The 139,769-nt window shown below is 41.3% G+C and overlaps 3 protein-coding genes across 21 annotated transcripts; 1 reads left to right on the top strand and 2 right to left on the bottom strand.

Annotated features, from left to right (window-relative positions):
- Positions 1–18,544: 18,544 nt before the first annotated feature.
- Positions 18,545–38,305, bottom strand: EXD2 (exonuclease 3'-5' domain containing 2). 14 transcript variants are annotated; one of them, XM_053944808.1, is made up of 11 exons: positions 38,230–38,305; positions 34,156–38,029; positions 33,752–33,809; positions 27,348–27,753; positions 26,189–26,445; positions 25,026–25,152; positions 23,948–24,273; positions 21,440–21,546; positions 20,984–21,119; positions 19,890–20,246; positions 18,545–19,138 (listed from the first exon to the last, which is right to left on the bottom strand). In XM_053944808.1, the coding sequence occupies exons 4-11, from the start codon at positions 27,684–27,686 to the stop codon at positions 18,922–18,924; spliced, it is 1,866 nt and encodes a 621-aa protein (XP_053800783.1). In that variant the 5' UTR covers positions 27,687–27,753; positions 33,752–33,809; positions 34,156–38,029; positions 38,230–38,305; the 3' UTR covers positions 18,545–18,921. The 14 variants fall into 14 exon arrangements, with proteins under 14 accessions (XP_053800783.1, XP_053800784.1, XP_053800786.1 ...); XM_053944809.1 differs by having other exon boundaries at positions 33,752–34,273; positions 35,124–38,029; XM_053944811.1 differs by having other exon boundaries at positions 35,124–38,029.
- On the top strand, positions 38,113–110,135 carry DCAF5 (DDB1 and CUL4 associated factor 5). Of its 6 annotated transcripts, none has more exons than XM_053944787.1 (9): positions 38,113–38,354; positions 47,736–47,879; positions 52,139–52,175; positions 54,595–54,734; positions 56,788–56,917; positions 73,010–73,223; positions 90,773–90,839; positions 101,581–101,708; positions 108,248–110,135. In XM_053944787.1, exons 1-9 carry the CDS (start codon positions 38,141–38,143, stop codon positions 110,054–110,056), a joined length of 2,883 nt encoding a protein of 960 aa, XP_053800762.1. In that variant the 5' UTR covers positions 38,113–38,140; the 3' UTR covers positions 110,057–110,135. The 6 variants fall into 6 exon arrangements, with proteins under 6 accessions (XP_053800762.1, XP_053800766.1, XP_053800765.1 ...); XM_053944791.1 differs by lacking the exon at positions 38,113–38,354 and adding an exon at positions 38,500–38,518; XM_053944790.1 differs by lacking the exon at positions 38,113–38,354 and adding an exon at positions 38,768–38,861.
- LOC128789191 (NF-kappa-B-activating protein-like) lies at positions 84,667–85,677 on the bottom strand. The gene is given in 3 exon segments (XM_053944843.1): positions 84,667–85,326; positions 85,329–85,422; positions 85,424–85,677. Coding segments are annotated over 3 exon segments (1,008 nt in total).
- Positions 110,136–139,769: the final 29,634 nt, after the last annotated feature.

Genomic DNA, 139,769 nt, shown 5'->3' with positions numbered 1-139,769 from the left:
GTACCAAGAAATCAGAAAAGAGGAACACAGGAAGTAAGATAAGTTCATATCTATGTGACAGCAGAGCCAAGAGGAATGTCTTCTCTTTCACCACTGTGCAGATCATACCAGACTATGTTTGATTCCTTCTTAGTCTTTTCTCACCTTTTGGTGGGATTCACTACAGAAAAGCAAATCACAAAGAGCAATGGAGACTTTTGTGTGAAACAGGAGAAAATCCTCTGCCCCAAGACTTGAACTAAACAGACTGCCTTCTCCTGCTTTTCCAAGCATGCTGCTTCCCTTTTCCACTGCAGCCATTCATTTTCTTCCTGTGTTGCCTCCTCACTCCACTAGCACACCCTATAAGCTGCCATGCAAGCATGCATTGCCTCTCAAGGGGTGGCATGTAGGGAAGTCTCAGAAATGGGCAGAGTGCTCTGTAGGCAAGCCTCAGCAGAGCCCCAGACAGATGTCAGGTCAAGAGGTCTTTCTCCTCTTGAGGGGCAGTTGTTTCTACTCCCCTCTCCCTGCAGGAATCAGCAGTAGAAAGGACCCTGAAGACCCCTGACAGGAGTTCTGGCCTGGCTGATGTGGATGCCGACAGTTGCCAAGTGACTGTTAGCAGGTGTACTCGCTGTGCTTCTACAGAACACTGCATTCCAACAGGTTGTGACAAGCAGTGGCTTGTACCTGCATGCCTGCACCTGCTTCACAGAGCAAGGGACTTTTCACAATGGCCCATCAAACTTGCCCACCTTCTGGCCAGATGCCACTCACTTTGGCTAAAGACTATATAAACTGTAACTTTTTGGGAAGACTTCGGTGCACCCCCACGGATGATGGCAAATCTATGTGGCTGGACCATTGAGGATCTCATCTCGACGGTGGTAGCTATATCCCCCTTTCTCTCCTTTCTCTCTCATTCTTTATTTCCTTTTTCTGTCCCCTCTATCACATTTGGTGTTGGTACCTAAATAAAGGTGCATCTGTTGTGATTAAACTGATGGTCCCCTGCTGTTTGCCTTTTTGCACTTTTGGGATCGGTTAACGAACCATCATGACACCCTGCTCCTCTAAGCAGATCGTGACACACTATCACAGTGAAGGGCCCAGAAAAGCTGTGTTACCCACCCTCTGAGCAGGTGGCAGAGCAGCTCACCATGCCAGCAGATCCAGTTCAGCACAGACAAACCAGATTTGCAGAGGTCCTTTATTTATGTTGCCAAAGCTTTTGGGACCTATTTGAGCTGAAGAGTGTTAGGAGGTGGTTGGGGCACTAGAGCTAGCTGACCTGATGGAGACAGGACCTTCAGCACAGCTCCAGCAGAAAAAGCATGTACTTACACAGCACCAAGTTTCCACATGCTTTGAAAGTAATGCAGCAATGTTTTATCTCCAGGGCCCAGATACCTCACTGTAGGATTACTAGCTTGCAGGTCCAAGCTATTGGTACTGAAAGTTCCATTTTCTGCAGCCAGAACTTCAATGATTTAATCTCTGACCACCAAACTTTGCTCCAGAATCCCACATTTCTTTTAAAACACAGCACACTTCTAACCTTATATTCTACAGGGATATCTGACAATATAAATTGTTCCATTCAGATATAGCTATACCGTAAGCTGCAATGCTGCATGCAGACATTAGCACGAGCCCATCAGAGAAAAGAACACAGAAAGCAGTCTGGCATGGAGATCTCTACACCACACAACTGGCAAAGTAGACATACAATGAACATCAACAGTGATAATAAATACTTCAGTAATGATCATTGCAAAAGCATCAAGTAATTCAGTAAATGTCCTAAGAGAAGTGACCTGAGAAACATAATATAATAAACTAAACAAATCAAGATTATTCAAACCCCACAGCAGAATTATGGGATCTTATCACCACATTCGCTCTTCTGCAGTTCCATCATAGAGATGTTAAATCTTTTCTTATTTTGTGATAAACTTTGTACAGTGGAAACCTCATGACAACCCAGGTGGCTGTTTTTTAGCATAAGCATAAACTAAGTATTTGGTGAATAATAAAGATACAGAACAAGAGGAGGAATATAATCAACTACAAGGATAATATTGTGTGGGGTTTGAGAACTTTATTTTTTTTATAAACACCAAGGCCCTAACCAGCATCACCTTCAATGAAAAGAGATCTCCTAAGGCCATGAATATTAAAAAAAAGGCGTTCTTGAGAAGCCAGTTTTATCTTTGGCTGATAGCTTAGGTCAGATCATCTAGGAGAATACACATGGTGTTTCAAATTGCCCAGATAAAATTGAGATGATCATTATTGCAGGGGAAAAGACAAGCATCATCCAGATTTGTCTTCAGAAAAATAAAGCGTGGCTGCTTTATAGTTATAGCAAGACACAGTGCATGTTTTTGCAGCCATCTAACTTAAAACATGGCTCAGCTTTCAACTATGAAACATCTGGAAAACACCAAAAGGTTTTTTTCTTAGCACTACTCTGATCTGAGAAATCAGGTCTGCTATATTTGTGGCCTCCAGGCAAGGAAGTGCCATCTGAAACATGAACATAAGGTCTGTCTGGGCTCTGGAAACTGTTTGAATAAATTCATCCAGGGTTTAGCTAAGAACATTTGAAGAAAATTAGCATTAGAGTTCAAAGGCTGAAGCAGGTCATGGTCCAGAGAGAAACAAGAGTAGCATGTTATGATGATGAGGTGGAATGAGAAGACTTGCTCAGAGAGAGGCAGCTCTGCTTGCCCACAGCCAGCCAGCCAGGAGCTGAGCTCCACCTTGCATCTAGGAAAGAGCACCTCCAGTTCAGGGACTTTTCAGGGATTTTTCACAAAAGATCACTCTTCAGAGAGCTCCTCATGCATGGGCAAAGCAAGGTGTAAAGGAGGTGAGACATCTTAGGATGGTTTTCTCTGAACTTGCTGCCACCCAGTGACTCCTTCCTCTGCCCCCCCCGCCCCCAGGCTGGACACTCACCCTCCCTAGTGAAGCTCCTGATCTTTTCCCAAGCAGGGACAGTGGTCTGCTTCCAAGTCAGGAAGAGGCTGGTAGGAGTGGGTGAAAGTAATTGAAGGAAGAGGACTCACAGCTCATCCCTGATTTCAATTAAAGAAAAAGAGGGAGAAGGGAAAATATTTGTTTCAATGGACAGAAGGAGCTGAAGTTCTTGCCCCATAATGGATGAGAAGCACCTCTGACAGTCTGATCATGACATCTCACCATGCTCTTCATCCAGATCCAGATATTACCCCATAAAACCTCTGAGAGATGTTCACCCATACTGTAATGCCAAGATGACAGTGTGTGCCATCATCCTCCACCACACAGCTGTTGAAAAGAAAAAGAAAAATGTTATCTTGATGACTCATCTACATTGGCCAAATTTCTACACTGCCTGAAGTACTCTCCTTGTCTGAAAAAGCTCTCTTACACTGGTCAGAGGGCATGAGTGTGCATGTGGGCTTCTGAAAATCCGTATTGCTATCATATCTCACCCTCCACATCCCTGGCCTCAGACACCACTGGGGAACCACAAGGTGCACCAAAAGTCCAGAAGCTTGTCTTGATCATGCCCTGCCTAGAGCTAGACACTGTTCAAGTAGTCTCCAGCCCTCTACTGCCGCAGGCACCATAAAAAGGCCAGTCAGATAAATTACTCCCCTAGGAGTGCCTCAATTTATCCTGATGCCTAATCAGAATAGGTACAGATGGTAGATGCCAATTAGTTCTGCATTTAACAGAAGATAAGGTGTCTAGGGTGTCATATATGCTGACCAGGACAGAAATGTCTTCTGGGCCCTTGTTTCCAGCCAGCATGTAAACAAGTAACTCAGACCCAAGTTAAGACAAATAGCACAGACTTAATTGGAAACCAGGATTTCAGTTGCTTTAAACTGTACAATTAAACACTGTCTTAAGTCCTGTTAAGGTCACTGTAATCTTAACATACTTTCATAAGCATGTTTTTTAAAGGAAAATAAGAGCATAGAAAAGACTTCACAATAAGCTGTAATTAACAGTTCGTTGCACTTGTGCTCTTCAAGTATGAAGAGAAAAAATATCTGCTAAAAGGCTAACAGTGGCAAGATGAATCTGCTTTGACAGTGTGTAAGAGCCAGGAAAGCCTTCAGAGTGTTTGGCTGGGATTCAGGATGGGAGATGGTGCCATTAATCCCCTCTAAGCCCGGTAACCCCCTTGTCTATCACCACAAGACAAGGTGGGCCTTAGTGAGGAGTGGATTTATGGTAGAATCAGGCAGTAGTGATCAACAGCCCAGAAAAATGCTCAAAGTTCCTATAACCTTTTAAAAGTGTAGAAACAGAATACATATTCAAGTAGTAATAATTACATATTAATACAACTTATTAACTTGAAGATCCACAGAGAATCAACCTGATTCATTTTATGAATTTTTGCTCTCCCTCCTACCTACTTTTCTTATCTCCTTTTCTTACCCCAAGTCATTTGCTTCACTTCCTTGCTGCATCTTTTCTAGGACATAGATTTATTTCTCACCTTCATGGTAAAGCACATAGCACTTTTTCTGGTGCTCAGAATTAATTAACAATAAAAATCTTTTTATTACAATCTGAGGATAATTTGCTCTCCTTTACTGGCATCCCATCACAGCCCTGACTGTGACTTGAACTGCAATTTAATCCTCATAGAAATTCAAAGCTTTTACAGCTCAGTGTAGCTACCAGGTTAGTGCTTGTAACAGTCCTCTTGGCTGCAAAGGAGAAGCAGTTTGAAATGCTCATCTGGCAAAATGATGAAACTCCTGTCTTCCACTACAGAGGAATTTCATGTGAAAACACAACAATCTGGGAAATAACCTGTGAAAAACATCCAACCCAGTTTCTCACACATCCCATAAAAGGAGCTTGCAACCTGCACAGCAGACTGGGTTTGAATAGAGTGCAATGAGAAATGTTTATCTTTCCTAAAAATCACAGCAATATATTTATTTTTTAAGCTCTATCACTGAAAATAGCTTGGATAATTAATGGAAAAGTTTCCAAAACATTCCAGCCCTGGCACTAAGCATGAGAAACTCCAGGCTGAAGTGAAGCCAGAAATAGGAGCCATGGATCAGTCAACTCCAGAGGCACTGCTATGCTGTTTCAGTGAGCCTGATGCCATAATCTGCCTACTGGGATCCAAGTCCATCTCCAGGTTGAACCTGGAATGTGTAAAAAAGCCAGGAAAGGGGTTGGAGTTCGGAGGACATCAGGCATCCCTGTAATGTCAGGAGCACAGTCCAGGCAAAGCAATGTAATATTAAATATTTATAAGTTTCTACCTTTCCATCTGTGTTCCGTTGGAATATCTTTACTTCCAGGGGAGTGGGTGAAGCAGACATCAAGGATGGCAACAGAATTTATTGAAATGACAGCTTCAGTGGAATTGCAACCATTAAGACCTGCTGACCTGCATCAGGCCAGCAAGCAGCTATGTCAATTTGGAAGGCTTCACAGGGCAGCACACAAACAACTCTCTCAGTATGACACCACTTCTGGTTGAAGAATAAGGTACACAGTTTGTGCCTTGCAGCATTCCTCTCTATAAACAGCAATCCAGGTATTGCTAAGCTTCCACAAGCATGCTGCTAAATTCTTTAGAAGCTCATGCAGAAATGAAGCTGCTGTCTTTTTCCTGACTTTAGAAAATACTTATTTAAATATTCACATTTTAGGACAAATATTTTTATCCCCCCCTAAAGGTAAATGCTTTAGATGTGCTGAACAAAATGGCCTCCATCACATTGGCATAGAAGGGGGAATGGGAATTATGAAGTAAAAAATTTTACTCTTTAAAAAATTACCCCTAATTTTTCCTTGTAATTATCTTCAGTACCTGAACGCATGGTTTGGCAATGAAGAGCTGTCACAGTGGAGCACAGCAGCCAAAAAAAGGAGTGAGAAATGGCAGAAAATGCTTAAGCCACTGTGAATGGAAGTGGTACTCTGATTTGAACACTTACATGTCTGCAGAAACTCTCAGCACATCACTGCAGCATTTTCAGATGCAGTGATACATCATGACATGCATGTACAGGTGTGCACATGTGTTCCACACCCTTAGATTTGTTTCAAGTCTAATGCAAGTTTGCAGCAGATACCACTTTCTCTGGTGCTGGCTGAAGACGAGGAAAATATCTCCCACAGGAGCTAAGAACCATTGCAAGCCTAACCATTTCTGTTTGAAGGTCACAGCAAGATCCAAGAAATGTCCATATCTAGCAAACAAATAACTAATTCCTTTACAAATGTATCCACTGCAGCATACCTTTCCGCACAGACAGAGGATGAAAAAGGCTCTGTGCAACCATTATATCCATATTGCTTAATGGCACACTGAAGTACACTTAAAGGTTCTTTTACTGTAGTAAAATCTATACAGACAAAAATAACCATATTAATAGGTCCAAGTTTTAAAGCCCCATGTACAGCACATGCAATTGCAGCCTGCCAACAGTTATGCTACCATGCATAAGTGTCATACTGGTCTTTCCTGCTTCATTGCCTGGCTTTGTTTCTGCTCCAAGCAGCCAGCTCAGCCAGGCAGGGAGGCTTTGTCTGAACTCCAGCACAGAACAAGCTCAGACTCCACCATTGCAGCACTTCATGGGCTCTTTTATGCCATGTTCCTGCTTCAGCTGGGCATCATCAGTCCCTGTACCTGTGTCTCCAGAGATGGGAGGCTCCTGGGGCTGTTCTCTACTTGGCAGCCCCAGGGGCAGCTGAGTGCAGCAGACACAGAGGGAAGGAAGCACAAGGTTCTCTTTATCATCATGTGCAGGGAGGAGCTCAACAGGACCGATGTGACTCACAGGGATGTTTGGCCCCCAACAAACTCTGAAGTATGAGTTTGCTTTGATACCTTTCCAGCCCTCAGGAACTTCTGCAACCTCCCTAAGCAGGGAGAAACAAATGCTCCATGTCTTTCCAAATCCCTCTGCCTGCCTTATCCTTCTTCATGCTCTTTGTAAGAAAAAAAAAAAAGCTTAGAATAATCCAAGTGAGACTGTCAACAGTGAAGAAAAGATGTGTCTTCTGCTTACTAGCAGAAAACTAGCCTTAGATAGAAAACTTAGATATCACAGGTTGAAGGCCCTCTGTGATGCAAGGAAGTGGGAAATGAAGGTCTGAACCAGTAAAGCTAAGAATGTTAAATGTGAATCACAATGAAAAATATCAGTTGGATCTGGAAATTAAAGTCCAGCCTCACAGAGTCTCAGAGGGAGATGCAAAAAGAAATTGCTCACCAGAGGAGTGATTTTGGAGAAAACTAGGAATTCCTCAGTCAGGTGTCCCATGCATTGCAAGGAAAATCTAGGCACACTCAGTACAACATTGACTGCTTCAGAACAAGTCTGCTGTAAAGAGGAAGAAGTCCAGTCACAAAAGTGAATGAATGTTAGTTGTATGGTAAGGAAGAAGAGGCAGAACAGAAAGTGGATTGCTCTTACTGCAGATAAAACAGAATAAAGTGCCTTACAAAAACTTGGTGAATCTGGGGTCCTATGGGAGAAGAAAAATAATGACAGACCATCTGCTATCTGGTGTGCAACTAGCACCATATTAATCTAAATCTGAAGTTGTTTTAAATCATCTGCAACAGAAATGATTTGTCATGACATCAGACTATTAGGTCATTGTCCATTCATCATGAGCTGGGGCTCACCCAAATTTCCATCCATAGTTAGACCACCAGTCACTACAGTATAAATAACAAAACCTGTAATTCATTTTTGGCTCATATGCAGTTCTTTCACTAATAAAACATTGAAATCAGTGACCTGCACTGTCTTCCATGGACTGAACTAAGGCAGACTGTGCATATTCATTTTTTTGCCCCCAGACTGAGCAGAAGTCTATAAATGAGCTATAGCCAGTGCACTGAGATTTAGAAGGGTTTGATGGTACTTTTAATTTTATACCTCTGCCGAATTTGTAATTGCTTGATCTTAGCCCATGCATCATGCTTTGGATGTGGATTTATTGAAGTCAAGATTTCACAGCTTTGAGCAAGATTCAGAATACAGTTTATGGATGCAAGAGAGGTCAGAAATAAAGAACTGGAACACAAGAGGCACAGCCTAAGGAAAGAACTTTCCTCCTGTTTCTGAAAACTGATCAGCTGTGGCTCTGAAAATTCTGTTCAGCAGTTTGGTCTCTTCAAAATGTCCCAATCTCACTCTATTCCTCTTCCCCAACCCTTAGATATTCTGCTGCATTTGGGAATAATTTTTTCCAGCCCTGTTACACTGTTTCCAGCTGTGCTGCACTTGAGGTACAATGCCCTACCACCACCCCACCTGCTGAAGTATGAGCCACTACTGAGGCAGCACTCCTTTCCAAGGACTTGAGGTTTTAGAAATAACAAGAACAGACTTACCCATGGGAGCTGCCTGAAGGAGCAGTGATACATTTCCTACATTCATTGTGTGTGTTTTGGGTCTCCTTGATATGAAATTAACAGGGAACAGGAGCAACAGCTGAAATTGTGAGGTCTGCAGTGATTGAAGTCAAGAGGTCCATTCCCTGCTACTGCCTCTTACTCCTCTGCTCCTGCTGGCCCCTGGTGATGTGACAACCTTCCACCTCAGTTCGGTGATGCTCCAGTGCCCAATTCCCTAGCATGCTCCTTTGTACCGGGCTGCTGTGTCTCAGCAGGAATCCAGGCTGCCAGCAGTGCATAAATGCACGTAGCCCGGAGCCTGAGGTGGAGACACACAGATGTAATGCCTTTTATTCTCTTTTGTCAGAAAAATGTAATTTACTTACTACTACTATTCACTGTTAAGAGAGGAGCTTGTCGATACAAAAGTAGTACTGCTTTAGTACACTGATAGCATTAAACCAGTGCAGCTTCCTCAGGATGGAGCCAGCTGCTGGATTCAAGGTGTTTATAGCACAACCGTTGCCAGGGAAATGAGCTATAAACACCTAACAGGCCTTTGCACACCCCTTGACAGCATCACATTTCAGTTAGATAAACAAAAAGACCATCCAGAAGTTCACCTCCAATCAAAATAATAAACATTATGCAAATGAGGTCTGAATTTCTGGCTATCATGACAGAGACAGATGCATCCAGAGGGTCCTCTCCAGATGGTCTGTACTAGCTTAGAAAATAGGTCCCTCGATGCATATCAGTGGGCATTAACAGGCCACAGTCAGTGAAGACCACTGACATTTAAGTACTTCACTGCTGAAGACAGCCATGATGTTCCTCAAGCCTGCACAAATGATACCTGCTCATCTGACTCCTTGCCACTAATGTCCTCCCCAGCTGGCTCATCATCCAGCTACCTTGCAAGTGTCTTGTTCACACAGCGCAGCTGTAGATAGGCAGGCAGTTTCAGCAGGGGCAATGAAGACCACAAAAGCAGCTCTAATGCCTTTTTTGTCTCCTTCATGTTCAATCAGCAGAGCAGCAAGGTTAACATGCATAGTTTCTACTCCTCTGCCATACATAGAAATTGGCAAGTCTGGTTACAGGTTTCTGACAATGTTCCCATCCTTTTATGTCACTATCACCACAATTCACTGACAAATACATGAAGGAGAGTGGAGAAGCCCCTTTCTTCCTTGTCAAATCAGCACACCTAGAGCGCTGAACCTTTGGGGTTAAAACATGCAAAATAGCTTGTTACCACCAAATCTGCCTGAACACCATCATTTCATCTACAGACTCTACGTTTACCATTGCACTCTGCATGCCCCAATCCTTGAAAGAAACAAAGTGTCAGCTAGAGCACAGAATACTTCGAAGTTCACTCTGTGTGAAGACTGAAGTTCTTCCTTGTAAAATGCTGTATTAACTAACCGACAGTTCCTCTGTGCAGGAGACTTTCTGAAGCAAACTGAAGCACGATTGTATCATCAGGGACTTTCTCCTCCCTCATCAAACCCTAAATGCACTTTGGGAATTCGTGTTGGCAGAAACAGTGCAGTCACTTTAGCTGACATTTTTCAGACAGGCAACTCATTGAGAGTCTACTCACAGCAGGGTATTTAGAGAGGGGAAGGTGAATTTAAATTCTGCTGGCCATACAGCTCAGCCCCAGCAAAGCAGGCACTGGCCCATGTCTTGGTGATAGGAGGCTTGTTAAAAAAAATCTGCCTAGCTGTCCTCAAACTACCACAGGAACTATCAGTCAGTTTTCACCCTGAAAACATGAAGTGTGAAAAACAAACTATCTGGGGAGTTTTACACTAGTGAGTAGCTCATACTACTGACTAGTGTAGCTCAGGGAAACTGTCTTGAATTAATTAGACTTTGGCTTCAGTCCATCACAGCAATTCCTACATGTCCATCCTTGCCTTCATGGATCATACATCATTTTCATGTAGTGTGCCTAACACACAGCACCCCATGGCTTTTGGAACTCCCTTCAAGTTGATTGTATTTCAGGCTTTCCCTTTCATCTTTGTTCAGGATGCAAGTGAGAAAATCATGCTGGTTTTGCTTGCATGTATTTCCCATCTTGATTCCAGCCCAATTTGTTTCTTTGTACAGCAGATCCATTTAATTTCATGGGGTGGTGGTGAAATCTCCCCAGCAAAATCTCAGTAATTTTAGAGAAAAATAAGGCTGGTGAGGTTACTGACTCCATTGTCTCCCCTAAGTGAAGTTCTGAGATTTTAAAAAAATGAGCACATACTTGGGAAGGGAAAGTTTGTTTAGGACTGGAGGTCTGTTTTTGTATTTTTTCTCAAGGAAACAGGGATTTTTTGAAAGCTACTAAGTTGCATTAAAAAAAAAATCTTCATTTGGCTTCTGTGTCTTTTTCTGAAGCATTTGACTGGAAGTGCCAAGTGTGGTGTTAACACATTGTGTGAGGAGCAAAGGGGAGGGAACATGTGCCAAGGTCACCTCCTCAGCAGTAGCCATGCCAAGCTTCTCAGCCGTGATATAAAACCTCCCTCTGATATAAGATACCACTCACAGCTACTTTTTAAGAGCTATAAAAATACAGAGCAGGCACATATTAATTAAAGTAGTTCAGAGAGAAGCTCTGCGTGTCTGTCTTGGCAGCGGGTGACTGAAGGGCACATAGCACGTAGGGGAGCAGGACGTCCATGCACAGAGTTAGCTAAAATATTTTAGTTTTTATCACCTCCGGGTTTGTCAGTGGGCAGCACAGATGGTTTGCAGCTGGGGAGAGAGTCAGTGTGCTGCTAAGAGAGCAATGTGACCTGTGCTGTGAAGCAGTGCATACTGTAAGGAAGCTTTTCTTCATGACTAGCACAAATCTCCTTTGTTGACATTTAAGCCAATAACCTCCTGTCCTAGCTAGACTAGAAAGCACATCACAAAAATCCCCCTCCTCTTCAGCACAGGTTTCTTTCTTACCTCTTTGTCCCTCCACTGTTTCCCCTAAACAAGACAAACTCAGTTCTTCTAGACTTTGCTCATAAGCTACATTTCCACACTGATGTTCCCTGCAGAGCACAGGACTCACCTTCCAGAATGATGAGTTTTCAGCAGAAGAGGCAGTGATGAGGACAAGAACCCATTCAGGCTTCCCTCTGCTCCTTTCCCTTCAAGGTTAGGGCAAGGCAGGCCAAGAGAGAATCAAGGTTAGTAGCTGAGTGCCAACCCACTTGCTATGGCCATTTCTCTTCCTTGTCCCCTACTACAGCCCACCATGAGAATAAGCTTTTTCCTGTGAACTCACTGACTGGACACAGCTGGCAGTGAAACACATCCAGCAAAAGGTTGGTGGCTAGCAGGAAGTCCTTCTGGTTTTAATTGGTGATTATTGCAATGGAGTGAAATACAGATAACCCACATTTTTTAGCTCTTATGTTTATCTACCTGTATTTACTTTACCTGTTGGCTTCTTTGTCCAAAATTGGAGCAGGCCTTACAGACTCCAATATTTCACTATACACTGGAAACCTTGAAAGCAGCAGAGCATAACTGGGGCATGGAGCCAATGGGGCCAGAGCCCAGTGACATTAAGAGTCCCAGTGCCCATTTGCAAGGCAGGGAAAAAAGGGGTATTTGGGTATTCTTGAGGATCTAACATTCACCATCACCTATGGTGCATAGAAGATGTACTTGAAGGCAGTTTTCTCCTCCATAAGCACTTTGTCAAGAGACGGACAGTCTAGTCTGATGTTTCCAGAGCTCCGTAAGGATTTCTTAAGTTCCAATTTTACTGCTTGGACTGACTCTGCTTCTAGTGTAGAGAAAGTATCTGTAAAATGGAGATGGTCTTTAAAACATCAGCACAATGCTTTGAGACATGCAGCTGAACAACATCTAGTCTTGCTACTAATATATCACAGGAGAACCAGAGGGGGACAGAAGATAGCATAAAGCTTTTAAAACATATGGAAAACATTATCTAAATAGCAAAAATATGACATGAAACTATATACACATGCTTACAGCTCAGATCTGAAATCTCCACAGCCCTTGCTTGATAAGTAGGGATAATGATTTTTTCATTCATAGTGCACTGAAAGGGAGTCCCACTCATATTTTTACACGCCCCAGCAGTCAGACAGTCTCCCTGTTTTTATTTACAGCGAAGTCCTGGACAGAGTCATGGCACAGAGGAAAAAGGAAAAGCAACTGGCAGATCTCAGCTAATGCAAAGTACTGTCTGACATTTTTCAAAGAACAATCAATTGCAAAGGACTTGCTGTTAATCACTGTGAAACAGATACATTTCAGATCCCCACAGAGCATGATACAATGTGAAGCAGCTTCTTAGAGCAGCAGGGTTTTTTGTGAAGGGAGTTTGGACAGGCAGTTTTTCTTTTAAGCCTGCATTTCTGACAGCTGCCTAGTACCCTTTTCACAGGCTTGTCACATTCGTGCCGAGATATATAAATGCCTTCTCCTTTTTTCCTTCTTTTTTTGCACAATCTTTCACTTTCTTAAGAAAAAAAAGATAGAAGCCATATTTCCTATCATCTATAGATGAAGCCGAAATTTTTCCTGTACAAGGAAATGGCTTCTTGTTATCTGAAGATGACATCTCTATTTCACAGTAAAAGCCTCCATCCTTTTTTTTCCTGTTCTCTTTACTCCCCCCCGTCTCAAAGCTGAACTTATCCAATAGCTTGCAAAGGAATGTAATAAGAGAAAGATGGTTTTGCTTTGTTTCCTGGCGACCAACACCACTGAGACCCCAGGTAGCATCACACTGGCTAATTCAAGACAGAAACAAGTTCCATTACAGTTAAGTGGCAAGAAAGGATGCAGCACTAACCTTGGCACAGAAAATCCTTGCCAGAGCTGCCTGCTCTTCATGGTAGAATTCACAGTGATAGAGGAATATGTTTTGATTAAGAGAAATTATGTTCCATGCATGTTTATTTTGGCTTTTGGGTTTTTTTTCCCCCTCTACTAAGCTTAACCATGTTGGCTTACGTGCATTACCCTCTTTACCTGTAAAAGCACTGAACAAAACCCCCTTGATGCAGGACTAATACAAGAGGGCTCACTGTGGCTCCTTTAATAAGTTCCAGGAAAAGCTGGCTGTATCTTCTTTGCATTTAGCTCAAACCGCCTCTGCCTTTCTCCAGAACAATGTACCCCTCAGGGTGAGGAAAACTCCTTATACCAACAGGATGGTACTAAGTAGAAGAGAGAGAAAAGTCTTTGTAATGGCCCCTACTCCCAGAGAACATCAAAGGGGATGGCAGCTTGTGGGAACGAAGATCTTACAGGTCTGGCCAACTGTGGAGGCCCAAAAGAAGGAGATCAAGAAACAGTGATGAGAATTGACTTTCTGGTTCAGAATAGAGGTGGCTCTAAATCCATACAGAACACTGCAGACAGGCAGGTGACTTCTTGTTACAGAGGCTCCCTTTGCATGTGAAAAAACCTAGTTCCTCCAAGACATTCAGGCACGGGGCCAAGGCAGTGAGGTGCTTCTCAAGGCAACCACATTGCCTTCATGGAAAAACTCCAACCAAAACCCTGGATCAGACAGTGCAGAGTTCAGATACTCCCTAAGGAGCCAAAGCAATAGCAATGCAACAGGAAGAGAGCTTCCCATGCCTGCCATTACTGAATACCAGAGAAAAATGCAAGCCCACAGGGATATGTTGTCTCCTGTCCTGTCAATCACAGATGTGACAGCTGGGACCTTTAGAGACTGTCAAAGGAGGAAAACCAAGGCAATCCAAATGCCAAGACTGTCAGCAGCATAATTAACACGTCATGTATGGTCTGCTCAAAAGTGCAGCACCTACTGTACCTCCAACAGAAATGCTGCCCAGCTGGTAAATCCTGCACCTTGCAATAATGTCTAAGTTACTGAAAAAATTAAGAAAAAACACAAACTGTAGTGTTGAGAAAGACAGAAATCAGTTTGTAGCCCACAGAGGAAGGGCTTCAAGGGCATTGCTTCTCCCACTCCTGAGGCATGTCTCTGGAAATTCGTACCCAGCCGTATTCTTACAGAAGAACATCTGTTTCACATGGGCAAAACATATGAAACAAAAAGGATGGAAGCAAGTTCTGCAGGGAATTCATAAGCCAACACAGGTCTGGGGATCTCAGCAGATGTGGTGTGCTCTCCGCTAACCTGCAAGGACCAGTTTGAGGCAGGTGGCACCAAGCACCAGGTAAAAGGGAAAATTTCTCTCCCCCATCTCTGGCAGCATACTTTGGACAAACTTAAAAATGTGATGTGACAAGCAACAGAAAGAAAAACTCCATGTTGTGAAAGCCAGCCCATACAGAGAGAATTGCCAATTCTCCCCCTGCACAGATAAAATGGATGTGTGTGGTTAAGTACAGGGCTGTCCCAGTTAAGAGAAAATACTTGGAGCAACCTAGATGAATGCTCAGGCTGAAAAAAATCTAAGGTTTCATTTGAACAAATCTGCAGCCATGACTGACCAAAATGACCAGGCCAAGTACCTGAATCCACTATTCAAACATACCTGAGTAAGCTCACTATCCAATTTCTTAGAAGTACAGTATTGGTGCCAGCATGGGCTCTTCCACAGCTGATCTCTGACATACAAATCAGGGAAGGCACTGGAAAGGGAAATTCGGAGGGTGGGGTCCAGGTGTTACTGTAAGGACCAATGGACCCCCATAAGGACTGGGTAAAGTCCAAGGAAAAGAAGAGAAAAAGCAAGCATGCAAGAAAGGAACAAGAGAACTTCAAAAGTGGTAAGTCTGGTAAAAGAGTAAATTTTTATAGAATGTAATAATTAGCAATGGAGACATACAAAGAACTTTTCTCTATAGACTAATAGAAAATTTTAAATCATAATAAAATAAAGCCAATCTATTTCTGCATAACAAATATATCGCTTCCCCTCTTCTTTCAGATTGAATTAAAATCATGCAAGTTAAGGGTATCTTACAAACAACAAAGAATCTTAGTTTAAAAATATTTGTAAAGGAAGTTCTCCTTGCTAGTTTCTATTTCTGAACAAGTGATTTGGAAAAAACCCTCTTCAATGATACCACTGGCTCCTCAAAAATAGAGGATCAGCTCCTGTCTCTACATTACTTTCTTGTCTCACAAACAGAAAAGACCTGACCTCCTGTCTCTACATTACTTTCTTGTCTCACAAACAGAAAAGACCTGGTCAGCCACTCGGTTCCATTAAAGAGTTTGATCAGGAGTTCCTGTATCAGAACAAAGGGAGAAAAAACAAAGCAGAACAAAGAGGTGAAATGGACACCTTGTACTCCTGATGACAGAAAAGGAGTTTCTGAGTCACGCAGAGAGCTCTCAACACCCCGATCAGATGGAGACAGGATATAGCATTATCTGAACACATGCTCAAAATGCTTTGGAGAGAAAAAGTTATATCCAAACTGCTGCTGTAGGCAGGAAGGTCATGCTGGGATTATAATCAGCTTTGTGAATAAGCACAGACACATACCACATTTGGCTAGATGAGTTTTTTGTTAAGACTTGTCAGTGGTACAGGGGGAAATATTGCCCTTATAATGAAAATTATCTCATTTGCAGCTCTGTGATAAGTAGTATTTATCACGAATCTTTGATTCCTCATGCTGCTATTGCAGCTCCTCTGGGATGGCACTAATGTACCATTTCTCTCCATGGCTCCTACTTATCTCAAACAGTTTCTGCTACAAACAGGGTTTTTACCCCTGACCTGTGAAATTTCTTGAATTCTCTGATAAGGGCCAGTTTCAGCCACAATCACAGCAGGTCCAGGATTCTGCCCAAATTTTATAAAAAAATGTGGGTCAACTGCGCTATACACAGCAGTGTGAAGATAAGGGTTTTACTGAAACTTCTCTACAGAGGCGTATAAAAGTTGAGCATAGCTTCATCATTCAGTAGAAGCACACTCATCTCATGCAATCAAAATCATCAAAAGGGATTCTACAGAAAGGAGTGTGTATTTTTAAAAAGTTATCTTTAACTAAGGTCTAGCACCAGACAAAAAACGTGAATATTTAAGGAAGTTAGACAGCAGCACATCTTAAAAAACAACAATAATTAACACACACTAGCTTATATTTTCAAAGCATTTTACAAAAACATGAATTAATTAAGCCTCACAACACCCTTGTGAGATAGTTAAGTATTATTAGTCCCACTTTAGAGACAGAGAAACAGACATGAAGAGAGCACCACCACACATGTCAAATCCAGGTACAGAAGACACATGTGTGGTCAGATCTCTTAAAAGCTTCTGGTCTTTAATTTAAATTGTTTCCTCTCATCCCTTTTAAGACACCTGTCCTTATTTCAGTGTGATATGAAAAGGTACTCACCAAGTGCTATACAAAGAATCACTGAATGGTTTGGGCTGGAAGGAAATTTAAAGAACATCCAGTTCCAACATCCCTGCCATGGACTGGGACACCTTCCACTAGACCAGGTTGTTCATGGCTCCATCCAACCTGGCTTTGAACACTTCCAGGGATGAGGCATTCATAGCTTCTCTGGCAAGCTGTTCCAGTGCGTCACCACCCTCACAGTAAAGAGTTTCTTCCCAATACCTAATTTAAACTTAGCCTCTTCCAGTTTAAAGCCATTAATCCTTGTAAGAAGTCATAGGAGAGTTGCTCCAGCTGTCTGATAATATTTTTAGTCCTCCTCTGGACTTGCTCTATTATGTTGGGGGTCACAGAGCTGGACACAGTACTCCAGGTGGTCTCACAAGAGCAGAATAGAGGGGGAGAATCACCTCCCTTGACCTGCTGGTCATGCCTCTTTTGATGCAGCCCATGATGCAGTTGGCTTTCTGGAAAAGTAATCAATGCATTCCAGGAACCTCCTGAATTGCTTATGCCCTGCTGGGTTGCCTCTCCAACAGATACGAGGTGGCTGAAGGCCCCCATGAAGACTAGGCCTTGTGAACACAAGGTTGCTCTTATCTATAGAGGGCTTCATCCACTCAGTCTTCCTGGTTGGGCAACCTGTAGCAGATCCCCTCTCTCACCTCTGTCCCTGCCCTCCCTTTAATCCTGACCCATAAGTTCATGATGGACTCCTCATCCATCCCTAGACTGAGCTCCATGCACTCCAACCAATCACTGACATAGAAGGTGACACCTCCTCCTTGCCTCCAGTGCCTGTTCTTCCTAAAGGGCCTGCATCCTTCCATTCCAACACTCCAGTCATAGGAGTTATGCCACCCCATCTCTGTAACAGCCCTGCACGTGTGAGCACACTGCTCACGACAAACAAGCAGAATTAGGAAAAACATTTTTTATAAACTCTGTGTTACTGGAAGCTGTTTAACAAAAGACTTGACATGGGTATTTCCATACTGCCAGAGTGTCACTTCTCATCAGGCACCTGCCACCAGAAAACTTGATAAGGCCGATCTGTTATGCTGAGACAGCTCAGAATCTGCAAAAAAATAAGGTTTCTTTGCTTCTTCCATACAAGGATTCTCTCTCTGGCAGGGGGTCTTCTCTAGAAAGCACTCTTATGAATACAACTGCACTAAAAACAAAGAAAGATTTTTATCAAGAAGACCCTTACTGAATCACTAGGTTGGAAGAGACCTTCGAGATCATTGAGTCCAACCCAGCCCTAACACCTCAACTAGACCATGGCAATGAGTGCCACATCCAGTCTCTTTTTAAACATATCCAGGGATAGTGACTCCACTACCAGCCCAGGCAAACCATTCCAATACTTAATAATCCTTTCTGTAAAAATCTTTTTCCTAATATCCAACCCACATTTCCCTTGGTGCAGCTTAGGACTGTGTCCTCTGGTTCTGTCAGTTGCTGCCTGGAGACAGAGGACAACCCCCACCTGACTACAGCCACCTTCCAGGAGGTTGTAGAGAGTGATAAGGTCACCTCTGAGTCTCCTTTTCTCCAGGCTAAACACCCCCAGGTCCCTCAGTCATTCCTCACAGAGTTTGTGTTCCAAGCCCCTCACCAGCCTCGCTGCCCTCCTCTGGATGCACTCAAGCGTCTTAACGTCCTTCCCAAACTGAGGGACCCAGAACTGGACACAGCACTCAAGGTACAGCCTCACCAGTGCCGAGTACAGAGGAAGGATGACCTCCCTGGTCCTACCGGCCTCAAGGTAAAGCCAAGGGAACAAATATATGTCAGAAAAATCTAGAAACATTCATCTATTGTGCTTTTGCTGCCTTTCTCTGAACTCACTTTATTATGAGAGATGGTCTCAAGGCATCAGGCATCCTGGGAGCCAGAAAATGATTCTTCATAGTCACTTTGAGAAGACAAGTTCCTTTATCATACCACTCTTGCCCTGAACTAGTAAGTGACAGACTAGGATTAAACTTCCAAACCACCTGAAAGTTCAAGTCAATGGATTTAACTCTATAAACTGCCAAATTTAACTTTAACTGGCAAATCTGGCAGATCTACTGCTGCCTTTTTGCAAACCCAGGCCCCAGGTGTTAGTGGAGACATAGAAATAAAAACAGTCTTCCCATCTTCAGTTACATATGTCCATTAGACACTATCCAGAGTCCAGGAAGTTGGTTTCATGACAGCTTGATCTGAAGATCCTCCCCATACTTTTGGATCAACTTCACATGGTTATGGTCCACTGACCATTGCTCTGGGAGGTGTTTGGGCTTCATGCTGTCCAAGAAATGCTGCCGCCAGCGTCTTTCCAGCTGCATAAGGGAGCGCAGGCCTCCTTTAGCACAACACTGCACCACCTTCAGTCCATGTGGCACGTAGCTCTCATTGCAGATCCTGCCAGGACACAAGCACAATTTATTTTCACACAAGCCTGCTGTCAGACTCCAGATCTGTCTCCAGTGAACAGCAAGACACTGAAGATACTTTCTGCTGCAGAGTTTAATTACAGACAAAGGGTAAGCTAACCAAGAGGGTGAGTTTTAAGCTTTGCTTCAATGCCAGACTGCTTTCTGGAACACAGTTACACTGTAAACCTGGTTTCTCTGAACAGAGAAAGTGTTCTTCTTTACAGCAACACTAAACAAAGCTCTTAAGGTCTATTACAAGCTCCTCAAGAGACTGCAAATTCCTCAAGGCAAGAATTACATGAGCCTTCAGAGTGCTGAGCCTATCACTGAATTCCCCGCCTGTATGGGTTCTGAGTTACAATATCTGCACTTTACAAACAACAGCAAGCATAACAAGGAGAAAATACTCATTTCATGCAGAGATAGACACTTGTTAAGAAAAGATATTTGGGGAGACTTTGAGAAAGTGAAGAAGAGAAGACTTCCAATATAACTGTCCATCAGACTCTTTTCCTGATCTGTCCTTCAGAAGAAGTATAAAAATGTTGGAGCGGAAGATGGAGAACAAAAACAGACAACTGGTGAGGAGGAAGAGAAAGAGGGAAAGAAACAAGAGCTGCAGTTCAGAGACCAGTGGTGGGTTGAGGGGAGATGGGTATAAACAAAAACAAAACCAGTAAGAAATGCAATATAAACAACTAAAAACCTTACATCCAGCCTACATGGGCTTTCTATACCTGGTTTCCAGACCAGCTGCTGCCTGGAGCATCTCTGGAGTGATTGTGTCTGTGTTATAGAAGTCCTTGATGCTTTGCAGCAGCTCTGCCCTTCGGGGGTCAGGCAGGCTGTCTGCATTCAGCAGGGCGCGCGCCCCCGAGCGCACTTGCCTGCGCAGAGGGTCCTCCAGGAGACGCACACCTTCCTCGGAGCCGATGGGAGCCCCAAACTCCCGGGCCAGCTGCTGCTTGAGGTGGTTGTCATAGTAATTGGAGATGGCATGGCAGGATGTGCAGAGTAGGAGCACATCATGTGAGTTGTGGTCCTTCATCTGGATGGGGAAGTGTCTTCGGTATTCATGAGGAACAACATTCTTCCTAGAGAAGACATAACAGACAGCTCATTGTATTTGTCTGGAGCTGCTGTTCCCCAGTTCCTCCTCTTCCTGCCCCAGAAAGGGTTAGCTAAAACTAAAAGTCCAGGTAAGCAAAGATTACCAGGACACATAGTACAGAAAGTGATTATTTTTATTCTTTTCATTTGTAGTTCTCTTGCCAGATTTTCTGCATTTCTCTTTTTTCCATTCCAAAAATTCATCACTTTCAATTAAAGATTCATACTGTTAAAAAAAAAATCAAGTAATGCACCATGAGAAGTATACTTCTCAACTAATCAGCAGCAGACAAAAAGACAAAGAGAAAAATCTTCTTTTTGACCTCATGAGCTTCAGGCTCACCTAAACCTTTCAAAAATAAAGGATTAAGTAGTGGAAGGAATACTACAGCTTTTTTCAGAAGGGTATGCCACCCATCCAGTGTGTGTCAGCACACTGCTGCCCCTGTTACTCAAACTGCAGCACATACATGTTCTATATGCTTTGATCTCTCCTAGGATCAATATCTCCTGCCTCTGTAAGAGGAAAGGCTGGTCTCTTCAGTGTCTCACACAGCCAAACAACTGCAGAGCACTCAAACAGTGTCCTGTTCATGTTCCCCAGGACACGAACAAGCACAATGTTTCAGGCCACTAACCAAGCTTCTGGATGCCAAACTTGATGCAGACCTCAGCCCTGTTTTAGAAGACACATTTTTCTCCTACCCACTAAACAACTCACCGGATATAGGATTCTCGCTTGCCACAAACAACACAGAGGTTTTCTTTGACTGTCAGATAATAATCAACTTGAGACTCGGGACGTCCTGAAGGCTCAAACCGCAGCTTCACAACAAAAGGGTCTGTGCTAACTAGCTCTAAAAGGATAAAGGCAAAGAGAAAATATTCAAGACAAATTGTATTGGAGAGCTAAAATAATGATGCTACAACGTAAGAGTCATCCTAGTGAATCCCCAACAGTACTTCCAATAAGAAAGGATGCAAAAAAAATCCATGCTCCATTAGGAAGAAGAGAGAGATGAGAGAGAGGAGAGAGAGGAGAGAGAGGAGAGAGAGGAGAGAGAGGAGAGAGAGGAGAGAGAGAGGAGAGAGAGAGAAGAGAGAGAGAGGAGAGAGAGAGGAGAGAGAGAGGAGAGAGGAACATTTCAAATACCAACAGGAAAACTGGTATGCCTACCTCCAATCCCCTTGTCCAAATACCACTGAGCCTTCTTGCGATCACAAGTGCACAGGGGCTGTCCATCTGGTGCATGCAGGAAGCAGTTGTCATACAGCGGAGATTTTCTATGAAACAAGGGCAGTATTACAGCAGCTATAATAGCATGCAAAAAACCCCAGAGCTTTCTACAGCCCTGTGTGTCACACTGCAGATCAAGCAGCTTCCTCTGAATCACAGGAGTACCCCTAAACACAAACTTGAGGCTGCTGAGACTCCACAGTCTGCTGCTCAGAGAAGCAGTACATCTGAAGATTTATCCAGAGTTCACCAACTGACTCTAAGATATCTTTGCTCTCCTGCTGCCAACATAATTCTAACACTTGAATCCCAGTTTTCAAGAGATGCCATCAATGAAGACAGCATTTTAATAAAATTGAATTAGAAAACAAAAGAGAATTGAAGTCACAAAGGATGATGAGCTAAGAATAAACTCAAAGAGAGCATCAACTTACAGGCAAGGCAGTTTCAAGGATCAGCTGCCTAAGCCTGGATTTTAAGGTTTTTTTATGAAAACTTTTCTAAAATTTAGTGTGAATAGCAATTACTTTATTCACCCAAGAGAAATGGTCCAAAAACACTCCTGCAGCACTGGGAACTTGAACACATGAGTTAAGGAGAACAACAAAGCTGAGCTGATGCCCTCAAACACAGGCAGTGTGTTTGCTACAACTGTGCCAAACACAGTTTGCCAGCCTTTGGCAGTGACAAGAAGTCCTGCGTGAGCAGTCTCTGGCGGTTTGTGGCAGTGTGTGGAAGGGCTCTGTTTTGCAGAAAACTTTTCCTTACTCTGCCAACCTCCTTCAAACAAAATTGAAGCATGGAGCAGGCTGGGTTCAGAGAGGACCTGGAAGGAACTGGCCAGACATGTCACAACACACTGCAGAAAAGTTTCCTTTCCTCTCTACAGCGAGATTGTACAAATTTGTTCTCAGCAGAGCTCTACCAGCTATAAAGGTTGATTCATAGACTATCTCCTTCCACTGAGCATCAACAGTTCAGCTCAGCCACCATGATCATTTCAGTACTTCCCAACTCTAAATGAATAAACAGTAAAACTAAACAGACTTAAACAGAAAGGAAGAGTGAAAAAGGACTTTTGAAACCACATCCAGTGTTATCACAGACCAGAGCCACATTGCAGTACGTACTGTAAAAAGCAGAGAGTCTACAGATCTCTCATGAAGTCAGGCACAGTTAAAAACAAAAAATAAATAAACATATATGGGGAGATCTTAATTTGTCTTGGAATGTAATTTTGTTTAAATTTTAATCCTCCCATGAGATGCAGTCCTCCTGTTTTGCATTACACAGCCTCCAAAAAAAATTTAAAAAAAAATATGAGGGACTTGCTCTGTAAAACATAATACTGTTAATCACTGCTAATGAAATCAATACTATTGACTACACTAAAATTTCTTCATTGCCAATCCAATAAACTTAAAAAGAAGAAAACAAATACAAAAATGTATTTATTTCCCGATGATATTTACATATAATTTTAGTAATGTCCAGTGATAAATTTTATTAGATTGTATCCTAAAAAAAGCAAACATACAGATATCCCACATCTTCCACTGCACTGAGCTTAAAGCAACTTTTCAAACTTGTTTTTAATTTAAAAACAACTGAACTCTTGCTAGCAAAAGCTCGTAAGAATTTAGGATTCACTCCAAAAAATCGCCTGCAAGGATGGAAATCCTGAATCCAGCAACAGCTGCCTCTGCAAGGCTAAAGTAGCACTATTTTCTCCTCTTGCCCCCTGGCCAACCCAGAAGGGCACTGCTTTGCTGCTACCACAGGCTGTTCCTGCCTGTGCCCTCTGGCACCTCACATAGCATGTCTTACCCCTGCTAACCTCAGTTTTCAGTCCTGCCATCTCTGTAGCCATGGTGACATGGGACAGCAAAGGAAAAACAACAGTCCATGAGGCAGATCCTGATGAAAAGACAAGCTTTGTGCAGTTGCCACCTTCTCCTTGGAGAAGACAGGGCACAGCTGTTTGGGCAGCAGAATTACAGAATCATAGAACATGCAGAGTTGGAAGGGACGCCCCAGGATCATCGAGTGCAACTCCTAGCCCTGCTCAGGACACCCTGGACACCCAAGAATAACACCTGGAAAACCAACTGCCGCCTGCTAGGTCTCTGCTCTCTGGCTAATGCTTCCACGGGGCAGGGGGGGAAGGAGGGAGGGAGGGAGGCAGGCAGGCAGGCAGGCAGGCAGGCAGAAAGGTAGGAAGGCTAGTATGGAAGGAAGGGTAAAACTTAGAGATAACACCTCAACTTGCTCATGATCTAAGTAGAGATCTAAGTGCTGCCCCTGCTTTCAATACCACCTAGAGGAAAATGAGGAAAACAGGCACAGGATCTGACCCCCATGACTGTTAGATCCTGTGTTCCCTTTCCTAGCTTATATGATCTACTTTGTTTAATGACTAGAGCATTAAACAGTGTTTAATATACTCACCGTGCAGAATATCCCACACCCAGAGGCTTTCGCTTCTGCCTCCGTGGATCTCTCATTTGCTGATTGCCAGAGGGCTGGCCATTCACCCAAGATTTCCGACTCTTTGTTTTCTGAGGGGAACATCCCTCTCCACTCTTCTCCTCTCCTGTGCTGCCACTCTTTCTTGCTCTAAATGGGATATCCACCAAGCCCTGGCATTTACCCCGTGCTTTCTCCCAAGCAGTGACAGAGTTTTCACCTTCAGGTGTAGCAGGAAGGCTGGTAAATCCCAGCAAATGGAAGAACACAGCCACTGAGACCTGGGCATCCCTAGCAGCATAGAGAACCTGCAGAAAAGCACAGAAATTAAGATATTGACAAACAGCAAATACTCCCAGCATTATCAGTCTTTAGCACAAGGTACAGAACACCAGAAGCTGGATTCATTTCCTTTTGAAGTTTACATGAAGTTTTGCCAGTTGAGTGGCACTTTCATAACAACACCACATCCCACTACCTTGGGGTAGTGCCCCCAAGAATTGCAAGGGACTGAAAATATATTTAGGTCAGACATCCTCCTACCCCACCAATCCCTCCTTAATGAAAAGTTCCCTTTTAGCACACTGGCTAAGAGTATTCAGCATGGTTTTTTGTCTTGTCACTCCCTCTGCCGGTCACTGCTTCTGCAGGCATGTGCAGCTTGACTAAAGAAACTCGGCAGTCAGGGAAAACTCAGTGCTCTAAAGAAGGTGAACAAAATTTCCAGTGTCTCTCTAATATTGCACCGACTGCTAAAGACTGAAGAAAATAATAAAAAGGTGAGGTTTTGGCAATATTTCTTCAAGGGATCTTGCCTCATAGATCTTTCAGGACTAAAGGAAAACAAGGCTAAAGAATCCAGGGAGAATAGCAGAAAACTATCTTCATGAAAAAGGAGAGAAATGCAGGCAGTGAGTCTGAAATTAATTTTAGGCCCTGTCACACATAAGGTTTGGAGGTATAATTTGAAAAGGCTCAGATCTCCCTGTTGTAAAGCCTCTTTTGCAACTAAGAAGGTTACTCTTCCTCCCAAAACAGTAAGTTGAAGTGGAGAACACACCTGATCTTGTGTCAGTTCTTCTGCTTCCCAGTTGCTGCAACGCACATGAGGAGATTTGTCAAGCGGGAAGTTCAGGACTTTTTCAGCTAAAGACTTAAGGCTAAGGCAGTTGTGAAGTAGATCCTTCCTTCAATTCAACAAAGATAGTGAAACAAATATATTAAAAATAAAACTATACACTCATGCAAATTCAGATGGCCTCATACAGCCTGAACCTGTGAGAACACAATGCACATGATGCATGACTCAAACAGCATGCAGCTGCCTGTCAGCTTTACAGGCCCTCTCCCTCCTCTCTACTAAAATGTCCTTTCTAGATTTAGTAATTATCTCGTGTCTGCAATATGCAAAGCAGGAAAGGCTGGGAGTTAGTAACATTTAAGGCTGAAGTGTTTGGCTCTGAACTACTCCCTTCTGAACTAAAGAAGTCCATCATACAGTGATGGACCACTTGTCCGAGGGATTCATGAGAAGCCCAAGAACCAGGAATGACTTGGAAGAATCCTGGCCACTAGAGACAGGAAGTCCATCCTCAGTGCTAAAAAGGCACCAACAGGTCAGCAAAGTATGGCCCAGATCACTAACACCACACCCAGACACACATATAATTGTACATGAAGAATATTTGCAAGTAAAACATCTGTTGCAGGAAGAGTGAAAGATAAGAAAATGGCATCACAAGTGTAACTTTTCCATAGAAGAACTGTTATTAAAAGGGAAAATTCGAACTGGTTTATTTAGTAATTTTTCAAGAAATCTTGAAATTCAACAGGCCACTTACATGCCCTGGGCACATTTAACTCACACTTCTCGGCAGTGCATTCAAACATCTGCTGACACAGTGTTCATTCTTACTGCATTACATCACTGTGCCTGGACTTCTTAAAAGCTGAAGCACAGTACACAGAGAAGCCCACAAAGGTATCAGTCGGTGAGAGAAGACTAATGGACACAATTAGCAAATTAAATCCTCATTAAGATTTCATTTCCATTAAGATCACAGAATAGAAGCATGACATGCTCTTGGGCTGCAGCTATCAATGCCCATTCTCCAAAGCCACCCTAAGAATTCCAGACACCAGCCTGATATCATTCAGCTTATGCAAATCACCTAAGAAATATTTCCAACTCAAATGGACCTACCTCTGTCTTCAGGCACTTACCGCTGTCTCATGGCTAAATACCGGAGGTCCATGCTCCCTTTGACTGGAAGACCATAATCATTAAGCAATTTGCAAGCATCTTCCCAGCACCCTACCCCAACTTTCAACACAGCACTATCTGCCATGATGTCCAGCAGGGTCTTTGGAAGAGTCTGGCCACTGGCAACAAGCCTGGGCAACCGAACAAGAATGCAGAGGCCACTGGAAGAAGCCATCTGCAACAGGGATACAGGATTTGCTTTTCCCTCCACAGATACCTGTAATGAAGTAAAAAATGAGAGTCCAGGTTACTGTATTATTAGTAATACTGGAGCTGAAGACAATTGCAAAAAAGGCCACTGAAAGCAGAAAATACTTATCAGTTTACACGGTCAAGTATTGTTACATGTCTCTAAAAATTCATGACAAGTTATGTGGTCTTTTTCACAGTATTACTGTGCCCAAGCTACTTTTTGCCACATTCCCAAAAGAGAATCTTTCCCCTTTCACCCTTCCCCTGAACAGCTGAGCTGGTGGAAGATATCAGAAATACTTTTGAATCCATTTCAGCACAAAGTCACCCACTATATAAATGTGTATGGCAAACACATTGTTTAGCTGTGGCTTATATGACTGTGGGGTGAATAATTTCCAGTCAAAACAATGGCTTTATAAATTACTTTAAGCCTGTTTGAGATATCACACATGTAAATGTACAAGCAGAAGAGGAGCTTTGTTTTCTGGTTGTCCCAGTGAGTTTTATCTACGTATCAGCATTATCCTCCTTTTTGGACTTAACATTCTTAAGATATTGTTTCTTAAATATGTAGCTGGATTTAAAATAGTGTAAGCCTAGTGATTCTAGTAAATCACCTTTAAAGAGATATTGCACAAAACATATAGCGCTATATTTAGCCATACAATTGTTACTATATTTAGTAAAGTCAATTTACCACAGGAACTCAGTAAACAAATACATCTGGTGAATTAAAAACTTAGCATATTTAAATGTAAGAAGAATCAAAATTAGCAGCTGCTTCACTGCTATCATGACAGACAATCACAGATTCAATAGTCAACCCAGTGGTATCTGTTTAAGCAAAGAAATTGCTCCACCTTCAATGATTTCCCCATGCAATTTGCAATCTAAAGGAAGGAGAGGCGCTTCTTGATCACTCACCCACTCACAATCAATTCCAAGAACCGGCCACTTCTCTAGCTCCTTCTTCAGCAATGGTTCAACATGATCCCACTCCTCCTGCTCTGAAACTATCACTATGTCTGCACCAAGGGTCCTCTCTATCCAGAAAAAGGTGGGAGATCTGAAGAAGGAAAGCACCTTCTTATCCTCTGCCTTAATGAGTTTCTCATCTTCTGACTTTACTGCTGCTTCCTCTTGCTGACCACTACAGCGTGTTTTTCCTTTCCGACGCTGGGTCGCTTTCCACAAAACCAGGCCCCCTAGTGCAACACCCAGCAGGGTGGCCAAAGTAATTGTCACGGCTGTTTGCTTGGCCATTTTTTATTGTGCTTTCTCCCCCTTCACCTCACCCTCTCAAAACAGCATTGTGGGATTTCATCGTGGCCTGCAGAGAAAAATAAGAGAGAAAGAAATTAAAGACAACTTATTAAAATGTGTTTAGAGATATTAAACACATGCAATGCTATCATAAGGTTCTAGCCATAACTTGTAATCTTGACAGAAAAAAGGTCTGGGTCCCACTTTGATAGACTGGGGGCCTGTGGACAGACTGCTGCAGTGATGGACTGGACAGGAAGAGGAGACCAAATGCTGCTGTTGATCACACCACTAAAAACCTTAAAGAGAATCCATTAAACTGGTGCAACTCGGTGCTTCCACAGACTCTGCTATTCCAAAAATAAACTAGTCACGGTTATTATCAACACCTTTTAGTTCAGTTTGTAACTAGATCAACCTAAACAAGGGCAAAATGAAATTGCTGCAGAATAAGCATGTCTGTTCACGCTTTAGTAAATAAGAGGCATTTATTTATCCATTACATTCACATCCATACTAGGGCCAAATGGCCTTCAGGCGTTGAAAAGCCCTAAAACAGCACCATTTTATTTAGCTGTCCCTCTACCACACAGAAGTTTAGTACCCCTTCAATAAACTGGAATCAATCCTGCTCCTCCATCCCAACTCACCACGTTGTTTCTAAAGGGCTGTCCTTGCGCACACTTCCCCACAAGGAGAAGTTCGGGTGTCGACGCTACTCCAGCATCGACGCTGCACAGCCGCTCCCAGCACCTGCCTGAGCACCCCCAAAGCAACAGGTCGTTCACTGCCACCCCGTAAACTGGGCGCGAACACCGGGTGCAACGAGCCCGCCCGCAGCGACGGCCTCTCCCTCGGTTCAACAGCCACTACCCCTCTGAGAACCGAGGGGTGCCTGTGATCCCCCGCCGGGGCAGGAGAAGCTTCGATAAGACACCCCAGCCCCCGCTCAGTCCCGGCGGCAGCGGCGCACCAAGGCCCGGGGGCGGGCCCGGGCTCCCGGCCGAGCGCTCCTCCGGGCCGCTGCCAGGCCCGGTGGGATGAGGGCAGGCGGGGGCGTCCGCGGCTCCTCTCGGCACCAGGGGGAACGCGCTGCCCGCTTTAGGTTCGGTCGCGGTTATCTACCCCGGGAAGAGGCCCGAACGCCGGGAGCGAGCACGCGGGAGGCCGCGGGCGCACCGGATCGCGCACCGGCGCACCTGCAGCCGCGGCCTCCCCGGGATGCGCGCAGGAGCCTCTCCCCCGCGCCCGGCCCCGCCGCCCGCCCGCGGCCCCGCCGGGCGCCCACGGATCCGCCCGTTGCCTGCGTCCCGCAGAACGGCTGCGTCCGGCTGCAGGAACGCCCCGCGGGGCAGTCGCCACACACACCGGGAACCTTAGAGTGGCGGACGCTTCCTCTGTGCCGGTGGTGCGAGCGGGCCGTGGGCGCCGCCATGTTGTACGGCAGCTAGTGACGAGGCGGCTATGTCGCTAGGCAAGCTCCAACGTGCCTTCAGCCGGGGCAAAATGCTGGCACGAATACTGAAAATCCAGCTCTTTTTAAAGGAGATTTTTGGAGAGAAAAGTGCGGTTTGTTGTCTCCGGCTAGGGCGGGCTTGAGGAGCGAGCCGCAGCGGGCGTGAAGTCACCCACACGCAGAGCACCGGGGACCCGCGGGGCAGGAGGGACCAGATAGAATGGGAAGTAAAGAACAAAGGCAGCCAGGAAAATAAATAGCAAATCGCAGCCACCTCCAAAGTGGCAAACTGGAAAAAAAACAAAAAGGAACAAATTAAATGGAGAGTGTTAAGAAATTAACAGAGGAACATGTCACTTAAACATGACAAGTGATTGTTCCCGCCGTGTATGCGGAGAAATACGAACGTTAGAAGAGTGACACCACAAAACCCGGACAGTGAGTGTACAGGCAGCTGCTGTATCCAGAGTTACAATCATCAAGCTTTGAGGTCATCACTGCTAAAAAGCAAATGAGTTTCCAGACCAAACTCCGTTGCAAATGAGAGGATCTGAGCACTCAGTTTCTTCAAATTCCTTTGCATTTCCCACTATCTCCGAGATATTGTGCTGTTAGCTTTCCACCTAGCTGCATGTATTTGAAGTAGAGACTGAACTCACAGAAAATACTGTGTTAAATCAATTTAACAATTTGACAGCATCAAATTTTGTTTTAACTTTGCCACTTAGAGTCATCAGGGTAGGAGGATCTCCCTAGCAGAGATTTGGTATTTAGCAGACACATTGTCCAAAGAGTGCAACAAAGAGGCTAATGGCTGGCACTGGCAAAAATCTTCTATAGAGGCAGTATTTTTTTTTAGTCTGCAACTCATCTTTATTCTCTCCCTTCTTTTTTTCTTAACTCATGAATGAGGTACAGACATCTTGATAGCTCACCAGGAAAACAGGTGATTTCCAGAACACTTTTTTAAGCAAATAAGGTCATCTCCTTATCAGAAATAAGATGACAAGGCTATTAATGGTTAAGCAGGTACTTGTTCTAATGACCTGATCTATACCAGCATGGTGTGGCCATATCAGGTCTCACTGGTGCTGGGGTAGAATCGGAGTTTTGTTTTCCATTGACTTGCATCTGTATTTTGAATGTACAAATGCTTTATACCTTATAGTTACAGCTTCTGTATCATAAGTGTTTCTGCAAAGCCTCTCAGTCTTGCTCTACAGTGACAAGACTTTTATTCATTTTTATATTAATTCACTGAGTTACAAAGCATTGCAATCTCACTGCAGTAACTCACACCTTGTCTTTGGTTCATTCTCCTCTAGAGGGAAGGTCTGCATCTTCCTTTCAGTCACAGCCTGGCCCCAGCTTCTCCATCCATCCATCCATCCATCCATCCATCCATCCATCCATCCATCCATCCATCCATCCATCCCCTGTGCTCCGATGCTGGTGTAGAATCGGAGTTTTGTTTTCCATTGACTTGCATCTGTATTTTGAATGTACAAATGCTTTATACCTTATAGTTACAGCTTCTGTATCATAAGTGTTTCTGCAAAGCCTCTCAGTCTTGCTCTACAGTGACAAGACTTTTATTCATTTTTATATTAATTCACTGAGTTACAAAGCATTGCAATCTCACTGCAGTAACTCACACCTTGTCTTTGGTTCATTCTCCTCTAGAGGGAAGGTCTGCATCTTCCTTTCAGTCACAGCCTGGCCCCAGCTTCTCCATCCATCCATCCATCCATCCATCCATCCATCCATCCATCCATCCATCCATCCATCCCCTGTGCTCCGATGCACCAGACACAGCTGGACCAGCTGAATTGCAGGTCACTGAGCAGGAGCCAGCACTACTCTGAAGTTTCTCACGACTTGTGCTCAGAAGAAAGATGCATCATGTGCATGCTCAGGAAAGAAAGCTGGAGGGGTCTGGCAGTACCTGAGTTCTCACAGTCAGATGGACATGTTCTGCCTGTTTCTCTCCCTCTCTCTTCCCTTCACACATATCCCTCAAGGTACAGTGCTTTGTTTTGTATGGTCATTGGAATCTACCATAAACCTGGATTGCCACTTGGATGTACAGTCCCACATTTCCTGTTGTACCTGTGACTGACTGCTCACTCCCTGCTCCCTTGCTCCAGCATGTACATATCTGTAATGTAAGAGTCAGAAAATCATGGAACTGATCCATCTGTAAACCAGTTCAAGGACAAAAGGTAACACCTGGGGACACAACAGACCTTTCAAGGCCCAAGTGTTTGGACAGAGAACCAAGAGGATGATGCAGCTGGGCTCCAGGATCCAGCTGCCCTACTGTGGGGTAGGCAAGGCATCCTTAAGAGAACTCTGTCAGAGCTCAAGATAAGCACAAATACTGAACAAATCTGCAAATAATTTATTTTAGTTTCTGAAATAATAGAAGTGTAAAGTTACAATAGAGAAAAATGCAATAAAATACCCTAATATTAATTTCACAGTGAGAGTCTCACAGAGAAGATGCTAGCTTTTCTCCAAGTAAGAGGATTCTATCCCTGGTTGCATTTAAAGCCTTTATTTTTCATGGCATCACTGACATTGCAGAGTCCTGTAAGCCACAAGTCTCTTTAACAGCTTGTCTTATACCTACATAGCCATTTATTCAAGTATAAAGATTAAATTTAAAATAATTTGTAAAATTATTTAATAATATTAATAATATTAATAATATTAAATGAAAGCAACTGATGCATGAATGCATTCTGGCAAAAAAAAAAAAAAACCCACACCAAAAAAACCCAAAAACAAAAAACCAAGCAAACAAAAACCACAACCAAAACCAAACAAACCACAAGTTCCCAAAACCTGAATGGACATTGCTGAAGATGAGAAGATAACCAAGTGAGTAAACACCAACTGCTGGCTTAGCCTTACTTATAAGAAATCTGTTACAGCAGGTAACTGGAAGCCTTTACGTGGTAAACAGCAACATTTACTTTTCTGTGTCTGTAGCCTGATGTGAGGTCTCTGCAGAGGTCTCTGTCAAAAGACTAATTTTTAGGCTGATTTCCTAAGGAAAGAAGGCTTATGAAATTATTCTACATTAGTGTTTCTGCCTCTCGGTCCCATTATTTCCCCCACTTTCCTTGCCAAAAAAGCATGTTTAAACCATTGCTAAATTCCATCTAAATTTGTACAAAGGTAACAAGTGAAATGCAAAGCCAAATGGATGAAACAGGTCCTAATAAAGCTGTCACTGATAAAATGGTAAGCATGTGCAGACACTGCTTAGTATACATATGAGAATCCACACAGCAGTACCACATCAGGTCAAGTCCATAGGAAACCAGGCTTCACTTGTTCTGCTGATCACAGAAAAAATAATTATTTTTATAATGACATTAGCTCATCCTTTAGGAGGGAGAAGACTATGGTAAATGAGTCAGTGTTCAAAGGAAAATCAATGATCATGGAATATCAAAGGAGAGAGGCCCAAGTGAACACTGAAATTGCTGGTAGCAGACAATGAGCAGAGAGCTGCATGTAGTCCCCACTAGCTCATTAATAACATTGTCTTTGGGGCCTCATCCCAAGCTACAGAAAAAAGCCAAACTCACATTTCAACTTTTAATGTAATTTATCTTCCTTCTGTTGATGCTAGTAACACCATGACTACATATGCAAATAAGCCACTTTGAGCAGGGTTTGTTGTAACAGGGTTGATACCAGGAAGGCAGTAGAGTTTCTTTCCTCAAGAAATCAGAATGAGAGCAGTTTCAATCAGCTGTGAAGCCCTGTCCTAAAGATGGAGTCTCACACTGCAACCAGGTGGATAGAAGGTTTAGCTTCTGTTGAAAAGGCAATTCTGCTTCCCCCTTCTCCCTGTCTCAATTCTGCAAATACTGGTGCCTGCTTGATTCAAGGAATTAAGTGAGCAGAAAGCTAGCACAGCAAAAACCTGTGTTTTCTTCTGGTTTTAACTCCTGGTACTAATTCATCATACAGCCAGATCTCAGTGAAACTACATCTTAAGCCAAAAGATGAGTCAGTGGTAGCTCACTAAAGGGATCTGACAGTTTGCAGGTTTTGCAAAGAATCTGAAAAAAACTCAGAGGCGTAAAATGCCAGATAATCCCATGAGGATGAGTTGTATTAACATCAATCATCATCAATGTATTTCTTCCTTAATTGCCAACTCTTTTCATTGCCTATATAGAAAGAGAGATGATGAATTTCACAATTCCATTTCTTGAAGAGCTGCTTAGCTTACCCCAGTAGTTCAGTTCAGAAGGCACTCTGAGTCAGCCTCACCGTTTATGGCTGCTAAGAACATGACATCCTCCATCTCCAAAACTCATCTCCCAGCTGGGTACTCCAGACTAGCTTGTGCTGATTTTGGCACTCATTGGGACACTTCCATGAGCCAAATAAACACATGACAGACAAGCAGGTCCAATAAGTAGCAGCATCAGCACAAAGAAAGGGACAGAACAGAGCCACAAAAAAATAAAGCCACTTTTCAGTGGCCAGAAATCATTAGATTTGCTTAGCTGCATGTTAAACCTACATAGCAGAACAGCAAGCCCCAAGAGGAGACATTTGAGAAAAAAATCCTTGTTTTTCCTACCTTTCTGGTCCATTAAAGTCAGCAAAAGGAGAGAAACCCTGAAGCCGCCAAATTTTCACTAGAGGGAATAAATTACACAAGCAAAATTATTTTTTAAAAAATGAGATGGCTAAAATATGATATAGTCTTATTGGTTTACCCTTTCTTTCTATTTACCCTCAAAAAAAAATGGTATAAATAAGCAAATGAATAAAAGCCTTGACTCAGCTCTACTTTCCTAATTACACATTCACTCTCTCTGACTCACTCCATAGACATCCAACTATCACTGTTCAAACTTCTCAGTTTCCACTCTGGATTAACCAAAGACAATCAAAGGTTCAACAGAACCCCAAAAAGAATATTTAAATATCATCCTTTCTCACCTGACACAATCAATCATGCTTCACTTAAATACTTTTTACCTATTTAAGACTTCCTAGTGTTTGACAGACTCTCAGAGAACTGTATCCTTGGTCTTCTGTTACCCTCCTACATTATCTCTGAGTTAGCTCTGGGGAAAGGAGCAGATCCATAAATCATCTGCAGAAAGATATTAATTTATTTGTATTTTAGATGAGATACCTCTTCCTGTCCAAACTCAAAACAGGGTCTTCTCTCTTCTGTGAATGACTAGCAGGAAATTAGAGCTCAGCAGAGCTAGAACTCTTCCCTGAAAGCCCTGTTATTATCTTCTTTGTGAGTATCCATGGATAGCATCACCAGTTTATCTGCCACTCAAGCTTGTTTGTCAACTGTCAGGTCTGACTGAAATGACTTTGTAAATCCTAGCACCCAGGGTATATACTTCCATGTGGCAGCTCCAAAACAGCCCTCCAAAACATCCTTGCAGCTAAGACCCTTGTTCTCTTGCTGATATACAAAGACTGCCCTAACACCTCTCCCTCCAACATTAACCAATACAGCTCCTAACACAACAGCCACTGGAAATGCCACAGTCTGACAACAGAGCAAAGCTGTCTGTAGGCCTCCTATTAATGATCAATACACCTCAGCCATCAAATAGAAACAACTAATGCAACTTAACTGATTCTCCCAATTCAAATTTGTTCAGAAAAAATGTTGAAGGGGTAACTTTGTACCAGCAGACAGTAAACCCTGACCAGTTATTGTGAGTCCTTCCAGAGGCAGAACCAAAAATCTGTAGCATAGACAGAAGCTAATATGAGAGTAATGTGACACTTTACTGCCATACCTCATCCAGATCAATTTGGTATTGCTGAGACACTCAGCTCTGCACAACCTTGGAATTAACAACTCTGAAACTGCAACACAAGACTGTTTACATAGATCACTCTAACCACATCACTTCTCTATTTTAAGGATTCTCCTAGTTCCTTCTTCTGTATTGCATCAAACATTATTCACTTACCTTCATTCCCAAGGCCATCTACAGCAAGTCACCACTCTGTTCATTATCTCCTATTTCCTTTCCAGTTGAATCCTCCACTCTGTTGCCTACTTGTTGAAATTCCAGGCAAAACATTTTTGTGCTTCATTTCATGCTGCTTTTGAGACATGGAGGAGAGTATGAACATGCTACAGAATTAAGCAGCTCAAGCAGTGTGTATAGACAGACTCTGGCTCTGTGTGCCTTTTGAGTCTGGCCAGGCTCAGTCCAATTTGGTTTGTGACAACTAGTCTCGGTATAGCACCCCCATGCTAACATGTCCCCCAGAACAGCAACTTGATGAAGTTTGATCTGTTTGACTAACTACTGTTGGTACATTGATTCCATTGCAAGCTGCAGAATGTTCCTGTTAAAGCAAAGATGCTTCACTGATGTTACTTCAGTATGACTCAGGACAACAGTGTATGTGCTTTGGAGAGATAACAGCACTCTGGCTTTATTAACATAGACACCAGTAACTGCCCAAGGAAGATATCACCTGTATAGGCTATGATAACTTCCTTAGGTGTTATATTCAAAATTAAATCAAAGAAAGGAATCGAGAGAGTGAAAAGAACACAGTACAGTTTTTTAACCTATATGGTCATGTCATTGAGCAGAACAGATTGACAGTCTGCTATTATTTTTCTTTTAAATTCTGACTGCTTAGAAATGTGATTTTAAAAACCCCAACAAAACAAAAACAAACTCAGTTAAATCTTTCTTAAAGGTCCTGGAACTGGGGGCTTAGGAAATAGTTTTATTTCTATGCAAAAACATTTAAGTACATAGTTTTCCAGGAGACTGGATCCAGAACGTGGAAGAAAAAGCACTGGAGATTTTATTATATTGCATATTTATTTCAGTACAGAAACCAAAGTTACTTAAAGATATTCAACCTGAACAATACTTTAGGAAAGGGGAAAAAGTGAAATCTTGCTGAGTGAGCAACAGTTTCTGATATAATTGTAATGGTGCAGAATGTCATGGCATGCAAGCAACAAAGATATAAAAAATTATTTTATAGCAATGTCTGAAGCTTACTTGTGTCTGAAGCTAAGGTAATAAACACAAAACATGATGGATAGAGTCTTTGCCTCTCTATACTGAGGGTGGCTAGACATGTTACATTGCAGTAGTTGACCATCAACAACTGTAACTAGAAAACATCCTTATGTACAGTTCAGATTAGAAGAGATTAACTGCTTTGTTTTCACTGCAGTTGTGAAGCATTGTTAATTGTTAATGTTAACACTGTTAATGTAACTTCTTACATTCTTTTTTTATTCCCAATTAGAAGAGAAAGATTTTATTTACTTTTCTTATGTGTTAAAATTAAGGCTATAGTGTTGTCAAATAAAAAGCTTGGTCTATGCAGAATTTGATGCTCTTTCTATAATCTTATCCAAGAAGAAACCCAAAGCACGTAACTGACTTTTTATAATGAAATAATTTCTGTTTCTATGGAAAAGCTGTCACTGGAATATGGCAGCAGTCTAAGAGTACTCAGTCACCTTGCCACATCACAGTTTATGTCAGGGAGGGTTTTCCCCCCTGCTTATTTTAAAGTTTCAAGACTCCTAATTCCCAGCAGATGCAGTGCTACACAAAAATGGCCAGGATGGTCAGGCTAATTCCTCTCACCTTCTGAAAACTGTATCTTCCCTAGTGCCATGGGGAAATACAGACCTGAAAGTTTCAAGCTGCTCATTTTGAGCACAGGCAGCATGCAGTCAGCTGCAAGGTGGGACTGGGGGTCTGTGCAGCGCCTCATGGACATCACTCTTTGAATGACACTCCTGTTGCCTGACATGGCATCAGATGTTACCTGAGAAGTACAGGGTCCTGTGAAAGAAAAAAGATATTCTTATTCCAGTAAGGTAAAGGTTGGGGTATTGTTAGGCAGTGAAGGACAACACAGGTCACTTCTACCTGGTTAGCCAGCTGTGTTTTGGGGTTTAGTTGACACTGCAGGGTAAGAGAAGAATATTCATCTGTACTTCGAGCAGTCTTCCAAGGGCTCCAGAAAGATCTACTGACTCACTTCTGATGGGGCAACCCTCCTGTTTTCAGTGTTGCTCGGAAAGGAGCAGGAGAGAGCAAATTATCAAACCCATAATAACTATCATAGAGAAAACAACCACAACCATAACAAAAAAAAAAAAAAAAAAAAAACCAAATTCTAAAGCCCTTTTAGATGCTTTTATAATGCTTTCAATTCCCGTAGAAATCACTCAGCATTTACAGAGGACAAGCCCCATTGCAAACCGCCCCGGCACTTGAGCGGTTTTCCCCCTCATCTTCCCTCCGGTGCGTTGCCCGCCCGTTGCCTCAAGGCGGGCGGGCCGGCCGTGGCTCCGGAGCGCTCCCTTCCCATTCACGGCTCCGCGGGAGCACCTGCCCGCCCGCCGCCACCTCCCCGCCGGCCGCGGGGCTGCAGGCGGCACAGGTCACTCAGCCGGGCCGGCTGAGCGGCGGCGGGACGCGTCCTCCCGCGGCTCCTCCGAGTGACGGGTGTACCCGCTCCCCGGCAGGTCCTCCCAGCGGCGAACGTGTCCTTCCTCCAAAAGGTCCCCGGAGCGGCGAGTGTGGCCGGCCCCCTGCAAGTTCCCGCAGCGGCGGCGAATGTGTCCTTGCCCCAGGAGGTCCTTGGAGAGGCGAACGTGTCCGTCCGTCCCCGGAGTGGAGAACGTTACCGTCCCCCCGCAGGGGCGAGTGTGTCTGTCCCCCCGCGCCGCTCCAGCAGCGAGTTAACCGGCGGCGGCGCCACGCTAGAGCCGGGCCGGGCGGCGCGGGCTGCAGCTGAGGATCAGCTGCTGAGGGAAGCGGGGAGGAGCCAGCGGGATCAGGAAGCGGCGGAGTGTCTAACACCTCTCTGCCATGGCTGGCTAAAGAAAAATCATCATAACCATAACAAGGGGGGAAGCGGGGGAGGGGAGGCGGCGGCGGGGGAAGGGGCGGCGGGGGAAGGAGCGGCGGGGAGCGGCGCAGGCGGCAGCATGAGGAGGAGAGGCAGCCGGGGGGGCAGCATGCGGTCGGTGGTGGGGTTCCTGTCCCAGCGGGGCTTGGAGGGGGACCCCCTGCTCACCCAAGACTTCCAGCGAAGACGCCTGCGGGGCTGCAGGAACCTCTACAAGAAGGACCTCCTGGGCCACTTCGGCTGTGTCAATGCCATTGAATTCTCCAACAATGGAGGCCAGTGGCTGGTCTCAGGTAAAGCGAACGCTCCCGTCCCTCACCCCCTCCCGCCACCCCCTCCCCAGGAAGCATCTTCCTCCCCGGCCGCCTCCCCTGCGGCCCGGGGGAGGGGAGCCGCGGCAGCGCTGCTCAGAGCCGTTTGCCAAATCCACCGGTGCCCGGGAATGATGTTTTCTTAAGTAGGGATCTAAAATGGTTGACAGGTTTTAAATTCTACTATTATCAGGGGGGGAGCCCTGGTCAAAGTTTTTACGAGAGTGTTTCCCGGGCGCTGGGGGTGGGAGCTAGGGGTGCCTTTTTATTTGGTGGCTCGCGTGTCTTTCCTCTTAAAAGAGGATTTTCTTATTTTGGGGGGACGGCGACGGAGAAGAAGCAGCCCCGCGGCGCTCATTGTGGGCACCGGGTGACATTTGTCAGCGCCGTGCCCCGGGCCGGGGGTCAGCAATCGCTGCCGGGGGCAGGCGGCGGCCCCGAGTTTGGCCGGGGAGGCTGCAGTACCGCTCGGCATCGGGCGGGAACCGGGTCGGTTTAATCGAGGGACTTGGTCACTTTGGGGCCACCCCCACCCCATCTTCTTTTGGGGGAGGGGAGTCGGGTTTTGTTTTGTTCCTCCTCCCTCCCGTTGCAGGGCGCGTTTGTGAAAGAGGGGGATATATTTGTGCTGATGGTTTTTGGCTTAAGGTCCCCTCTGTTGCCTGCCGGGGGCTGAGGGAGCCATAGGGGTGGGGGATGCTGTCAGGTAGGAGGGAGACGAGGGCTTGACATCAGCTGCGACACGGACGACGGGGAAAGGGTCTGCACCCCCAGCCAGGGAGGGGCTGCGGGGCTCGGCGGCCGGCTGGCCGCCTCTCCCCACCCCAGCAGCGCTTGGCGCAGGTGCTTCTTCCTGCTTCCCCGCCTCCGGTCTCCGAGAGGCGGCAGGGGAAGGAGGCAACTTGAGGCCGGGGCCTGGCCGGGCGCTGCAGGCCGCGGTCTCCTCGGGCGGCTCTTAGCGACAGGCCGGGGAATCGCGGGCCGATCCCGCCCGCGGCGCCCCGGGAGCTCGGGCGCTGAGGGGTCGCGGCGCTCTTCTCCCGCCAAGCCCTCGGACCCCGCGTTCCTCTTCGAGGGGGCAGAGACCTTCGAGCGGCGGGGAGGGAGCTGCCGGCCCCGGAGGGACCGCTCGTATCGTGCCGCCCCGGGCAGGGCAGGGCCGCCGAGCGCGGTGTCCATTGCAGGCCGCAGTCGGGGGACGTTGTGTCCCGGCCGCCCCTCGCCCCCGGGGGAAGCAGGCTGGAGGGAGCGGCCCCCCTTCCATTGCTCTCCCGCGGCTGGGGCTGCCGACAGGTCCCTCCCCAGGAGCCGAGCAGCAGCGGGAAAGGCCCGTTCCCTGTCGTGTGGGAGCGCTGCCCTCGGGGAGATCGCAGAGGTCCTTAGCAGCTTTGTGGAGAGCGGTCTCGCTTGCCGAGGGGTTGCTGACCTGGTTATTAACCGAGGGCCTCGGTCTTGCCTGTTCATCTTGTAAGCAGCGACAGGGGCTACTGAGGAATGTGATGGGGACATGGCTGAGCAGTGGTGTCTGGGCAGAGGTGAACTATATCACACAATGGTGTCAGTAATAACTTCAAAGATCATTCAATAAAAAGTTTTTGTGACTGGTTACTTTTAAGCAAGGGCAGAACAGAAACCCTGTATAAACGTAGAGTGGCAGCTGATACACTGAAACCTTCCTAAATTTAACATTCTTACATGAAGAAATTTCAAGCATATTTCCAGTGATTTCTGAAGTAAGGGTCCATGAAGGATCTTAGTGTTACTGTTAGGGATTCTTTTATCTTTATGCACATGCAGCTTCTGAGATATGCATCCATTTAGCTTGTGAATATATGTATATATACATACATACATACACACATATATATGTATATAAACATGAGTGTGTATTGGAAAGGAATGTTGATTCACCCATTCTAAAGCTCCCATTTGTGCCAGTTGTCATACTGGTTTGTACTGGTCCTTCTCTAGTAGAAAGTGGAATGATGTATTTTTACTTATAAAGTGCTACAGAGAGCTCAAGTGTATCTGCTTTTTTAAATTATTATTTTCCATAATAAGTGATGGAGACACCACTAGTATTTTCTGTTCTTCTTGCTCAAGAAGGCCTCAGGATATACTTTAGGTCTTGCCATATCATGCACTTACCTATGATGACATCCCTTCTTTAGGCATAAGCATAAACAGTCCAAGGCTGGAATGGACTTTTAAGAATTAATTTTGTCCAAACTGCCTGAATCAAGGTCGGTGCAATGAGAGAATGAAGGGAGAGTTCACATCTAGTGGATATGTAAAGGGAAGGCTTTCAAGCAATGTCCAGTTTTCAATTTCCTAACTTTTCATAGAGCTTCAGAATGTTCGAAGATGGTAAAGTTTTCCTCCATATGCAGTATTTACATGCTACTAAAATTCTACCCTCCTTAAAAAAAGAATTACATGTGCTAGTAGTGCACAACTTTGGGACAACCAAGAACAGATCACCTTAAGTCTGACCTTCTACTGATGCCTTGAGAAAATGAAGAGCTCTAATTATGCTAACTTTCTTTTTAAAAAGTTTCATGTTATCCATGACCATAATATCTAGAATGCTTTATGGGCCATAGCAGCAGCAGGCAGGTGCTTTGTGCTTCAGTCAAGAACAAGAAATTCGAAGTCCAAATATTTATGGATACTCGGTTAAATTGCACGCCATTATAAGACTAAGCTTCATTAAAATTATACTCAAAGCACTCCTCTTAAAGGCCATACTTGATCATGAAGCTCTGAGAAATAGCAACAGCAGGAAGGAAAGCAATGAGGAAAGGTAGAGTGGAAGCAGCTTCTACTCTGAAGTTTTGTAGAAGACTTGCTTCAAAAGATTTCCAAATGCAGATAAAGCCTTAGAATTGGTGGCATGAGGGTTTCTCATCCCTCAAAATAGTCAGCATAGGGAAGTAAGGATGTGATGCTGGGTGCTTCTAACTACACCACAGCTATCTGATAAGAGAGAGCAGCAGAGAGTCAACAGCTATACTGGAGTGCATGAAAAGGCAGAGTGCGAGCAGTCTTTTCAGTTGTTCAGACTTAAGTAATATGTATATTCTTAACCTAGAGAAGTCTGCTTTGGCTGATTGACTTGTTAACAACTTAAACCTTGTTAGAGCTGTTTTAAATACAGCTGGTACAGTGCATTCATAGTGGTTGTACCAGTGCCATTGAAATATTAGCCTGCATCCAAGTTAGTGCTGTTCTCATCACTTGGCTGGAATGCTTTCCTTGGGTATGTGTCCCACTTTTTTTTTTTTTTTTTTTTTTTAATGTGTCTCACAGAAGCAAGTCTGTAAGGCTCATGATTACTGTTTCAGTGAACAATTCAAACTGCTTAAACAGGGTTTATATTGCAGTTACAGATAATTTTCCTGTTAGGATTTTGGAGAGAACTTTGGTGTGGACAAGCCTCAGCGGGCCCTCCGAAAGCATGTTTGAAACTATTTGGTATCTTAACTTCCTGAAATCTTGTATTGGAAAGTACATGTTTAATGGTATTTTTGTTCTTAACCATGTTTCAAAGTAAAAAAGTTGAGGTCCACTGATTGAATTGGGGGCCAGTCTGGAGGTTCTTTCTGTACCACAACAGTGTCACTTTATAGAGGGGAAGACGGGCAGAGATTAATGTTTTGGGACAGGGGTGCTAGAAGGGACTGATATAAGGACAAGAATTTTTAAAAATTGAAATAATTGGAAGGAGGAGGTGAACACTCAGGAGAAGATGTAAGTGTGACAAGCATAAAAACACTACCTGTAGAATAACACAAGGGAAGAGGAAAGCTTAACATATAAAAAATGTCTAAATGGGTTGAAATTGGTTAAAACTTGCTTTTGGATGGAGTTGAAAGATTCTGTTGGGCAAAATGTGTCTTTGCAACACTTTATGTACTAGATAGTGTTTCTTTCTTTTAACAGTTTGAGAAACACGTGGAAATCACCATGGAATGGTATGCAACCAACTGCTTCCCTCACATTTGCCAAGCATTTCCTGCTTAAAACTCAGCTTTACTTATCTGTGTAATAGTCTTTCTCCCATCCTTAGGTTTGGTGGATATGTTTTCCTGTTTGTGTATCTGTCATTTTTCATGCCTACTATCTTTTACAAACATGAGTATGTTTATCAGAACCTCCCACTTTTTTTTTTTTTTTTTTTTTTTCATGCTTTAAACTGCATGTTCAAGATAACTTCTGGGAAGTACTGTAGTTTTCTCTTGGCTTTTTTTTTTTCCCTCTTACCAGATAACGCAAATCCTAAATTTCTGAGGGTGCTAAAAAGTATTGGAAATGCATCTGTCATTTAGTTTTTACATAAATCTGAAGGAACATGAGCCTAAAACAAGGGAATGAGGTGACTTTAGTAAAAGTTGTGGAGTATTACTTCTGAATAAGGGGATTGTGTATCAAGTATGTTTTAAGGAGGAATGCTCTGATCTTAGTCTGTTTGTATGAAGCAGAATTCTGTGTGAGGAGGGATATTAGGTTCAGTTACTACATCATGTTTTAATTAATGTCTGAGAAATTATAAAATTTCTCAGGAAAGATAGGATCAGGCAGCAATAATTTCAGGGGATAGGAGTTGAAGTTCAAGTTAATTAAGATGCATTACATGGGAAAAAATGTAATGTGTTTTGAGAGGGACAAGTGCAACCTAAAGCATATGAATAAAAACGGTTGACTCTACAAATACACCATGGCGACTAGCCTGTAGTCATGCAGACAAGGATCCAAAGACATAAATATCACAACATAAGTATGATCAGACATGACAAAGCATGTGAAGTAAACCTGCTGTGGTGCTGTTGGGGCCTCAGATGGAGTGCTGTGCTCAGTTTTGGGCACTGAGAAAGATGTGCCCAAACTGAGAAAATTCAGAAGAGGGTATGAAGAATGATCAGACGCCTAGAAAAATGAAATAGTGAAAGAAAGGGGTCCATTTAGTCTACAGAAAGAACAGCTGAGTAGAAATGCAAGTCCTGAGCTACATAAAGGTGGTTTTAATTATTATTATTATTATTATGTGAAGTTGTAAACTCTTTTTTTGTCTACTGGGAATAGGATGAAGAAATGGTCTCAAATTATAGGAAGAAAGATTTTAGGGTGCTGTTTGACCTTACACTTTCTCTTCATCCTGTAACTCATTCACTTATTTCTCCTCTTCATTGTTTGCACTGTGGCACTTCCATAATTTAAAGCCTGAAACTGGTATGATGGAAGCATCTGATCAGGGGGACAGAATAAGTAGGGAGAGATTGTTTGTCTGTCAGCTGACTTTCTGTCAGATCAACTTCTTTAATTTACCCTGTGCATGGATGGCCACTGAATCCAATGGAGGGGAAAGTAGCAGGAGCACATGGCAAGGGGGAGTGGGATTATATGTAATGTCAAACTGCACCCTCAGGCTTGATATAATAGGGTAATCTGCCTAACGGCAAGGATAATGAAAAAGTGAAATAGACTGCCTAAGGGGGGTATGAAATCTACCTCAGCAGTTTTGTTTTTTTTTTTAGAGCAAACTAGAGACTTAACTTCTGGGAGTAATTCCTACAGAGCCTGGCCTTTTGCCTTTGGCCAAGGCCAATTGAGTGATCAACTTCTTGAAATACCATCCAATTCTGCTTTCTGTGATTCATGCAACTTCTGAAGTAGATACAGCAATAAGACTAAATCTTTCATGTTATGATTTAGAAGTATTGCCCACTTGCCATGTAGATTCTTTTAGCAAATGGACCTGGTATATGGGAGATAAAGGGAAGTTGTGGTCTTGAGCTTTGTCCACAACCAGCAAGATCAATGCACTTTAAAACTGCATTTTTTCAGTACTGACTCGTATGATTTTGAAGTGCTTCTGTTAGTACACAGGAGTTCAAGTGAGCTATGCAGATACTGTTTGGACTAGATTTATTTTTGGCAAAGGTATGTTCTAGCCCCCTTCAAACTATTTTAGGTCTAAAACTAATAGATTTCTCTTACTGTGTCTCTTTGGTTTTGAATGTTTCTACAGGTTTGACCCTGCTCCTGTAATGAGCACTGAAGTACTTGACTAATTAAATCTTTTAAAATGTGGTTCCTTTCTGAAAAATAACTGTAGAATGGCATTGTGTAGGTCTTAGCTGGGTCACACAAACTTTTACTTTTCAAATTGTCAGTCATACAGTTCTAAACAGAATCTGCAAAATAAGATGAAAGTGAAGCTATCTCCTCATTGTAGATGTCGAACTTACTGTTTCTGACACCATGGACAGAAAAATTGCAAATTCTCTGTGTATCTTCAATTTCCAGAAAATCCACATGTGGAGCTTTGGTAAGGTATTTGGCTATTAAGCCATATACCCAAGTTTTCCAGATATGATAAACCTGTTGCTGTTGGTATATGCTCTATATTATTTTAAGAATGTGGCTTCTGCTTCACTTGTAGAATTGATGTACATGCACAACGAATTCACCATAAATTGAGAGCATTTAAATTAATCTGCATTTGCCAATCTACTGTACAGAACAAATGCTACAGATCTGAAGTTTCCTATAATTCTCAGACTTGTAACTTATGTTGCATAATGTGTATGCAGTTTGTGTCTGAGGAATCATAGTTGCTTTCTACAGAGCACAAAAACTATATATTCACATTTTCTTCACTTTCTTCTTGTATACCTGCTCATACATGTACACCTCCCTCCTTTCTTCCCTCTTATAGTAGGAGTCAGGTTTGGATAATGGAAATTGCATTTACTGGTTTCTGTCACTTCAGACTTGCCTTTTCTTGGGTATTATTTGCCTGTAACTTAACACTGCTTGTTCTCTTGTGTGAGGATGTAGGGATTGCTGAAGTGTCTTGTTTGCCACAAGTCCTCTGTGGCCCAACACATTGGGTAACTTTTTCTTTCTGGTAGAACTGGCCTTGAGTCAGAAGTATTTCTAGAATAGCTAAATTGGTATTATAAGAGAACACACTTTTGACACAATAATGTTATTATTTTGTTAAACTTTTATGTCTCAGTGAGATACAAGAGGAATAAAACTGAGGAGTGAACAGGTGTAGAAGTTCCCAAAGATAATACACAGATGGAGGAGGGACAGCACTGCATGAGTGTAGGGAGCATTTAAAAGCTCCTAAGATATGGAATGTGCCACCACCAAAGTTTCTTGGAAATGTAAGTGTTTGGGAAGAGGAAAACATTTGTATTCAATAGGAAAAGTAGTTTCCAAGGCAAACAGGCACTAAGGTATAGGAACTTATAAAATAGAAGGTGTTGTCAACTTTTCACACTATCAGTCACTTTTCTGCACAGGTTGCAAATTATCCTACTGCCATGCTGTATGTGTGCTGGGAACCACAGTTATGCTTGTTTTATATAGATTTTTTTTTTTTTTTTTTTTTAATCTGGACAGTTGTTGGTGGAAATGATTATGAGTTTACTATTAAAAGTGAGACACCTAGATGGCTGTGCTGTTAGGTAGGAGGATGTGTAGACTTTTTGCAGTGGTTTTAGCAAATTGGTTTGCTATGGTAACAAGTAACAACAATATGTTACTATATTTTGCCTTGAAATGTCTTTTATAGAAGGCAATAAATGAAGTCTGATGGAAGCAATGTTGGCATTCACCTGTGTTAAATGTTGCTTAAATTGTTTTTCAGGTAGTGATAACATTATGACATGGTGGTTGGCAGCTTTGGGAAGTAGTTACATTCAGTGTGACAGTTACTTCTTAATCTTAACTTGAATAATGTGGTCATATGTTTCGGCACTCATGTATTTCTATGTCTCCTTATTACAAGCTCATCTGCAATCACTGGAGTGCAAATACAACTTTCTCTCCTATTTCTAGATGGAAAGGAATATAAGTTTCCATCAGTTTAGTTGACCATAAATTACTGTGAGATTTTGGATCCATCACATTTGACTCGTTCTCAGTAGCTATCAAATGCATCACAAATCTTTGTATCATGTACTCTTGTTTGATGTATGAAATACAAAATCAGGAGGAGGAATGCACAATTTCATGGAGCATGGGTAATCATAACATGCTGCTGTACTGTCTATCAAAGTGTCATAAAATCTGTTAGAGACTTAAAGGCTGAGAGACTGTTTACTTGTAGGATGTTTGACATAGCTCAGTTCCACAGGAAAATTTCTTAATAGCAACATATGATGTGAAAATTCTAAGGAATCTGATTAACAGTAGTAATGAAATCTATTTATGCATTTACCTTTTTTGTAAGTAAACAGCAGGCCAAGTAATTTTGGTTTCTTTTTTTTTTTTCTTTTTGATGTCTTTGTCCTCTGTATAACAGCTCAAAAAAGGCTCTGAGTTTAGGCTTTTGCTTGTGCAAAGAATAAATAAAATGTTTTAATTGTAATCAGCATGTTTCTGGTGTCACTTTCCACTTGTCATGCCATCTTTGTTATTAAAGACAGATACCAAAAATATTTTGAGTCTGACTTGGAGAAACTTTATTCACATTTTGCAGATATTTAAAATTGCTGCTGAGAATGCTGACCAGTACAATAGTGTCTTGATTTTTTAATTTTCCTAATAAATAATAACTTAATGCAGTTGAAGCACGAACAGTCTAGTATTTATTTTATATAACTGTTTGCCATACAGAAAAGGAGGCAGTTAGAGCTCTGAACTGAGAACTGCATATAGGCAAGCAATTAGGAATACAGCAAGATGTAAAGCAAGAAATTTGACCTTCCTTTCTCCAGGTACTCTCTTTGTCAGGACTTCACCTTGCAGAAATATCTGTCTTAACCTTTACAGGTCTAGAAACCTGGCATAACTGTGTGTGCTGAAGACTTCTGAATGCTTCAGTAAATTTTTTTTATCTTTTATCAGTCTTGAGCCAACATATGCTATGAAGGCTTTGCAAAGACTGCTGGAGGATATATAGTTGCAGTGAAAGGGGGAGAAAGTTCATGTTTTATGAGTAACATAAGCAATGCTGGCAACAAGGAGTTGGTGTAGAAGCATTTTGCTAACATGCATATGTGAATTTGGCATGTAATTCATCTACCACTTGCCATGGAATTTTATGTAGCAGTATATTTCTGAGTTTCCAGGTTGCTACAGGTTGTCACTATGTGTTGGCAGAATGGAAACTGTTTAATTCAAACTTTTCCTGCAGATTGCTCTGTTGTCATTACATTTAATTGAATACCTGACTGCATGACATCTTAATGTAAATGTGTGTCTATATATCCAAGAAGGCATACATTTTTAATGCTAATTAAGGTTTTAGCAAAGCTTTTTATGAATAGCTGCAGAGTTAAATAATTTGTCTATAATCAATTTACACACGGCTCAGGCAGTAATGCACATTTCCTTTATTTCTTCTAGGAGGGGATGACCGCCGAGTCTTACTTTGGCATATGGAAGAAGCCATCCACTCAAGAGTTAAACCAGTTCAGCTGAAAGGGGAGCATCACTCTAACATCTTCTGCCTAGCTTTCAACAGTGGCAATACAAAAGTGTTCTCTGGAGGTAAGAAAGGAAGAACACCCTGATTTCACATGAATATGTATTGTGAATGCCTTGGAGTAGATGCCATGAGTGAGTGAGATCCTGCCCCACGTGAGATCTGAAAGGTGTTCTTAATCAGCAATTGTAATTTTTTTTGGGAACAGGGAATCCTTTAGCTAGCACAACATTTTCAATTTTGTCATGCCTTTTTGCAAACCCTGGTGTAAGCTCGTTGTATCATGAACCATCGTGAGAATCCTGAGTCCAGTCTGACTCTACTTGTGCTAAAGACTGTGGAAAACATTGTCTTTGTTATTCCCTCTTAACTGTACTAAGAGCAGACTCTGCATTCTCTCTGGCACTCAAGCCTGATGCTTGAAAATCTTTTCTGCTACTATCTGATTTCAGTGCACCTTCAGATGGCTCATGAAGGACTATTGCCATCTATTGGTGAATGATGTTTTCTTAGACCCTGTTTCAGTTCTTACTGGTAAGCCTCTGCCTTTTAGAACTGTTGGCACATTGGGGTCTGATAACCCTTGATGCTCTCATTTCTTTTTAATATAAATCTACTTCTTAATAGAAAGTTTAATTCAGTCTTAAAACTAAGGTAGGGGAAGTGGACATATACTTGTTCTGGGGTAATAGATTCTGTAACTTAGGTCTGTTTCACTACTTGTTTTTTAAAGTGTTGAGGTAGGCAGGAAAATTGAATTGAGAAGAAAAAGGCACAAAGGTGTCAATGCACTCAAGTGCCATTTTCTAGTGTACTTAATTTCCACTATCTAACATGGTCACAGAATGGGTGAGAATTTGTATCTTTCATCAGTGTGTCCATTAACATACAGCTAGACTTACTTTAGGGTACGGAGACTCCTGGGTCAAAGCCCTTCATTACCTTTTTGACCCAAGATTTGTGAACTGTAAATCAATACTAGAGATTGATTCTGAGTGCATGTGAATGATGGAAGCTTCTCATCCTTCAATGTTGTGTTAAAATTATAATATCCATTAGAAAAAAAGACATGACAAAGCTTAAGCTTTGTGCCAAATTTCAAGGATGAAAAGATTCAGTTAAACTTCTCTAGGGGTGGAATAAATCCCTAGACTGTCAAATAGTGATGCCTATCTTCTTATTCTGGGGTCTGCCGTTTGTATTATGAGAAAAATAGCAGCATAAAAACGCTGTCTTCAAAGGATTATATCTGCACAAGTGATTCTGGGCAATTTTGGGCCAGAGTCCCTTTTGCTTTAGTTTGAATTCAGACAAATGGGACCTTACATGAATAGTCAAGGAGTGAAGTGTGCCAAATCTTGCTTGACCAGCTGGAGTGGTATTTTGTCATGTCCAACTCAGCCCTCTGTCCATTGGGCTTTACTGTCAGAGGCTGCTGTTTTCACAGGAAAGGCGGAAGAGTGGCTTGATTGTACCTTGTTACTGAAGTTAACACCTGCAGTTAAAGATTTATATAATTGATTATGGTGGATTTTTGCTAAGATGCTGGGTTAGATGAGCTGTGACAGCTGATGCACAGAGAAACTGGCCATTCTCATATCTTTTTCCTCCTCCAGTTTGCATAAAAACACTGTGCCTCTGCCAGAAATTATTTCCATTGGAGGAGTCAGGAACTCTTTCAGCTCCTTCATCAAGATTCAGTAAGCTTATCTGCAAGGGCTATGAGTCTGAATCTTGGATCCCTTGTAAAGAGTCATTTTGCTGCATGGCCTAGATGTACCATCTGTTTTATCTCTGCTGGTAAAATAGGTTAGCTATATTTATTCACTCAATGATGTTCTGGGAGATTCTTAAAAAGTCTGAGAGAATTGTGGGTTCTAAGATCTACTGGCTGTCATACAGTCACCCACACCCACACCTGAGTTTAGAGTTGTATTTAAATCATAGAAGTTGGAATACTTAAAAATAATACTTTAAAAATAATACTTTAAAAACCCCCAAAACTAAAAATTACAATATGTAAACTAGCACAAGTCACACTGAACTCAATTTATTCTGTAAATAAATGACTGCCAATGACTAATGACTTAGGATCTGATGACCTTTCTCTAAAGCAACTCCTAATAATAGAGGAGAAGGGATTTTCCACTTCAGTACAAATTGGATTGTATCCAAGGAATTTCAGAGCTCTTTGCTTTGAAGGAGCAAGAACCCCCTGTAGCCATTACAAAAATGGAAGGCAGGAACTGAGTAGACTGTGTTTTGCATGTAATCTCTGGAGGAAAAAACTGTCCCAAAGAAGTTCCCATCTCTGAAGAATATTTTTGCCCTTCTCTGTCCACACATACTGAGAGTACAGCAGCATTTGAAATGCAAGATCCCTTCCTAGTAAACTGCATGGACTTTTTTTTTCTTTGCACTTAATGTTAGGTATATGAAAAGCTGAAATAAACCTACAGGAAATTAAATTTGTTTTTTCAGCACTTATATGACAGATAAGGGGTTTAAACCACCTTAACTGTTCTCCTCTGTATGTACTCTGTGGTATTTCACACTTATAAGTTTAAGTGAAGGGAATGGCAGATTCTTCCTGTCTTTCTGGTTGTTGTAGTTGCAGTTATCAAAAGAAGAGAGATTATAAATGACACAGCTGTGTACACAATTATGACCCAGTTTGTCTCAATGAAGAATGAACTCTCCAGTGTTAAAGTAAAAACACTGTAAGTGGTAATCCCTCTCTGGGCTGAACAGTAGTGGTGTTTTTTCTGCAGGGATGAATCCTTACCAGAAGCATCCAGTTTGTGGTTAGATTTTTGTCACCACTTTCTCCTCCCACACACAAAACAGAGGAAAACATTGGTTATTCCACACTCCTTTCATTCTTGCTTTTCCATTTTGGAGCTTGTGATGGAAGGGAATTTGATCCTATGATGATGATGCCTGAAACCAGGCAAGTGGGGTGATTCTTTTGTTCATACTGGATGGAGACTGAAGAGCCAGGAGTGTCTGCTGGAGGAAATTTTGTCATTGGAGAAACTGGGCTGTGTTTTTCACTGGTGAAATACATAGGCACTAGAGTAGTTTTGCTAGGTATAAACAGTATGTAATAATATATAATGGGCAGTTCCAAATACAATTAATGACCAAAGGACACTTACACTTAAATTGCTTGTTTATTTTACCATGGAAAAGATGAGCTACTGCTGTAATCTAAGGCTGGCATGATTTTACTAAGAGCCTGGGCAAAAAGCAAATGGTTGTAGAAAATCTCATACCTCATTAGTCAAAGAGAAACTTATCATATTTCTCTGTTGAGGCAGAATACAACTGAAATATGTGAGGGATAAATGAAAACTGAGTCAATTGAACATTTAAGAATGTTCATAACATGAAATCTTGCTCCTTCTGAACCTCTGTCTTTAGTGTGCATTAGGAAAGCTTCACAACTCTACATCACAGCTACAAAGATATACAGAGATAAAAATATGACTTTGCAGGCTTTCTGGTTATGTTTTTTTTTTTCTGAATTAAATATAAGTGTATGTGTGTCCTTAAATATTTCTAAAGAGGAGGTGCTAAATTTAGGTAATAAAATATTCAGCACAGAGAATAAAAAAAATAATCTGTTGTTATAGCTTGAAAAACTCTGCATGAGCTATTGGAATTACCTGGTGGCTGTGACCCTCTTAGCCTGTGCACATGTGGTTAGTTTTCATTGTGTTCAATTGCTGTGATCAAAAATAAAGTGACATGATTGTCTGCTTACTTGGTTTGGTTTTTGTTAATACAGAAAAAATTACATTGGCTGCCACGTTCACACCTTCTCAATGGTTGCAAAACCCTGAGTGCTGACAGTGTTATATGGCAGTATTTGATCAGGGAGCCATGTGCATTTCATTTATGACATCTCTTTTCACCTTTCACAATCTTTATGGAGCATCCTTTGAGCAGGAAGAAAGATGTATTTTCATCAGAGTTTAAAGTGTTCTGCTGCTTGATGTAATAGTCCTTATTGCAAATCTCCCAAAACTTAAGCTCAAATTGGGCAAAGAATGATAAGTAGCATATTTAAATAGAATTATTTATTGAGCAGTAGCAGATGAAACAAGTTGCTGCATTTGGTCGTGACTGGTGATATCAAATGGAACCTTTCATATAACTGAGCAGAGGCTAACCACGTAGCAACTGAGCTGGTCTTCTCTGTTTCAATATTGGTTTTGAAATTGTAAATTTTTTTCTTAAAAACTGGTTTGGGTTTTTTTTTCACTATAATGATTTTTAACCACTAGAACATGGTGTTAATTGCTTATATTTCTCTTTTTAGGCAATGATGAGCAGGTTATACTCCATGATGTTGAAAGGTAAATACACTGTGTTTCCACTGCTTCAAGAATTCCTTTAATGTCCAGAAACTGGAGGCATTTTCTGGTTTAAATTGATAGTTTAGGAGAAGAGTGTTTTAATACTGAAATTTGGTTTTGATTTACCTAAATTTATAACTGGGATGAAGTATTTCCTATCACCCCGTTTTCTTTTTCAGCACTTGGGTTCTGTATTATTTTGACCTCAGGAAAGAATGGTTATTAAATATATATGCTGTCCTGCAGACAGCAGAGTAGGTTCTGAGTAGATTATTCTGGCACATAAACAACTGTTGGTGCATACAGACTTCTTGTTTTTCAACAGTCTCACCTGACGTGTGTTTAAGATGGCTTGTGCTTGGCCTACCTGACTTGCTTTTCAAACTTTGAATGCAGCTGCCTGATTCTCCACACTAACATGAAGAACATTGCTTTTGATACTTACTTTTTACCAAAACTGCAAAACAGTTGGGAATTGGGCTTTGTTGTGCTACATCAAAATTAAGCAGTTAGTCAAAGTATAATTAATGCAGTAGTGGTAATATATTGAATTGGTCTTCTCTAGACATCGTGTCTACTGAGCTCACTGCGTTTGAAGTAAAAAAAACTTTAGAATTTTGATCTGTACTAATAACATCTATAAATTTAAGTGCTGACCATTCATTTAACATGAACTCAAAAAAATAAAGTAAAAGCAGGAAGAGATATATATATGTAAGAATGGAGAAATATAAAACCTTACATTTCTTTGAGTTTCCTGAAAAACATAGTGTGGACATATTTCTTGATGTGTTTGTCCAAAGCCTTTTGCATTGAATTGTTCAGTGTATATCTGCCTTCCAACATAACTTATGTCTGCTTCTTGCATAAATCTTGCATGCAAGCTGAGCAAAAGTAACTTTATCTTCTGTTTTGATGGTTTCTCAGGAATATTGTGTTGTTTAGTGTTTGGGTTTGGTTTTTTTTGTTTGTTTTTTTTTTGTTTTTTTTTTTGTTTTTTTTTGTTTGGTTGTTGTTGTTGTTGTTTTTAACATTTTAGGCCTTTTGGGGGGGGTGTTTTGTTTGGGTTTTTTGAGGGGGTGGTGTGTGTGTTTGGTTTTGGGAGAGGTTTTTCTTGTTTTAATTAAATGTGGAAATGTCAGTTTTAGAAGCTGGTGTTTATTGCATTCAGACTTTTTAAGATTCTACAGTATCTTTGTAATTTTTACTTTTCTATATAATACATTTTTTCCTGCTGTGTCTTGTTCAGATGTTTTGACAAGTCTTTTTGATATGTGCATATTTTTAATGTGCTTTTGTTATCAGGTTTTTATTTTTTTAAAATACGCTGATTCAAGTTGTAATCCATACAGAATTCCTTCCTCTAAGGCTATTTTGTATGATCTTCTAAAAAAACCCTTAGTAGACCAAATTCTGATTGATTTCTATGGAAAGTTAATCTCTTTTTAATGATAACACTTGGTCTGTCAACTGCTTTTTTGTAACTTTAAATGGCTTTTTCTGTTACTGCTTTTTCCCCCCTTTTTATTAATGATGCCTGAGACGGAGTTAGTAGATCTGCCACTAAGACCGTCATTTGCCATGTGAGCAAAATGCTGATTTTATGTGGGATCTCTTTGGTGCTGCTTCCATGAAATATATGGATCGTATATATAAAGTTTTTTCCCCAAAGAAATAAAGGGGCTTTTCAAAAGCAATAAAGGGGCTTTTAAAAAGAAATAAAGTAGTCCCAGGATCTTCTGATTTAGTATTTCAGTTTTTTACCTCTCCATACCACTATTCCAGCTTTTTAGATGATCTAAAACATTGGGAAAAGAATGGAGAATGTGCTTTTTCTTTTTTTATAGGTGTGAAACAGCTGAAATCCAGATATACTTTTTGGGGAATTACTTTATTTTGTTGGATTTTTGCTGTTCTTTCTACATGGAAAAATATAGGTCTGGTCTCTCCTGAAAAACAAAACTTAATGAAAAAGCCATCTGGTAAATTGCTCTTACGTGAGCTTCAATTGAACTTTTGGACAAAACAGAAACCTGTATTAAAGAATGAACTTCTGTCTTGTTTTCCTTTTTACATTAAGTAGTAAAAATTGACTCCAGAGGTCCCAAGGCTTCTTTCCCTTTCCTATTACATCCTCCCAAACTTAAATCTAATGCATCATGTGTTCTGTAGCATCTTGAACTATCTGAAGTTTTTAATGCTTGGGTTTTATTTTGTGATATTTTTTTTCCTCATAGCATGAAGTCACTGTACATGGGTATTTTGTTTGTTTTTTACTCTAATTAAACACAAGGGTCTTCTTATGAAATTACAGAAACTTTGTCACCAAGTATTTCTAGATAGATAAAGCAGTAAATACTTTGCTTTATAAAACAATAGCAAAAGAAGGAAGAATGATAATGTTGTGTCTCTTTCCCAGCACTGAGACCTTGGATGTGTTTGCCCATGAAGATGCAGTGTATGGCCTTTCAGTGAGTCCCGTAAATGACAACATCTTTGCTAGTTCATCAGATGATGGCCGGGTTCTGATTTGGGACATCCGAGAGTCTTCCCATGGAGGTAAGATCTCTAGAAGGAAAATATAATTGATTTAGGAAGAATTCATGCAAGGCAAGGAAGAGAAAAATTATGTTTATCTGGGACAGTTGATGCAGTGAGTCTTGGAGAAGGGTGAAAGTGAGGCATAATTCTTTTGGCCAGTGATTAGCGAGCCCTGGTCTTTACAGTTCTGTTAACGTCTTAAATGACTACTCATAATTTTTATTAAAGATGGTGTTGAGCTGCTCCCTTCAGAAACATGTTCATACTCCAGTGTATAAGAGCTCCAGTTGTGAATGAGCATAAGGAACAATAGAAAAGTAATCCCCCTACTTTTCATTAAAATGACGTAGTGCCTCATTAGTTTAGCTCCTGTAATCTCTCTTTGACAGGCTGAATGGCATCTTTTGATATCTTAGAAGAAAAGTGTGGTGCCAATCTATTTATAATAAAGGTATGAAGGAAAGCACCAGTAATTAATGACTGATTAGTGAATGATTTGACTAAGGAAATATACACAAATTTAAAGTTTCTTTTAAAACCCAGCTCCTTTGCTTGTCTCTCCACTTAGCTGATGCAGGCCTTTGCTTCTCAGTGGGGGCTGCCATCTTAATAACACAGGCTTTTATGTCCCAGCAGGATTCTGATTTGATGATGCAAACATAGAAGGTCAGTTTTGGTGTTAAACCTTATTTGGAGCTGCTGGCAGACAAGCAGCAATTTCTAAAGCCTTTGGGCAGACTAGCAGAACAAAAGTTGGCTTCTTTTCTTGTTTTTACTTTTGACTCTTATGACAATGAATACACCATGGAGCTTCATCTGTGGTCAGAGACCTTTGTTTTGATCACTACTAAAAAAACACTAAAAAGGAAAACCCTTGATGAAAAAACTTGTAATCTTAGAGCATGGGAGGCGGGTACAGACAAGACAAATGTTAATTCTGTCTCATTTGCTTGATAGGCAGTGGTTTCATAAGGTATTAGGAATTTGGGAGGGTTGCCTGCTTAACCATGTTTTATATGTGGTAAAGAGGGAGTGAGGAAAGAAAATTACATCGTTCTGAAGGTGCTTGTGGAGCTACAGGTGCTGCACTCGGTGGCTCAGATAGGGACAATAACTCTCTCCCTAGCACGTGAGCGACAGAGGAGTTGCACCAAAGCAAACAGTGAATGGGAAAGTCAGGCCAAATCCCTGGCTCAAAATAGAGATTGATTCTGGTTTCTTAGTTGATTGAAAGAGTGGCAGCATGCCACAAAAGATACAAACAAGGAAGAGAATTAGACTGTGCCTAAAGCTGTAAAGCTCACAGAAGCAGAGAGAAGGTCACATAGTCAAGGCTTTTCACTGCTCTTCATGGAGAGAGCATTTTGATGGAATAAATAAGGCAGAGTAGTATTCCAAACACAGTTTTATGAGAGGGAGAGTCTGAATGAGCCTGCTTTCTACTCTGTGTATGAACAGCAAGAGCTAACTGTTAACATTTTTTTTATCCAAGAGGAGCACCCTTCTTGTCTGGTAGTACAGCACTTAAGAGGTGGTAGGCTTCTTTTCCCCAAGGTTAGCAGCTTGCTTTGAGCTGAGTTTCATACAAACTTATTTCACTTCTTGTAATATTGTTCTCCCTTAGAAGCAATTGCTGTTACATTTATGGTTTGGGCAATCAGCACTGGCTGTGGAAGCTCTCAGGTGTATATTACTAGGAAGCTTTCAGAAGCCCCTTCATGTATAGTCCTTATCAGATGAGCATTTGGTCATGAACCTTAAAAAGATTCAAGTATTTGATCTTTGAACAGCTAGTTTTAAACTCTGATAACCTTCCATAAAGAAAATGGTGTCTTGAAATTCAGTATGTGTCCTTTTCCATATTTAGACAGAATTAATGTACACGTGGGTGGATTTTAAAACTTCAGATTTTTTATTGCTTTGGATGTGTCAGCTTGAGAAGTGGTTTGAACATGTCTCCATATCTTCAGATCTTGTTATGCTGTTTCCATATTCAGCTGCCAAACTCCTTGCATCAAACAGTTGAATGCATTGTTTGTTCTTATGTCTGAAATTTCAACTTTTTCAACAGAGCCCTTCTGCTTGGCACACTACCCATCAGCCTTTCACAGTGTGATGTTTAATCCAGTAGAACCCAGATTACTGGCTACTGCCAACTCTAAGGAAGGTGTGGGACTCTGGGATATTCGTAAACCTCAGAGGTATGATCTGGCTGTCCTTGTTTTATGCTGTGTTATTTCTTTCCCTTGGGAGGTGATGGCATGCTGGTTGTTTTTTTTTTTTTTTTTTTTTAATTTAAGTCAGTATATATGGTAGTAAGAAAAGATGCAGAACAAAATTAATAGCCATGTTGTTAATAAATTATTTTGCATAATTAACATTCTTCTTCATACTTATGATCTAATTTGATTTAAAATGGGGTTAGATCTTCAGTGTTAAGGTAAGTGATTTTTAGGGTAAGTTAAGGCTCCAAAGCCTGCCTGGCCTCACCACTGCAGATTAACTTGAATTGCTGTGTCAAGTTCTCATCATTGCATTTAGCACTGTCTTGGTGCTACTGGAAGAAGCTGTGGTGGGCACTGCCTAGTTTACAATTTGTTTTTCCTGCCCAGCTCAGATTTTAGTGGCTGACTAGAGAGTGTGGTCAAGGCAGCTTTTTACTCAGTGCTTATGAGTTTAGCATGGCTTCCTGAGTGATACAGACATCTGTATAATCATTTGGCTGTATAATGTGCTTCCAGATTTGCATAGAGGTAAAAACAAGTTAAGAGAATTAGGTGCAGCTTGAAATATGGTTAGACTGGGTTCTAAAGTGGATGTATGCAATGTCTGGTGCCAGACTTTGGCATGCATGAGAGATTAAGCTTTTTCAGTCTTTCTGATTTCAAATGTTCATTTTTCCATCATAAAAATCTGGGTGGGTTAAGTCTGGCTGCATGCCAGCTGTAATATAAATGAATGCAGGTCTGCTTTCAGCTACCATTTTTCTGGGACAGCCATTAGCTCTCCTCCTTTGCTTGATCAGAGGTGGGTCCAAAACACAGTGAGAAGGGTGTATGCTTGGCTTAGGAAAAGAAAATGGCTCTAAAGCACTCTGCTGTCACTGCAGATTTTTCCCCCATGGAACTCTCAAGAAAGAGGACTCTTCAGAATGAAATGTGTCCTGCTAGTGGGCTGCCAAAGTCAGAGTCTCTCATATTTAAATAAATTACGCTGGATTTTTAGTCTATTTAAAGTAACAGAGCATTTGACAAAACTTCTACTTGTCTCTGTAGATCTAATTTGCTAATCTAGAAAGCTGGAACTTGTTTTTTTTTAATGTATTTGTGGGCAATTCACTTTGTCATATGAGGAAAAAATTAATTTTAGATCAGTAAAGATACTATCCTCACTCTGGTGAGGAAGTGGAAGCCAGAATTTACACATATATCTGTGTATTTCTGTTTGTTACAGTCTCTTCTGGGGAAAATACACTTAATTATCAGGGGGGTAAAGATAGTTCTTACATAATGCTGTGAGTACTTGTGGTAGACTGCATAAAACTGAAATTGGTATGTGTGGGAGTTATTGAATATTTTCCATATTCTTATTAATAATAAAGGATGCTGTAGTTGCAGGTAAGATGTGCCAAAAGCACTTTGGTTAGTGAGTTTTATAGGCAGAATGGATTAAAGAGCCCTGAAATTCTCCATAATCTAGGGATAAACAGGAAGCTGCCTGTGTAAGCATGCCACTAGCACAGCAAAGGAAGGCTACTGCATCACATGCTTTCCTCATTGTCAAAAAAGTCTGCTAAGGGCAAAAATTCTTGCTTTCCTACGTGTTTGTAGCTCTCTTTTATACTGTCTTTGGTATCCAAGAGAATGTATTACTTCCTGAAGTGTAGGAAGGGTGAAGGAATAGAGGTTTCTTGAGGGACATGATTTAGAAGTATTTGTTTGATTGTTGAATCTGCTGGTATTGTTGAATAGCATAATGTATTAATTACAACAGTAAAAAAAATGCTAGATCTGTCTATTTCTTCCCTAGTCTACATTTTTATTTCCATTGCTGCACGTGACATTCACCTGTGAGGGTTTTTTATGCCTTAAGCCATCAAGGGAAATTCCTCCTTTCCTTCAGTATTGATGTAGTCCATCATAACACTGAGGCCACTGTGGAAGTTTTTCACTCCTATCATTCCACCTGTGGTGCCAATAGAAAGTAGATCAGTTCAACTTCAGCTGCTTTGTCACATTGTGTGGTAGTGCAATTTTGATGAGAGGTTGAACGGGTAGAAAGAAGGGGAAGAAGTGTAGATACTTTTAAATGTTTACTGTGGGTTGCCAAAATTTTAACTTCCAGTGGGTTAAGCTGGACCACAGCACTCTTCCATTACAGGACATGGGAAATGGTTACATGTAGTTAATAATGTGCTGCTGGTATAACACTTCCTGTAAAACTCATTTCCCCAACTACTGTCTGTTCTCAGACAGAGGCAGAATTAGATGGTGCAGGCACTACTTTTTGCTTCATAACTAGAGGCTGCTTTGGGGAATCTTGCTGCTTGTCTGCAAAGTCCAGCAAGTGAGAAGCTTGGAATTCCAAAGACTAGCTGTTTGTGGCCAGTAGCAGTACTGTAGTTAGCAATACCTTCACATAACACATATTGCAGCCAACAGCACTGTGTGTGTTGAGACTTTTTACAGATATAGGTGAGGTTTGACAAAACTTCACAGAAATTGGCTGGCCTTTACTCATTTGAAGGGGATCAGGCTTGATGCTGAATTTCTGGTTTTAATCAGCAAAGGCTCCTCAGGGGAAATACAGTTTTTCTTTGATGCTTTTCAGCTTGATAATGAGCTATCAGAAAGGGGGAGATCCGCTGTTAACTTCTAAACTTGTATGTCAGTCAGTGGGATATGGCTGATTGTGTAGTTTTAAACTAATACCTCTACATTTTCAAAACATTGAATAGAGCAGTGATGTCCTTGTAGGTTAAAGAATTCAGATATAGATTCCATTGCTTGGCAGAAACAAATGAGCTGTATCTACTTATTTATCCAGAAAATCTGAGGAGTTTTACAGCAGTGTATTTTTCTCCAAAATACATGGCTCTTCTCCAACTGAGTTATGGGGGAATTTGTCTCAGCTTGCTGTTGTATGCCTCCAGCCAGGAAAGTCCGTTTTGTCCACTTCTTTAGTCAGGCAACACCCCTAGAAATTTTAAATTGAATACTTTTAGGGCTAGGAAAGAAGTCCTGATTATGAGTAGATTTTATTAATATACTGTGGAATTGGTTAACTTTCTAATAGGAAGCTGGGAGTGCTTTATGCTTGGCTGCTACAGTGAAGGAGGTGATTGAAAAGCCAGCATTTCTTGGCATGCATGGAGAAATTTAGAGACAGTTGCACAGCTCTGAATTGTGGAAAGTTTAGCTCACTTCAAATAATCATAATTTGATTAGTCTTGCTGACTGAGTCAGGATACAGAGGCAGATTCATTTTGCTTTTTCCCAAAGTTCATTCACAGCTTGATATTTTTGCTGTCTCAGATTTAGTGCAGCAATTGAGATTCTGTTCTTCTACCCCAGTATACTAATAAGATCTGGATGTGGTGGGTTGGCTCCTCAAAAATAGCACATGAAGTGCTATAAATATAGAACTAATATAATTCTACGATTATAAGCTGACTACTGAGTCTGGAAATCTTATTTTTCTATTTTTAGAATGTGTAAGTATTTCTATTCCTTCAGGTGGACGTTAAACTGAAACCATCTGTGTTGTTTCTTTTTTAAAAAGAGTGCATTGAAAAGCTTTAAATGTGGTTTTGATTGAGGAGGCTGCTGTAAGGCATTCACACCACTAGATGGGGTCTGGAAGCTGTGCCTTTTTAAAAGAAAGTTCAAAAAGGGAGATCTGTGCCTCTTAAACTATTTACAATAAAATATGTATTACAAATATTGTTACAGAATTGCTGGGGACAACTCAGCAAGTTAGAGTACCTATATCTCTCAAGCAAAGACTGTGTACCTTCAGCTGTTGTTAGGTATTCATGTTCTCCCTTCTCTTTCCACACAGCTCCATGACCATCTCCGTCTTTTTACTGAAATAAAAGACTGCTTTTTCTCTTAAGAAAATATTATCCTTGTCCCCTCAATGCTTTCTTTTCCTATATTCCCTCTGATCCACCAATTAACATCAACATATGTGGAAGTTTTTGAGATCAAAATTATACGGGTTTATCCTGTTAATGACCATCATACATTTTTAAACTGATCTTCATGCTGCAAAAAGGCCATTCACAGAAGTGTGTTCTGCTTGTGATGGGAGCATTGAATCAGTACTTTATGCACACTGGGATCCATTGGTGTGTCCAGTTTAAAGGTTCAGATGCTTAGTCTTGTGTCATGAATACATATATTGGGGTATTTTAGGTGAGTCTGGGAGGGCTTATCTAAAAACTACCAGGCCCTCATTCCTATGTCTTTTGCATACTTATGTGTTTGACCTGTTTTTTGAGCAAATTCATCATGTTTAGACGTTAGAAAAATAAGCTGGAAAGACTTTGTAGCTTTCTTATGCCCTAGCAAGTTGAACTTGGTTCAGGGAGGGTCCAGTGGCAGCTGTAAACCATTGAGAAGAGAGAGTGAGGCCTGTAAGGCTGAGAAGGAGACATAAGAAGGATGCCCTCTTTTGAGCAGCAGTGAACTATTAGATATGTTCAGCTGTTTGTGGCATTCTGCTCATTCTGTTTTACTTGCTTTGGTTTCTTTTGCTTCACTAACCTTCCCCTTTTTTGCCTCCTCAGCATGTTCTTTACAAGCTTTTTACAAAGTAGAAGTGGAACCTGACCAAAGCTGGGGATGATTTACCTTCCAAGTCTGCATGTTTCATGAGAATAAACTACAAGCAGAGAGTTTTTCTTTTTGTCATTTGACTTTTTGTGCTCCTGGAGTAAAACACTGTTCCAGAGCCCCAGATTTTAGTTTTGGGAATCTGCAAACACATTTGTCCCCCTAATTCAAGTACTGGATTCCACTCTGAGTGATGTAGAAATGCTTATACACAACAGACTTTTTAAAGATTCTTCTGAAAGTTGAGGAGACTTGTGCTGTCTGCATAGTTACAAGTCCATGTACTCAAAAAGTCCAATGATGAGTTTAAAAAAAATCCTTGAGCAACAGGGCCTGGTATTCCTTGGTGATTGTAATCCTTATGGCATATATCAAAAGCTATTTTTTTTTTAACCATACAAATCATAATATGCCCAAGTTAAAGGAATGTCAATTTTGGTGTTTTCCATCAAGTCTTAACAGATAAATCCAAAAGGAACATTATTTCAGCTTTGATTTCTTTCTTTGTCTTAGCTGACAAGTAACTGCAGTTCAGAGCCCACTGCAACAAACTTTTTTAGCTCACATTCAATGAATATTTGTGTATCAAAAAACACCAATCAAGAAGTCTTTCTTAGTGTACTCTAAACTAATGTTAAATTTGCCTCCTGCTCTGAGAATTTAGAGAAGCAAACTCCTAAGCTGTGGACAAGGAACACATGTTGTTAGATATTAGTGAATCATCTAGTGATTAGCTCATTAAACAGTAAGCAAAATATAGAGATATAGAAATTTCTTCTCTGTAGTAAACAAATTAGATTCAGATTTATGAATGTTCGGGTATGTGGATCTTGCCAGTGTGTGGAGGACTTTGAAGATGTGGCTGCACTCTGCTGCTGGACTTCAATTGACTGTATTTCCTAAAGTCTTTGTCTTGAGCAGAGCTTTTCTGCCAAGTGCTAATTACTAGGTGTTCAGCTTAGTCATTGTAATGCAAGTAAACACAATCCAACTCTTAAAGCAATCTATTACATCCATAACTTCTGGTCCACGTGTATTGGAAATCACAGGTACTTTTGAAAATCCAGTTCTTGGCTCCTGATTGCTTTGACTTGTAGTTTCTCTTACTTCATTTAGTTCCCAGCCTTTCAAAGGCCTGATGAGTATTACCTTTTTTGGTTTTGTAGCAGTGGTCTGATAGCAAGAGGAAAACACTGTTGGACATAGAAATCTTGCAAGTGGTATTAGATTGACATGCAGCTGGAAAAGCTAGGTTTCAGGTTTATGAGGCCTCTCTCAGTAACAAAATAGGAGTGGTTGCTGTCAGAACTCCAGGAAATTTGAGAGCAGTTCTTTATAGTTTAGTTAAATACATGTATAATAGACCAGGTTTGCAGGAGAGGACTGAATATTACCTCTGAATAAAGGCATGGTTAATTCTGTTAGGGTTTATTTTTGATGAATGGATGTGCAAAGGAAAGGGAGGAAAGGGAGATGATGAGTATTTGCAACTCTGTACCACAGGTGATATTTGTAATGTGTTGCATAGAGAGGACTTTAGAGAATCTGTGTGGTGATGTTGAAGGTATTCTAAGGTCATAAAAACAGCAACATAACTGAGTACAAGTCCATAGATTGAGCTCTCCAATGGTTACCAATTTTAGTTTCTAGGGTCATACCTTCAAGGTATTTGATCCTTAAAGATCACACAAGAAGAACAGAGATGGCAGTTATTTTACGAGTGATACTTACACATGTGCTGATTTTTTATCCTTTCTAGCTTTCCTTCCTGAGCTCACTCTACAAAGTAACTGTTGCCTTTTTTTATCTGCATGTTACCAAGATGTCTGGTATGTTGGGTGAAATACTGAGCTTCTGCAAGTCTAAGTGAGGGATCCAGTATTGTTGGTGATTGTGTTGGGGATATTAATTCAGGGACCAGACACAGGGTTTGTTTCTGACAGTGAGCTTACTGAGATTCAGGGCTCTTTCCTTAAAAGCTAGTGCTGGTGAATTGGGAATTTTCTTCATGTAGAATCTGTACATGATACATGATGGCAGGAATAGTATGTGGATATTTAAGGTTTTACATTTTGACTTTTCATGTGAAAGAAAGAAGCTTCTGATTGTCATCACTTCCAATGTGAATGCTTTGGGATTCACAAAGCCCCTGCAGGTGGAACAGTTCACTGCATCATTGAATTGGCAAATACCTGTTTAAATTATTTCAGTGCAATAGAAGTGTGCTGCATGTTTCTGTTTGGAGACCTTTGTCAGTCCTGCTCTGAGCAGAGCACTGTATTAAGGACTGCAGGAGAAATGTGTGTATCTTGGCAACCACTTGTTCATTGTCAGGTTTATAATTTCTTTCTCTTCCCAGTGGAATAATTTGTTGTGAGTTTTGACTGACTTGATGTTGCTTAAAGTAATCCACTTAGGCTACAGTTTAACAAATTTTAAGTGCTGTTACGGAAGTCACTGATATGGGTCAACCATACCACCTCAAATAGTTCAAATAACTATTTGTCTTCTCTTGCAGTTCAGGAAATAGAACTCATCCCACACATGTACCATCCTCATATGTTACACTTCTGTGCTACTGAGGCAGCTCAACTGATCAGTTTCCCAACCTAGAATTTGAAGATCTAACCAGATCCAACTTGACATATTTGCCCCAAATTACACAGAACCTAAATGTAGATACTTTTCCTCCTATTTGTCTTCCATTGTTTCTCAAAAGTTCCCTTTAATGTGACAGAAACGGAACTGATTATTACTTAAGTTCATGGGGATTGAATTTTTCTGGGAATCTTTGGGATGCATTGAAGGAATATTTGAATAGTAATGGCATCCGGGGGAGTAGTACTTTTCAGGTGGCTTTTGGCTTTGATTTCCTTATTGTAAATCTCCAAAATATTTGCCATAAATTTAGCCAAAATCAACGACTTATTTAGAGTTAGAAATATCTAAGTCTACTCTGTCTTTCCTTCTTTCTTCTCACAGAAGGAAAAAAAGGAGTACTTGCAAATGAGCCTTTTTTGACTTTGGGCAAAGAGAGATGGCGACAATCATCAATGCTTTTGATGATTTTTTTTTTGCCTTTTCTTGTTTGTTTGTTTCTTTAAAGATGGGAGTGCAGCCTAAAATTGTGAAATATGTAAATCAGTGAATTTATTGTTAAATAACTTTTTTATTCTGAAGGAGTACTTTCTGTTGATGGCATGAGCATCACCTAATAGATAATCTGCAGATACTATATCTGCAAATACTTGTGCAAGTCTGCCAAATACTGCCTGGTATTTAAGTGTGTAAAACAGGTACTGTAGTTTCTTTTTCCCCACCCTTATGCTTTGTCCTTATTGTGGAATTTACTGGGATGGTACCGTAGGAAGGGCCCTCTCACTTAGCTTCTGTTCCAGATATATACACTCCATATTTCATTTGCAGTCCTGCTTTATGCATGATCTTGTCAGCCCTCTTGGGATAGAGGGTTTAGCTTAGCTTTCTCTGTGTTTAGGCTGGTATCCTTCCGGGAGTGGAGTGTATTTAGAAAGTTTTTTAACTTTCCTCTAGGATCCCCGGATCTGTTGATCAGACACAACTGAATTGTGGAGAACTGAGGTTCAAATTGTGTAATAAAAAAGAGTGTTATTAGTAGCTCAGCTTATAATTCTTTGTTGTTCTCAGACAGGGCTATGGTCATTCTTCTGTTCAGCCTCTCCTGTCTTGATTGCTCTCCATCATAAGCACGGGCATTTTCTGATTTGAAGATGAAACTTTTGCACACCTATCAGCATCCTCAATTAGCACTCTTGGTTCTGGCAGGCACTTTAAGCTCAGTACTACCCCTTTGCTCTGTGGGATCCAGATTGCTCCTACAAACAGGTGCTATTCAGGTTTTAGATATTCAACAAAGTGTGTAACTGTAAACAAGAAGTCAGGAAACCTGATTTTGTTTCAGAGTGTTGATTAGGTCTGTTGGTTGCCCTCGGTTTTTCCTGTACCAAGAAAAGGGAAGACTGCCTACTTCAAAAGCCTCATGGTGCTTAATCTTTTTGTTGGCTTTGAAATACTTTAGCACCCAGGTCTTTCTAAAGCAAGAATTTAAAGTGCAAAGTGTTGTCCTTGTAATGCAAATTTTAAAAGTATAATCTGTTGTTCAAAAGCAGCTCAGATTGAATGGGTTTTTGTAGACTGCTTTCTTAAGGCAGTAATCATTGTAAATCTTGCCCTAATAACATCTATACCTCCATTTAATATGGAGGGACTTAAAAGAGAATTTTTTTTGTCTAAAAAGAAAAAAAAAAGGAGAAAGGAAAATTAAAAAAAAATATTGGTGACTGAAATCAAAGGAGAGATCCTCTTAGTGCATTTACTAGGAGAATATCTGAAAAATTAGTTTAACCCTATTGTAAGAGAAGGGAATTAGTCTTTGAAACATCAGTCCAGGGGAAACTGTGATAGAACCAACCTGATGAGTCCAAAGTTATGTCTGCAGGTGCACTCACTTAGCTTTAGGTGAAAATTTATATTCATCTTTTACCTAGTAGAGGCAAAAGCTTTACTAGTTCGAGACTGGACTCTTCTACTGCAGGAGCATTTTGGATCTTGCCAATTTTCCTGTCAAAAGAAAGGCCAACTTTCTTCTTGATGCTATTTTCTTTATTATCTACTTGTGTAGTTTTTGTAAATTAAAAATTCTTGCAGCTTCACTTGAGAAAAGCAGGGAAGTGAGTATATATGTATATATATATATAATTGGATAAGAGAACAAGTCTGTGGCTGATGTTACTCAGCTTTCCTAATGCAAGACAACAATTGCAGCAAGGAAATGTGTAGGAAAAATGTATCATAGGACTGCAGTATTGACAAGTGACTGATTTTGCATAAGGTATGAAAATGGCTTAATTCCTCAGGAGGAATTGCCAACTTTTACACTGAGGTTATTTTTCTAAGGTAACATTCTCTGATATCCATGTTCTTTTTGTTGAAATTACTTTGGTGAATGCTTGGTTTTGGGAACACATCCTGCTCCTTTATTTGGCCTAAAGGTCATCTTCCCATGCCATGTCTGGCTGTATTTGTATCTTCTCCATCTGGTTATCTGATGGAACCTGCTCCTTTGTGTTTTGCTGGATTTAGCTGAGCAATGTTCCCTGTCACAGTCTGTACTCCATCCTACAAGGTGCTATTTCTGAACAGGCTGCATAATGGACTCTGATCAGAGAATTTAGGGATTAGAAAATGGTGGAAATGATAAGGTGTTTCAGCTAGTTTGTTTGTGGCTGTTGGACAGTTGCTTTTCACATTGTATTCTCAAGTTTCTTTTTTTATAATCAGGCTAAATTTTATTGTTGTTTGGGTTTTTGATATTTTTTGTTGCTGGTTGGTTTATTTTTTTCCCCTTGAAAAATGAATTGTCTGCTTACTAGATCTCATTTATGACTTACATTACAGTAACACCTACATGATTCAAGCAGAGAGTGAGAATCGGACACTCTTGTGCCTGGTGACCCACAGATCTGTAGTGAGGGCAGGCCTAGGGCAGGAGAATGTTTGAGAACAGGTCTGTAATAGCACCAAAACAAGCCTTGACTTGAGCTGGAGGAAGATGTGAACCACTTAAACAAACAGGGTTTTGGGCTTTTTTTTTTTTTTGCTTTTTGTCATTTGCTACTGTTCAATCTTTGTAATGGCAGAGTTAACCTTAAATCCTGAAAGGATAAAAGTAATACAGATGAGGGGGAGAATTGAGTATACTTTATGCCTCTGGTCTTGATATCTTCCTCGGAATACTGAGATTCTTGAGCTATTTTCCTGTGAATAAATGCAGAATACAGGAAATAATAATGCTTTCTGGAGAACTGCCTGAGATCACTGATGTAGCAACATTTTCATTCAGTGATGCAGTTAGGTCATAAGGGCCAAACTAGGCAAGCCTTTGCTGTTACATTGTCAGGTTGCTCTGGGTACATAAATGGTGATGTTTGATGTTTTTAAGGCTCCAGTTTCTGAAGTCTTATCAGATAAGAATCTCAGTTATTTAAAAAATTAAAGTATTGCCCTTGTGGTTTGGAGGGGACAACAAAGCTTCTATTCACCTTTGAGTTTGCTATATATGAAAGTTCATTAATGATGGGGAGATCCATTTTGAACTAGTTTATATGTTTCTGACCCTAACAACAAACAGCAAAGAGATGTCACATTCTTGAATATGCTGTATCTTCACCCTGAATTCTGTGCTTTTCTTATCTTGGTGGATGGAGTTGATTTTAATTGTACTCTCTTTTTGAAGAAAAGCAAAGATACTAGTTTTGCTAATAATACACAGCCTTTATTTTATTTGGTTATTGTTTAATGTCCAAGCAAATACCCCTTACTTCCTGGTAAGGATTCTTGGAGACAGTTCTTGTGAAGGTAGTAAGATAATCAGAAGTAGTGATGATAAAGTTTAGAAAAATGAGCTTGTTTCAGAAAAATAATAAAATCTTGAGTATGGCTTCTATACCTTCTAATCTCCAGACACGGATGGACTTCCTTCACATTTGTTAACACTTGTAATACTTACAGTGAAATGCTGTACACCTAGACACAATTTATCTGCTTTTCAAAGAAACTATCTTGAGATTTCTGAGACTCATAATCTACTTTAATAAAGTCTGCATGATTATTGATATTGTGCTGACTTATCTCTTACTGGTTATTTCGGTTCTTAAGTGTTTGCTTCAGACTATATATGAACTGTGTCCTTTTAAACACACAATAATTTTCTTATAAAATAAGAAATAATAAAAGAATAATAAAATAAACCCCCAAACTTTTCTGCAGTTTTCCAGGCCAAAATTCTGTTTGCCAAGTTTCATTCCAGTTATTTTTTTGCACAGTTAGAAGTTTCTCAATTTTGTGGTTACAGAATTGCTGACAAACACAGTTGTATGCAATGGTGTGTATTAGTTACAAGCATTCAGTTCATTCTTTCCTTTTAAGGTCATTCTTTCATTAACTTAGTCTCACTCACTGCTGTTTATGATACCAACACTTTTCCCTTGCTTAATTAATTTCTTTTCTTAAATGACACCCCTGTCCCAAGGACAGCATCTGTACTGCCATGCAGTGATACTGCTCCTTCCCTTACTCCACTAACTGCCAGTTAACCGAATTATTTACATTAGTGGTGCTGCTCCTGGATTCAAAGCCTTCCATTGTTTGGCTGAGCTGGTATTTATTTGGCCCTTGCCTGCGGAAATGACCATATTGCATAGAATCGTCCATTCTCTCCCTCCTCAGCCTCCCTCCAGCTCCAGCATGTGTGTTTGGATTGCAATGTTCCATCTGTGAACTAAATATTTCTCTTAATCATACAATATGACTTTTTAAAAAACTCAGAAGTGCATGTGTCTCTCTCTATATTGCTTCCAGAGCTGGTAGGCAACATCAGCATTCCACAGCTGTCTGGGTGAGCCAAATTTGGAAGCAGAGTAAATCCGAGTAGTCTGGCTTTGGATTCATAAAAATAATGCCTCTGGCAGAAAGAGCACTCATCTTGTTCAGAAGTGTCCTTTTAGTATTGTCTTCAGATTTCTCACTAGCTGTCTTGGTCTGTGTCTTCAAGATGAGAGTATTGTTTCTGACGTGATGCATCAGTAAACTTTTTAGAACTGCAACAAAGTGTTTCCTCTGAAACTCCTTTGTTAGTGCGTGCAGTAAGTGGCAGTTCTAACGTGAGCAACATATCCAAACATGTCTACACTGCTCCACATAATCCTGTGTGAAGAAATCCAAAAGTAACACTGACTAAAAGTACAGCGCAACACCCTAGTGCAACTGAGAAAGGGGATATAGTCATCTGAACATGCTTAAACACAGCACTTCTCTTCCTCTCCCCTCCCCACCCCCCCAAAAAAAAGAAAGTGCAAAAGCTCTCATTCTGATTAATTTGAAGGTCTTTAGAGCTTCTTGATTCAGTAGTGGCTTAATACTGTAAAAAATAACAACTTTTGCTGGCTTCTTTCTTGGAGAGGGATGCCTGTTTTTTTCCTGCAATTTTGATGGAGATGGATACTCTAGAAGGCATCTCAGGCAATGATTATTTTTTTCCTAAAATCATCATCACCAAAATTTTATTATGCAAGTTACTGAAGTTGTAGGGTTCCTCAGTTCTCAGTACTGCTACCATGTGCACTGCCTGCAGTATGAGGCAGAGAAAGAGAGATTTCTCAAGTCCTTTATATGTCCTATGTGAACTAGATGAGCAGCTTTGCCACCAAGATAGAGCCATGAGCTGCACTCCCTCCATACACATCCCCCTCTCTTATTTGTGAACATGTCTCTGAGATGTTCTGTCTTAGAAGGAGAGATAGAGCAAGCAAATATTTTTCCTCTGTTTGGATCAGGAAGTGGATGTTTGGTGGGGGCTTGTGTTAGTTTGTTCACCTCATCCCCACCTGACTTCTTGCTGCCTCTTTGCAGAGTTTGTTAAAGAAAAACACTGTGCAGTTAATTTAACAAGTCCTTTCAAAGAGGCAGAGAGGAAGCAATCAGGACACAGCAGGGTGGGGAAAACAGAAAACTGCTGTCTTGTGATTAGAACAACGAAATGCTCCATGTGCACTTGGAGCTATAGTATCAGACTTTTGGGGTCAGAATAAGGCAAGTGGGAAAAGTCATTACTCTTATACTATAAATGAATGGCAAACAGCTATTCTAGTATTTCTTTCTGTATCAGCCAAACTAGCTCACTGCTTTTTTTTGTTAGTGTAGGGCTTTCATTTTATTTTTGTTTTGTTTTGTTTTGTTTTGTTTTGTTTTTTTTTGTTTGGTTTTTTTGGGGTTTTTTTGGTTTTTTTTTGTTTGAGCCAAATGTTTAAAAAAACCGCAGCAGGAACTGTATTTCCATCACGTGTGTGGCTGAACTGTGTGGAGTGAGGGTCTGAGACAGGCAAAGCTGTGGATCTTTCAAGAAGTATTAACTATGCAGCTCCTTAATTCTAGACTTTTCATGTGTGGATATTTTTTTCTGAAGTTCTAGTCTCTCTTGCTTCCTTTAATCTCTGAAGTAAAACATTCTTTTGGAGCTTTGTTACACTGAAGTTACTGCAACACAATACGGAATTCAATTCTAAGTGTTTGCTTTGGTACCTTTGACTGCTGTAGGAGCTTAATGAAACATCTATAAGCAGAATGGAAACCAGTTTAATATTGCACTCCTATTGCTATAAAATATAATCTGAAATTATCTCAGGCAGGGCATAATATTAGTAACAATGGAAACTTTGCTTGAAGACTTGAAAGAATGGGGCATCTGGTAGGCTCACTCGCTCACAGGCAGGAGAGAATTCTGGGCTGTGATTTGGATTAAGGGGGAAAACTGGTAATGAGGAGAGAAACTTAATCTTGGTGCAGCAGTGTTTGCACCTGAACATTAAGTCTGGTTTGGTGCATATTTGTTATGACCTTATTATTCATGTTGGACAACTCATATATTTTTATTAAAAAATAACTTTTCTTAGCCAAAAAAATCTGGAATTGTTTCTTCTGCCTGTTTTTTGTGTTGAGTTCTTGGTTGGGTTGGGGTTTTGGGGGGTTTATGAAGTTTTAGCTTATTTGTTTGTCCTTATTGAAGAAAGTGGAAAATTCCACAGAAAAAATAAATGGCTTGCTAAGACCTATCAGAAGAGGGTGAGGAAAAAAATGTCTTACGTGTTTTGGTTATCTTGTTTTGTTTTGATTTTTAATGCCTGACTGAGTATTTCGAGCTGAGTACTTTATTGGTCTCAATTAACAGAAACTAGGGCTGATGAGAGGGATCCTAAATCCTTGTCTCTAAGCTTACAGTTTCTAGTATTAAATTCCCTCATGTTTTAATTAAATACCTTGAACATGATTAATAAAAGCTTGGCAACTTTGCCTTGGAGGAGGAGAACATGAGACACCAGGACTGTTCACGCTGATAGAAGTGTTCTGAAGTTTTGGTGCCCAGCCTTAAGAACTTACTAGTTAGTTGGCTTTGAAAATGTGACTCCTGGTACCTTTGTGGCACCCTGGCTTTGACTGTTCAGTTCACAAAGAGTGTGTGAGAGAGAGAGAGAAGCATATTTCTAGGGCATTCATTATGTAGAGTCTTATATTTTGTGTTGGTTTTGTTTCACTCTGGCTTAGGAGCAATGGTTTTTTAACTTTAAGGTATCTCAGGCAATGATGCATGTTTCAACCTGCATGGAATGTGGCTTCCCATCCATGTGGAGTGACTCATTTTTCACAGTTGTTGGGGCAAAGGGCTATATCAGAAGGTGTTATGCATTAAAATCTATGAATAAGCTTCCCACTAGAAATTACAAATTCTGAGCTGGCATGCTTTTTCTGGTCCAGAAAGGGCATAAAAGTCACAGCTCTCAATAAGAGTTGATGGTTATTGCTCAAAACAGAAGTGTTAACAAAAAATTGAGCTCTAGTACTGTTTAGGAAGGTTTCAGTGATCACTGAACAAAAAAAGGGATAAAATGTCTTCCATCTTTGTGTCGCTTTCCATATACACAATCATTTCAAGCACACAGATTGAATGAAGCCTTTGAAAAGAACAGAAAATCTGTATGAGTTGCATTTAAGGTGTGCTTTGATTAACTTTAGGTTCCTTTATGGAACAAATTCAATTTCTGTTACTTTTTTAAAGAGTGTCTGGAAACTTGTGAACCTTTGGTTTTGTTTCGTGTATGTCAATAAAAATGGATACAAATACTCCAGCTCTGAATATACAGCCTTATATGGGACAAGGAAACCAGCTAATCCTGCCGCATGAGAGTTTTAGGTAATAATGTCATGTGATAACATAATTGTCTTGCCTACTTGGCAGTATTTTTAGATGAAGCTAGTTCAAGATTAGCTAAGTGACTTATTTTAGCATTTCTTGCAATAACATGTTAGTAAAATGTCCTTTTATTTAAGACATCTGGAACTGATTGTGGAGTTTAAACATCCTCTGATGCCCTGTAGTGATATAAATAGAAGCAGAAGAGAGAGAATGGCCAGCCTGTCTACATTTGGAGAAAATGCCATCTGGTGCCAGAGCAAGGGTAAAAGTCTGCCTGGTTCAAGAACCAGCTAACAAAAAGGGCTGAGTGCTGGTAGGGTCAGTCTCAAAGGCAGACATCCCAGAAGTAAAAGGACAGCCTTTTTAAGGCTAAGTGCTCTGTCCAACTTTGCTCCTATGCAGGAAATGTATTTGTTATTAACAAAACTACTCACAGTCTTTAAATTTTCTCTTCTGAAGACTTTACAAATGTAGCATTTTGATGGCTTGTCATCCAGGTTTCATATTAAGATTTTTCAGGAATTGAAAGCAGAAACTAAATAAGAAAAACTTACACTTTACTGGGCTTGTTTGTTTGAAAAGCCTCAGTAAGATTAAAGAGAGTTCTGTCTTTAAGTAGTTGAGTTGGTATGTGCAGCCCATGTCACCTACTCCCCGTTGTCTTTTCCCAGTTCACTGCTCCGCTATGGTGGGAACCTTTCCCTTCAGAGTGCCATGAGCGTCCGGTTCAACAGTAACGGCACCCAGCTGCTGGCCCTGCGTCGGCGCCTGCCCCCGGTGCTCTACGACATCCACTGCCGCCTGCCTGTCTTCCAGTTTGACAACCAAGGCTACTTCAACTCCTGTACTATGAAGAGCTGCTGTTTTGCAGGTGATCGTGATCAGGTAATAAGCAAGCAATGCTGCCCTGAGTCTCCAGAGTTTCCATGACTGTTTGAGAGCACCTTTGTGAGGGTGGCTTTTTTCTGATTCAGCAGATAACACGGGAAGCAGGACACGTACAGGCTTATTCAGAACTGTTTTGCAATGTGGGCTCTGAAAGAAGGGAAACACATGCCAAAACACATGAGAAGTTTTACCTGCTGTTTGATGTGATCTAATACTTACTTGGAAGACTATATTCAGAAGAAAATATTTGCCATCTTTTTAGGTCCAATTAATACAATGTTATCTACTCATCTGCATATTATAAAGAGGCATCTTCCTTGCATTTCAGTTTTGTTATAGAGTGGCATAGAGGCAATCCCACAAAATGTAAATATTGTGTATTTATAGAGTTATTAATTCTGATTTCAAATTATAATGTTTCTCTTTTAATTCTTGACTATTAGATCAGGTAGGATAGGTCTTTGTAGGTCAGTGTTTTGTAAGTGGTGATGACAGGTGGTTAGGAAGGGGTAGTCTGTTACTTCACTGAGGCAGGCTCTGTCCCTACTAACGATTACAAAGAAATAGGTCACACATAAAGTGGCTAACAGAAGTTCATATGATTCTAGAGCCAGATATTGTCTTTGGACAGCTGTGTTTAATAACCACAGGCACTATTTAAGGACAAAATATGTATTTTCAAGCTATGATAGTATCAAACTATGATCTGAAAATTTCTTAACTGTCATCAGCAAAATTCTTGCAGTCAGAATTTCATCACTAATTCTATTGTTGCTGCTGCAGGAGGCAGAGTTGAGCTTCTTTCAGACTGCAAGTAGGAAATACATTGATGTCACTGAACTTGAGCAGTGTTCCTTAGTTCTGAATATTTTTTGACAAGAGTGTAAAAATGTGATAATGAAACTTATTTAAAACATTTGAGTGTCTTACTATAAAGCATGGGAAAACACATATGCTGGTTAAGAAGAAAACCACTGACAATTTGTGGTCCATTATTTAGTCAACCTAACAATAACACACTTTTCTCCTCTGGAACTCAGTGTAGAGTTTAAATTATGTGTACTCTCTGACACATAATTTAGCTTCTCATTTGTTACTAAAGATGTACAAAAAAGTCTTAGTATATGTTGCTCTGCTTTCTAAGGCATTTTCTTATGGCTATGGTATTATTTTAACAGGAGAAGAGTATGTCTGTTCTGTATCAGGCTGATGTGATACTTCAGGAACCTGCATTTTTTAAAAAAACTTTATATTCTTGTGGCTTGACAGACTTTCTGTTCAGATAAGTAGCAGCATATAATGCTGCTAATGAGTTGGAAATCAGAGCAAAAGACAATCATAGTCTCTCATAAAACTGTACAAAGCTAATAGAGAAGATGAACTTTTCTAAGGAATGTTAGAGAGATGTGGAATTTGACATTTAGACACAAGTTCATACCCATCTTCTAACAGGGAGGAAAAATGATAATGAATTCAGAAAATGCCAACACATGCTCCAACTCTAAGTCTGAAACTGTCCAGTAATGTTCAAATTCAGTGGCTAAGACTGTCAACACTAGGGATAGCCCTTAGGGACTGCCTTTTTTCAGGGAACCCAATTCTAGTTGCAGGTGTATCTAGGAAAGAAGGTTGGAGTTGGAACCTACTGTAAGATAGACAAGGTGAATAAAAAACTAACAATTTTTTGAGTTTTGCCCTTCTATACAACGAGTAGGCTTTTTGTATAATGTATACAAGTCTTCACCCCTGCAAATCAGAATTCATCAAAAGAAGAAATAATTCTGTATCCAATTTAATCTGGCTCCAGTTGCCTCTCCCTTTTAATATTGCTGTTCTTAGTCTTTATAAAGAATGTCTATCATTTGAGATTCATACAAAGTATGCTTCACAGAATACCTTGCTTGTATTTCCTCAAAGGATCAAAATTTTATATGGGCGAAGGCTCATTTGAAGGGACTTATCTTTGAGAAAGTTGCTTTCAAATTGTGAGTGGCACTTGTGATAGGAAGACTTCTTTAGCAATTTTTTCACATTGAACCTCTGATTTTCTCTGTCTTCAATTCTTCTTTTCATCTTTGTTAAACTGCCAACTTGATATTTTTTTCTCTTTTAAGCTGTCTTAAATAGTTAGGCTGTACCTTTCTCACAGAGCACAGTAAATTAAAAATGGAGTCTCCTGTGTTCAAAAACTATTATGTATTGTCTGCACAGGTAGTTCCTCTCATAAAGTTGCATTTTTATACTATATTTTAATTCTAATAAGAAAGGATTAGCCTTAACTCATCACTGTTTAGAATGCAATTGCATTGGGAAAAAAAGTGAACTGCTGAAAGGGGGAGGCCTTTCTTGTCCAGCAGAGGTAATGTAAGACATTTCACTGGTACCACTTTGTAACTTGGCTGCAGCATTTACGTATTTTCCTGGGTTAATGACTTGTACTGACACTCAGAGAACTCTGACAAGCATTTGGTTGTGACATAGGGATCAGAAGACAGATGGGAGGTGGAGACATGGCCTTTCAGCTCTGTGAGACTCAGCTCCTCACAGAACTATAGCCTTTGCTAATCTTTCTCTAAGTTTGTACATAGCAAATGGTTTGCTCACAGGAAGTTTTCTTGTAAATTATGGCCACCAGGGTTTAAAACCCATAACTGTTTGTTTTGGGTTGCCTTTGGAAATTTGTTTTAATACATTGGTGAAAATCTGCAGTAAAGGTAAATAACACCCTGTTCTATATGGATTGCGTTCTGGTGATCTGTATTACCACCTCCTTTTATTGGAGCATCTGAGAAGCAAGTAGATTGAAACCTGTTAGCAAAGAATGATATGTCATTAATGCTTTAAGGTACAAAATGCAGGAAGACACACTTGTTAACTACAATGGGGTTTTTTTTTGTTTTGTTTTGTTGGTTTTTTTTAAGAACACATTCTGTAATGCTTATGTGATTTTGAGTTGTTGCAGGTATTATGGGTTGCAGCACAAGCTAAGTGACAGGGATCTTAGAGGATGAACAGCTTTGTTTCTCTTTGTGGCTTTGCAAACTATTGTTTTCCTCCAAAAGTGTTATTGTCCTAGTCCTTATGAGCCTGATTTTGAAGTCAATGAGCAGTGTGTATATATGTATATATATATACATATATATATGCACACACATGAGCATTTTTCCTAGAAATGCCACGGTCATGCTTTTCTTGTTTCTTGCAACTACCAAAGCTTGAGAGGCATTGTTTAGCTGATATTTTATTTGCACCCATTTAAACTTACCTTGGTGTGCTCCTCTCAGAATTTTTTCTTTCATCCTTGTCATTGGTGTAATGACCTATTCACATGACACCAATTTTTCTACTTTTTGAGGAAGAGCTCTGATGTTGATTGATAAACAGGTTCAAAATGATATGGCATTTGTCTTATCCAGGAGCTCACTTGAGTCATACAGCTGTGAAAGAGAGGAAGGGTAATGTAGGCTGGATGGATTAAGCATGACTCTCAGCTTCCCACTGCCTTTGTTAGCTATAGAGATTTGTGTGACAACATAATTTATCCATCCTTCTGGGCATCCAGGTCCAGAATTTTAAAAACAGTTTATTTATACACCCAAGTCCCACTGACTTCAGTGTAGTATGCACAAGTGTTTGATTATATACAAGTATTAAATGTGTGAGACTCTCTAGTCATGTCACAGTGCTGGGCGAGTTTCTATTCTTCATGTCAGCATTAGAATTTGGGAAAAGTTGATTATATACTAAGGATTTTTAGTTGCTAGACTGGTATAGAAAATATCTTCTTATATCTGAGGATACAGAAAGTATTGCAAGACTTTAGTACCCAAGTGTGTTTTTAAGTGTAGGAGCCTCAGGGGCTATAGCGATGGGCAACAGCAAAAAAAAAGGCCCAGAAAGAAACCACAAAACACAACCACTCTCCAAACTAAAATAGTCCAAAAGGTTTTCTTGCTCAAGAATTGTTGCCTGTGTCACAATGATGAATGCTATCGGTTCATTCCTGTTTTTTCCCTGTGTAGATAATGTGAGGCTCTATAACGCTTGTGGTTGTAAAATCAACTGTGTATTGCCTGTTTTAAAAAGGCGGGGGTGGGGAGAAATAACTTGTACCCTGTGAATCAAACAAAAAGTGTCTTGACTCTGGCATGCCCTCAGACATTACATCACCACTCAGCCTTTTCTGTTGACATTACACTGGTATAGGAGAGTTTCAGGAATGCTCTGCTCACGGTACTGCAAGGCTGCTCCAACTCCCTATAAAGTTACAGCCCTCATTATGTTGAAATTCATGTTCTGAATAGCCATGGTTAAGGACAAGCCAGCTTTTTGCAGGACAGAATTATTAAATGAATGTAACTCTTCTAAAAACAAGGTTAGCTGTATGGGTGCCAGGGGTCTTGTATGGTTGTGTATTGCCTTTGTAAAAAAAGAGAACTTTTCTTCAGTGGTGTTCTTTGTGTCATCTAATTTGAAGGTCATTTATCACAGGAAGTAGTGCTTATCAATGTCTAGGTTTAAGAACTAGTAAGAAGAAAGGGAATTATTCTTTTAGAGAATACATTCTGAGTTTCCTGTACATGGAAGACTTCCTAATGAATAGTAACTTATTACAGTCAGCATTTCTTAATATATGAAAAGCATTCGGTGTGCAAATATGTTGCTGTGCTTGGATAAAAAGAAAATTGATGTCTTACTCTGTCTTAAATTTGGTTTCTTCCAAGAATTACTGATGACACTGTATTTTGGTTTTTGCTTTATCTAAATAGCAGTTAAAATTCTAGCTATATGCATAATACATACATATAAAATCCATGCATGAGATTTATCTAGCAGTGAAATGATTTATAAATTTTCCCCCATTATTTATGGTAATTGACATTGGGAGGGTCATACTGAAAAAGCCTCTTTGGAGTCAAGGTCTCAACAGCAGGACCTATGAGTTTTCTTTAACCATTCTTGTTCTGATTGCCTCTTCTCCCATTCCTGGTGCATCCTGCCAGCCCCATTTCCTGTCTCCCTTTTCTGAGTTCCTATAAACCCTTAGGGGAGGATTTTAGACATCTGCACAACAATACATAAGCTCAAAATGACCCATACTGAAATTAAATTCTGGTGGAGTGGAACTCAGATTCAGGAGACTTTGAATTTTGCAGGCTTTGTGTTCCTCATAGTACATTATGGGAGACCTGTAGTTAGTAGCACCTCTCATATGCTCAGATAAACTTGTTGATTTCTTTGTAATGTAATAAGAATATTTTCCCTGCCATAGAAATCCTCAGTAAGGATTTTTAAGTTGCTTTTGTTCATTAATAAAATTCCTGTTATGGCCTTTCTGCATTACAAAAAGGCAGGTTGATGGATTATTCTCAATGACGCTTCTGTAAGCATTTGAAACTCAGACTTGGCTGCTTGTAAGATTAGGGATTTAGGGAATGGGAATACAAATTTTTGGCCTTGAAATTTATGTACTAGAATCAATTTGTGTTTCTCCAGTTTGCTGTGTCTCACAGCTTTACTTTTTCCAGTTCATGAGATAGGCATGCTTCTTACTGAGGAACAAAGCTTCTGTTGTTAAAAAGCCTTTTAGACTCACCTGTTTGATTCTCTGGCTGAGATGGAAAACTTTAAAGCTCTTTTTTGTTCCAGTTTCAGCCTCTTGAAAAACAGTCTCAAGGAGTACAGGGAAGTATGTAAATAGTACAGGCTGTCCTGGCTGGTGTGAAAAAAGATGTCTGTTTTCACAGTGTTATGAGCCCTCTTTGAATTTAAGTATTAAAAAAAAAAAAAAACAAACCATATTTTGTGCCCCAGAATTTATTATAAAGTAGAACATAAAAGGTTGTGTGTGTGTAGATAACCTTGTAGGCAAATTCTTTTCTTAGCCTTAAGTTTTCCAAAACACATCTCAGAGAGAGCTTCCTCAGTTATGTCTCCTCTTACTTTAGATTTTTTCTTTGAAAGACAGGAATGAGAGGTTAGGAGCTTGCACAGCTGACTGCTCATTATTTTGTCATCTCCTGGTTAACTGTGGTGAAGAGAAGAATCTCTAGTTGGTGACAATGAGAGCTGCTACAAGGAGGCAGCCACTCTGAGTGGGGTTGCAGTTTGAGGTACCAACAAGGCAGTGTGCTCTTCAGGGGACATTCTGTACTTCCCTTGGGCTGTGCTGGCACCCGTCTGACCCTATAGGATCTGGCTGAAATACATAAATGACAATACTATATTGAATGACTCATGACAATTTGTACAAGGTTTTACTGCTGTAGCTACTGACTCAGACCACTGCTGTTAGGGGTTCCAATGTTAGCAGAAGACATGGGGGTGGGAACAGACCTGCTAAGGAAGTCAGCCTGTGATGATTATAGCAGTCTTTCAAGCTCTACTCAGTGGGAATTCTATACTAAAAATCTAGATTCATCAACACCTAAATTCATCAACATAAAAGTACCAGCCTGACAGATCAGGAATTGCAAAGAAATGGAAATACTTGACTTATTGACTGTTGTCCTTAATTGTTTTGCCTTGCTGTTTCCTTGCTTGTTTGTTTCTTGGTGCTTTTGGAATAGGAGAATGTCTTTTCCTCCTCCATAGTTGTGTCCTTACCTTGTTTCTTATCTGGTTAGTTGATACTTTAACAATAAAGGTGAATTGAAAGTAAATCTGTGGGTTTTCTACCTGCAGAAAATGCAAATAACATGGAACTATGATCAAATTGTAAATGATCAGTCATTTTTTAAAATGGAAAAATAGCAGGGGAAGCTTTTTACATAAGATGTGTAGAGCAGTCTTGACACCACAAAAGGTCTAGAAGCAGCTATAAAAAATTTTTGTTTGTGTTCTGTCAAATACTTTTCATACAAAATGTAACGTATAACTAGACTGGTGTTCATGGTTGTGGCTTTTATATACATACATTTATATATACATACATACAAATCACACACAAATATACATGTGTCTATGAGGGCAGCTTTCTTACGCTTTGCTTCTTTTTGATTATAGCTTGCTTATCTCCCTGGAAATAGCTCCATGAGAAGCAGATTGTCATGTTCACCCTGGGATTTTGTTGGGTTCAACCCTTTGGGGTTTCCTGATGTTTAGTTAGTAGGATGTATCTATGGTACTCCTTTGTTTTCAGTGGCTACTTACAGGGTATCTCTCTCCCGTCTGTGTGACAGCTGCCCTTTTGTAAAAGATTATTTCTGTACAGCCCATAATTCTGGAATCTTCAGCTTCTCTATTAAATTTTAAATTGGCTGTTAGGCTTAGATGTTCTTGGAGACAGAGAGCTGTCACAAAGAACAAAATAGCATAAGTCCTGTTTACTTAGGAAACCTTTCCTCCTTGCGTAAATACAGTTTTTATATTCTTCATGTAAATGGATTCCTTTTCCACAGCTGATTGCTGTGAATTCCAGTCTCTTTTGGACAAACAATATTTTTCAGACTTCAGTGATGCTTCATGTCAGCCTGTGTTTTCCTCAAAGCTTATAGTGCATATTCCACCATAGAAGTGATGTGTGAGTCTCGAGGAATTAAGACTTGAGCCTAGCAGACTGCCCCAAACCAGATTCTTTATCTGTTATCATAGGAAAAGTCTACACTCCACCAATTAATTGTGTTATGTTACAGGTAAAATAGAGGGCCTGTACATCCTGTCTCTTAAAGGACATATGCAAAGCACCGGCCTAACTGTTTCAAATTTGGATGCCTCTGTGCTTCTTCCCCAGCATGTGCGTTTTGCACTACTTGATGAAGCTAAGGGACAAAAATTCTGTCTGCTCTGATCTTTTCTGCACCAAGTTTCATTGGCCCCTCTGAAGAAAGGGCAGACATGCCCAAGTCAGTGGGAATTGAGATTTAAGAAATTTAGTCTCTTTCAAAGCTGTAAACAGCAGAATGAAATTTGACTCTGACAAGCATTTTCCTGTTAGCAACGTAGCAGTACTTACTTTTAAAATGGTTATAATTTCTGTGCCTTTATCTGTTGTTTGTGCATGCATTTATAATTATATGGTGATGGTGCTTTTTGATTTGTGCATTTAAGACAGGCTCCTATATTCTTCTTGTTCTCCTCTGTATTAGTAGGGCCATTCAAGAGACTTGCTGATAATTTTGGAAATATGATCCATGTCTGCTAGTCCTTTATCTGTGGCTAAAAGCTCAGAAATCTCTCTGATATAGGGCATTTTATAGGAGCAGGAAATGTGGATATTAGAGACTAAAATAAGGTGCAATTTAGACAAAATTTTATTGAAATAATCTATATTTAGTAGCACCTGAGGAAATGTAGCTTGTGGGATTTTGAAAGCTTTCAAACTGGCAGTGCTATGAAAAAAATAAATTCCCTAGACTGGTAGTACTCTGTGAAATGCAATGCTAATGCTACTGTTACTAGACTACAGAAGCAGATTAGATCTTCATTTATTTATATCAACTGCTGTAATTTCCTTAGTGAGAGAGAAAATGAGAAGAGTTACAGTGGAATGAGTGGGGAGTGCTAGTCCAATGTAATTCTTTCAGATTCCTGATGGTGGTTCATTTTAAGCATTTTATGTGTACTTGAAACTCAGACTGAATTGGTGTTTTCTCCCAGGAGCAGACTCTAACCATGCCTGAGAGTTTTCTTCCTTCTAAGGCAAACCTCTGAATCAGCAGCTCATAGTCATCTGGAAGCCTTTTCCTGTCATAGTTGCTAACAGCTAGGCATAGAAGCTGACTCTGTCCTTCCAAAAAATTCCAGTATTAACAGCAAGTATTTTTTCTGTCTAATCTTGTGGTTGTGTGAATATTGTAAATGTTGATTTCTGAAGTTCTGGTCAGATACAGCAGCAAAAAGGCAGACAATGAAACGGGTGGGTTTAATATTGCTCTGTTTTCCCCCTTCCCCCCGACATCTGAGCTCCTCATGCAGGGTCTGGTTTGATTCCTAACTCAGCACTGCAGTGGTTCTTGAGGTTATGTTCAGCTTAAGTTTGTCTTTGATGGGGAGGGTGGAAGGAGGATAGTGCTTGATGTCTTAGCTATTTAGTTGTCTCTGTGAATGCGCATTTTTTTGCCTTCCCCTGGCTTGCCTCTGTGATTTGATTATCTGGGCTTTTGTTCTTAAAGTGAGTGAATAGAAGGTACTCTGCTAGGAATCTATCCCCTCAGGACCAAAAATCCTTGTTCACAATTAAAGTGGAGCCTAACCATATGCAGGATGACATTCTTTCATCTACCCTTCCTCAAGCCCTTCTATTTTTTTCCTTTCTGTTCCTTCATTTTAAGAAGTCTACTCCATTCTTTCAGGATTTGAGCCTTATTAACTACAGTTTGGTGAACTTAATAGTAATTATTTCTTTTTCTAGTTTCTTTTTCTAATAGGGACTGACTTCTTAGTTTTCTTAATCCTTATTCTGCAACCATGAACTAGTGCAGTGAACTATTGGTTTATTGTTATATTAGTAATGAATGTATCAAAGAAAAATTTTCACAAATGGTCCTGTAAATGTCCTAGTAACATCAGTTCAGCTGTGCTCTCTAGAGGCCTTAGGTCCTGATTCTCTTGTGCAGAGAGTACTAATTGGAATGGAGGATTGTTTTCCAAATGTCATGCAAGGGATATCAGGCATGATTCGGACTTTGGCAGCTTGGGTATCCACCCTTGAAGCCTCATGTGGCGCATTGTTCTTACAATGGCTGCAGTCATGAGGTTCTTCTGGCAATCTCTTGGTCTTGACCAGAAAAGCTGCTTTCTACTTTTCAGACCCATGTCGTGTAGTCTTACAGAAAAAGACAAAAGGAATGCATTTGGGAATTCAATCCTATGTTGTGAGAACAGCAGGAAAACATGTAGTCCCAAGGTATCCTTACAGGGAAAGAGAGCGGAAAACAATGCTAGCTGCTACAGTGGTGGCAGTGTAATGGCAGAGATACAAAAATACTTGGATATTTTGTGGAATATGATCAATTTCTGGTGATTATTGGCAGACCTAACCATCAAAATTGAATTTAATTTTATATAAAAGTTCACTACTCACAGCACATTGCTTACAATATCAAACTTGTGTATGTGACTTTATCAGTTAATGCTTTTGGCATTTACTAATGGCTGTTTTGTGTCAAGATTAAAGCCGTAAGTAGTTTTTCAGCTCAGATCCCGAGCTGAGCTTGTTCTGTGGCTGGACATAATTGCATTGCAGATGTTTAATTCATTCCTACTTGTTTTCTCTTAATTCACTCCAGAATACTTTAGCCAAGTGTTGTAGACAGGTAGAAGAATTATAAAAGAAAGGCCCCTTTTTTTTTTTATGGACTTTAGGACTTTTATTTTCTTGATACAAATATACAAGACATCTCTGCTGCTAGACTTAGAGGAATAAAAAAAATTAGGAGAACAAAAAACAAACAAACCCAAAAAAAACAAACAAACAAAACAAAACAAAACAAAACAAAATCTCTCAAAACCATTTTGTTTTCAAAAACATTTGAGAAAAAGAAGTTCTGGAAGACATGTCTGTAAATATGCAGTTGAATCAAAGATAACCACCACATAAGCAAAGCCTCCTTGCACAGAGGTTAAAGCAAGCCATGTAATACTGCTGAAACAGACCCAAGTAAACTACTACAGGAGTTAAAACAAGGGTTTAATCTAGAACACTTCCATAAACAAAAACATTTCAAATAATATGAAAGATACATCCTTGTTACCACTTGTGTACATCCAGGGGTTCCAATCACTGCACCCCACTGCACTGATGCCTACGTATAACACAGGAGAAAAAGAAGCAAGCCACTTAGTTCTTCACCATGTGTTTCAGTGGACTGAAGATCAGACCCTCCTATTACTGTTACTTTATACCTCAGTTGTGATCAGCTTGCTCTAAAGTAACTGAAGCCCATCCATATTAAGTTACAAACTCCTTTACAAAATATTTACACACCTGGTTTGAATCACAAACCAAACTCAACTGTTTAGAGGAAAAACCTAAGTCTAAAAGACTTGTGAAAAAATAATGAAGTGGACAGTCCTAGATCTTAAAACAGGAACTCAGGAGTTCCTTCATTTGTCTTATTGGTGCTAGTAGCTTGTTAAAAGTGTTCCCCAAGCTAAATGATCCTATGATTAATAAAAATAAATGGAATTAAAAAATCATACTTATTGGCATTAGGTAACAAAACCTTCCTGTGGGATCCTTTGGCTTGTCTGATTCAAAGCAAGTGCAGAACATTGATACCTCTAATCTTCCCCACCTGTTCCTGCCTTATAGCCTTTCTCTTTACAGGGATTCCTTGTAGATGGTAAACAGACCATCCAAGACAAGTAACCCACTCCTGAGGCTTGGCCCTGTTGGATGAAAGGTGCTGCAGCACCTGCAGCTTTTTTCAATTCACAACTGGACTGGGTTAGCTGCCACGTAGTGCAAGCAATTGCACTATTCAGCTCAAATGAAGCATTATTTTTCCTCTTTGCCTTTAGTCTTTCTGTAAACCATCTCTCGAAAGCTTGCAAGGATCTTATTCTCTCGTTTCCTCCTCTCCTCCTGGTTGAAGGATGCCAGAGCTCTCTTTATATCTGCACTGTAAATCTGGTTCTCTTTACACAGACACACAGCTTCCGTGCAGCGATGTCTGCTGCCACTCATGGCATAACCAGAGCTCTCAAACAATGCGATCTCTTCACTTCTCAAGCTGATTTCACCTCTGTGGGGAATGCGTTTCCCTGCTGTTATGTACTCTGCCATGGCTGCACCTTCGCCGGGCAGGAGGGCATGTCCATAGTTCAAAGGCCTGTCATCCTGAGATGCCTGAGTTTTGGGAGCCTCTGGTCCAATCAAACTTTCAGCTTCAGTATTTTTTGACCTCTCAATCCAGAGATCATGCCCTTGAAGCATTTTATCACCGGAATGTTCACTACTTGAATCACTGGATTCCTTCCTGCCCTTCTCACTTTTCTTTTTATCATCATCACTGGAGTTCTGCTCAGACTCTGAGTCACTGTCGCGGTCCTCAGAATGTTTCCTGTGCTTTCTTTTGGATGTTTTACGTTTTTTCTTTTGTCTTTTCTTCTTTTCCTCTTCTGAGCTGGAATCCAAAGAATTACTAATTACTATTAGATTTTGCCTCTTCCATCGTCTACTGGTGTGTGCTTATTGGAATCTGAGTCAGGAACTTTTGGTGACAGCCCCCAGACTTCAGGTGCCCCCAGTTCTCTCTCTCTCCTTGAGTCTCCTCTGCCACAGGATCTCCTCCTTCTCCTTCTCATACTGCTCAGGCCATTTCCCGTGGTGGTGGTGCGCATGGCGTGCAGAGGAGCGCAGCATACCGGGGCTCTGGGACTGGCAGCAGCTCTGCCGGTGGCTCAGGCACCTCGGGCCATTGCACTCATGGGACCGGGATCGGGACCGCGAGCAGCAGCCACGGCGCTCGGAGCTGGCGGCAGGCAAGGAGTGGGACACAGGTGCCATGATGACAGCCGAGCCACTTCCCCCACCCCAGCTGCTATGGAGCCACTTCCAGTGCCTTCCCCGCGCCCAGCCCGCAGCTCTCCTCCCAAGATTATTTGCAGCAATTACTTTTAAGTTCTTAACTAAGTCCTATAACCTTGAATTTTATCTGCAGCAGTTCTTTAAAGTTTAGAAATAATTAGCTCATGAAAAAAAATTTACTGCTCAAGCAGACAGTCAGAATACAGCCTGACACCCTGTTGGTCAGAGTGTTGGTGGCAGTCTGAATAAATGGTGGCTGCAATCCTCCTGGAGTGACAGATGTGGTTCTGTTGAAGCAGTGATCCTATAGAAGGGTGTAGTTTTCTTCTGAAGGTCCAGTGGTGTTGTAGAAGGGTCTGGTCTTCCTCTGGGAATCCAGTGGGAAAAGGCTGCCTGTAGTGCTCCAAATCTCAGATTATATCCAGGTAGGAATGCTTGGCTGCTCCCCCTGGGTGCAGCATCTCACAGTGGGATGATGTAATTTTATCAGTCATGTAGTGAGACTCAATGGCCCATTAACAGAAGATATCTCCTGAAGGGAGGATTGGTTGTGGGAGAGGTAAAGAACATTGCCCCAACTGATTTTAACAGATGGTGGTAAAATATATACTTCTGGTTACATCTTGCATTGCAATCTAAGACAGTTAAATATTACTTTTCTACATTGTAAGATATATAGTTGTTTTCTTTCAAGAGATAAGGTGGCTCTGACTAAAACAGCTGTGATGAAACACTGATAAACACCTGTTTGTGGATAAAGAAGATACAGTATGTTCACCCTTGATTTTGTCAAAGATTCTATTGCTCATTACAATCTCTGCTGTTTTATCTTACATAGATAACACAGAAGAGTCAGTGATGATTCTACATTATGGCTGTTACTGATTGTAAGCTGTTCTAGTGTTTTCCTTTGTTTTATTTTACTGTCATAGGTACATGACTGTTTAAAAAGGTGTTATCTCAACTTCCTAAGATGGTTACCACTGATATATTGATTATATGATGTGAATTTACTGGTTTTATAATAGGCATTATATTTTATAATTGGCATATTCATAAGATGTTATTTTTTATGTATCTTATCCCATATCTAATAGATAACCTTAATGAGATAATATCTTCACAAGAGCAAGCTGGTTTAGCATCAGAACATATGAACCTTTTTTAAATTAATGAAGAGGGTGAGATGTCATAGACAGGTAGAAGAATTGTAAAAGAAAGGCCTTATGAAATCAGGCCTTGCTCTGCTAAAATTGCCAAAGCTTGCCTGTCATTTCTTCTAAGTGCAGCTAACAAGCAATTTGCAAGTTCCAATGTGCAACTGTTTTGAGAATGAGAAGTTAATTTAACATAACAATCTATTCTGAGGGTGAAAAACAAATGCACCTCTGTAAACAATAAGATTTGTCCCATGAGAACCCACAAAGGAAAAATGTAAACATGTCTAGAGAGAGAAAATTTGATAGACATATACAATAGCCCTTACTGACCAATGAACTGAGTTTCACTGTATTGCCGACCATTTAGGTTTAACACAGTGCCCTCTGATATTTCCTACAAATATGAGCTTTGGGAATAAAGAATTGGCTTTCTGCATGAAGAAAATCAAGTCTAGGCTGATTTATTCCAACAGCCAAGTGTCTTTGATCAGTGCAAATGTCATTAGGCTTGAAAATTATAATGAAGGACTTCACGGTCCTTTTAAGTAGGTAGGAGTGGATTTAATATCTCTGTCATTGGAGATACTCTAGAGCCAACTGGACACAGTCCTAGGAAGTCAGCTCCTAGGTGGCCCTGCTTGAGCAGGTGGATTGGACCAGATGACCTCCAAAGGTCCCTTCCAGCCTCATCCCTTCTATGGTTCTGTAAACCATTTTAAGGTACTTCATCAATTTCTTCCTTTAAGTTCCTCAAATTGTGATCGCTTTAATTTACGCAAGTCCATGTGCTGAGCTGCAGATCCTGTTGCTGTGGCCTGTCTTGCCATTAGTATTTTCATGAAGCTGTGATGGAGCGTAAAGGTTTCAGGTGGGCATTTTTCTGACACTGTTCACTTCTCCCCTCCTCCTCCCCCTCCCTCCTGTAACCCAAAGCCCAACCCTAATCCACCAAGACAATTATTTCCCTTTTATTTTGGCAATCTTTGGAAAAAAATGAGTCAGAAGAGAGCCCTGGAGATCACCTGACTTTAGTTGCTTCTCAGAGCAGAGCATCTTCAAAGTCAGATCTGATTGCTCAGGGAATTGTTCAGGTAAATATTGGATTTGCAAGAGTGGAGATTCCACCATCTTTCTGGGGCTGAGTTGCACTTTTTCTTATGCTCCTGAACTTGCTGTTCCTTTGTGCTCAGCTGGAATTTCCCTTGGTGTGACTTGTGACTGTTGCTTCCTGGGTATCCACTGCATGCCTCTGAGGGGAGTCTGTCCCTGGCTGCTCAGTATTCCTTTGAAGAGTGGGAAACTGTTGAGGTCCACTCTGTCCCTTCCTTTTCTCCTGGCTAAACGAAACCAGTTCTCTTAGGTTTTCCCTGCAGGTCACAGACCTTCAGCTGCAGCAGCCCTCCTGTCCACTCTCTGTCCAATTTGATAGTATCACTCTTTTACTGGGGGACCCAAGCCAGACACAATACCCGAGGTGTGGCTTCAAAAATGCCAGATAAGGGGAAAAATCACTTACCTTGACCTCCTGTTTACACTCTTGACAGTGCATCAAGTTGCTGTTACTACACATCACTGCAAGGGCACTCTAAATTTTGCTATCTCCAAAGCAAAAAAAAAAAAAAAAAAAAGCAGTATTCCCCCAGAGTATACTGGGGTCAATAGTCTTTGCAGATAGTATATTGCTCTGTGGGCAGTGACACATGAGATTTCCTGCATAATTGATCATGGAGTCTTATAGAACACAGAGTGTTCCTCTGCAAATAATTTTGGAAGCAGGTTTGAAGGGTCTCACAGACACTCTATTCCCAGCATGTACATAACATGTTTTTCCTGTCCTATGTGCCTCATGCAGGCTATCTGAAATCTGTCACTTTGGGGCCCTATCATTGTTAGTTTATGATATGTGGGAAAAAAAAAAAAGAAAAAAGGTTTGGTCATAAATTCAAGATACTGAGATTTCTAGGTGTTTTCGTTACAAGTCTGTTTTTAGTCATGTGTCCTTGGCAAACTAGTTGGTGCTTCAACACAATTTGGTAAAAAATAGTAACAATTGGCAACATCACTATACAAATGAGACTTTTTTTTCCACACAGCATTTCTTTAACAAAACATATTAGAGGTGCTTTCTTTCTAATTGCTGGGATGTTTCCTATATAAGCCCTAATCCTTGGAGTTTTGGCACAGTGGCTCAGCCTGCTGTGGGCTAACATTTATGAGCAGTCAAATGAAAGGGGAAGCACATATTCCTGGCACCGTCAGATCAGTTTGGAAGGTAAATTGCCTAAGTGCTTGAACATGTTGGCTTGTAGAAATAACTTTCTGGCTTGGAAAGTATGGGTTTATGAGTTTCTGAACTAGTGTGCACAAGCTTTTAAAGGAGCTTTTGTTTGATCAGTGTTTCTTACCTGTCAGAAAACGAGCAGAATTGCATTCATAAGTGCTTACTCACATCCTGCATTCTCAAAAATGAGGGAAAAAAGAATGGTTGAATTATGATAGCAGGAAGCCAGAGAAGGGATTTTAGTGATTCGTTAATTGCATTTTTGATAGGAAACATCCAAACACTGCACTAATGTAATTAGCACTGCAAACAGAATATATGCAAATTGATAGCCATTTTTTCTGTGATACTGTATATTTTTTTGTTTATTTGCTTCTGAGTCCTGTGTTCTTCCAGAATTTGTCTCCTTACCTCTTGGTGTTACTTTGCCTGATGATTTTATGTTTCCCAGGAGAATGAAAGGCAGAAATCAGTTATATTTGAGCCAAGCAAAACAGAATTTGTCTCTCATCAAAGGTTAGAAGAGGGACAAACTGGGCCCATTTCTTTATTTTTCTCCCTTTCCCCTTCCCTAATAATAACAATAAAATGAAAAACCCAGCTTCTTGGCTGTATTGATTAAACTGCAGCCTAAAATTAGTAGAGGGATAGAGAATTATTTACACTGTCTACACCAGTATAACTGAAATTTGACTCTTCCATTGGTTCTGCTACATGCCATTTAATCTCTAATTTGGGAGAGAAATAAACTGTACTCCCTGTCATTTACTGGAGAATAAGTATTTGAAGGCAAAGCACAGTTTGTGCCCTCTTGGAGGTGAGAGGCATAAGCTTTTTACCATGTCAAATGTCACCTGTCATTCCAGTGCCTGCCTGTAGTATATTAAGCTAGTTTAAATTGCATATTGCCTGAAGCTGTGCACAATAAAGACATTGTTTATCATTTGTGTACTGCTGAAAAAGGGCAGCCTTCCATCTCTTCAGAGTATCTATGACCAGGAAAAAAATAACTAGTGTGATAAATGTGGCAGCAGGGCGGGGGGGGCACAGCTTTACACTGTTTGAGACTTGCTGACAGTGAATGTTTAGCTTTGTTATTTGTTTGATATTCAAGATTATTCTCAGTGACTGATTTTTGATGGTCTTGGTAGACATGTCTGGCTTGATGTGTAATGGGCATTCTTGTGTAATGGACATGGCAGCTCTCTTCCTAGGTATGTCTTTGATGGAGTTTTCCTTGGTAGTTCAGGAGATTAGAAAAAACCTATGAAAGGCTTCAACATCAAAAAAAGATCAGAGTTGCAGGCTGAGAAATAGAGAGTGTGATCTAGACTTAGACTTATATTAAAGCCAACCAAAATTCATAGACTTACTTAGCAAAGCAAACATACACTTTGGGCAGTAGGTATTAGATATATGAAGCATGCTTTTCAATTTTGGTCCATTTATGCAGGCAACATTTTTGTGCTGGTACTTCATCCCCATTTAAATGTAAACTGATCAGTGAGGTGCAAAGAATGATGCAGATTATCCTTTTTTCTCATTTTTGGTTTGGAGGAAGTAGATCAATAGTAAAATAGCATAATTCTGGTGATACTTTGTTGTAAACTGCTTTTATTTTTATTCTTAACAGTACATCCTTTCGGGCTCTGATGACTTCAATTTGTATATGTGGAGGATTCCTCCAGATCCAGAAGCAGGTAAGTGTTGTTTTAGATGGGAAGGGAACAGTAGGGGGGCAGGTGTCTGACAAATACTAGACTGGTATTTCAAAAAAAATTGTGGTTCTTACTCTGTGAATCTAGAGCAACTCAGAGGAAAGCTGGATAGGGAGGGTTTACAAATGCCTGATCCAATGTCTGGATAACAGTGGTCAATGCCATTTGAATGTTTTAGCATAATGATTTTCTATTTTTTCCCCTTCTCATGTAATGATCATTCCTCCTGTAATAATAAAGCTTGCAGCATAAAATGGTGCTGGGTTCACAGGCTGCTCCTTAGAACTCCAGTGCATTGACCACTTTTCCCCTCTCAGTCCTCTTATACCAAAATCTTCCCCCTGATTTCCAGTGCAGAGGAATTAAATGCTTTTTTACTTTCTGGGTGGAGGAGCACTATCAGCTGGTGGAAAGGGCCACTTTTGACTAATTTCTGACCCATTCCTGTGCTGGGGCAGACATGGTAAGCAAACAGCAGTAGCACAGCTCTGTATGGAAGTACAGGAGAGGGATGTTAAAGGAAAGCAGCAGTGTGGGGGCAATGTAACAATCGTATTGTGAATGCCACTGTTGGCCAGTGTCTAATTTGATGTGGTCCAGTAAGGTGTAGGGCTTGGCAATATGACACTCAAAGCCATAAAATGTCAGCATCTCTCTTCTGTTGAAACAAAGCACTGCACTTCTAGAAGGTTGTTAAATTTTAATTGAAAGAGTCAAGACTTTCAAAACTGTACTAGTGTTTTAATTTTTAGTGGCTCTGGCTCTTTAAACTGTACATTTTAGTGATATTAAGTACAACTGAGGGCTATCCTGTGGTCTCAGAAGCTTTAGCAATAATGAAAGAAAATTATAAGCTATGTTAGAGGTAAAATGAAAATATTTTGTTTCTTTTTCAAAGGTTGTTAATAGCAGCTGTATAATCCACAGCTGAGAGGATGAATAGCCTTTGGTTAAGGGCAGGGTTTTGAGGAAAATGACATTCTAATTTTGGGGTTTTTGCTTAGTTAACCAACATTTCATGTTGCAGTCCACAAGTCCTGAAGATGATCCTGCTAAATACCAGTAGCTTGGCCTTCTATCTTTGCACAGAGTTTATAGCAATACCTCCCTGCTTTTCTTTTTATTTGTGTGATTTTCTTGTACATTTGACACTGGTTTACTACTACTTACAGATTTTTTTCTCTTAGTTAAAACAAAGATTACATACATTAAAATTAGTTATTTATTTGTAAGTTTTATTGTGGACTGTAGAATTACATTTTCTGCATGTATCAATATACTGTCCTGACTTCCTTTGTAAAAACTGGATTTGAGATTTTCTGTTTATATGGCTGTGATGCTCTTGAAAACTTTTTTCCCAGACATCTGCATGTGACAAGCTTTTTATCTGGGATTTTTGCACAAGGATGGTAACTAGTACTTGTTGCACCTGTAAGCAAAATAATTATAAAGCAAAATAATCTGCTTCAGAGTAGTTGTTAAGGATGCTCCTCTGTAAAAAAGATATATGCTTGCAAAAATAGTTGCTATTTACAAATAAGTGATACATTTTGATCAAACAAATCTACAATTTAATTTGTGATTTACTACACAACAATGTCATATCTGTTTTGGTCAGGTTTCTTGTCTCTAGTTCTTGTAACTTCAGGAAGGGTGTCAGTACATTGCAACATCTCAGTTACAAAATTAATTACTTAATATCAATTGCCCTCACTGGTTGCTTAATGAATCAGAAGATCCAGGAGTAGGAATGTGTATGTCTTAATGTCTTGTAACTTGAGCAGTTCTCTTTTTGAAATATTTTAGCAAAACTCACACGCTTGGTTTTGTTAGACCCAGAGGTCCGCTTCTGTGGGGAATAACTAACTGGGCATCCAGATCACCTGTGACTTATTGAAGGCTTAGTGAAGCTTTTCTTTCCTTCATTCAGCTCTTCTTGAAGGGTTGTGCCCATTTTGAATGTGATGAAATGCCCTTTCTTAAATCTTATCCTGCTGTTCAGAATAATTGCCAGAGAGAGATGTTGCTGTGCTTCCTTCTTGGAGAAATAGTCTTGCCATAGGGATGTAGAGACTTTGGAAAACTTTTGCTTCAGTGGAAAACTCCTTGTTCTTATGTTCTAGCTAAAATAAGAGTGCCTTTGGGTTTGTGATCTGAGAGAGTGGAATGTGGTCTTTCACTTAAAATAGTGTGCAAACTAGACAGGATGATGTAATGTCCTGTACTATTGGTTGGTATTTTAAATAAAAATATCACTCTAACTGATTTCTGCCTTCCGGTTGAACTCAGACATTGTGTTGCTATAAATATTTATGATACAACTCCCTTAAATTGTGTCAGTTATTTGAAAACAGGGAAGGTTTGTTTTTCTTTTTTAAGTTTATATCTTTTTAAACAGCTGCATCCTTAACAACAGCTCTGAAATTATTTTGTTATAGGTGCACCAAGTACTGGTTACCCGATGGTTAGCAACATTAGTGAACAAAAGATGAAGAGAAGGAACACACCAGTCAGACAGTTGCAAACATTTTTCAAGTTGGAGATATGTGGTTGCCTGTACTGGTATTTTGCCAGGTGAAAAGGACAAATTCTGCTGGGTTTTTTTTCAGATAGTCATAGTTTAGAAGTGTCCTTCTAATAGGTTGCATTAAATCATTCCTGTAATCAGCTGAAATCTGCAAGTGGTTTTGTTTAGTCCAATAATTAGGCAGGATTTTCGCCGCCTTTGGGGGCAGGAAGGTATGTGAAAAAAGGTATTTCCTAAATTGTTTAGGAAGCTATTCTGTTGAAGAGTTTTACTGACTGTCTCCCTCTATAGTCTTATTCTGAATAGGCTGGGATTTTCTATGCCAGAAGGTTGGTTGCTTTTTTACCACCTTTTGTGCTTTCTTAAAGATGGAATAGTTTGCTCATTTTTCCACTTTAATCTCCATCCAAGTACTATCCAGCTTTCCACTGTGCTTTAGAAGTAATTGCCAAATGTTTCATGCATTTGTTAGCCAGTTTCTTCTTTAAAGTAATCTGTGGAAGTATCACAGTTTTTTTCTGAGGTAGCTTCTAGCAAAGTTAATACATAAGTTTGGCAGAAGAAAAGCAGTCTTGAGTTTCCACAGCTTTTACTTGACTCCAGTGCAAGCTGGAAATGAGAAGAGACATCAGTCCTACATGACTTGTCCAGCAAGCCTATTAACTATGAGCACTTAAGACATTATTAAACCTAACAGCAATAAACATGGTCTATTAGCTGGTAAAGAACCCCTGTTCAAGACAGAACCTGACATGTCTTGTGGAGTAATAGAGGGTTTAGTAGACAAAAAGTTTTCAAAATGGAGGATTTACATTCCTCGTTCACTACTCTGAATCATCTATGCAACTCTTGCTTTTGAAATATTGCTCAAAGCTGCTGTGTGAGGGATATGGTATTATTTGTGATTGACAAGACAGCTGAGGATCCTTCAGTTCATGTGAGCAAGCTGTCACCAGGGTCTGGAAAACTTTACTAAATCAGAACAGCAAACTGCATTTCAAAACTTCTTTTTAATTCTGCCTTTGACTGTAATTGCAAGCAAGAAAGGGCCGGTCATTGTGGTCCAGTTACTAAACTAATTGCACAAATTTTCAGCAGAACTGATGCAATTTTCCTTCCTTTTCCTCCTCCTCGGTCTTTGTAAATGCTGGCACTTCTTCAGGCTTGAAGAATGCAGGAATAGATCTTTTCAGAATACTTGAACAGGGCTATCTCATTGGAGACAGCTTGTAGTTTAAGTTTTCAAAGTTCTGGGCTGAAAAATGAAGATGAATAAAAAATTATTAACTGTTTCTTAATGTCTTTAGCTATTTTTGAGATGTTTTATATATGGGTACACATGCATATATGCATACCACCTGGTTGTGGCAGGGAGAAGCTATCTGACCCAGTGGAGAGCATGCTCTGGAAGGTTTGTGTTTTTTAAAAGAAATTATTTTTCTGAGATGTGGTCTTGGAATATAAATATGTGGTCTGCTTTACATTTAGGACTGTAGTTTTTCTTTTTCTCCAGGTCAGTCAGTGTTGACCAAATTGTGCTATGGAACAGTTGTTTGATTAACACTGTGAGTAAGTGCTCGGTCATTGTAGAAAAGGTTCTTGTATTCAGGGGAACTGGGACTGGTTTCTGTGTCATTTGGATCATAATAATACCACAGACCTGTGGAATGTACTGGCCAAGTGGCATCTATCAGAAAACAAGGCAGTGTTGGGTGCTTTGTAGTGCTGTAGACAAGTGAATGAAGATTCAGCATCCAGGAGTGTTTCTCTCACCAGCCTTAGTATGTTAAATATCTAATTCAGGAATAGAAAGCTGAAGATAACACTGAGCACTGGGAGAAGCTGGAGAAGCTTTAGTCCCTAGCAACTGGCCATCTAATTGTACCAAAGCTCCTTTCTCTTGGTTGTATTGAAAATGTTTTCAGTCAGCAGTGTGAAATAAATGCACAGCCAGTTAGCACTTCCATTAAAAAACCCCAAATCCAACCACAAAAAAGCAAACAAAAAAACCCTCAAGCAGACAGCTATTGGTTGTGAGATAATTTCACTTACTTTATATCTGTTATGTTCAGAAAGGATAGTTTTTGGTGGTAACTTGCATGGTTCCAATAACATTGTGAAACCTGTTGCAACCTATGCCATTAAGTACAGCAAAAAAGCAATGTCTCTCAGACCAGGAGGGGGAACAGAGTGGGAAGGGTGTGCTAAAGTTTATTTCTATAGTAATTTTGTCTTAGCTTTCTTATTGTTGTTCAGCTGTACTGGTGATAACAACAGTGGGAGGGTTGGGATAGATAAGGTGTATAGCAGATATTTAGAAGCAACAAAAGAAGGTAGAAAATATACATCCAAAAATAGCCACTACCACTACAATTTTATGCATAGTCTTTAAATGTTTAAATATTACTTTTCTCTTTGGCTTTTGGAACCTCCACAGAGGTACAAGACCACTGTGGGCCTGGTTCTAGGCATAGGCCAGGCAATGGAGTTGATTGCCTGGAAGAGCAGGTTGTCTGAGGCAGAGGCTGCTACCAGCTGACTGCTCCCTGTGCTTTCACATAAGCTCTGCAAGGCCCTGCTGATCCTTTCACCTCACCTGAAAGGTGGAGGGGATAGTCAAAGGTGTCAAAGCAAGCAGCCTGCAAATGGAGTTGAAGCTGCTTTCTTATGAGGGGACACATGGTACTTCCATGTCTCCTTTTACCATGCTAGGAGGAGAAGGGATCTTGGCCACCCCTTCCTGCACTCACCCCATATTTGATGGGACCAAAGCCAGTTTTGCTTGTGCTGCTGAGAAACCTTTAGTAAGTCTGGCTGCTACCAGAGCTGGAGTCAATTCCTGATTCCAGAAGAAGGTATGCTGCAGGATCCCCTGCTCTCGGGGTGAAGGTACTTGTGTTAAATCTAGCTTCTCTGCAGATGGGTCTCTGAGGAGCAAAGCCATCTACTGGCATTCATTGTATGAAACAAATACAGGTGTGTGAGTGACCAGAGAGACTTTTAAGGTACCTAAACATAATCTGCTGCACTGAAGGCAGAGGCCCTATATGATATGCATATTTGCTTTATGGTGCTGTGCATTTGCTTTCCAAACTATGGTATCTCTCTTTGTTAGCACATCATGATCTCATAGGATTCAAATGCAAAGTAGTGGCCTATGGTCTAAATGTACCCTGGATTATTATTAATGAAAACTAAATTAACTTTAAATGAGCTACTACTGTAGTGCCAAGTACTGCAGTGGAATGGTATGCTATGGCACGCTGGTAGCAGCTGCAAATATCTGCTTCTTCTCAGGAGTTTTCAGCACTTTGAGTAATTCACAAGGCTTGTATGAAGTTATGCTTTAGTCTGTAGAATGTCTTTCTACCTTATATGAACAAACAGTGGGATTTCTTTTCCAGTGTCCTAGATAGAAAAGACTTCTGAATGAGGTCATTTAACTCCTCTGTTACAGAGCCAGTGGAAGATAGTTCCTTATCCCAACAAGTTCTCTGGCATTTTGACAGGATTTTTAATGTTTGGAGCAATGCAGTTTCCATTAGTTTGGAGACTGTTCTACATTCTTACAAGATTTCTGCCCTAGAACACTTTTCTCAGTAATCTATCACTTTCACTTTTTCTTTATCCTTCAAATAGTTTATTCTGCCTTTTTCTAAACATTGCTTCTTGTTGTAGAACTCATGCAGGGGAAGTCAGATTGATGTCTAAATCTGTCACACTCCTTTGTTACAATTTACTAGAGTTTTTAAAATGCATTGGGATGTACCATTCAGCATGTTTGCAATATGTCAAATGTCAAATCATTCACATAAGTATTTACAAACACACATAATTAAGAAGTAGTTCATTAGCCTAACATTTAAAACATAAAATTATAAAGCAAACCAAGAAGAAACCACTTTGGCAACTTAGGAGACATCAACTACTTCAAAACATTGTATTATTCCTTCCTTTGTACGGAAGCCTGTAGAGAGGCCTTGTGTTGCAAAGGTACTCTTGTCAAACATGTACAGGAAACCTGTTTTAAACTGTGCACATTAGATTTAGCCTTTTATAATTTACTTCTTTAAGCTGGTCAGATATCATATTAGGATATTATTTAAAGGACTTTTTGAGATTTTGTATTACTCTTCTTTGGAACACTTATTTGCAGGGTATAAATTAAGAGTAATTTTCTTGACATTTCACTTTGAGTATCAAATGAAAACGGATGAAAAAAACCCATTGACCAGCACAGCTAGAACACTAAACCACTATTCAGGACTCTCTTAAACCATGGCAATTTTTGGGTAGTATTGCAAAATCAGCTAGAACATATCCAACTCTTCCCTCCAGAGGTTATAAAATTATAAGCCTTCTAAAATTGGTGTAGTCAGCCTCTGAAGACTTTAGGATTTTTTTTAATATATTATTAATAACAGATATGTAAGCTAATGACTTCTCTATGAACACTGCCTATACATGTTGGAGCTAGCTAATAATATAAAAGCTGCCATGCTTAAAAGAGTTGCAGAACTCATGCATGTTACTAAATTTAAAACCAAACAAATAACACCCCCTTCCACTAAAAAAAACCTCAAACCTCAAAAAAAAACCCAAAAAAACCCAAAAAAACCAAAACTTGAGTGGTTTTAGGATAGCAGAAGTTAATTTTGCTGAAACAATACAAATAAAAATACCATTTCAAGAGGAGACAGCAAAAGGAAATGGAATTTATTACATGGAAAAATAGGAAGATAGCATCAGGAATTTGAGCAGTTTATGGCTAGCCTCCACTTAATCTACAGATGCACTTTTTTTTTTTTTTTTTTTTTGCCAGCAGAGATGAGTAAAGTTAACTCACTCTCTGAGATGGCTAAAGGCTGTATGGCTGCAGCTAAGCTTCTGCTGAGAGACCAGGGGGACTCCAGACAAGTCGGCACAGGCAGATTTCTGCAGATACTAAAATAATTGTAGTGGTTTTGGTGAATGCCTGTCATGCAAAACTACCACATTAATATGATGACAGCTGTGGTGGGCTACTGTAAAATAGAGGGACTCCTTTCAAGATAAGGATGTAGAAGACTTTGCATTAAGAGTTTACTTAAAGGTGTCACTTAAACACAAAGGAGTTGGTAGACTAAAATTGCATCAAGCAAGGGATTGTCCAAAAATGAGGTTCTGGGGCAGTCTATTATATTTGACACAAATATTATCAGCGTTGCTTGAGTCAATATTTTCTGGTATAAATTATTAAAGCCTCCCATAACACTGGTAAATGCTCACTGCTAAGATTTGCTCTTCTCCTGGGGCAATTTCGTGTAACTGGGGAAGTTCACCTTCATTTTAAGAGGAGGTAAGTATGTTATATTACTATGCTTTCTCTGAATTTACTGATAGCTGCCTAAAAGGAGTTCAGGGAACTTCAGTATTAAATCTTTGGAGTTCCTTCATAGAATTATAAAACCACAGAATCATAGAATGGGTTGGGATGGAAGTGTCCAAAGGCAGGAACACCTTCCATGAGACCAGCTTGCTGAAAGCCTCATCCAACCTGGCCTTGAACATTTCCAGGGATGGGGCAACCACAACTTCTCTGGGCAATCTGTTCCAGTGTCTCATCACCCTCATTTGAAAAAAATGCCTTCCTTATATCCAATATAACCCTACACTCTTTCAGCTTGAAACTGTTGCCCCTTCTTCTGTCACTGCAGGCCTTGGTAAAAATTGTCTGTCTTTCTTATAAGTCCCATTTATTGAAAGGCTGCAATAAGTTCTCCCTGGAGCCTTCTTTTGTCCCAGCTGAACAACCCCAGCTCTCTCAGCTGTTTTTGTAGGAGAGGTGTTCCTTCACTCTGATCATTTTTGTGGCCCTCCTCTGGACCCATTTCAACACCTCCAGGTATTTCTTGTGCAGAAGAGGACACTTCTGGCATTAAATTACTCTTCTCACTGTTCTACTAGGAAAATAACCATGGGTTAATTCATACTGCTGACAGTACCACAAAAGGCCAATGATTTACTTAGAAATGCAGCCCAAGATACTGGTATATGGAATTTGTTTCATCTCCATTATAATTCTTTCTTTGCTCATAGTCCCTCTGACTCTTTCGTTAGTGACTTGTAGGGTATATTTCTTGTTTTGTACAGAATTCACGCAGCTACAGTCCATGGATAGTTAAAACTTGTTTTAGACATCACTTACAGGCTTGGAAACATTAACTAAGTGAACTCTCTCTTCATTCCCAAGGCCCTCTTTCTTGGAATATTTGTCTGCTAGGTCAGGATGTGTAGAGATCTGGTCTTGATGTAAGCATCTACTGTTGGCTTGATAGGTACAATTGGACTGACAGCTCTGATTTGTCAGGAAGGAATGCTGTGGGAGTAGGGCAGTTTACCAGCAATTTACCATCAGCCATAAGTGTCTAGCAGGATGAGCAGAATGAAAGGACATGAGGAAGCTCATAAAATGGAAAAGAAAATCAAAAGAGCTTACTTTGGCATTTAATGAATTTGCTCTCCAGTAAGTTACTTCTCAGTCAAATTTGCTGACAGTGGTGAAATCTTGCTCCAGTGGCTGAACAAATCTCTGAATCTTTACAGAAAATGCAAATGTACCCAAATATGAGAACTTGATGCAGGTAACTCAGTCTCAGTGCAGTTTCAGTGTGGTGCGTCATGCATTTTGGTCCCTGGAATTACTTGCCATCACTTTTCCCTTTCTCAGGAACTTTATTTTTCTATCCCAAGGTATAGAAAAATATATCCCAAACTGCCATGAGACAGCAGTTTGGTGTGCAAAAATTGTGCAAAGCAGAACACTTTCCAGGAGCAGTAAAAAATCTGTCTCTGGATTTTTAGGACTTGGATGACACCTTGTTTGTAAATCCTTCTCACGGTTAGTTCTCCATGTTAAACATCAGTCAGTTCTTCAGAGTGCAGTTATAATGAGTGAAAGGGATAGAACACTTTCTAAGAGGAGAGGGGCTGTACACAAGGTCATTAACTGCAGTTGTTTTCATCATTTGTGTAACCTAACAAATGGAAGGTGATATGAGAATGTTTTTTTTCTTTTTCATTTTTTCCCTTTCCCCTTCTATCTTGCTACACTTCAGTGGTAAAGCAAGTTTTTCTTTAGGAAGTGTGAATTACAGGAGAACTCTTACTCTGTTTTAGAACATAAGTTGTTCAACACAGGGCTTAAACCAGCAACTGTTTCAGCTGAAATAGCTCCTGTTGGGATCAAAGGAAAATAGCAAACATTTTCAACAGGACGAACATAAAGTTTGTTTAGTGTAAAGATGACTGTAAGTAGCAGAGAAGCTAGTGAAATTATTTTAATTTTCTGTAAGGTGTACTTGCAACATATTAAGTTTTAAATAACAAGTTGATTTTCATCTGAAGTGATTGTCAGTTTTTAGTTCCCGGCATTTAAAAGTTTTGTTTTCTTTCACTGAAAATGTTAAGTCATAGCATGTTGATGGACACTTGGTTATTCAAATATACAGCTGTGCTGTCTAACAAATTTGTTGTTTTAACTGTGTGAGTCTATGAATATTAAAAAATACTGTGTGATAGTTTCTTGCTTTGGTGTACAGACCTAGTAAAAGTCAGTGACCAAGCAGAAAAGTTAATTGGCTTCAGTTTTGAGTTTTACCGCTAGCACAAAAGCATTCCACTTTGGCTAATTCACTGCCTTGTGACAAAGAATGATATAACCCACTGTTCAGATGTGTTATTTCAGGTCCTTCCTATTTATCAGACTAGAGTCAATTGTGACAGTAATAAATTGCTAATTTAAAAAAATAAATTTGAAAAATAGTATTGCTGTTAAAAGCCAACCTCTTAATTTGTCTCTGCTTCAGATTTACAAGCTGTCTGTGTCATGCCTTAGGTTTCACTGGTGATTTCATTATGTATGTTGTTCTCATTCGCATATTTCTCATATTAGGTCAAAGACCTTCATTGTTTGTTTAGATGAATCAAAGCAATCCTCAAAATCCTAATTTGCAGGAAGGATGCTTTTCATCAAACTTGCGGCTTCTCATAGGGGCATTGCTCATAAAATTGGAATTCTGCAGCCAACCCAGACCTTAAATATTGCAAAATAAAGCTTAAAGGCATTGTCAAATATAATAGGACTTTAAATGACTATGACTGAAAGTAATATGAAGATTTAATTATTCATGTCCACATGTGCTTGTTTTCCCCTAGGTGGCATTGGCAGGGTTGTCAATGGTGCTTTTATGGTATTGAAAGGTCATCGGTCAATTGTAAACCAAGTGCGGTTTAATCCTCACACCTACATGATCTGTTCTTCTGGCGTTGAAAAGATTATAAAGGTAAGATTAGTTATCAGAAAATGTGTTCTTTCAGTCTTTCAGGAAGAAATGCTTTGTTTTGCTCAGCATCATTCTGGTCCACACCCATTCTGTCGTCTCTTATTGTTTTATAAAATGTTTTGTCTTGTTTGCTTGGGTGAGTTTGGTTACAGTTCTAATGTGATCTCCTAGAACTTGTGATATTCTGGTCTAAAATGTAATAAAAGTATCTCCAAAAAGTATTGTTGAACCTTAGCCTAGACTGACCTGGCTGAATAATGCCTCGGAAGGCCTTCTATAATTTTTGTACATATTTGTGCATCGCATCAATTCAACATACCTTTTCTGTGACTTCCAGAGGAAGAACTCTTAATACCTTGACAATATCTTTCTGAATCCTTTAACAATTTGCTGTACTTTTAGGAAGTTTTTTACCTTTTTCTGTGGAACTGAAAAAGATAAGAAACTTCGTTAGGTTCTGAAATTTTCTTTCCTTAAGGAAAGACAGTCAATATTGTGGAAACAAGGCAAAACCAGTTTTGTTATTTGGTTGGGAAGGCAAAGGATTATGCTGCACTAATGTGATTTGCATTCTGCTGTCATAGATATTTTGCTATAATTTAGGTCTATCAACAGTGTGAAAAAAGCCATAATTACTTAATTTTGAAGTAAGATAAAAAGAACTACTTTTGATCCTAACTATTTGTTGAATTACTTCATGGAAATCTTACCTGCATGGGCTATAAATAATGTTAGAATATTGTGAATTATTTTGTCAGGTACAAGTTGATAGGATGAACTTGTCCTGCAAAGGAGTGTTTTAGTGATGTACAACTTATGGACCAGAGCTGACCCAAAATCCTGAGACCATGGCTCAATGCCCCACTGCATTGCTTGCATTACAGCTACTGTCAGCATTTGGGTTCTGACTGTAGTTCAGCTTTCCTTCTCTTCTGTCTTCCCCTGGTATTTCAGTTCTTTTCTCTTCATCTGTGCTGCCTGCCTGACAGGTTTGATCACAAATATATTAAATACAGGCTTTGTACAAAAGTGCATTGAACAGTCTTAGTAGCTCACTGATTTTTCAATTTCCAAGCAGTCAAACTGCCACTGTTTAACAACAGTTTTGCCAGAGGCGTGGGGTTTTGGGTTTTTTTGAGTTGTGATTTTTTTGTTTGTTTGTTTGTTTTTCTTGTTTGGTTTTTTAGTTTTGTTGGGATTTTGTTTGGGGGTTTTTTGGTGGTTTTGGTGGTGGTGTGTTTTGTGGGTTTTTTTTGTTTCTTTGGTTGTTTTTTTGGGGGTTTTTTTTGGTTTTTGTTTTGGTTTTTTTGTTGTTTTTTTTTTGTGGGGTTTTTTTGTGGGTTTTTTGGTTTTTTTTTTTGTTTGTTTGGTTTTTTTTTTGTTTGTTTTTTTTTTTTTTTTTTTTTTTTTTTTTTTTTTTTTTTTTTTTGTTTTGTTTTGCTTTGGGAACTTGATTCCTGCAGCCTGAATTTTCCCTTTTGGATTCTAGATCTGCTGACCCTTCACCCTATGAATCCTTCCTGCATGAGTGTGCTTAGACTGTTGGATTAACATTGGTATAAACATCCCCTGTGTTGCTTTTGTGTACTTCTGCTAGGGTTTTGGCAGGGCATTTTTTTTTGCCTGATTGTGATTAAAAGGTTAGTTTGATTAAGGTTGCAGTCACAGGTTGTGTAACTCTTTCAAAGACACCTCTGCTTGAGCACTTCCTTAGAAGAGAACTCCTGTTGTGTCACTGTGTGTGCAGTGGAACTTGTGCAGCTGCTTTGAAGGAACTGAATTCCACAGACATTTCAAGCTAGAAACAAATTAAGGGAAAGGTGTTTAATATATTAAGTTTATTGGCCAGCCAGAACTTCTTACCCTTTTGTTGTATGTCCTTTTGTCTCAGTTTGTAATGTGCCTTGTTTGGGGCTCGGGTTGTTTCAGTGCTCGTGTCTTGTCTGAGCTGCCTGACTTCACTCTCTAAAGGTGCTGTTTCAGTGCACAGCAGTTTGCAGGTGACTGTCCAAAGGTGGTTTCTTCTTCATTCCACCTACTTCTGTGGGTAGATTGGAGACTAGTAACTGCCACTAGCAGAAGAGCAAAACAGGAAAAACAGCACCAGCAGTTCTGAGAGGCCATTTATTGCATTAAAAACAGCTGGGAACACAAGTCTTTCCTTTGCATGCTGTCTTTCCCCTATATAAATGCTTGATGTGCTTGCTCAGAGAAATTGAGATGACAGGAGAAGGAACCATAAATTAAAATCATAGTTAAATTTTTAATATTTTCTTATTTTATTCCTTTTTGTTTATTTGTTTTAATCACTTTCTTAAAAAGTGTCCTTTTTATTATCCCTCAAGTGTCTTCTGAAACCCTTTCTGGAATTAAATCACAGAAGATAACGTCCCTGTGGTTGCAATTGTAGAAACAATTGTAGAGACATGGCGATGTGTTAAAAATGTGGATCAAGTAGTTGTTTGTCTGAGGTCTTAATTTTTAGAGTAGCTGGCCTAAATTTAGTACTTCAAGAAGGGAGGAACTGATAGCACCACCATCAAGCCATTCAATAATTCCATGAGCTTCTGCCAACACATTTGCTATTTTTATGCTGATTGCAAATGAGATACAAATTCATCTCAGGCCTAGCCCCACAGAAAAGACTAGTATTCACAAGAATGATTTTGATGTCTGTGGTTATGTTTTTTTTGCTGTAGTTTTATTTTGTTGTAAAGCACCCTCAAGAATATAATTCAGTAATTCATTGGTTTAGGGTTTGACTTCTGCTAGGACCAAAAATAAGACCCAACAATCTCATTAACAGAAGACATTCAGAGCCTCGACTCCAGTGTGTGGTGGGCACATCAACCCAAATGAATTGTTCATTGCCCTTCATTTACTGAACTTCAGTAAAATTGTATGAAAAAGTGCAGCTGCAAACTAAAATAATCATTTGCATCAAGCATTTACCACAAGGGCTGAAGCAATATTAAACAGAAAAATACCACTTTCCCCTCAGTTAAGTGTGCAAGACATTGGGATGTGCTGGCAGGAAAAGAGATTGCATTGCAGAAGAAATAAATGTGGCATTACCTCTGCTGTGTTGGGCTTAGAGGAGGGCCATGGAGAATTATGCAGTTAGGAGACAGTTCCAGGAAAGACGAAAATAGATGAAATATATAACAATTTTCAGAAAAAAAATCGTATTTGTATTGAAAATGGAATATTGTGTAACAGAACACAAGTGTTGTGGGTCCCATTTGTTTAAAAATCATAAGTGTGTTGGAGATAATAAAGTCTATTTGCACATGTTGCTATGGTGACAGATTAATGTCATTGTGCCTATCTGCCTCTGCCTAATCAGATAATCTAAGTGGTTTTAATTATCCTCACGCTACAGGCATAACTACTTTTTTGTTTCAAAATTTGGGAATTTGCCACCCTGGAATACAAGCAATTCAAAGATGCTGTCAGTAGATATCTACTGAAGTAGAGAACCAGTTTTTTTATTCCCATTTTCTGTTATTGTTCCTATTTTTATATCTGTACTCAGGTCATCAGTGAGTAATATTCATCTCCTTAATCTTCTGACAGAGAAAGAACTTCTTGATATATTGTTGCTTCAGTGGGTTGATTTGCCAACTTATTTTCTCCAGTTTGATCGCATTATTCCTCAACATGATATCAGTCAGAGGATGAGAAACAGGCAAAGGCATTCCATTTACAAAGAAGCCCATTTCAGATGCCACAGAGAGCACTGGATCAGTTGATACCAGTTTAAAGACTTCCCCGTTCTGCCAAGGATAGATTCTTAGTCTGATTTCTTTCTGTGACTCTGGCAGGCCTTCACACTCCCTCATAACAAAATATCTAAAATGCAGGGATATCATGCTCCAGAGACAGCTGATCCCGTACAAACAAGGTATTCGTCCTGAATTCCCTTGACTTCTCTTTATTACTTACTTCTCTGTGAAGAAATCTCTCTGGGGAGGGAAAAGCCTCACCGTGGACTCTTTGTAGCTAGTTTTTCAATATTTTATACTGCTCTGTTTTTTTTATGATGCTTGCAGTGAGAGCAGAAAGATGTGGTAGTGCTACCAAGGATGTAGAATATCTCTGTGCACACTTTACATACCTTTTTAGAGTAATTTCTTTACAAACAGACCTTTCTCACAGGGACTTTGGAGCAGACTATCTCTCCTCCACTTATATTGGTTCATACCAGATCTAAGCATTTTATAATTCTCTTTCTTAAAAAATAAGAAAAGGCTTTTATGAAACCTAATGGTCAGTCTAACGCTGCTAAGATTATTTGAGGAAGAGGCATGCCAGGCTGTCTGTCTAAGCACACAGTATGAAGCATTTACAAGAAGTTACATGCTTCTAAAAAAGATCAGATCTGCTTGCTGAAATGCTCAGTAGTGGGACAAAGAGGGAAAAGATCTGAGGTTGTGAGAGAACATAAATCATCAAGAAGGCAGCAACCCAAGAATAGTCTTTTCAACAAGTAGAGTTCTATTTTTCTATTAAAAAATGTGATGTATCCACAAATCAACCATCTCTCTCATGGATTCACTGAGAGAAGGCTCTTTCCTATGTTGTCTTTAGGAAGTGGAACCTGAGAAACTGAGGATGAAGAGTGATTCTTTCTGTTCTCTTGAATAGTTCAAAAAGGTTAAGTTTGGTTGCTGAAATTCTATACATAGTAGGCTTAGATTGGGTTTTGTTATCTTCATCCAAACGTGATGCTTGTCCTTTGGGCTATGTGTCTGGTAAGTGCAGTGCTGGATCCAAGCAACAGAGAACTGTGTTCATTCTGGATTCAAGTGTCATATTAAAGAACTGCACTGGGAGACAATTTGGTGAAGTATTGCAAATGATAAAAAAGTAATTAAGTACCAATAGAAAATACACCTTGATGTTGAGATCTTCCTAGAAACAATCTGATGTAACACAATGTAAAATTCCTTTCTGTTTGCTCTGAAAGGCAGCTTGATGATTGTCTGTAGAAGAAAGTGTATCTGCAACACTTTAATTTTTGAATAGTGTTTCTTTTATCTGTCTAGCCAGATCATATGTGGAAGCTCTGTTAACCATAAATTACAGAGAATGCAAAGTAAAAGTTTTCAAATTTGGGAGATTTCCAGAATAAAGTTTACTTGTTCATCTTAAATCCGGCTGTTCTGGACAAGTAGTTGCAAGGTAATTTATTTCATTTTGCTTCCATTATTAAAGGTGTAAGGTTTTTGTACACTATTGGAAATTCCAGTGCATACAGAGTAATTGGCATTCTTGTGGGCTTTTCCAATATTGCTTGTCATGGTAGTATCAGGTTATTTTGCGTGTGTTAATTAGGCATTTGTAAGATGAGTGCTGATTATGTCATTTATACATGCAAACACTTTTTGTTAACAGTTTTGTCTGTTTGGAACAAAACTTAATTAATTTCTGTAGGGAAAATTATTAGATTTTTTTTTTCCAAATACTATCCCAAAAGTCCAACCTGGTATAGAGAGCTGGCATGGAATTTTTTCCCCTGAGCTTGTTAGCATGATAAAACCAAAGCATGGCTGAGATCAGATCTTTTATAAGCAGAACATTAAGGCATTGTTGTAGATAAGATACATTCTGGCTCTGCTTACAGTAAGGCATTGTTCATTCCATTAACCACCGATGCAAAGTGATAGTGGTTGTCCACAGAATGTCATAATCATATTGCCCTCAAATCTGTGAGTAAATCTGAGAAGGGTGAGGACATCCAACTATTATGTTTGCTATGGATTACCAATTTCTTAGGGATATTGGTGGATCTTCTTTTAGAGCTTGTTTTTTCCCCCTTTTCCTCTCCATACCAGGAAAATTGACTGAAGGACAGATGGACAGCATAGTCAAGACTGTTGCTGGTGATGAAATCAATACACTTGAAAAGTAGCTTTCAGTAAAACTCTTCAACTTTACCTATTAAAACTGCTGCTGTGTCCTCGGAGGATGTTGGAAGATTTCTTTTCTTTGTAACTGTTTTCTAAAGGGAGTAGTGAAGCTCTACTTTTCACCTCCATGCATTCAGCTCCCTGCCTGCTGATCAGGTGGGATTGACTGCGTAGCTGGATGAAATGCTACTCTACACCACTAGCACCAGCAAATCTAGTTTCCTGGGAAACGAGTGCCTTCATTAGTGCTAAGACTGTATTGTAGGCAACAAACTATTCTTACTGTTAGTGAGTAAGCATTCCTTATTACATAAAAATAGAGCCCTGCAATTTGGGAGAAATTATCACACAATGAATTACCAAAATGATGGATAATTTTCAGTGTGAGAGCTTTTACATTCTGTATGGGTGAAGTAAATGCAGAAAAAACACATTTGTGAAGGGGAAGAAAAAAATCCCACAGCTCTGTAATACTTGTAAGTATGGTACTGAGGGGTAAAAAATAATAAAAACAATCTGCAACCTGCAGCTATTCTGGGTATTTGAGCTACTGTTCCATTTCAAATGCTTATAATAGTTTATTAATTCAAAGCTATATGCTTGTTTTTTTTTTATTTTCTGTTACAGATCTGGAGTCCCTACAAGCAGCCTGACTGCACAGGGGACCTGGATGGTAGAATTGAGGATGATTCACGTTGCCTCTACACTCATGAAGAGTACATCAGTCTTGTGTTGAACAGTGGTAGTGGTTTGTCCCATGATTATGCCAACCAATCAGTCCAGGAAGATCCACGGATGATGGCCTTTTTTGATTCTCTGGTGCGCCGGGAGATCGAGGGCTGGAGTTCTGATTCAGACAGCGACCTCAGTGAGAGCACAATCCTGCAGCTCCACGCAGGAGTTAGTGAACGCTCCGCTTACAGCGAGTCAGAGTCCTCCACCTCTTTGCATCACTCCCCACCACATGTGGCTGAAGAGTCTGATGAAACTGCCTATAACTTAAGGGCCTTAAGATCAACTGCATCTCCCTCAGCCAGAGAAGACGTGGCTTCCCGTCAGCAGAGGCTCTCTGCACTGAGAAAGTATCAGGACAAACGTCTCCTGGCCCTTTCCAATGAGTCTGACTCTGATGACAATACCTGTGAGGCAGAACTAGATACAGACCTTTTCCCACGGCCACCATCTCCGAGTCCTGAGGAGAATGAATCCAGCAGCTCCAGCAGCAGCAGCAGTACAGAAGATGAAGAGGAGCTGAATGAAAGACGCACATCGATGAGGCAACGCAATGCGCTGAGGCGCCGACAGAAGGTGCAAAAGGAGGAAAGGACTAGCACTAACACAGAGAATGTAACCCCTTACATAGGTGAGGACATATATGATTACCCCCAGATCAAAGTAGATGATCTTTCTTCCTCTCCAGCTTCTTCACCAGAAAGGAGTTCGGCCAACAAAGAAGTGCTTAAAGAACGGACGTCCCCTTGTTCAGACAGTGAATCAGTGGAGAGAAAGATTTACAAAGCTTACAAATGGCTCCATTATTCTTACATATCATATTCAGCTAGTAAAGATGGTGAACCCTCCAGAGGAGATGGAGAAAATGATGAAGGGAAACCAGGAACCAGTGGAAGGCACAGCGTAACACGCTCGCTAACTAAGGAAGATGCTAGGAACTTAAGTTCAGTAGTTCCTCAGGGTTCCTCAGCTCTTTCTGCTGAAAACCACAACAGAGAAAATTTAAAAGAATGTGGTGGGATAGAAAATTCTAGTAATGGTCAAGCTCATGAATGTGACAATCAGCGGCGGATGGAGGGTCAAGAAAACACATTGGAAGACACGAGCAGTGGAGGTGTAGAGCATTCTTTTGAGACTAAAAAGCTCAATGGAAAAGCTAACTGCAAAGGGCTCAATAGCTGTACCGAAGAACCTTGCATTCAGACCACAGGACTTGTGGAACAGAAAAATAGTCAGAACTGTCAACCAGCACCAAGCCATCACTCACTGGTCCCTCCATTCTCCGCTGTTGCCATCTGTAGCATGTCAGGTCACTGCTCCAGAAACCAGACTGATGGCAGTGAGGAGAGGAGCTTCGATCCCTCCTGTGTTAACCACAATAATGGCCACTTGCATCTTCACCCTTCATGCTTCAACAATGGACAGAGTTTTGGAGAGCAGGAGTCTGTGACGCAAGGACTACAGGTGCACTCAAATGCTGATAATGGCAACCTTGTACAGGTGGGTGTGACCTTGCACAGAGACTGCTGCCTGTCTGAAATGGACTCCAACAGCTACAATGTGAGCACAAGAGAGGATTCTGCTGACCTGCATCCTGTGGGCAGTGAGAGCACTCAGTCTCTTGGAGGACTGAAAAGACATAGAGCGGAGTTGGAAGATGCAGATTCAGAGAGTTCATCCTTAGAAAAGAAGTTAAAAACATGATAAATGCAAATGTCTGTCGTAGTGTGCACTCTCTCAGAAAGAAAAGGAAAAAGAAAGTATTAAAGGCACATAGAGCTTGGGTCTGAAACATTGCGTTTTGATTCTCCATTCCATTCTTGAGTGGGTCTGTTTTAGATTGCCAGTGGTTCATGCTGTATAAAAATCCAACTTGCTCCTTAATGAGACTGAGTCTAGTGTACCCATACAAGGTTCTGTTCAAAGTAAATCCTTATTAAGATGGTTGACTGAATAATTCTTGTGTGCACATGTGTCATTTGTTCAGCCAGCCAACTAGGATAACTCCTTTAAAGTTTAATTGTTCTTCTGAAGAGGAAGTTTTCCATATTGACACTACATATTGCAGGCTGAAGAATGGTGGAATTAGATCACACAATTAGGGTGTGTTTCTTATTGAGGAAAACAGGGAAGAAGTGTTTCTGGGCCCTTTATTCTGCTTCAGAAAGTAAAGAAATGCAACCATTAGGGAGGATATTTTCAGAACTGGATGATATCTTCAGAGATGATACTTCATAAAGTACTTACTTCTGATACAGTTCAGTGACATTATGCCAACAGAAAAGCTATAGGAAATGAGCCTCTTTCCAAAATCAACTTTAGACTGTTCCCATGGTGACATTCAATTCTGTGGGATTTTTTAAAGAAAAGAGCTGAATAACACAGTGTCATCACTATATAGAAGTATGATTGTTGGCAAGAGGCAGGTATTATGCTGTAGACCTCATTCTGACCAAGGGCTTTTAAAAATAAGGCATTGAAACATGCCTTTCTGTGATCTTAACACATAGACATTCTTTGTTATTATTATTATTCTGGTTCTGGGTGTTGGTATTTATCTTGGTTGTGCCCACCCTTCCCCCATGTTCTTACTTTTGGGAAGCAGTAGGCCAAACAGAAAATAGCTGAAGTATGGATAATGTAACTGATTCATGTTGACAGCAACATTTGGTAAAGTCTGAAAAATGCTTTTTTAGCAGTTTTAGCAGCCCAAAACTGGTTGCGATTGCAGATCAGGGTTGGTTTTCCACCACTGTGCTGCTAATATTTGAAATTGCAGATGAGTGGATGTATTCAGCAGAGTTCTGCATGTAAGGGAGAGCTTCAGAGAACTATCCCCACATGTGGGGAGCCTGGGTCTTCAAGTCTGGCAATCAGAACTTGCACAAGAGCACAGCTCTTGCTGCCAAGAACTGGAGTACTCTGTGTTGGACAGAGTTGTTTTATGCCAGGGCACTGCTGAATGGAGTATCTGGTGAGTCATCTCAGTTCTGGCTTGCTGGAATTGGTGGAATTGCTCTTGCTTCCCTAGCAACAAGGTAAGAGGAGTCACTGTGTGAAGGGAAAACAAACCATCTATAAAGGACACAAAATCTACATCTATGTGCAACAGAGGAAGAGACTTCTTTGGACCCCACTAATTTTCAAAGGATTTCAAGCCCAATACAGAGGAAGGGTTAGTTTATTTTAAGGAATTGGAAATTTTTGCTTTCAATACAACTCTAGCAGTACATTGCTGTAGAGCAGTGGCCTCAGAATAATTACTTCATATCCACAGTTCTCTGATACCTTAGGAAAGTAGGAAAAAGCCCTGTTATAACAGGATAAAAGTGAAGGAGCACTTCAGAAAGGATGCTGTGAGAGGTAGGTGTGGGAGGGAGAGTGAAGAACATGACCTGAAACATTGTCTTACAACTACTGTGAGTAGTCTACCATAAGCTGTCTGCCCACACAGGGTCTGCCTTTCTAGGTGAGAAAGGCAAAGGGGTGTTTGCAAACACAGGCAAAAGTGGCAATAAGAGCAAGCTCTGATACAATGTTACCTTACTGAAAAAAATGTTCTGTACTTACTATATTGTACATCCCTATAAAAAGCACTATAGGAGTGTTTTCATTAGTTGTATAAACATCTTATTGTAAATTGTGGGTTTTAGCCAAGATCTTGAAGTTGCCAAGTCAAAACTTCATTATGTTTTAAAAGTTCTTTACATTGGAAAATTTTCTCATCTCATGCTCTTCTAGTGAATGAGCATCTCTACTCTTCTTTGACATGGTCATCTTTTCCTGGTGTTTTCCCAAATGCCTGGTGGTCTCACTTTTTGTTTCTTTTGTTTGTTTTAAAAAGCAGAATAAAAGCTCCTGGACTTGGCGTTACAGAATCGGTAAGGTTGGAAGAGACCACTGGAGGTCATCTAATCCAACCTCCCTGCTCCTGTACAGGCTCTGGGCTTAAAGGATTGCTGTGGTTTCCCCAGAGACAAGCTCCCATGCTGTCTGCAGTCTTGTTATTTCTAGTTTCTGTCAGGCAGGAGGAGGAAGGCAAGCTGCAACCTTAGCCTTTTGTTCACAGGAAATTTCAGTGCACACAAGAACTGCAGCTTCTGAAGCAGTGCATTAACCTCCTCACATAAAAAAACGTTATCAGCATTAGGCAGCTCCATTATGTGGTAAAGAGCCCCAAAAAAGCAAGCCAGGAGGCAGTAGCATGTTCCTTTCTGGTAGCCACCACTGAGAAGAGTTGCTCTGTGCAGGTTGCTTCAATGTCATTGACCCTGTGTATTTGCTGTCCCCCCCCTACACTGGATTGCTTGTCCTGCTGTGTGCCCACAGTTTCCATCTGAGTTTTGCTGTGTGCTTGGAACTGTCACTCCCTACTTCTGGTGAAAGAGTAAACTGTTTGGTGGAAAATCTTACTAATTTATCGGAAGATATTTTACCTTTACTAATAATCTGCCATGTACTTAAAACCAAAAAGGTTGTGTAAATATTGAACTACCCTGTTAGTCACTATTTGCTTACCATGCAGCTTGTTATGGCAGGAAATTTGCTAGGCCACCTTGTACAGTTCATGTCCAGAGAACCTTATCAGTGGGAAAGAAATACCCTCCCTTACATCTCCCCAGAATATGGTAGACAGAGAAATACTGATTTTTTAAATGAAGTTCTTTCTTATATTTCTACAAGGTCACGGACTGTATTTGCTTATTCAGCTTTTTCTGTTTAAAGAGAGAGTCAAAGCTGACTCTTCCTCTGAAGAGCAAGCGCGAGGCTTGTCTGGCCTGGGATATTATTTGCTTGTAGAGATGCCGGAGGATATGAGATCTATCAACCAAAGTTGATCTGAAGTTTTTCCAGCTCTCCAGTGAACATTTTACCAAAGCTGGTGAGTCTTCTCCAAGGTGAGTGGCTCAATGGAGATGACACTTTGCTGTTTAGAAGAAGCTCTCACAGACTAAGCATGAGCAGAAAGACATAGCTGCTTCGAGAAGGCAAGAGCATAGGTTTTTACCAATTACTTGCAGAAAATTCTGAAATCCAGCCTGTTTTGGCTGGAGTAATAAATGGGAAGGACAACTTATTTCAGAACGTTTTCTCCAAAATTTGCAGTGGATTTTTTCCTGCTAAGTTTCATAATAGGATAAATAACGGAAACCCGATCCTAATCTCTGCTTATAACCTATGTCACTTGGTAGCTGGGAAATTACTATTCCTGAAACATATATAGAAGATAAATGTGATTAGGTCCACTTCTGAGGTCTTGTACTTGCCTGCATTGTCACATCCTCCTATGAACACATAGAGGTCTCTTGCTCATTGTGGCCATCACAAGCTGATGTGGCCTGATATTACTGAAGTCTTGGGCTGCTTTTGTTTGCAGTTAATTTATTTTGCTGTTTGTGGAAGAGAGTAAGACCAGATTGTTGTTATTACCCCATTGAGTTAAAATGCTCTGCATTAGTGAGTTTTCATCTCCTTTTTACAGGCACTGGTACTGGCAGAGATACCCTGTACACCTGATGCTTTCTCTCATTTTAAGCCACTCAGATTGTCTGTGTGTCTTTGTCAGACCTGGGAAACTCTAGGGCTGTGCTGCAGGATCTTGAGAGTACCAGAGAAATGCAAATGGCTGCAACAGCTGAATTACTATGTGCACATGCACATAGTTTTTCAGGAATTCTTCAATAAACTAATCCTAGCACATACATAATTTATAAAACACATCAGCACATTCCTGCAGCTGTGTCAGGATGCACTAATTAGTCCAGCTAGTGCTCTACTCTTATTAACAAGAATTCTGTTTCAAACATCTGAGAAAATGGCAATTCTCTAGGAGGAAAAAAAGATAAAAAAAAAAAAAACCACAACACCCCCACCACCCCTCCCTCAATAAAAAAACCCAAACCAATATCCCACTGGTTATGGGAGGCTCCAAGTTTGCCAAAGTTTTCTTCAGTGGTTGTGCAGATGAAAAGCAGAGAAATCCTAGACATCAGTGTGTTCTATGATCAGAGGAAATAATTTGAATTTGATGCTTCTACTTCGCCTGGTTGAAGTCAAGGACTTGAACTTGGGCCTCCTACCTTTTATTTGAGCATCCAAAGCATCAGCCTACTGCATTATTCAGGATGAAGTTTGTTCATCTTTTGTATGAAATGCAAAGGGAAAAGGAAATAGAAACAGTTCCTTTCACAGATACCTGGAGCAGAGCCTTGAGCCCACCCCTGCTGGTTTATGGTTTGGTGAGAAAATGCTGGAGGACCTTTTCTCCCTTCTCCACCTTGTGTGATCTCTGTTCCAGAGAGCAGATGGAGATGCTGACACAGCTTTGTATGCTTACCATTGTCTTGAATGTGGGAGAATGGTCCTTTCCAAATTGGGTGGTGTGGGTATGATTTTTTTATATATTATTATTTTGTTGTAGACACATAATACCTACCTCCCGAGCTGACTGGCCAAGTCAGTGAGCTATTTGTTCTGGGATATGGCTAAGCAAGCTCAGCTTCTCTGTCTCAGAGATATTTCCCCATTAAGTTCTCGTCTTGCATGGTCTCAGCAGCAGCTCTGGCATTGCTTTGCAGATGTAGGTTGGCACTGTTGCAGCTTTCAGAGCTGATCGGAGTTGTGCCTTTGCTGAAGATGCCGTTTGCACTCTGGCTGCTTGGAGCTATGTGGTGCAAATGAGTAAAAATGCTCCTATAAGCACGCAAAAAAATGCCTGTATTTGAACATTTGAAGGGGGAGCAGGTCCATCGCAGCCGGATGATGCCTCTGGCTATGTCTAGTACTTTTGCAATTGGATGCTACAGGAGTTGCAGGTTTCCATGTGTAATGTAGTCCCAGGACTGTATTTTACTTCACAAACCACAGCTTCTTATTAGCAGCATTAACAGCTCCTAGGTACCTCCAGGGCTCACCTTCTGGCCATTCCTAAATGGTCAAACCACATGATCTTTGGGAAGGTCTTACATGTCAGTATCCTGCTTCCAGAACAAAGACTGAAACACAAGTTGCTTCAAGGAAAGCCTAACGCATATTTTCAAAGAGTTTAGTTCAGCATTTAAGGTTAAGTACTCATGAGATACATTTTGAACTCTTTAAAATGTGGCTGTGTGGCAGAAAGGGAAACAGCATGAGCTTCAGAACCGAATTCTGTCAGGAAATAGGAAAGGAGTTGAAATATATTTAAAAACAAAACTAACAAGACCCTCATACCCAATTTGATTTTGAATAGAAGTTCATTGCCTGCTTCAAAGAGTGACTTCTAAATGCCTCAGCAATAAGTTAAAAGAATTGACTTCTCACTCTTGAGCTTGACAGCTCAAACCCACTGATCTGAAGAAGCCAAAAAGCCACAGCCAGGCCTCTCATTGCTCTCTTGGCAGGCCTGCCACACATTGTTGCCCAGTCAAGGTCACTCTTCCATGGGCAGCCAGCGTGGCTACTCCATGTCAGCAGCAAGGCTACCCCAGGCTCTGACCAGCTGATTCTGTCTTGTTTTTTCTGCAGTTGTCTGGTTTAGATTCATATTGCCTGCAATGTGCTGAAGAAAACCCAAAGTGTTTTCCTCTAAGGACCTTAGTTGATGTCTGCCTTTGGATCTTGGAGGGAAGGTCTGGGGCTACATTTCAGGGTGATCTTTATGCAGCCTATTAAAATGAGGAAAATAAATGCATTCTTGCAGGAGGAACAGAGGAGTACAAGACATGAGCCTCCTCTGACTTACTCTTTCCCTTCCAGAGATTTCTACATCTCCTCCAGGAGTCTTGTACATTTTTTTTTGTCTCTAGGACCTAGAAAGACTTCCAGTGTTGGGTAGCTAGAAAGGAAAAATGAAACTTCATAGCTTTGCTTCAGTGACACTTCCAGTATATTATGGCCAGAACTGGCATTTCCTGGCTTGGAATTATATCCTTGAATACAATTTTCTCCAAAGCATAAGCAAAGCCTGTTTCCCACATATCTAAGCTTTGGATGGAGAGAAAGGAAAGATGGTCTGAGCTCCAACTATCTTGGAATAAAAGGATGTACATGTTTAAAGCTGGTTATAAGCCCCCTGTTCCCAACGTTTGTATTACACACACCCCAACTCTGCAGTGCAGTGCACTTATCTGTATGCAGGGATGACAACAGCAGAAGTCCTGCATCTCCTTTAATTCTGGGACTGAGGGTGCTTCAGTCTGTCTGACAGGGCAGATCTCTAATCTTTCCATAAATAAGCTTTTTTTAGCTCATACATGTTTCTGATGATGTGGAAGATTTATTTTTGACCTGGGAAAGTCTGTAGCAATGTTTTGAATTCCTGAATGGCTGAACGATAATCTATCTGAGGCAATTTACAGCCTTAGATGGAGATTTTTATTTACTTACACATACTTTTAAAGTCAAAACTTTTGCAGTGTGTCATCCAACACAAGGGCTCTTCACCTTTCATCTCCCCTTTGTTTTCCTGCCCTCCACTAATAACCTCCACTAATGACACAGATGCAAAAGGTACAGATCATTTGTGACCCATCTTCCCAACAGTTAATGAACATGCTGGGACAGTAGACCATCTTGTTAGACACACACAAATTGCAGCAGACAGCAGGAAAAATGGCTCCTTAATCTATGCTCTGAAGTTGAAAATCTGCAAAAACATGGGAAGGTCTCAGTCTGAGTGACACATCATGACGTCTCCTATGGCTGGGCCTGAAATACCTTTGATGTTTCTCCAATTTATGCTATAGTCTCCAAAGCCAGTGTTTGTTTCCAGCCCAAGGGTAAGCCTACTCTAATCTAACTCTTGCCAGATGAAAATTATTTCAGAACTTAAAGTCAGTGTATTGCTTAGCTGATTATATTTCTGAAGTTTAAACCAAATTAAATACTCAGCTGATCATACTATACAATTATACTGCCTAAAGGGAAGGATTTGTCTACAGCTGGGAAAGAAAAAATCCAGACAAACCAACCAAACAAAAAATCCCCAAATATTTTAAACTGTAAACTCTGAGTAAAAAGGAAGCGGACGGTTGCATAAGCAGCTGAGATCTGCTACTATGAAACTGCTGCAGAGGGAAAACCTCCAGGACAGAGGCAGGCAGTCCTGCACTGCTCAGCTTCCTACGCAAACCAGTTCAACTTCCACAGCCCATGGAAAGCTGACAGGTTTGTGCTTGTTGACTCACAAAGAAAGCCCCAAAAGGAGCAGCAGGAGTGTTTGGTGGTAGTCAGGCTCAAAGAGGGGTGCTATGACTCCTTCTGTCATCAGTGGCTAGTGAGGGAGCTCTTAGAATCACAGCATGGTATGGGCTGGAAGGGACTTTAAAGATCATTTCGTCCCAACCACCCTGCCATGGCCAGGAACACCTTCTACCAGACCAGGCTGCTCAAACCAACCTGGCCTTGAACATTTCCTGGGATGAGGCACCCACAAATTCTCTGGGCAACCTGTTCCACTTCCGTCACTACCCTCACAGTAAAGAATTTCTTTGTAATATCTAATCCAACTTACCTTCTTTCAGTTGAAAGCCATTACCCCTTGTCCTATCACTACATACCCTTGTAAAAAGTCCCTCTTCACATTTCCTGTATCCCCCTTTAGTTTCTGGGAAGCTGCAATAAAGTCTCCGCAGAGACTTCTCCAGACTGAACAACCCTAACTCTGAGAGTTTCAGCCTTTCCTCATAGGAGAGGTCCTCCAACTCTCTGATCATCTTTGTGGCACTCCTCTGGACTCACTCCTGCAGGTTGATGTCCTTATGCTCAGAACCCCAGAGCTGGATGCAGCACTGCAGGTGGGGTCTCACCAGAGCAGAGCAGGGTAGAGGGGGAGAATCCCCTCCCTCACCCTGCTGGCCACAGTACCTGGTAACTCACCCACAAAACGTTGCCCTGTGGAGGAATGATTCACTGGGAAGGGGGGGGCAGGGAGTTCCCAGGATTCGGTTCCCTCCCTCACCAATCCCACTTGTTATGGCATCTTTGCTTGTGATATCGGGATGCGAACAGCCCATTTCACTACTGCTGATAGCAGCATATAATGGAGCGGCCTCGGTAGCTGTGCCTTCCTTCCACCCAGCCCTGATTAAAAATGGTTTTAGGATGTTATCCTGGAAAGTCTAAATACCACACTGAGACAGCTGGGTACTGGTGGTTTGCAAATGAACTTGGGTTCAGGGGCAGTAAATGCAATAATAAAGTAGGTATTTACAATTAGCAAACAGTGAAAAGGGGACGTTCACTGCAATAAATAATAATTAGAAATGAGGAAATATGGGCGAGCAATGAGGGAAACAATCATCCTAAGGAGAGGAAAAAAAAAAAAAAAAAAAGTACAGGGCAAGTAAGACTGTTTGGTCAAATTCAGATCAGAAGGAACCTGCTGTTTTCCCAAGAGCTGAAAGTGCAGTTTGTCTGCAGTGCACAGGGTGGGCAGAACCCTGAGGTGAGCTGCCCTGCCCCAGGAAAGCCAGTGAGCAGCTGTGGCTCCTGTTCCTTCAAACCAACAGGAATGGATAATTTGCACTCGGGAGTTTTCAGCTAACCACACAGAGAGACCTCTGAACTGCTAATATAGTGTGGGGGGTGTTAACAAACCTTGCTGCTCAGGAAAGCTCTGGGGGTCTGGGAAGCAGCCATGGAAACAGGATGACCTAATTCCAGTCCCACTGGCTTGCTTTCAGTGCCAACAGAATGAAGATTTGACATGAGGCAAGCATTAAAAGAGAAGCAAGAAAATATCATCATGGCTAATTAAATAGTGCAAACTGATAGGGAATGGTGTAGAAAATGGATAGTGTTGACTAAGCATATTTTCAAGCTCAGCTGATAAATGTAGAAGTTGCAATAATACTTGGGCCACTGGAGAAGTGTTTTCAGTGTCCTAGGGCCCAAGCATTGTCTATTAAACCAGAGCAATCCACATTCAGTGCATTCATCATTAATCAACATTAACCCCAAGCAGCAAATCATTAGTGACACTTTTAGTGGACAGCAGGGCCTCAAATGGGTATTGATACATCTATCAATGTCTTTATTAATGGCTGGGCAACATGCACAAGGGTAACTGTGTCCTTTGCAGTCTGTATTACAATCAGAAAAGATAGTCAGCGAGAACAACATGGCTCAGCAGCCAAGCAGCCAGATCAGGCCCCAGATCAGGCCTTGATAAACCTGGGCAGCTTGGGTATGGGAAAAAAACAGGCAGAAAAGCAGGGATTTGTATGGTTGAGGGATATAAAAAAGACAAGTCAATGTTACCTTTTTCTAACATCTTTTAGGATAATGAGGTGAAACCAGACTCCAAGCAGTTTCCACCCTCCGTGTGTTTCAGCTATCTGTTAATCGCCTTGTCTGGTGCAGCGCAAGTCAGAGCTGGGGACTTCTCACAGAGGGAGCACCTTTCCCACAGCACCGTGCCTGGGTGGCTGCGTGATGCCAACACTTCTGCAGGTGCTCCACTGACACGTGAGCAGCACAGACATTTGTCCCTGTAATCTTGTACTGGACAGCCCCACTTCCTTCTGGAAGTTAATGGTGCAGTGCATACTGCTCTGCAGAGGTAAACCTGCAGCTACCTGATGTACTGGAGAGGCAAGCTGAGAAACTCCTGAAAAAGCATTTCAAATGTTTTTTTTTTTTCTCAGATAACTACTCTGCATGCATCCTTCAGAAGCTACATTAAGCCCACATGTGTCATTCCTAAAGTACTGCAGCTGACTGGTCCAGTTTCCTGCTTTTTAATAAAGTGAAAGCCTTATTTACCTTGTGTACAAAGACAAAAGTCCCTTTCAGCCCTTAGCTCTTTGCTAAGGCAGGTTGTGATTCTTCTCTTTGCAGTTTCTCTCCACTGTTCCCCACCCCTTGTGCTGCTCAGCCCGTGCTCTGCTGAGCAGGCAGCTGGAGCCATTCATGCCAGCAGCACCGTGCTGGGCAGCAGCAAAAGCCTCACCAATGCTAAATGCCCAGACAAGGAGATGGGAAAGAGCCCAGGATCAGGGCAAATGTGATCATAACATCATTGTGTCCTTCTCTGAGGAGCTGCTCAGAGCAATGTGCTAAGACCATTTCTTGTTAGCTCGATTGTTTGTGTTTTCAAGTCCATGAACATAAACAGTTCTTTGTAAAACAGGCATGAGGGTTCTGTATGGCAAGAGTAAGGAAGGATGGGATATACAGATATTTTGGCTTCACAGTCTGTTCTCATGTACTTACGTGGTGGCATTTGAACTCTTTGAGAATTAATAAACTAATTCACTAAACAGTCATGCTGTTGTTCACTAGGTTTCTTATCTGTGAAAAGTAGCAGCAGCTTGAGGATTTTGCTCCAAACACTTGGATTTTGCTTAAGGTGGTTCTTGATTACCTTCAACAAAATGAATTGATTTAAGTTCTCTTCTCGTGAAAAGTATGATGGGGAAGCTGATTTATTCAGTCAGGGAATTCATCATTGCATAAATAGAGGAAGAGGCTGAATTAGCATTAGTGAAAGATGTATGAATGTTCCTGGAGAAATGTTATTACTCTAACTCAGAGAGTTGACTCTGGGGCTTGGCTTCTTCTCTTTTGCTTTGTAGGAGTTGCCAGTGGACTGCTTTGTGATGAATATTATCTCAGTTGTTCTTATTTTCTTAAATAAATCTAATTATGCTTTTTCCATGCAGGAAATGGAATCAAATTATAGGTATCACTCATTCATCCTTTTGTAACTCCTGTAATATTAGCAAGACAATGTCCTGCTGGTGAAGAAAGCAGTGTGCTTGGCCCTGGGCAGTTGGTACAAGATAGAAGCATCTGATCAAATTATTCAGCTTCTCAAATAAATCATTTTTAGAGGATATTGATGATTATAATTTCCTAACCTTGTTCCATCCAGCTTGTTCCTAGCCATGGAAAATCACCATGGCAGAGGAGTGATGCTGGACAGGGGGATATGGCTAGTGCTGAACACGAGGATGCCACCAAGGCAGCCAGCTGGTATAACTCATCAAAGCAAGTGCTTGGTAGTCTCACACATATCTTGGATTCTTCTACAGGACTTAAAGCATGTCATCACATACGTCCTGAATTATGTATGAACCGCTGATTGGACGTAGTGTATCTGTGTAACCACAGTGCTATCCCCCCGCCTACGGGCTGCCGGCTCCGCCAGATGGGAAACGTCTGCTCCTGCACAGCCCAGCTGCGCTCTGTCTTCCTCCTGTCTCAGACATCCCAACTGCAGCATGGTAGGTCTTGGACCACAGTGGTCACAGGTAGCTGGCCAGGATGGTTCATGACTCCCCCATTGGGGGGCCTGGCTGAGGCCTGCTGAGAAGCTGCTGCTTGTGCTTTTTTGCAGCTGTGGTAATAGGAAAGGGGAGAGGGTTGGACCACCAGCATGATGAATTGGTAGCAGGGTGGGTGCACATCCTGTGCTCAGTGCTGGATGAGCAGTGATGGTCCCCTCTGTCCTTTGGGCGGGCAGGATTGGGGCTCTCATCCCCAACACCTGCACTGGCATTCGAGCAAGTGTGACCCTTTCACCCCAGGCACTCTGCAGCCTGTGTGCCACAGTGCCATCTGCCACGGCCAGCTGGGAGCAGTGGGCTCTGCGCTCAGGCTGGAGCACACAGACTCTCAGGAAATAAATCATCACTGGCTGAGGGTTGGGCCTGGTGTCTTTAGGAGCGGGTTTGTGGAGAAGCAATGCAGGGCTGCACGCATGGAAGTGGACTCCGGGCAACAAATGTGGTCACAGCTCCTCTCCTCACTTCTCTACAGGGGACATGGTCAAAAAACATCAAATCTCCTAGATCTCCTAGAGATCTCTACCTTTATTCCTTGTGAAGAGCCCCTGCAAGTCTGTAAAGTATGTGCAGGACTGGGGCTGCCCAGCTTACCTGCAGGGCTGGTGTCCTCAGCTGTGCAGACTGGCTCCAGCTCCATGTGTGCTCAGAGCACATCGCCAGCAGACAGGCTCAGCACCCCCTTCCCAAACAGGGGGGCTCTTCCTTACTAGTCCCCAGCCCTGGGGAACTGACCCAGCCTGCCCCCAGTTCTCTGTTTATTTCAAGTTTTATAGCTTTAGAAAAATTCCTGTCTGATGATCTAGATCTATTTACACCCCACTGCTGTGTAGTAACATTCCACCAGTGCTAAGCAATATTTCATTCAGGGACTAAATTTGCTGTCTGAGTTCAGAAGCTCTTCATCATTGTGGGAGCAGATCTCTCGAAATCTCTCTCAAATATTTATCTATTGCATCATGTCCAGAAAATTACAATCTGGACCTCTTTTTGGACTAGAGAACTGTGAAAAACACTGCCTGTTTCCCTGGGCCTCTTCTCCACATGCAGTTAAACTCTCTATCCATGTCCCTGGGAGCTGTGGAAAGTCTGGATAATGGTGATGATGGCAAAGAGTTACAGCTTTGTAAACAAGGACATGCAGGGAAAACAGTTAAAGGTAGTTCTGTAGATCTGCTAAGAAAAAGGAGGGATTGGAGTCCTGGGACATTCCCAAGCCAGCTGCTATGGTTGTTCCCATCTCCGACTGTTTGTAGGTACTTTGGTGTCTGACTTCAGTCTCTGCTGGACAAATGTCTACAGCACTGGGTTAAGAAGAATCTTGCCTTCAGTAGGAGAGGAAAGAATGAAAAGTCTGGGACTGGTAACTTAGGCAAGAAAATTGAATACAACACAGGTCATGGTAGCTTGAGAGTTTATGAGATTCAGGAAACATCACAGAAGAACAAGACTGAATTACAGTATGTGATGGTTTCACATCTGCCTGACTACACCATTCTCCACTTCCCTCTGAACTGCTGTGCTGGGGCTGCTGCCAGACAAGGTAGACCTCAGGCTTCAATAAACATGGTAATTCCCTTGTCCCTTCTGCTAATCATTTTCCACAGCCCTCCTACCTCCCTGGCTATCAGCCTTGTCAAGGAAGACAGCCTAGATAATCTGCAAGGACTGAGCACCCATTCCCTGACTGCTGGTCCTCCCCCACCTCTGCCATCCTGGCTCGTCAGTGAGCTGGTATCAGTGAAGTCTGAACCTGGGCAGATTCCTGCCTAAAGAGGAAATGTCTTTCTCCACAACCAGCTCTGACAACCTCTTGTCAGCAGCAATTTCAAATTCACCAGGTAACACCAATAACAAAAGCCCACAGCTGAACTGCAGCCCTGTTTCACAGGGTCTGGTGCGGGGATGAGTCCCTGGGGATGGAGCTGTGGCTGCAGGAGGGCAGTGTGTGCCTCGTGGAGTGGCTCTGTGGCTGCTGCTCCCACAGCCTCGCTGCTGGAATGCAGGCAGGCACATCCCCCTGCGCTGCCTGGACTCTGGCCGGGGCGAGCTGCCAGCGGGTTCCACAGTCTCCCTCAGCTGAAAGGGCGTGAGGAAATCACAGAGGATCTCTGTGACCTGTGCCTGAAAACTTTTTCTCTATGTGATGTTGCCTCCTAATAGAATTTGACTGGTCAACACTGGTTAGTATGCCTGGGGTGACAGCATTTAAAAATGGGTGTTGAAAACTCTTTTATGGAGAATTTCCAGCTTGCTTATTGCTCCAGGTGGGAGAAGCCTGGAGGAAAGCCACATGCATACAGCAGTCTAGACATGTTTGATTTCTTTTTGGAATTAAAGAACAGAAGTCCCATAATACCCTCTTTTTTTTTAGCATTCATACAAGTAGCCAATGTAAACAATTCTCTCACTGCCCTGAAATCTGGAGTTGCTCACAGGATGAAGCAGTGACCTACTGAACCTCTGGGAAGAGTAATATTAGCCTCTGTCTGGTGTGCTGCTGCCTTGGCCTGGTGTGCAGCCCCACTGCCTGAGGCCCAGCGCAGGCTCTGGTGCCATGTGTCTCAGGCTGCTCCCACCCAAGGTGCTGCTCCCATCCAAGGAGGACACTGAACTACTTAGGCCCATAACAAACCCTCTGTTCCTCAGATACAGCAGGTTCCCCAGCTTTGCTTCAATCCACGTGGAGGGCTAAGCTACCAATGTCTTGTCCTGGGATGTGGAACCAGCATTAAATCCCATGTGTTGTATGCAGAGAACATTTTTTCATCACACCGGAAAGCTGCTGCTCATGATGGATTTGAAGTGTCTACAGACACCTGTTCGTGGCAGCAAGCCTCCAGGCTGGCTCACAGGCAGATGACTGCCATTTAAACCAGGTCACTTCTGAGGTTGCCAGGGCCCTTGCTGCATATTGGCTTTCATGCACTACTGATGGAATTTCTTGTCACAACATGAAATATTAGGATAAGTGTCGAGGAGGCTGGATAATCATTGTATTTGCAATCAAGCAAGGATGAGGGCTGCTTGTTCTTCTTGAGCTGGTGGTGGTGGTGCTCCTTTGGGCTTCCCTAAGCCTTCTGGCTACAACAGTGTTGCCTGGAGTTCTGATGCTGTCATTTCTCCAGATTGTTTTATACAAATTGATTTTTTTTCTGTGTTTTTTTGTGCCTTTAACTTTGGTTCTGCCTACACACTCATGGTTGGAATTGCATTGAAGAGACACACAACAAAGAACGTGAAGCAGCTGCCCATATATCCTGCTCAGTTTCAAATGCAATGGAGGAGATGACAGCTGCCCAAGCTGGACTCCTGAATGTGGAAATGGCTCAAAAATTGACAAAATCATACTGAGTGAAAAGGTATACTCAGGAGTCAGCCTCTCTGACAGCACAAACAGCCAAGAATGGGGTGTTCATTTTTCTCTGTAGTGGTAGCACAAGTGTGAGGGACATAAGAAATTAAATGTGATGAAGGCTGTGTTGCCTTTCAGCTAAACTCTAGTCCTTGCCTTTTAGGACTTCAAGATAAAGAACTGGCATTTGGATCTAATCAGGACTTAGAGAAACAGACAAGCTGATAACATTTCAAGGCTTCAAGCCCTCTGGATTCATTTTGGTTTAATCCCTGTGTAGTTAATTTTACATCCCAAAGATGTTTTGCAGTCTCTTCTTGCAGGCTTTGTTCTTCTTCATGTCCCACCTCAGGCATATGTGGTGCTGGTGCTGGTGGGTAGCTTTGCAGAACTATTGCATCCCACCACAAGCTTCTAGGTTGATTGACTCCCCTGTGCCCCATGAGATTAGGAAGGCAACTTAGGGTCCCCTAAACCAAAGGTGCAACCCCAAAAAGAGCAGTTGCTGCAGTTATCATGGCTGAAAATTCCTTGGGTGTCTCTCTCTGTGCTTCGTTTCCTGCCTTGCTCTGGCAAAGCTCCCCGTTTCCATGGTGATGATTTATTCCTCTAAATAGTTTCTATTCAAGAACAATATCATGGGTCCTTCTCTGTTGTTAGTTTAATTAAAAATAACCTACTCTTCTTCTGGCATCAGTTTTGGCTGAAGCAGTTGGAGTTGGACACTGATCTCCAACTTTCCTGATCTGCCCTTGCACCTACCCAGAGATGACCTTTCTGCCTCCCTACCACTCAGTGTAACCCTTGAGGACTGTCCTACTGAGAAATCTTGCATGAGTGGAGCTAGAAGGAAAACGCAGAGAGGAAGAAAGGAGAGAGCAGCTGCGTTCTTGCAGAACAGCACCACACAGTCCCACGTCTGCCCAGGAGTGAAGAGGAGCATGGCACCCTGTGCAGCTCCGCTCTTGAGCTTTCCTTTCCATGAGCAAGGAGGCTTGTGATAAATAGGAAGCCTTGTGAGAACAGCATGACCTGTGATGAAATGGCCTGTAGTGCATCACTCATCATCACAGCCTGGATTTTAAATGAGCTGCCAAAGAGGGAGCCTCTCCCCTCCTCCCCAGTCCTTGGCTTCCAAAACAGATATTTTTTTACTATGAGTGGAACAAGGACTTGTAGCCTGAAAACAAAAATTAAAGAAAATAAAAGGCTGAACTGTATATTTGTTAAATCTTAAAGTGTCCATTTTCTTGCATAAAAGTCTGAATAGGCAGCCTGGCCTCCATACAACAGGTGCCATTTGGTGTTCCTTGGGACACTTCCTTCTTTCTTTGCATAATGAAAGAGACAGAGCATCTGATTTCTCTGCTTCATTTTAAATGCCAGTGCTTATTGTGTTAATACATTTACATTCCAATTTTCTTTACATGTAGTAAAAAGGAAATGCTTTGAGGTTCTTCTACATGGAAGCGCATTAATGTGCTTGATTTTTAGGCACCAGTAACAGATGTACTCAGAGCCTGGAGTTCAACCATGGAGTGAGGAGAACAGACTTCAGGGAATTGAATTCCCATCTATGAAAGCAGTTACTGAATCAATGAAGAAATTTTCTGACTTATTCCATTAAATGCAGCCAGCATCAGCTTGTGCTGGAAGACAGACGAAAATCTGTCTGCAAGAAAGTACGGAATACAACCTTCCAAATGGTCTTTGCTCTGGCGCACAGAACAGCATCGCAGGAATGCCAGGTTGCTGGCTAATCCAGAAGGGCAGGTACCAGGTACATTTTCTTCTGTAATACTCAGGCTGCTAAATCTTTTAAAGCAGTTGCAGCACTTTTCAAACACGCAGTGGAACCCATCCTTATAAGGTGGGAAAGCTCCATGTTCTGCTGTTAGAAGATAGGAATGTGAGCTCAGCAAGGATTGCTTCACGTGAACCCTTTATCTGAGAAACTGGAGATAAACTGAAGAAGTTCATGTGACACAAGAAGAATTTCTCCCTTATCTAAAGGAAGCTGGAGATGTCAAGTCAGAGGTACAATACACAGGATGACTTACGAGGAGGAAATCATGTAAAGGGGCCAGACAGTTTGGAAATCTGCCTGCTTGCCTGTGTCCCATTTTGTGCCTTGGAGGATTATACTGACATGAATACAATATCAATTTGAAAAATCATTGACTTGATTCAAGAAGCTTGAATCTGTCGGCTGTATGACAAAATGAAAAAAATTCAAAGTCCTTAGGACCCTCAAGTGTGCCATCTCTATTTTTGACCTGTCTTTGACAATGAACTGGGAGAAAGTGAGGGAGGGTTTTGAGATAAGCCTTTCAATCTAGCAGTTGTCATTTCCCTCATATAATTTTTTCTAAGAGTAGCACTGTCTATGCCTCTGAAAGTACAGTGGGGGAAAATGCTGTGCTATCAAAACAATTCATTTACCTCTTACCCAACACCCACAAAGTTTGCCAGGAAGTTTGCCAATCATTTAAACCTTGTTTTAAATTGGTTTGTCTCCTTTAAGATGGTTTTAAGATGGTTTGTCTCCTTTAAAAGCAAAGAGTTGGTACAGAATGTAAGCATGCCAGGTGTTAAATTCCATCTATTTCCTCCACACTGTTTCCAAAGCCTAGCTAGAAACATCTTGTCCCATTGTAAGAAGCCTGTGTGGTCCTCAGCTTCTCTTGACATGTCACTTTAGGCAGTGTCTCTCTGCATGCTCCCCAGTTAATCTTGCCATCAAAACCCTCTTGCTTCCATCCCTCATGCCACAATTCCTGCCTATTTTGTGTTTTACCTCTTTACAGCCTCTCCTTCCCCACGTTTCCTTTTGCCTGGTCTCAGTGCTTGGCTGAAATGCTGCTTTTCATCACAGTGTGATGGAAAGCCAGACATCAATCATCCCTTGTCTAGTCCGTGGACCCCAAAAAAAGCAGTTACAAGGCACAGGACTCCCGGTGAAACCAGAGGGCTCTGAGGGAAGGGCCACATGCTCACCTGGTGCCCAGGAAGCATGGACCCAACACACTCTGTTTGGCCAGGATATCTCCAAAGCAAAACCCAGGTACCACAAGAAGAGGTCACCAGCAGTACTGTAGTTGTGGTGCTGTGAGGCAATGCTATTCAGGCATGGCTTTTTATCAAGAAGCCTCATCCTTCATGAGAAGCTCAGACCATGTTTTTTTAAAGAATAGCCCTGGGTTATTTTTATCAAAGACAATGTGGCCACTAGAAGTAGCATAACAGGGATCAGCATGATTTACTTTTTTCCAGGACAATGGCCATTGTTCTGGTGGAGCTGAGGACAGTTTGGAATCTTACCAATTGCCATTTTCATATAAACCAGGGCAAAGAGCAAAACAGAACCTGACTCCTCAGCTGGGCAGAGCTGCAGTGGTTTCGCTATTGCTAGTGTAACTAAAATGTGGTAAAAACACAATCCAGTCTCTCAAGTCAGCAGATAGGATGAAAAAGACAGTTAGTGGAATCCTGCTTTTTTTGGCCTGAGTAGCCTGATAAAAATTGGCCCTGGTCTGAGCTGGTGGCTGGACCAGCTGTCCTCTCAGGGCCCCTTCCAAACTGGATTTCCTGACTGTGCTCAAGAATGACAGACTTCTACTGGCCTGCACAAAAATTTGACTTGAACTTCCACAGACAGTGAATCAGAGTGAGATTCAAGATCTTAATTCCATTTTGAATTACAAGCCCAGGACTCAATGTGGTTTTCTGGTTTTGTTTTTCATCAGTCCCTCGTGTGGAGCTCCCCAGCAGCCAACCCCCTGGCCTAGAGGTTCAGGGAGTGCCTCCTACCTGGCAGTCCATGCATATGCGTGTCCTCTCTGAAGGCTACACCGTGCAGTGGTAGCTCTTTCCAAGACTTCGACCAGAGCTGGAAGGAGTGAGAGATGTGTCTGTAGCTATACATTCAAATGCAAGGCCTGCATTTTTCTCAGTGGGAATACATGTAGAGCGAATGCTGCTTCTGCTCTCAGAGGGAAGCTGGAAGGCAGATACTGGCCCTGTTCCTTCTTCAGAGCATCCATCCCAGGCTTATCTGAAAATAGAGACCTAGACTGGGACTAGGCTGGTCTGAATGGGCCTAACAGAAGAGGATGGTGCCAATGTGAAGGGGTGCTCACACATGCAGCTCTGGGCTGTGGTCAGATCAACAGTGACCATGGAGGGCTAGAGGTCTCTGGCTTGTGCAGGCAGAGACCAGGGGGAAACGGACCCGCTGTCAGGAAGGATGAGTTTGCTCCAAGGAGATTGGTACTTCTGCTGAACCAGACTGGAGAACAGTGGCAGGAAATTTTCATTCATTTGCACCCATCTCTAATTTCTTCCACCAACGCTCCAGCAGAACTGAAGTCTATTGATGTTTTAAAAGCTCTTGGAGCTGGTTTTTTTCTCTCAGGGTGTTTTAGATGTATGCAATACACTGTGACTATGCTCCCAGAAACCTGTTGGATGGGCTGGATTTTGGAAATACGAATGTTAAGTCACAGATAAATGAACAAAGCAGATAAACAGGTACAAGAGAAACTATTGCTGTAAATCCAAGGTGTGCCTCCTCTGTAGCTTTATTTGGGAATCAGGAAGAAACCAGCACTTGGTCCTGTTCAAGGTAATGCTAGTTTTGGTATTGGGCATACACAATTTGGACGGGGCCCAGACTTTCTTTCTCCCTCCTTTTTTTTATTGCTTGTGCTGTAATTACCACTACTGTTGTATATAGTTGTGGTTTTTTCCCTTGTGTGCAAAAGCTATGATGCAAATGGGAGTCACTCCCAGAGAGTGCCCAAGGGCTGGGATGCAACTGCCCTGAGATGGGTCATGCTGCAAAATAATAAGGGTCAAGGGACTCATTCCAAACCAGATGCCATTGGCAAACATGTTGTGCCATCACTGTGCTCCAAAAGAAGTGCCAGAGCCCTGAGCCTTGGTCATGCCCCAAAATAACCTGTGCAGCTGGGCTGGGACTCACCTCTCCTCTGTTGTGATCATACAGGAGGGGTTGGACTTTTTCTCCCCAGATCTATTTGAAAGCCCTGGGCAAACAAGGAAACTGGCCCTGGACAGGAAACTCAGCAATTGCACAGTGCTGACAAATGTCTATAGACTATAAACCACAAAAGCATGGAGAATATGGGGAGCCTTGTGCTCTCCACTTTGTTTTTCATATGTATGGATCTCAGGTGCCAGTCACAAAGAGACTAGATGTCTGCAGACAAGCCCTGATATTTACATCTATTTTTAGCTAAAGCAATGTAATTTGTGGCTAATGTCATGGTTTAATAAAGCAGAATCAGAAAGGAGTGAAGTTATTTATGCCTTTCAGCAAGACCCACACAGCCTGTTCCAGCTCTACAGCCCCAGCCTAAGCCCCTGGGCAGAGGGTATGGGCACAGAGATGACACAATGCTCTGAGCTCTGCTCATCTTTACTATTAGCAGACACTCTTCGATCATGTTATAAAGTGGTATTCCCATAACCTTAGGCCTCACTGAAGTGAGTGCTATGATGTTAAACTGAACTCAGCACAAGGGAGACCTGGGTATTTCCAAAGTCCAAAATGGAGCCCTACTTGAGTCAGGTGATGAAGAAATACTTATATTGATTTTATACTGTATAAATTGTGTACTTTTTGCTTGTCACATTGTCTGTCCTTCAAAGAATGACAGTTTAGGGATTCAGGGGGATGTTTGGTTACTTTCTTTGTGTTAGCAGAAAATCATCCTTGAATAAAGATCCCAGATTATTAACCCCAAAGCAGTATGTTCCAGAAATTATGAGTATGTGGAACAGAGTCTATGCATACATATGATGAAAATTTTTTCCAAATTTTATCTTCTGTCCTGTCACAGAATACCACAACAAGGTGCTGTCAGAACAGGATTTAACCGTAACTCTTCAATAAACCCCCCCATCAACCAAGTTGATATATATTTGTGTAGTGCTAGGGCTGAATTTGGCACTGCCTTGGAAAAGCTTTGCAAAAGTGTAATTTGCATGCTAGTTCCATTGTGTTAGCCAAATATACACACCTTTTTGGTTTTGATTTCCATTATTCTTCAGGGTACCACATACTTGAGGTACCTGAGGTGCACATATGTAGCTTGGGTCTGAAAGAAACAGGGATTAAAATATGCTTCATTAACTGTAGGTAGAGGTCTATCAGCAGGGAACTAGAAATGTTTCTCGTAGAGCATATTTCTGGCTCTATACTTGAGATGGCTATGACCATTAGTACTGTGCATATCAGTAGTTGTAATGATTTGTAGTAGAAAATAATATATTTCACTGTATTTCCCATACAAATATTGTCGGTTTGTTTCACACAATTTGCAGCTCTCTTAATTTTTTTCACATTTTTGCCTTCAGAAAATACTTACCATTCTAAAAGGAGCAAACCACCTTTATACACAGACAGGTAGACTATGCCACAAGGCTTTTTCTTTTATGTGGGTGTTGCTATAAAGAAAGATTATAATATAGGGCTCTTGCCTGGGGCTTATCTTGAGAATTGTCTAAGTTCACTCATACAAATGGAGGATATGGAATGGGACTTCATAAGAAATAGCCAAGATATTTCACAAAATCTCACTATCTTGGCATTTTGAATTCCTAGTCTGCTAGACTGCAGTGTTGTGAACAGTGTGGTCCAGAGATGTCAGGTGTCAGAGGGACATTTAGAGGAACAGGACAGTGCCAAAAACTCAGCCCCAGAGCTGCCAACTCTTAAAGTAAGACCACGTCACTTTCTTTTTCTTCCCAGGCATTTTTGTTCATCACTATTTTTCAAAGTCCTGGCTGATTCAGTATCTGAAAGGCATTTTTTTCAGCTCAACCTTACAAGAGAGATTAAAGAGCAGCTGTACCACAACAGTACAAGGAAGTTTTTTGAGGCTCATGCTTCATTAGCTCAGCTTCTCCATAACCATTCGGGTACAATGTGCATAACCTGCATAATGATTCTGGCAAGAGAAAAATCCTTGATTTTTTCTGCCCCATGGTCTCTGCACTGCCACCAACAATGGGATGCCTTCTGCTGTCTCTGACTATATTTCCCAATATCTGCAACCTCAGATATCACAGGAATTACTGCAGTAAAAAAAACCCTGTGAGATGAAGAATTTTTTTTTTAAAGTCAGAGATGAAGTAATCGAGAGAAAGAGTCCAGCACACTGACTTGTGGCTCATTCTTGTCATCTTTCTTTTCCCCAGATGGGGAAAAGACCTTACATCTTGTCCAGCAACTTTGAGGCAGTGGTGACTGCTTGGGATCAGCTTCTCAGACCTGTGGCTATAAGCAAGATTTCCCAGGCTGCATATCACCAAAGATAAAGCTAAGATGGAGAAGGAGACCATGGTAACAAGCATCTTAGCTGGAGAAATGGCCTTCACTGAGTGGAAAAATACTGGATGCACAACAGCCACAGGGCTGCTTCTGTGGGTGAGACTGGCCCCGTTCTTCCAAATGACAGCCAGCTAACACCTCTCTTTGAAAGGTTCATTCCTCTGGAAGATATGACTGCCATGAGGTAGCATATTGCTACTTGGGATGGGGAGATAACACTTCAGCCTTTAGCCTTTCTCTGGCAATTTGCATTAATATGGATTCCAACTCTTCTTTGCAGATTGAATAAAAGCAGGTGTTTGCCATCCAGTGTGTTTTGAGCCAAGGCTTATGTGGGACAGATGAGACAGGGCCAGTGATTCCCTGTCAGAGGAGATGTACTAGGCGTGTGCCAGGACTGAAACCACCTCTTCCCAAGTGGGTCCAAGTAGGAGTAGGCCCCACTGTGTCAGCCCCAAGGCCAGAACCATTCTGCCTATGATGAGGCTCCTACTTCACCCCAAAGCTGTCAAGCTCTCCTACAGCACTGCTTTCACTAAATGTGTAGGGTCAGAGGCCAGGCTGCTGTTGCTGTGGAGGCTGCCTCCCAGCCAGTTGAGAGTGCTGAAACCACATCTACTGCCCTGTGAGGAGGATGGGGTAGGAATGTTCAGGGTATTTTTGGACAGGAACAGGGATGGTGAGGTTGCTGTTGGCCAGAACACAAGGAAAAAAACACATCTTCCTTTATGTTAACAAGAGGCTCTCCTTCCTCAGCAGGGAAAGACACAGGGAAGCTGTTAGGGCAGCTTTTGCTTTCCACAGAGGAGAGCACCACTGATTTCTGCCTATATCGTAGAAGGCAATATAAAGCATCACATCTTTACCTAGACAGTCATTTAAACAGCGCACGTCTGAAGCAACGAGCCCAGCCCCAAATTCCCCATTCGACGTTTCTCCCTCCTGCACACAGTTGGGGTTTGGCACTCCATTTCACAGCTTAGGCCCCGAGGGCCTCCGCCCCGGCTCGGGAGGCGGAGCCGGGCGCTGCAGCGGCAGCGGGAGGAGCTGCTCCGGGGAGCCCGCAGCCCCGGCGGCGGAGCCGGGCTTCCCTCGGCCGGCGGGACGGCATCGGCCCCGCCGCCGCTCCTCACAAGGCTGGACGGCTGCCGCCTCTCCTGCAGGGCGGCGAGCCGGCCCGCGGGAACCAGCCTGACCGCAGGTGGCTGTGGAAACCTTCAAGCTCCCGGCCGACGCCGCGGGGCCAGGCATAGCCCAGGGTGGGAAAACCTGGCGGGGGCAGTGGCATGGCCCACCAGGGACCCTCGGCTTTTGTGCCTACACAAGCACCAGCACAAGCACCCGGCCCCGCTGGGGCCGGGGAGAGACAGTGATCAGAGGGGCGTCCAGCCCGGCCGCGCTGCCGTGATCCGGCTTGTGTGCATCACTCATCCAGGGGACCCAGTGAGGGTCACCGACTGCTGGGCTGCACAGCAGCCACACTGAGCCCTGCTTAAAGCTGTCATGTAAAAAGCCTACAGTTTGATTCCCAGGCATCCCACATGGAACTGCACCTGTCCTTCCTGGGACAGGAGTACAACTACAGGGAAGGCCTCTGCTTGATGCCTGCCCTGCAAAAAATATTAAATAAATAAATAATAATTTTTAAAAAGGCGGGAAAGAAACATGTCCAAATTCACTGGGGTTAATTTGTTGGTCCAACAAAAGATATGAGAGTCTGATCTCTTAACATGTGGACTTAAGGCTTAATGTGAGGTCTGCTGCACCACTCTATATTATTTATTACTCCTCAGCCTCTTCATCTCCCTCTCTGCTATTGAAGAAATAGCTTAGGCTTTCTCACAGAAAAAAAAATTGAAAAGTACAATATATAAATGGAGAGCCAGGATGCCCTGGGAAGGGCCCCTAGGGATGGGAGAAGACCTGTTTATGGAACAAACTCTAAATGGTAAAGATGACCTCTGGCCCTGACTACTGGGCTACAGCCACAGAGAGCACAGGTGGAACATGCACATGGGCAGCAACCCAGTCCGAATGAGGTGGTGCCTGGGCTGCCCCAAGAGCCTCCTTGCTTCAGTCTGAAAGTGCCACTGTCTGCATTTCTCACATCCCTCTTGCTGTGTATCAAAGTTAATTTTATGAGAGGCTTGCAGGGAAGGCACAAATGAGTAGTCATGGCTCAGAGAGTCAAAGCACTACAGGGGAGTGCAGGGCTTGCACAGCTGGTTTGGAGCCTCCTCTTAGAGAAGAGATTAAAGGAAGCTGGGGAAGCAGCTCACCTAGTTTGCCTACTGAGTGGCTGCCCCTGCTGTATGCTGTTGGTGCTGCCCAGCGGCATCGTCCTCGCTTGTCTTACAGCACTGGGCATACTGCTCCACAACTGTCACCTTCCTCAAAGTGGAGCCACTGCAAATGCAAAGGTATGAGGTTCTCTGCGGCTTTCCAAACAAGAAGCTTTCTGATACAAGAGGTAACTTTGCACTGCACAATTTGATCTCCAGTAGCTGTGCAGAGTTGCTCCCACAGAGAACTGCCACTTCCTTTATGAGGTAGCTGGAAGTGAATTTAAAGTAGTTGTTGTCCATGTAAGTGTATATATACATTTTTCCCATAGCCCCTTTCACCTTACTCATCTCTCTTAGCTGAGTCAAGATCCTGCAGCAGTTGTGCTGCAGTGTGCTTTACACATGGGTGTCTGATGAGACTGTCTAGGTCAGGTTCCATATGTCTGATTTTACATTTTTAATTTCCTGCAGTTGTAAAGACTTTTCTTCAATCATTAGTCTCTTGACAATCATGGTGCTTCATGGTACTGACTTAACCTCTGAAGCTGATGATATTGCACAGTATGAGACCAAGCTGGAGGGTTCACCTTCCAAGCTCATGGTGGGGTTGATTGTCCCTAAAGTTTGGCCTTTCTTATAACTGTCCTACTTTTTCTTTAAAATCTCCAGCACTGGAAATTCAGCAGCTTCCTTTGGTGGCATCCTCAGGTTCTTTGCTATCCTGACTGTTCACAGATTCACCAGTGGCCACGACAAATGATGTTATGTGTTACTCTTTGCAGTAAACTTTTATGTATTTGAGGATTGGTACTGTGTGTCACTTAAATTTTTTTCTTCCCTAGACTAAACAAAGCCTGCTTCTTCCAGTCTTCTCTCAAAGGTCAGGTTTTCTAGGCCTCTGAGCCTTCTTGTTACTTCTCCTTTGGACTCTCTCCAACTGATGTGTATCTGTCTTAAAAACTGGCACCCAGAGCTAGACACAGGACTCCATCCACAGCCTCACAAATGCTGAGGGGGACAGAACGTTTGCTTTTTGTATTCTACAAATTACACTGCTTTTACATGCACTTCTGGACATGGATTTCCTGGGGAAAGGCCTGAGACAGCTGCAGCTCTGGCATTACCATCTGCCTGCATAGCACTCGTGCCTTGCCATGCCGCTGCAATTGCGCAGCATTCCCTGGCTGCTGACAGTACAGTCTGCTCCAGATCTGTTGATGTGTGCTCTTCTGTGTTTGCTCTGCATATGTAACTCACATAGCCTCAACTCTCACACCATGCACTTCTCCACAAAGAATTTAAGACTGCAGTATGTGCCTGGCCGCTTGTATCACATTTTGCATTAATCAAATTTCTTCCATCCATCACCCTCCATGGTTTCCCCTACAGGATTATCCCAGGCCTGCATCATTCATGGAGCAAAAATTATGAGTAAGTGAACTTCATGCATGGTCAGGTCTTACACCAGCAACCTGTCAGGGATGATGGGGCTTTGTGACCACAGCTCTGAATACTCTGGCGATGCATTTCTGTGGCAGTATCCTGCAGATCTTCCTGCAGGAATGCTTCTTTTGGGATGGTTTTTTTTTTTCAAGCACTGTACTACAAATAGTAGACTTGCAACTATGGAGAACATCAAAGTGAATGGATTTTAAGTGAAGTTTTTAAGCTGGAGCTAAATAATGATAGGTCTGGGAGCTCAGTGACTCTCGCATAAGGAAAGGTTTTCTGTGAAGGCAAGGGTGGAGCCGGAAAGAGACTGTGTTGTGCTTGCTATTCTCCTACCGTGTTGCAGCTGTTCCCTTTCCAGAAAAAATTCACAACATTTACCTCCAAACGTTTACTTTTTCCATGGTCAGTTTCGGCGCCTGGGAAGTGAGAGAAACAATAAATTCTGCCTCTTGCCTCTTTAAGACATAGGTGCATTATCAGGCAAGCTCTGTGCAATCAGAGAGTGAGAACAAGAGATTCAAACCCGAGTCTCCCTCTTGGTGGCAACAGGAATGAGCTATCCTATATTTCATTTGCAGTCTCTAGAGGTAAGCAGGTTCTCCTGCCTTCTTGCTGCCAAGTAGAAGGCACTATTTGGCTTTGCCTTTCAGAGCTCTGCTCATGGAGGTGTGTAGCTTCTGCAGCAGCTGCTGCACCATGGCTTCCCCTGTGCCTCAGAGCAGCATCTTCCTCCGTTTCCACCAGGAGAGATGGCACTGAGCATGGCCTGGATCAAGCCTTTGGTTTGTAGGTGGATACACCAGTTGTCACGGATTTGTGTAATCATGGTGTCCAGTTTGAAATGTGCTCTCTTCTAAACTTTAATCCATTCCCTGTCTCTTGTAGGAACATGGAAAATGTTATTATCTTTATCTTCTCTGGTTCCTGAGTTTCTTTATTGTTTGGGACAGTACTGTGTCAGCACTGTGAAATAGAATGTCCTTTAAAGACTGACACAGAAAACCAAAAAGACAGTACAAAAAAAGCCTACAAAGACCTGCCCCTTAGTAAAGGGCAACTTGCAGGCAAAACATGAGAAGTACTAACCATGGGTGACTGAAGGTCTCTATGCCCATGTCATAGAATAAGGATGGTAACCCCAATGAGGTGGTCATTTCACTGTACAATGTGTTTCATGGGCATCTAACACGACTCTGTCAGTGCCACTGGATGGTTTTACTCCCTATAACCCTCTGCAGAATGAGCTCACCAAAGCCCAAGTTGCTTTGGTTGTGTGATGCTCCTGTGCACTTCTGAGCAGCAAACATCTTTCCCTTCAGGGATAAAGTGAGGGAGCAAAGGGGGCATGGGCAATGTTGGTCAAGTAGTCCTTGAAGGATGAAAGTAGATAGGGGTATGTGATAACAGGAATATCGGACTAGAGGTGTAATTCCTGATTCTATTGTTGTTTAAGTGACACTGTGAAAGCAAAGGGAACAATCTAGGGTAAACTCTGCTAGAAAAGTAAAATCAGGATTTTTAAAGGGAAAAAAATCACTTTCACAAATTTACCATCAAACAATATTAGCAAATATATATGAAATATAAATTAGCAAATATATATGAAAGCTGCTCTGTAAGTCACTGTTTTTAAAGTTCATGCTCTGAACAAGTGTGATTGACCTCTAGTCAGAGAAGGAGGAGATAACATTCTCTTTAGGTACTTGCACAATCTCGCAGTTTAGGGTGAAGGACTGAGGAGCCAGTTTTGGAAGATCAGATAATTGGGTGGGGAAGTAAAGATGGTAGGTCCTAGTAGAAGAAGAACTTGGGTGAAGAGGCCCTGAAGGACCCTTGAAGAAAATGTTTTGTACTTAGGAGCTTCATTTGTACCTCTTTTTTCTTTTGTCCAAACACACTGTTTCTACCTTGGTTGTTTCTTTTTTTTTTCCCACCTATCCCTGGATGACCACGGCAGTTATTCCATGGCACTTCTTAAAAATGTAAATTCTACCCAATCCCTGGGCCCAAGCCCATTTCTCCCTAGACTCCATGAAACATGATATACCCCACTGAGCTCAACCAAATTAAAGCCTGCATTTCCCAGGGCCTGAGCTCTTACTGGTGGTCTGTCCTGAATTGGTGACAGAAATTAGGAAAAAGAATTTAACTTTTTTGAATTCTCTACTGTGACAGCCCAACATACAGTTCAAATTTAAGTGCCAAATCTCTGAGCAACGAAGTTTTTGCGCATCTGCAGAATATAAGTGCTGAAACTTGGCTGTGAGACTTCCCAAAACAAAAGTCAAGGGCCATTCCAACACAGCCATGTTCACTGTTGTACAGTGACTGAGCTCACCTGCCGGGCCTCATTACAGAAGCTTATGGATGTTCTTGGCAAGAAAACAGATATGTCCCCAGAGAGGCTCGTGACCTGTAGCTAATATGCAAAGCACAAAGAGAACGAGCAGCAAACAGTAACCAGAAATACCCTAATGCCTTCGGGCTTGTTCCTGTTTTCATCTGTTGCAGGCTGAAGAAGTAGGATGTACGTCCAGCTGTTCTCATGGTGACTCTGTCCTCTGCCCTGCAGAAAGCCCACTCTCCCTTCATCGGATCAGAAAGACTTTACTGGAGACCCACTTGGTCCAGCAGGGTTGGAATAATGCCCATAGAAACCAGCAGCAATCTTGTACAGAGAAGAGAACTCTAGGAGAAGTGAAAGGAAGTAAGGAAGACCACAGTACTGGTGGGGTTAGAGGCGCCTCTCCCATCTGGAGCACTGGGCTCTGTAGCTCCTTTGCTGCTGTGCTTCCCTCTCCCATTGCAAGCTTGTCTCTTCCCCTTCATGGTGCTGGTACTACTCTTTGCAAGGGCAAAGGTCAAGTGGATCCAGGAGCTATTCCAAGTTTGGAAAGTCTTTTTTCCCCCTCTCACTATTGCTCGTAAGTTCATAAAACTGGCCAAGAACACTCACTTCCTTTTGTTAAGGAGTTTGTAAAAAGCTAGTAGTTGGGATGGACTTAGGAGTGAAAAACGAAGATATTTCCCAGAAATCCAAGAAAGAATTTTGAGAAGCAAGGATGATGAAGTTAGAAATCCAAGTGTTAGAGACAATTAGGCAAGAGGCCCTAATACACTAGAAACCTCACACTAGTTCTTGATTTTTAACAGTTTATTGCACTTACGTTTTCTATTAAATTGTCTAATCCATCCTTTGCCCTGTGCAAGAAGAAATAGGTACATGAAGAGGATACTGGCAACTAAAAACGTTTTTCTATTTATAGTATCATTAGACTCTGTAAGAGATCACTGGGTGTATTTTACACAGGTAAGAATAGTAACTTTATGAGTATGGGGACAGTTGCTTTGCAACTCAACTCCAAGTAACCAAAGAGGCAGCATCTAGAAGATTCAGCCTCACAGAAACCCACTGCATGTCTCAGGCCTTGGACCTCCATGGTGCTGAGCATATCCTGGGAAATGCTGAGAATCCTCATTAACTAAAAGACAGTTGAGACTTCTCACCATATTTGTGAAGGTCTGAAAAGTGGCTTTCAATAATGGGCTCTTAAAATATAGGGGTGGTAAAGCAAGTAGGACCGCTGCCTTAAAATACAAAGCTTAAAACTTCTCTCAAGGAACGTGTTTGTTTCCCTCCTCCTTTTTCTCCCCAGATCTCTACCATTTCCCATACTCATCCAGATTTCTCAGGTGGAAA

This window comes from Vidua chalybeata, chromosome 6 (genome assembly GCF_026979565.1).
Source record: "Vidua chalybeata isolate OUT-0048 chromosome 6, bVidCha1 merged haplotype, whole genome shotgun sequence".
Taxonomy (NCBI): Eukaryota; Metazoa; Chordata; class Aves; order Passeriformes; family Viduidae; genus Vidua; species Vidua chalybeata.
Note: the sequence above shows the minus strand (reverse complement) of the source record. Positions and strands in the feature narration are given on the sequence as shown.

Coding starts and splice junctions, on each gene's coding strand:
- EXD2 (XM_053944806.1), bottom strand. CDS start 27,686: ATGGCCAAGCAAACAGCCGTGACAATTACTTTGGCCACCCTGCTGGGT. Junction 20,247..20,983: donor AAGCGAGAATCCTATATCCG/GTGAGTTGTTTA, acceptor TGTCTTCTCTAG/GAAGAATGTTGTTCCTCATG. Junction 19,139..19,889: donor GCAGCTGGTCTGGAAACCAG/GTATAGAAAGCC, acceptor GTGTCCTGGCAG/GATCTGCAATGAGAGCTACG.
- DCAF5 (XM_053944787.1), top strand. CDS start 38,141: ATGAGGAGGAGAGGCAGCCGGGGGGGCAGCATGCGGTCGGTGGTGGGG. Junction 90,840..101,580: donor TCCTCCAGATCCAGAAGCAG/GTAAGTGTTGTT, acceptor GTTTTCCCCTAG/GTGGCATTGGCAGGGTTGTC. Junction 101,709..108,247: donor GCGTTGAAAAGATTATAAAG/GTAAGATTAGTT, acceptor TTTCTGTTACAG/ATCTGGAGTCCCTACAAGCA.